Below are 100,962 nucleotides of genomic sequence, written 5' to 3' on the forward strand. Positions count from 1 at the left end.
AAAAAATGATTGAGTTTCAAGTTTCAAAAACTAAAAGTTGAAACATGTAAAGAAGATAAAAGTAAAAACCTTCCATTACTTGTAATGGATTCTGCATCGAATGCTTTAAACATTCCTCCTTAATTCAAGACCAGATAAATGCCCGGCCACTTATCTTATACAGAGGGTTGTAACATATTCAGACTATGTAAGAGCAAAGACAGATGAATGAGTTACAAGATCCCTGTTTAGCCAAGTCTTTTTAAAGCTCTTATTTTAAACCCACTAAAAGCCGAAATGCAGCCGCCTTGAGTAGGTACGATTTCAGTCTTTGAACAAATCGCTTCCAACTAAAAGCTTTTAAGCAGCTGCCGTAATAATGTGAACGTCTTGGATCTCTCCCTCTCTCTTGCACTTATCAGCTGTTATTGGATCTGATCAGCTGATCAAAGTCACAACAGCTGAGTAATTTAAACAACCCACTTCGAATCCTTTTGATGTTGTTGCTTCAAGGAGAAGGGTACGACTAGTCTAAATGACATGATTTAGTTTTAGTGACATCTCCGTTGTAACACACCGATCATTTTAGAAAATTAAGAGAATGTGGTGAGTTGGTTTTGTGGTAGAGCGCTGGGCTTCGATCCCTGAGGTCCCGAGTTCGGATCCCGTTATTCACTTACGACCAAGCCTTGATATTACGAAATTGCCCTTTAAGTCTAGACTGTTATGTGTAAAATGGTTCGGGATATAGCCTACCGTTATGTACATAGAGGGCATTAAAACACTGAACATGATATAGGGTGTATTCCCGAAGTACAAATATTGTCTTTGGATACCGCAAGTAGTATGTGCGACTGCCTAATATATAAACGAATGAATTATCAAAACTATCGCATGAGTCACGCAAGAAGTTATCGTGGACAAACTTTCTCTGATCACAGAGCGCGTTGTCAATGATTACACCTCACTCAAAACATTTGAAACTCGTCAAACGCTGCCTTTTATTTTCATGTCGGATATATTATTATGTTTTGGGTTGAAACCGATGGTTCTACTGTACTTTTCAAACATCGATAAGTCCCCTGACTCCAAGCAATAAGCCAGGTTTACAAAAATAAGGAGTTTTAAATATTTTACCCTACAAAACTTATTAGGTAATTAACATTTTGAGAAATTAAAAATTCTTCAGTATGAAATTGAAATAATTAATATACAAAGGTTGATTTTTTTGTGTCTGTACCTTATTTAATTCACGTATTATATTCTCTCTTAACATGTCATCCTTATGGATCAGATGAAGACACCCTAAAGCTTGAGATAGTTAATGTGCTATTTTTATTTCAAGTTAATATTAACAACCTTCGTGATAGATCTATGGATTAGTACAGTACTTAGTTATTACTCACACTCACATACCAATTGTTTCAGCCTTTAAAATTACACGTTTTTACTAAGCACTATACGATACACAATTTAAAATTCGTCTTTTAAGTACTGCATCAATTTCTTATCCTAAGTCGATGATTTCAAGTTTTTATATATAAAAAAACTTGCATCCAGAGAAACGCTATATTTAATACAGGAGTTGTCTTAATTGCTGGCCCCAAAGGAATGACACTCCTACACCTAAGTTCTCGTTTGTAACACCTTCAAAGAGCATACGATATGGCTCAACGGTGTTCTGTAATCTTTCATACCACAGGGTACAGCGTACAGCCATACAGCGGTTGTGGTATGACAATCAAATTAATATAAATCTCAATGTAATAAATTAAAGGTAGTTAAACCTAGACATAGTTCAAAGAGTAGACTTTTACGTCTCATTTTAATATATAAATCTTTTTTTTGTGTGCATGTAATTAAAATGACTTAAGGTAAATGTATTTCAAAAAATAGTTGCACTTAAAGTGACTTATTCACTAGTTTAAAGGCATTTATTGATGAATCAACGGTAAACCGAATTTTAACTGTTTTAACAAATACAGGAGTGGGTATGATGTTTGATTTCATATTTGTTAAACATCTACCTGTCGAACGAGTAATAGCGAATAAAAATACAACAATAACAAACAAAATACAGTATACAATATAAATAATTACACGCTAGTTAAAAATATAATTGCAAGAAATGAGTGGAAACAAAAAAGTAGAAAAACAGTTAGATAATGGTATATTTCATCACTAGGGCCTAAAGTGACTCTTTTCGACCCGAGCTTAAGTTTTACGATCGAGGCGAAGCCGAGGTCGGAAAATGAACCAGGGTTGAAAAGACACTTTTTGCCCATGTGATGAACTATTGTTCGTCATATTGCAACATTATTTGAACAAACTATGTTACAAAATTGAAATGGTTTCATTTAAAGACAACCTCTCAAAAACTACTTCTAACTTGTTTTCCATCTAATTTGGTAATGGAAACAAACAGCTGTTTAGTAAGTGATTCAATCATTATTTCGTCTATTAAGATTGTGTTAGTGTACACTACCGATACATCGAACTCTTTACAATAAGGCAACAGTTCACTAGATTAAACAATCGATACAAGCAATTGTTTACAATCGAAAATTACAACTGAGCTGACAACAGCTGATTTTTATTCCCTAGGAGTTAAAAACACTTTATACCCCTTAGAGAGTAAAAATGCTACTTTAGACTCGCAACGCTTGGATTAAAAACGACTGTTTTTGCTGCAGTGTGACGAACAATTATACAAGTCGAAAAAAACAAAGGATAAAAATACAACAACCATTAAAAACGATAAACGTGATACTCTCGGTTTATTATTACTTGGTGGCAATTTGATTAAAACGTCAGACAACAATATGAGGCGGCACCTTTGAAGTGTCCCGCCCGCGTGTTTATGACCCGGTAAAAGCCTCAATACGTCGTGGTGGTCCACCGTACACTCAGTGATCGTGGCTTACAATCTCTGTGAAACATTGTATTGTTTCCGTTCATTGAATATGGCAAATTGAAATACTGGTTTCCTCGAAGATTATTTTTAATGTCTACCTTAGTGGCGTTTGTGTGTGAAAAAATCACAAACATTTTACAGAAGTGTTTTATAAGGAGTCAAATGTTTTTGGATGTGTCTGGTATCGAACCCTATCACTCTTGCAACGAAGACCACTAGCCACAAGTCTAGAGTCGATATTTCAATGTGAGACGCAACTTAAGGAGTTTAACACAAATACTCGTATTATTGAATGATGAGTGTGAGATAGCATCACTTTAAAACCCATTTTTTGGCTTCACGAGGATCCAAAACCGATATTTCCACTCAACACACAAACTCAAAATTTTGACGAAAAAAATACGTCCCAAACTGTACAGTACTACAGTACGTATTGTAGGCGAGGAAGTTAAATTCGCGCACAGTTCCCCTTGTAGATTATGCTTTAAAACATACTATCCACCTTTACAATCTCTGTTGAGATTCCGACACAAAGTGATAATTCACTTACCAGTTCTCGACTAATTGAAATTAGAGATGAAGCCAAGACGAAAATCAGCCTAAGTAAATTACTTGATGAAAACTAATCCGCGACTTTAGACACGCTCTCACGTAAACTCATAGGTTCATTACGAGACGTATCAAAGGTGGTGGTTTTCTGCTAAAAGCTCTGCGTCGGATTAATTAAGATACTACAACTTCTACTTGTGTCGATATTAGCTTGGAACTACGGGCTGAGTGAGAAGTTGGAACTGGGGAATTATGACTGGAAACCAATAGGCAGAACTCTTATGTTGTTGGTAGGCCAACCTACGTCTTTACGTCTTTTAAATGTTATCTGTATACTTAATAAAAAATAGTTGTCCCTGTAACATTTCATTTTCACCCATCTACTTCATTTATACGATTGTGGTGTCATTTTAAAACTCATAATCTAGTGGAGTAATGAATGGTAATTAAAATGCAATTACCTTCAGGCCTTTGCCCCCCCCTCCTAGCCTTTTATTGTTTCTGGAGAGTGCCTTCAAAGGTCTAGTTTTTATAATTATTTCTTCATAAAAGTTTTAAATGTTCACGAGGATACCCATGAAGGGTTCAAAACCTAGGTCCAAAGTAAAAATAATAATGGAATACCCTTTGTCTTTTAAATTATCTACATATACACCATAAAGACTGGAGAGCTGTTAATTTATCTCAATCAGGTTACAATTATCAAAATAGTAACTTATTTAAACATTTACATAAACTGCTTCGTCTGACTCGTATTTACAATCTGACTCTAGTTAAACAAACGTTAAACTGAAGAATCAGCTGTTAGATTAAAATTCAGATTTGACCCGTTATGAAGAAAGTTGTTCAGCAAGTGTCGATCTTTGAAAGTGCAAACAATTGAAACGTAAAGGGGCGAAGCCCTTGAGGAAACCACTTTTTTGTTGCAATTCACAGGTGTTCTGGATCATAAGCTTTAAAACCACCTCAATCGTGAAAACCGGTTAGGTAGGACAACTGAAAAGGGTATGGAAAAAATAAACCCCTTATTGCTTGGATTAAATTAATTACAGTAGTTGAACAGCTCGTCTTCAGTGGGTTGTTTATCAACAACAGTCATATTTCAAACAGGATGCAAAATAGTAAATTAAACTGAATGTTCATCTTTGAAAGGGTAAAGTATTGCATATTCGTTATAACTAGGAAATGTATTAGACCCCTATTAAAATGCTCAATTTTCGAAAGGGTCCCCTTTTTATTCAAGGGTTTGAAAATGAATACGGTTAAAAAAATAAAGTTTACTTTATATTATTGAACAGTATAGGTAGAAAATAAAACTTGCAACCATGTAATATCATAGCTATCTTGTGGACATTGTACTCGTCTAGTAATCATTAGGTTTTCGGTTCAACAATGAGGAGCGTCAGAAGGTTTTTAACCGTTGAGAATAGTAAACACTTGTGCGTTAGTGTGTAAGTGTCATATACATTTATAAACTTCTTCGCAGTGGAACGACTAAGCGGGTAAATATAACGTGCGACACGCTACTTTCCCATACTTTATTCAAATACTTCGTCAGTATATTTAACTTGCTGTTTGGTGCGAGAGCGTCAGTAAAACTACTTCTGAAAGTTAAATTCAGGTTGACTTTCTTGCCATGAGCTATAATTATAGAAAAGTTATTTTAAAGTTCCCTCCCATATCTTTTCAATGTGAAGTCTTCAGTAATATTAAATGATTCTACAAGTGGCTATACCCGTGCTTTGCAACGGGAAGAAAATTTTTGAGAGTGAATATATATTTAGTGTGAGTCTTTCCAGATTCCCAATTGGGTACAGCATAAACTAGATGAGGCTAGAAGCAACAATAAGCTATAAGTGTTATGTGTGTGATTGAAAGTAGGTCTAACTATAAAACTTAGTTTGTTGTTGAAGATTAAGACATAATAGTAATCGAAAGTGTAAATTATTTAGTTTAAACTTTTATATGATACTAGCTGAACGCGGCAGACGTTGTCTTGCCTTTGACTATTTATAATTTAAGTACCGTTACGTTTAATTTTCAAGATGATCTCGTTCGCATGGCTCAATCACGTCCTGGTTGAAGTTCGTTCGCTACGCTCACTCACCTTTAGGTTGGAGCTCGTTCGCTGCGCTCACTTGCCTTCAGGTTGAGTTATAGTCAAAGGTTATACCTACAACAGATCTGTATACTGTTGACTTAAGTGAAAGTAAATTACTAACACCTAAGTTTTTACTGTTACAATAATTATCTTTTATTTTACTGAAGTACACACACACAACATTTTTACTCAAACATAACTTATTCAACAATTCTCATTACTATAAAAACAATCCTAACTGTTTACACATGGTCAGCTGTTACCAACATAAATTAAATTAAATACAGAACAAGTAACAGCAAACATATTATATAAAAATAAAATTACATTCAACACCTTCCCTTAATTTTAATTTTATGTAAGAAACAAAAAATAAATATCTCGATTATCGTCTTCTGTTCAAGATTTTGGATAGTTGATCAAAGCTTTGCTAAATTGATGAAACTTAACATTGTTCAAGGGTTTTGTAAACATATCCGCAACATTCCCAGATGTAGAAACAAAAGAAATGTTTATTTTACCTTGCCTTACATTTCCAGTCAAAAAATGGTAGCGAACATCAACGTGTTTGCTTCGCTTATTAAAAATTCCATTTTTACAAAGCTTAATAGCACTTTGATTGTCCATGTTTAGGTTTGTTTCAACATTAGTTCCACTCAACTCTTGCAAGAAAGTTTTTAAATATAACACTTCTTTGACACATTCCGCCGCTGCAATGTATTCTGCTTCGGTGCTGGACAAAGCTACAATCGGTTGTCTTCTTGTACACCAGCTTATTGGGTCTTCTCCATACATTATGACAAATCCAGTAGTACTTCTTCTTGTATGCTTGCAATTTGCATAGTCTGCGTCACAATATACATTTAGGCAATTTTCTCCTGATGCTGAAAATAATATTCCTGCGTCTTGAGTACCTTTAATATATCTTAAGGTTCGTTTGACATTTACAACATCTTCATTGCTTGGATTCTCAACACATCTACTTTCTAATCCCACAGCAAGTGTAAGATCAGGTCTGGTTTTATTGGATAAGTACAGCAAACTTCCTACTACTTCTCTGTAAGGATAATCTTTTGTCAGGCAGCTTACTTTTTCATCAGGTTTGCTCGTTTTCACTGGACAAATGGGAGTGTCTACAGGTTTACAATCTATCATTCCATATTTTTCGAGAATACTGTTTGAATAGTTCTTTTGTGTTAACAATATCCCTTCCCTTGAATATAAAATTTCCATTCCAAGAAAGTTTGATGGGTTTTCGTCTGTTTTTATTTTAAAATCTCTAGACAGCTCGTTCAAAAGTTTCTTCATCTCTCTTTCATCTGAACCAGCAAGAATTCCATCATAACCAAATATAGCAAGATGAATACTGCCATTTGTAAAAACACAATGGTCAGACTGAGTTTGTTTTAAGCCATATTTTAGTAAGCAGTTTGTAAACAACTGGTTCCATTTAAATGGAGCTTGTTTAAGTCCATATAAAGTCTTTCTTAATTTCAAAACTTTATCTTTATGATCAAATCCTTCAGGTACACACATATAAATTTCTTCATCTAAATTTCCATAGAGAAATGCAGTTTTAACATCAAATTGCATTAGTTTGAGATTTTGTTTGGCAGCTAATGAAAATAACAAACGTAAAGTTGAATTACTTACAACTGGGCTGTAGGTTTCTTCATAGTCTATACCTTCTTCTTGGGCAAAACCTCTTACAACTAGTCTCACTTTGTATTTTCCGTTATCCTTTCTTGTTAGTACCCACTTGTTACTTAGGATCTTCTTGTTTAGTGCTTGCTTCTTGTCAACCACTTCCCACGTTTCATTCTCAATTAGGGAGTTTTTCTCATCCTCAATTGCTTGTAGCCAATTCTTTTTATCTGGTCCTTTGATTGCTTCTTCATATGATGTCAACATCACAAAATCTTTATATCTTTCAGGTAGTTTAGTTTTTCTTCTTAGTTTGATGCTTTGTGTAGTATCAGTATTACTTAAACTTGGCTGTTCTTCATTGATTTCATTTTTGTCTGAAACCAACTCAAACTCTACTTCATTATTACTTATCTCACTTAGATTATCTGCACTCTCAATATCTTCATTTTCATTTTCGTCTTCTTTCTGGTCATTTTCATTTTTGTCTTCTTTCTTATCATTTTCATTTTTGTCTCCTTTCTGGTCATTCTCTGTTGTATTTTCAGAGAAAGTAACCTCACCACCATTACTAGTTATTGCAGAAACAGACAACAAGTTTTCACTGAGTTCAGGAACATATAGCACATTATTCAGGATACATTCTTTGGATTTTACAGTTCCACTCGTTGAAGCTAACATGGTTTGATTTTTCTTTGCAACATATATTTCAGAAGAAATATTTTGTTTATTACTTAACAAATCTTCACAATTTGTCATATGTGAAGATGTGCCTGAATCAACAACCCATTCAGATACAAAGTTTACAGTCCCACTATTAGCCCGAACATTTTCATCATACGACAAAAATGACACAGTTTTACTAGCGACATTTAGGTTCTGGCTTTTTCTAAAGTAACAATCTTTTTCATTATGATTTGACTTTTTACATATATTACAAAATAAATTTGGCTTTACATTTCTTTTTTCAAACTTGTTAACAAAATTTTTTACATTTCCACAGGTGTTTGCTAGATGACCAACAGCATTGCATTTAAAACACCACCTTTCATTATCAGAGTTAGCCCAATTGTGAGTAGGTTTCTTGCAGTATTTTGCTTTATGGCCTGGAATTTTACAGTTGTGACAAACAACTTGGAATGCAAGATTTTTCTCTAGGCTTACCTCCTTTAACTCACTTCTTGACTCTTCTGCTAACAGTCTCGCTGTTAGATTTGCCAATGTCTTTTCTTCATTGGGCATTGATTCCCAGGCAGTTACAAAATACTTAAATCTATCTGGCAGACTGACAAGAATTTTTGATATTATCATTTTTTCATCAATATCTTGTTTTAAAGTTTTTAGTCTGTGTGCTATGTTTTCAATTCTACTTATGTGAGAACTTATATCAGAATTAGGCTCATACCTGAGGTTAAAGAATTCTTGTAATAACGAGTACTTCTGCTGCTCTGAGTTTCTTTCATAAATATAACACAGCTTCAAAAACATTTCTCTTGAGTTTTCACAGTTAATGATATGTAACATCGGTCCCTTCTCAATAGAACTAACTATACACTTCTGAGCCTTGGCATCTCTTTTAATCCAATCAGCCTTCTTCTTTCCATCGCTCATATCTTCAAGTTTCTCAGAACCATCAACAATACTCATCAAATCACTGGATTGAAATATTATTTTAATCTGAAATTTCCACAATGGAAAAGTTTCAACTCCTTTGAGTTTTTCTACGAAATCATCTTCTTTTACTGATGCCATTGTTAGTCTTACTTTTACTTTTTCACTCACCTTCACTACACCCATAACTCTTGGGGTTTTACTAGAAGATTACTTCTTGGTTTTACAGTTATGGTTGAATTAATTAATTTTTCTGGGCCCCATAACCTGTTGACTTAAGTGAAAGTAAATTACTAACACCTAAGTTTTTACTGTTACAATAATTATCTTTTATTTTACTGAAGTACACACACACAACATTTTTACTCAAACATAACTTATTCAACAATTCTCATTACTATAAAAACAATCCTAACTGTTTACACATGGTCAGCTGTTACCAACATAAATTAAATTAAATACAGAACAAGTAACAGCAAACATATTATATAAAAATAAAATTACATTCAACATATACTGTATAACGCTATCCAGTATTTTTGCTAGTTCAACAATCTCCTAAAAACCAATGTACTAATTTATTTACTTTGTTTTCAACAATCATATTTTAAACATTATATTTGGTAAGTTAATTTTTTTATTCTATTCATAACTAAAACGATGGGAGTGCAACAATAAAAATACTCTCTTAAAAAGTGACATTCCGAATGTCCCTCTCACTTGCGGCGACGACATCAAAGGAACTCAAAGTGGGCTGTTTAAATTACTCAGCTGTTGTGACTTTGATCAGCTGATCAGATCCAATAACAGCTGATAAGTGCAAGAGAGAGGGAAAGATCCAAGACGTTCGCATTATTACGGCAGCTGCTTAAAAGCTTTTAGTTGGAAGCGATCTGTTCAAAGACTGAAATCGTACCTACTCAAGGCGGCTGCATTTCGGCTTTTAGCAGGTTTAAAATAAGAGCTTTAAAAAGACTTGGCTAAACAGGGATCTTGTAACTCATTCATCTGTCTTTGCTCTTACATAGTCTGAATATGTTACAACCTTCTGTAGAAGATAAGTGGCCGGGCATTTATCTGGTCTTGAATTAAAGAGGGATGTTTAAAGCATTAGATACAGAATCCATTACAAGTAATGGAAGGTTTTTACTTTCATCTTATGTTTACATATTTTTTAAGTACTTAGCTTTTCAGCAGATGAAGTGTAACGTTTTCCTCACACATAGGAACATAGAGTGAAAATTCAATAACATCTGCACTGTATAATATTAAATATTGTAATAATTATTTTTTCTGATGTTTCAGTTATTAGCAGCCGTTAGAGAATAAATGGAATAATAATTCATCTCACATGTTCTTTTTTACGATCGTAAAAAAATTATTATTTTTAATAACATTAGTCAAATTATCAGTACATTTTTGTTGACATAACGTTTCGAGTCTCAATATTTTACCATACATTTTTGTAAGGCGTAAACGCAATTTACAAATCTTATTTTAGTTTTCGAATTTAATAGTAGGTTGTTGTTAAAGAAATATTCTACATTTTAGTCAATCGTCTCAAGAACTGTAATGAATTTTAGATTCCATAAAACTAATTTGCTATTGTGCCACTCCAGATAAAAAGCATGAACAAAAAGTATGTCTTCAAGCGTGTGCCATTAGAAACTATCCCTTCATAATGACACAATTAACGTGAATAAAGTATCTTTCATTTAAAGCACATTTTCTCAATTATAAACACAACTCATTACTACGGACAATCAAGAGTCCAAAAAGACTAATAAAATATAAATTAACACCAGGATAAAAGAGAGAATCTTGAATCTCAGTTTTAAACGAGCGTTTTTTAATGTGTAATAAGTCAGAATCCTCCATTCTTTTTCATCTTGAGAAACACAATTCGAGTGTTTTGGAGCTGTCTAAGGAGACTTTGGACTATGTTTTACGAAAAAATGTCGAGTAGATTAAATCTGATCATATACGAGCATAATTAATTTCACTTGATCATTAACCACAGTATACATCCCATCCCATGTGCTGTATATATACTGTTTGTTTTTTAAAACATATTAGAGTTAGTCTAGAATAAGCTTCTCACAGAACTACTAGAGTAGGAATTGCATTTGCTCCTTTGCTTGTTGTTGGGATAGTTGATTTGACAATAAAGATGCTATAGCAAATAGTCGTATTCTTAGTTAAGCTTGGTTAATATCCAAGAGTATTAGAACAGAAACGGCATAGCCAAATGACGTCACTTGCCGGAAGTAAGATGTTCGTATAATTATTAAAATGGAACTGTCAAAATAAACCAAATCATATAAATCCCAAAGTAAGCATGAACTTTTGAGAAAACTACAAGTCACACTCCCATAAACCATATCCTTAAAATGTGCGTCATGACGAGAAACCTTGTGTAAAACTATCCATTATTTCATAAATTGCCCTTTAAGGTCGTAATTGCTTTCTAAAGGGAACTTTCCATATACGTAATGTTAAAAATACCTCAGCTGTACTTATTTTGTATGTTATTCTTTCAATTTAACCTTATTAACAGGTGATTTTATTTGTTTGTATTACTGTATTCTGTTTTGTTTAATTTAGCTTAACTTAACCAATCAATAGTTTTATTATTATTTTTAAGTCAAACGGGGTGAAGCCCGTGGGTAACAGCTAGTTAGTAGAAGATTCGGTCCAGTGGTGATTTTTGTTTACGTTTATGATTCACACAGTTTCTGTACTATAATATTCGTGTTAAATCTTGGCGTTAATCCTCCCAGCGTAGTCTACAAATCTGTTTACTCTTTCTGTGATTCAACTGCCGTACGTCTAATTGTATTCTGAAACTTCAACATGGGATCGAAATATCTACATCAACCATTATTCGGATTCAATAAGAACCACAATGGTAAAAAAGTCTAAAAACTCCTCAAACAATGCATTTACACCCAATATTTTATTCGAAAACTTCCTCCCTTAATCTAATCAACTGATTTGAATATCTGCCTCGCTACCCTGGGTAGGGAACAGGAAGTGACAGGTGACAGCTGGGGGGGGGGGTGGCACCCCCCATTTACATTCCCCCCTCCCCACCAAAGAGAGGGTAGCGTGGCGCGCCTGCCGTTGTAGAGTAGACTACCCCGTGACAGTCGTGTGTCGCGCACAGTATCGGCTTGACAGTCGGCGCTGACACATCACGTGGGGAATATTCTATAGAGGTACGTGTTTGATTACGTTTAGCGATCAAACTTAAAACACTATTATTCTACTATCTAGTAATATACTTTTTGATGGCAACCCACATGACAAGTATTGTAAGAGAATTTTCAACGACAAAACCAGCTCAAATTTGTGTATTCCTGATTTCACTACTTCATTGCCGATCAACTATAAACTATAGTAAGCGTTGTTCCATAGATATCTATGAGATTTAGTCTTATTAATAATTTGTTGCTAATAAGACTAAAAGTAGATAAGTAAACAGGGATGCCAACATTTGAGCTTGTTTTTACGTTAAAAAGCGTTTCACTTTATATGGGATGTGAGTATGTCTGACATCACATCACGTAGAAAATACTGGATAGAGTTAGCTGGAAATTCTAACTAATTGAACCATGTTGAAAGTGATGGCATGGGGCTAAAATATAATTTTTAATTATTGAGCCTATTTTAATTTATTAAGGTATTCTGCCCATCTACAGGCAACTATATTTCTAGCAGTAGGCGTATATTTTCCTTGCGATGCACACGAGCTGAGAAAAAAGGTTTAAAAAAAACATGCTTGCCTATTAATATATAGATGTTCTTTAATAATTGATCAGCAAAATGTTATAGTATACTTGTAAACCTTGTTATACTTGTATAACAAGGTTTTTTGTTGTTTGTATACTTGTCATTATGTTGGCTTGTAAACTTGAGAGCAGCTATCACGATTATTTTGCTTCCATTTTGCGGTTTCTGTAAACAGCTTGGCAACCATTAGAGCCAATACTCAGACTTTACTTATTTAAAAGTGTAATCTGTTTTCAAAAATTAAATAACAGAAATGTATTGTAGTCAAATATAAGAACCAGGATTAAAGTCCGTTAAAACCGTTTAAGGACTTTTTAACACACTGTGTGTACAACACCACTGTTAGGATGCCAGTTAATGATTCAATATATCAAGCCCAAAGAAAGGCTAATTCAACTATAGACGCTACTGTTGGTTCCAGAACCTGGAGGCGGGCGTGTGGATTCGTCGGCTTCAGATGGCCAATATTCTCTCCATCTTCACTCGACACTTCACTCTACGTAGATACTCCAAGCTGGACAGTGTAAGTACTTAGAAAACATAATATTCTAAATCGTAATGTTATTGACTTTGGATACTGAATAAATGTCCGAATTATATTATATACAAATGAAAACCCTCAAAGGGACTACAGTATGTTCAATCTATGATAGCGTGTTCTTAAATTAATACATAAAAAATACAAAAGTCTACATTTTTTATTTGTGAATTTAATTTGACTTTAGTTAAAGGACTCATGTTCTATTCAATAGTTGCAATGAAATAAATACCCTTTGCTTGCATACATTTTGGATGATTGAGCTCAATGTCAATGTATTGAAAATGCAACTGACAGAGTTAATCGTCAATATTGTCAGGATGAGTGACAAGTTAACATACGGGTAGACTCTTGTCCTATGAGGCAACACCAATAGATACATAGATACGGGCCAAGCCAATTGTAAATGTAGAATCAGCAGTAGTAAACGACTAATTCCTGCTCAAAATCAAATGTTAATGTTATATTAGAAATCTTGTCGTATCCGTTTCTGGTGATGTTTACGATAAAGAATACCTATACCCTGACTGAGCTGATATATCGAAAGTTTTGAAGACTGAGATTTGAATTTTTACTAGTTGAAAGAGAAATAATAAAAAATGTATTTTTCACATATTTAACACACGACGGTTTAGATTACGACGAATTAAACTGTATGTTAAACACAGTTTTTTTTACAAGTAAAATGTTCACCATAGATTGTTACAAAAATACTAATTATAACATATACTAAGCCTGTGTCTACAGAGTGTATGCAATGAACTTTTTTTTATTTGTAACAGTAGATTCGTCCACAAAGTAGTAATTTCTACCCAAACTGTGTTCACCTCTACCATTCAAGGCAACGCCTGCACAGCTTGGGATACCACCCGCAACACTAGCGTCTAAATTGCCTATCCTACGCCGTTACATTTCTCATATCCCCAAAACAAAAAACTGGTTTACAACCTCTTCGCATATTGAGTCATAAGCTCATTCATGTTAAAACGTTTAACTAGAAAATAACACGTTGTTTATAGGTTTTTTACCAACACACACATATCATGTCATCATTACACAATAGAATGAAGGATTTTGGAAATAAATGTTTGCCTATTTTATATAACCAAAGCACACGCTGAAAATGTTTATCCAAAACGAGGAGAGGAAACATTATCAAAGGTATCGGACATGTAGCACACACCAGCGTTATATAATAAGAAGGTAATCATCTTACGAATATTATAAATGTGAAAGTTTGTGTGTTTGTTTGTTTGTTTGTTTGTTTGAAGTTCAATCACGCATTAACGACTGGACGGATTGGGCTGAAATTTTGCATGATGATAGCTCACATTCCCGATTAACATATAGGCAGATTTTTTCCTGAAAAATCCTTTCGGGCTCCGCCCCAGTGGCTCTACAGTTTCCCATGATAACCTTATGAGTATTCATATTAAAAGGGAATTAAAGAATTTTGTCAGCTGTTTCAACTAAAAAAGTTGGTTCTATGATATGAAAAGCATTAAAAAGTTATAAGATTTACCAACAGGGTGCAGTACTATTATTTGTGTTGCATTTATCATAACTACAGCAAGCAGCAACAAAAACTGTGATACGCAATGAGAACTGTCAAAGTAGGATTGTTTACAGTTATATTTATGTTTTTAATATCATGAATAATTTGTGATATTTTGCAAACTTTTAATAATTTATTTTTCTCTATTTTTTAGGTGAAGTGGTAGAACTATGGTAGATGTGTAATACTATGGTATACCGTAAATTTAAATAAACAAATTTTATCAAACTGTGTCCTCCCCCATTGAAAATGCAAATGCAAAGCTCGAGTATAACTGCAATAAGCGTTTTATACTTATATGCCGACCCCGTACAAAGGACGGGTACTCTGCTAGTACTCCATATCTAAAAGTGTTCGAAGCCTTTACTTAGCACATAGACATTTAACTTTTAAATCCTCCTTGTCTAATATTTTGACCGTTGAATTAACATTTTGAAGAATCGGATTTTGATAAGTTTTTCATGAAATTTAGGACAACGTTCTTACGGCACCTAGAAAATAGTATAGCGGTGATATTACCTAAGAAAACCACATGGGCCTGGATTGAAAAAAAAACAAATAATGTTATTTTCTAGAAATTCAGGTTATTTCTGTACTCATCACATTGTGAAAACTCAATTAAAATAATCTGACCTGTAGTGGTTTGATGCCAATGAAAATTTAAAATCTAATATTTACTTGACTCCTTCATAAATTTTTCAATCATAAACCCTACGCTAGTAGTAAATCACGCAGTAAATGATGGCAAACTCAAAACCACCCAACCGAGATTAAACTCATAAATAATTCAAGTCCGGGCGGCATTGATTCCCGGCAAATAATGCCGAGGTTATCAAATGATGTATTCAACTCGAAAATTGATTTATTATAAAATCCAGTGAACAGAGAAAATCCATTTTCCGAACCTCGCAGGCGTGATGAATAAATTGATCAGGTGATAAATTGTTGTACGACAATATTTGACGTAGAACTGACAATAGAATTTCTACATTGATTTTACTGTAAGTAAAAACTGTAATGACCTATTAAAAACTAAACAATAATTAATATATTATGAATAGCGAAGAAAATAATACGTGCCAAATGTTTCGTCAAAACGTCGTAGTTAAAATGTATTCAGTGATAAAGTACAGTAGTAGCTAATGCAAACGTTCCTACAGTAATCTGTTTAACACGATTGCTGTAAGAATATATTTTGTGCTATGTAGTGGTTTCAACTGAGACATCTACGGTTTAACTTTTTCTTTAAACGCTAAAACAATGGTAAGAAATGTTATATAACATATAACGATTTTCATAAAGGATTAATACGTTTATATTAATACCAAACGTAGGCCTATTTACGTAAAGTTTTAATTTTTGTTAGATTTTACGTATAATAAATAATATTAGGTATATTAAGTAATATGTCAAAAATTGCAGATAGTGTGAAATAAGTGTCAACGTATTAAATACAAAACTACAAAACACCTTTTACCAAGAAACATTTGCTTTAATTTGGTAAGTTGAATATTTTTTGAGCGGAGCGAGCGAAGCGAGCGAAGCTCTTATACTACACTCCTGCTTTTTTATTACAAATACTCCTCCTGAACGGCTGAAGCGATCTGCATGAAATTTAACACAGTCATAGTAACCAACCATGGGAAGGTATAAATCTGAAACGGTACAAATCGGACCATAGGACTTTTCCCTACATGAATGCAAACTTTTGGAAATTTAACATGGGCCTTATGGGTTAATTGGTCGCCATGTCATTATTTGCGAGTAAACACTAAAAAGTAAACAAGAGCCTCAACATTAGTCAACAAATCTACCACATGATAAATACAGTACAAAAGAAAAAATTGGATAATACTAAAGAGCACATTATAGTATATTGTATGTAATACGAAATGATTAACAATCAGTTCTATATTGAGTGATTAAACTCCATGCCGTTTATATTTAATTGTAAAATGGTTCTGTTCTTTTTAACAACAATGAATAGTTAACTAATTAGGCCTAAGTTTATGTTGCTTGGAGAAGGAGAAGATAAAACGAGGTCATTAAAAAAACACTACAACATAATTATACCAACAAAAATCACACCGCCCTTGATTTGCAAGAAACTTTGTATAAAATGTTCTTGTAGCTAAAAATACAAAATCGTTTTACGAAATGAAATCACAACCACGTGGTTTACAGGTAAGGTTTAAGACTAAATGGTGTAACTTAGACAATAAAATAGTTGTATTGATAAATTTTATTGCACAATAGGGAAATTTTGAAAGTGGTTGACGACAATTTCTTACTTTTAACTGCTAAAATAAAACTAGACCTAAGTTATAGGCCTATACTAAGTGAAGCTAACCCCAATCCCTCACAACAATAATACTGGTAAACAGTTATTGAGGTAATTGAATTGGTGAGTTTTATGAATGTTCAATGCAAATAAGTCTTCTGTACAAATAAATGATTCTTTTTTTAATAATGAAGAAAGAAGACATTGAAAAAAAATAAAGAAAAGCAAATTCTACATACAATGGGTAATAATAATATAATAATAATCGTTATTGCCTTTTAATAATACAGGTATTGCTTAGGCCTACCATGATTCATTTGCAGTATCGAAATTATTGAGCGGAGTGAAGCGAAGCTCTTATACTACACTCACTGCCTTTGTTTTACAAATACAGGTCAGGCTCCACCTGACAGGCTTAAGCGATCTGCAGGAAATTTGGCACAGTCATGTAACCAACCATATGGGAAGGTATAAATCTGAAATGGTAATATTCGGACCACAGGACTTAAACCAATAATAAGGGTTGCCGGAATTAGGCTGATGCACCATATTGCGTTTGGAATCTGTAAATAACTTACAGCATTTTATGTGAGCAAGACGTGCAATTAATGTAGACTTTGAATATCTATCTGATTGGAACATGTTCAATTCCTATTTGCAGTCTACAAATAGGAATTCCACTAATGTGAACCAAATATAACACAATTCGTTGACTTGAACCCGACGTATCATTGACTTTGAATACTGCACATAGACATCCCATATAAGTGAAGCAGAAGTAGGCCTAAGCCTACCATTGACTTCGGATACTGCAATTAGGCATTTTATATGTGAACAAAATAAATGGACCATTGATTTATTGAGGATACTGCAAGTAGACTATTCATTTACATGTACCATTGGGTTTGGATACTACAAGTAAACAATCCGTCTACGTGAACCATACGTACTATTGACTTTAGAATCTGTAAATAGGCATTCCAGTTATGCGAACCAAATATATCATTGGCATTGGATACTGCAAGTAGACATTTAATTTATGAGAACCAGATGAAACATAGAATACGGTTCCTGCAAGTAGACGATTCATTCACTTAATCCTGACTTATGATTGACTTTGGATACCTCTGCAAATAGGCATTCTATTTAAAATGCAAAAAAATCATTAATATTGAATATGCTGGCTCCGCTCAATATTGCAAGCAGACAACTGCATTGTACACCTAGTTAAATATATGCTTTACGAACGGTGACCAGTTTAATTGGCACTCATAAATAAATTGTATAGCAGCCTATGGACTAATTATACAGCATAATTATAATTTTTATGATTTTTCTGCTAGTAATTTTAATTGCTTCCCTCCCTAGCATCGACGATGAAACCACCATTTACCTCGAAAGGGCGTTTCGATGAATTGTTGATGGTGGAACCGGAAGTTCTTCAACTCGGGTCACGTGACTGTTCTGTTCCGTTTCCTCCGGAAATTGGCCATCAAATAATTAATTGTTGATCGAGCTCAGGCGTGTTAAACGCGAGCTTCTGAACCTCTTGGATAAGTCATTATTGCGCTAGGCAACGTAAGTAGTTTTTCCGTCTCAAATGTGCAAGGAACATCACAACTATTTAAATCATTTTATACCTAATTTCAATACATTATTGCTTACAATCGAAGTTTACCTGACTTATAGTCCCTGATTTACTATAGACCCGCAATTTATGTATTGGAACAGCTGTTTTTGCGGTAGTATGGCATAATAGTAGATTTCATCACTAAAAAAATTAATCTTTTAAACCCGAGCTCAAGTTTTACAGAAAATGAGCGAGAGATTAAAAGACACTTTTTAAAAAACTATGTTTTTCGCCATAATGTCTCATTAGTAAGCAAACTAAGCTAAGAAACGAAAATGCGTTTCTTCCAACTTTGATTCAATTTTGCTAATGCACATGAGCAGCTGTATAGTAAGCGATTGTATCATTTCGTCTATTACGATTGTGTTAGTGTACATTATACCATCGATATGTCAAAATATTGAATAGATTGCAAAAAATAAGCTATTACCGATCAAAACAATTCAACAATTGATACATGCGATTACTTACAATCGAAGTTTACATCTGAATTTACAGCTGATCTCTACACCCACAAATGCATGTATTAAAACAGCTGTTTTTTGCTGCAGTTTGCCAAAACATTGTTTATAGTAGGCGCATGCATGAGTTAGAGACGAGAGTTTAGCGAGTTTTATCTTGCGCAAGCGAGCGCAAATGTTGATTGCATTAAACATATGAATTATTCAACGCCTCCACACCATCCCTTCGCGTTCGCCATTCATTGATTTGTTTCATAATCAATTTCCTGCGTGCGGTGATTTTCCTCTGACTGAATCATCAATTGTTTTCCACGTATATTCCATCACTAATGTGGGGTGAATTATCATTTATCGCGTTTTTACTTTGTTTCGAAATCATTGTTTTCGAAAATAGTTTTCATTTTTTGAATTTAGTGCGCGACAGGATTCATTTTTGTAACAAGTTTAATGAGAAGTATTGTTTTATATTGTTTCATAGGAGGTATTGTTGTTGATATTGTTTAATTTTCGTCTACGAATATTAAAAATGAATAGATTATCTACATCAGTGCCGATATGGAAATCGTTCGATAAAGTTAGTAACTTAGCATTCCTATGTTTTTATCAGGATGTGAATTGTTTGGGTTGGACTCGACAAAAAATACCATATTTGGGTAAATAAATATACCGTGATAATACCAAGAAGGAGAAAAAAATACCTTTATTTTGTTGTAATTATTATAATTTTAATAAGGCTACTATAAAATAAGTACGACTGTAATAACAAAATGTCTCCAGTTGGTCTGAAGATGGCAATATGTATTGCCAAAATATAATACCATCATTGTAATATATACTGTATATTGTTTTTAGAGTGTTGTTTGAGTGTTAAACAGAATTTCTGTTTTTATTAAGTAATTACAAAGTATTGTCAAATAAAATTATATTTAGTAAACACATTTTTTAATACCTACTATCTAATAGATATATTTTTGTACTTTCATCAACAATTTTGCATGGCAAAATACTTTAATTAATTTTGTTCTTATTAAATAACCTACCTACCTAATTGACAACTAAGTATGGATTTCAAGATAAATCATGATTTTCGCCCTGAAATTATTGTATTTAGTTGTGTCTCCATCGTTAACGGTATTTAATATTTTTGCGACCACAAAGTAATAATAATTGCTCTATAATGGGTCCAACACACTGTTGACAAACAAAGTTAAGTCCAGAATTGACAGTTTGCAAACTTGGCTTCACTGTTACTGTTAGGCGATAATGGACTCCATTTGGTACACAATCTAATAATTTGTGTTCCCCTTAACTTTAAATTAAACGTCACGTTAAATTAGTGTATTTGCAATATTTCCAGCAACATTTTGATAACCCGAGGTTAAATTTTTTACAAATATTAAACATTTTTTTACCTTAGTGTTATTAATGTTCGTATCGTACTTACTTGTCTTAGTTTATAAAAAAAGCTAAGTATTTATAAACAATATCTTAGGCGCATTTAGGAAATATAGTTGATTATGGGACATATTACATAATATTTTTCATTGACTAAGAATCTAAAAAGAAAAAAATTAACTTTGGATTATTTTTTGTTTGTTTTTTAAATTATCAGATTACAAATTATAATTACACTTATTACTCCTGATTGTGCAGCGTCACGAAATCTGGTTTCATGACGATACATACATTGGTATAGTGGAACCTCGATAACAGACTCTCACGGGGATTAAAGAGACTTGTTATCAAGGCTGGCTTCTTATCGGGGTTGCGGTTGCAATACAATCGGATTAGGGGTAAAATAAATTCTAGGGAATTGTAAAATTAACATCTTATCGAGGGTAAGCTATTATTCTTGTTAACGAGGTTCCACCTAACATTGTTTAGGTAATAGCAAAACCTGTGAATAAACTGTTACTTTAAACCATGTACTTGATTTAGACTGAAAATTTTAATGTTTCCAAACCATCAACCAAAGGTATCCCCAAACTTAGCAATGTTGTACTTTGGTGGCATGAGCATGAAGGGAGAAGGGCGAAAATACGTTTAAAGATCGCGTGACAAAGTGACAAAAGGGAGATGTGTCACGATATGTGACATTTGAGTCACGTATACTACTTATTCATGTGCTATTACACGTCACGTAAAGGGCGTAATAGTTTGTTTTAGGTATTGGGTATTCAGCACATAACAGATGAATGCATACGTTATAATTCAACGCATTGTCATGTAGGTTCTAATGTTATGTTTATGTTGTTTATCATGTGTATTTGCTCATGTTTGAAGTCAGTGGTATGATAGATTTAACATCCTGTTTGATTTCAAGGTGAAGTTAATATCATTTTGAAATTTGAATATAACTTAAAATACACCCACTACACCAAACCTGCAGATTAAGTGAATTTCCATTTACCTGATTTGGCTTTTAATTACATCATTGACTATACAAAGAGTAGACTTCTCATCCAATCAAAAATTTGACGCCAAAAAAATTGGTGCAATTTGTTGAGATGGTCTACCAACTATAATGACAATATTCTGTGTCAAGTGATAAATCAATTAGCTGTTGACATGTATTTTAATTAATATTCAACCCAATACTAGTGTAGCTTCTGGTGAGATGGTCCTGAACTTCATCTATTTTCTTGGCTTCAAATTTTGTACATTGGACGGGAAGTCTAACATCTATGCAAACAATATGTTTACGGATGAATGTTTGCAAGGCTGCATGTAATAGGTTCAAAACTATGTTAAGTAGCAAACTTTGAGGACTTTACTCTAGGTGACCAATCTTTGTGTACAAGAAAAGTTCAACTTGAGCATTATGGGGAAGCTAGATTTCATTGAAAGTTCGCAGAAAGTTTTGAAACATAATTATAAGTTTTACTCGAGTTCTCAACTTTCACAATAGGTTTTGTCTGTGCCAATGATTGGAATGGACGTGTGCTACGTGCTGGCGTTAGGGGATGTTTGGGGGTCAGTATTGGGGGGGGGGGGGTTATGGGGACTTGTTAGGCTTTGGTCAGCTACTAGTGACCAATGTTGGGATAATTGGACGACTTGGCCGCCTTATTTTCAACTTTACCCTTATTTTGTAAAGTTTTCAAGTTGCGTTTGTTAGCGTATTATGTGTAGGTCTACCACTCGTTTCTGCCCGAACCAATAAAATATTAAGATCATATTTTAACTAGAACAAGGTTACTTAAACAAAACAAAAATAAAAATGATTATTTCGAAACATACTAAATTAAAATCGAGTTGTTCTTCCTTGTTGTTCCTTATCTTCCTTAGTTATCTCAATAAATAACTAAGTGTTAGTTGTTTAATGAAATTACCACTCAGTACAACAAATAATTACTAATATTCAATTACACTGAACGATTACCATTTGTTTAGGAAATACTACATTGGAACACCAAAGAAATACATATACAATACAATTTTTTTAAAGCATATTGTAAGTATAAACATCAAAACTACTAACCATTCCGTCCTTGGTACATCTATCTCACCACACATAGCTAATTTGGCCCTGTTGGGTGGTGGAAATAAGGATTTAATTGACAACATTAATGTGTTTAACATTAACATGGAACACGGAAATGATATGATTCTAACCAATCAAAGTTATCTATTACTAAAATAGACGATGTCAGGATCATGATTGGCTTTGACGTTTGTGTGCATTGACACCATGGATCTCTATTATTGATTGACACCAGTACCATCCAGTACATTGCCTTTGTTAAACAGCTGTTACATAATATTTAAATACCCATACAAAGCTATCTCGACTGTCTGTACCACGAGGTTGTTGGTAATCATTGTCTGTTTGTCTGTTCAGTTTGTCCCGTTGCTGTCGCCGACGGCTCCAAGCATGCGTCTGACAGACAATTCCTTCGTCTATTCCCGCCGTTTTTTTTTTAATGACAATCACCAGCGTCGTCTGCAGTTGCGATTACGAAAGCCTTTTCAAAGAGATAATAGAGTATCTTAGTGTTATGGGTGTGTAGTAAGCTTAAAAGATTTGAACATGTTTTTGGAGGCTCTAGTCAAAATAGATTTTTTGCTTGAAAAGTTTGATCTTTAAGGAAGTTTTAACATACTTGATACTTTTTTATCTTTGATAGACAATGTCTTATAGATTGGATTACATATTAATCCACATTTGACATCATACAACTAATATTATGTATTGTGGTGGATTTATAATACACACATTATAGTACCATTTATTTGCTTCATGGCGGGTGGATCGAGTCATGTCATTGACAAGGAAAAAGTAGCTCTTCGAGCTACTTAGTAAGTTACAACACTTTAAGCAGTATTTTAAAAGCATTTAAAAACTATCGTTTATCCCTTTAACCTCGAAATACTTACATGCAGTAGAATTTTTTGGTAAAGGATTGTTTTGTCTTTGGCACTGTCATATGTTGTTTAATTTTATACTATGATACATTGCGTTTAATCGGGACTGGGAGATGTTATTAATTGTTTTGTGGCTCTAAAACTTCATTCGGCGTACCAAACATATAATTCGGGGTTATGGTATATTTTGACATAAAATGTCACCACCTATAAACCAAACATCATCTACACACCGTAACCATTTAAAGTATGATTTTATTGCATTTCCTCGTAGTTCCAATCTTTGATCTTCCCCTGATAGCAATAAAACATTGCTCCGAGCCACAAAATCTTTACGAGAGACAAATCTTGGCACGGGGATGCAGAGGAGGTTGGAGGGGATGAATAAATGGCACGGTGAATCCCCGACCCTAAAGTTGATTATTCGAATTCAATTGTTTTCTCATACGAAATTCACTGTTCACCCAAAAACGCCAATTTAGAGAAAAACTAAACTTTTGTTCTGCTAATACCACATTGATACAATGTGTGATCGATATATTCAGGGAAACATAATTTGTTAAAGAAGATTGATCGAAAATGTTTTCCCTAAAAAGGCTTTATATTTATTAAAAAACAATAGCCTCAGTTTGGATAGGCCTAATTTTGAAAAGCATTGCGTTGTAAAATGTGAAATGTCTTTGAAAGGTTTTGAATATTTTAGAATGATTAATTTCTTTATTTATAGTTAAATTTTGGAACCAAGGAGTTAAATAAGCTTTGCTTTCAAAATTAAACTATTATTTCATATTTCTTTGTGGAAAATCGTCATTAAAAATCAAAAGTAAAAAATATATTAAAAACGTCTCGAGATAATATAGACTAATGCCCACATACCAAATTTAATCAAAATCGGACCACCGGTGTAGTTTGTAGCTTTGTACGCCAACCATACACACACCCAAAACTCAAACTTAAAAATGTTGATGAAAAATACTTTCTTTACTATGTAAAAAGAGAGAGCAAGTTAAAAACCATTTGACTGTGGTCTTTACCATTTTAACGTAAAAATTACGCCACGCTGATGTAGATGTTAAAAATAAACTAAATTTAAACACTTAACTTTTTAACACAAACACAAGTCAATACTCGAATACTGTGAAATATGTTCTGTAGCCGAAACACGAGTATTCTTTACAGTGTTGTCGCCATTTATAGATTTACAAATTTATGAGAGCGGCAAGGCGGTGGCAGTGAGGGTAGCCAAAGTGGTACACGGCACTTCCATTACCTAATGTTGATTGTTTGCTGATACTGTTACACCCCTCTTCGGGGAAAGGGCTGAAATAGAATATTGTCACCGATAGAAATACATTATGAAGTAACCTGAGAAGCCACAAATTGTGTTGTGAAATTGTCCCTAAGTGTGATTAGGAATAAACGTATGGCTGACAAATACTTTCGCCCATTAGCTTCTTATAAACCTTTATCATGTGCAATGGAGGGTTGTACAATTTTGTTTGGAATCATGACGGTCATAATATACTAAATAATCGGTCAAACTGTTTATCAGAGTCAAAAGAGCTAAAACATACAACTAACTGAATTTTAAACAGTTTTTTTTTACGAGAAGATCACCTTAAATAGTTAAATATTAAAAAAATGAAAAATTCTAGATACGGATTAGTACCCACACACCAAATTTCATCAAAATCAGACCACAGGTGTATTATGTAGCCCTTTACACATACACACACTCGTACATGTACAAACAGACCTCGAAAACCACTTTTATAGGTTCAGGCGACACTAAATAGACAATTCACTACCCAAGACTCAAACCTGAAAATGTTCTCTGAACAATACGTTCTCCATATATTGGTAGAGAAAATAAAAATGGGAAAAATATAATTGAAATTAATTAGTTTGTGGAATATTTGCATTTTAGAAGATTTGTCCCATCTTTCATCCTAGGGCATGCTCTAAGCCTGGAACCGTTGTACGTATTAATCAGGCAAGGTGTTTTATCACTTCGAAAGTTTTTGGTGATTGGTGGGATTCGAATCTGGACCCCGTAGAAAGAGGTTTTGAGTTCTAACCACTAGAACCAACCTGTCCAGATTTCTACGAGGCATATTAAAGCTGTCGATAAACTCCTCTAAAAAATCACAACGTGTTTCACTTGCTCCATGGAGCCTACACGCTCCAATGCTCCAAGGAGCAATGGAGCCGAATGTCTGGGAGCTCCATATCCGTCTTCGATGAGGCCGGGAAAGTCTTTGTCGAAATGATTACTTGCTTTGTACCGAGAAATGGAGTTGTCGGTTCATTGGGGAGGTTTGAATGGCTTCGTTTTGTCATTCTAGATTGATGTTATAAAAATTGTAACCTCAGATATATTGTGGCCTCGATTTTGTAAGCACCTTCGTGTTTCATTATGCATTTTGATTCTAATATAACCCAGTTTGAAGGTAGCTGCAAATGATAAAACCTTTAATTGTTCAATGCTATAAATTAATTGTACTGGAACTCCGTTGCGATTTCTCGGTACTGTAATCAAAGCACCAGAAATACTGCTCATTTTTTCGTTTAGAAATGCTTGACTGACAAACAGAAGCTCCGTGCGTGTTAGTTACCCATAAACTGCTGTTATCGATTAAACAACATCCAGCAGTCTACCTGGTGACAGCCTTCTGCCCTCTAAAGTCTAAATGATCAAACTTGTAACAATTGCAATGTTTAAACTGTAACAAATCACCACTTAATGATATCATTATCATTGCCTGAACACCGTAATGATTTGTAGTCAATGACAATGTCAATGTGCACCTTCAAAAACATTTGAGTGCTGTTGTTTTCAATAGTTTGTTGATTTAAAATACGCTACAGCAAACCTGCCAACTACGAGAGCTTCCATTTGCCTGATTGGTGGAAAGATTTTGGTAAACATTTGTTTGTTTTAGTCCGTTTTACCTCTAAACAGTACAACTCCCAATGCTGTAAAGATTACGGTTCAAAAGTTATTGCAACTTTTGTAACAGAAAAATTGAATTTAAATAAAGTTTTGACCATGACCAATTTTAATTAAAATTTAGTATGTTATAGTCCTTTTTACTCTAAACAAAATCACACAACCAAAGTTGGGTAGACTTCCGTATCTGTTGGCACAAACAACCGAATGAAAATATCGATCGATATATCGATTATTCAATATATCGTTTGGTTAGTTAGGTAAGGTTAACTAATCTAACTAACCAACCGATATATCGAATGAAACAATCGAACAATCGATATTTTTATTCGGTTGTTTGTGCTAACAGATACGGAAGTCTACCCCCAAAGTTGATATACTATAGTTGATACTATACGGTTCAAAGGTTATCAACCTTAGTTACTAAAGCGTAACTTAAGTTATTTTTCTCATAAAGTATCAAAATTACTCCTATGGGTAAGTGGTATAAGTTATAAAAGTTGTTGAAAAGCTAATGGTAAGAAAGGGTCGCCGGAATTTTATCCCCCTGGAATTTTACCCCCTGGGCAAAGCTGACGTCACTATGACGTAGTAACCTGAGTGGCCAAAAGTTTGTTCGCGGCCGGAATTTTACCCCCGCGGATTTGGAAGTCTAATGAAAATAGTCAGAGCGTGATTAATTAGATTAGCGATAAAAACCGGAATTTTACCCCCTGTCCATATAACTAGCGTTTAGGCAACTGAAGATGTACGGGCCGGATTTTTACCCCCGGAATTTTACCCCCCGGAATTTTACCCCCGGAATTTTACCCCCCGGAATTTTACCCCCTGGCTGATATTAGAAATTGAATGATTGATTTTATTATTTCTGTTTTAAATTAATTGTAAACATTTCATTATTTAGTAGCCTATCTTGATTTATTTATTTTGTAATCTCAACTAAGTAAACAGTATTCACTGTTTTATTTTGATCATATTAACCAACATTTGGCTTCAAAGATCGAATCCTGACACTCGAGTCTCAAAATTAATATTAAAACCCTGTTCGATTAGTTAATGTTACATATAAATTAAGATAGTCTACTTAATAATAAAATGTTTACCATTAAATTAAAACTGAATGACGATAATTAATCATTCTCACTAATTTATATCTGGCCAGGGGGTAAAATTCCGGGGGGTAAAATTCCGGGGGGTAAAATTCCGGGGGTAAAATTCCGGGGGGTAAAATTCCGGGGGTAAAAATCCGGGGGGTAAAAATCCGGGTCGTACATTCTAGGTTTTTATAATTTGATGTGTTCTGATTTATCTCACAACCGTGAAAATATAGGTTTAATTCCGCGTTTAATCCATCGAGCTGATGTCGCGAAACTCAAAAGTTCGCGGCCGGAATTTTACCCCCTGGTTTGTGACGTCACGTTTGCCCAGGGGGTAAAATTCCAGGGGGATAAAAATCCGCTACCCCGTAAGAAAGTATGTGTAATTGCTGATGCCGTTGAATTCGTTTGGGATCGAATCGCCAAAGTTTAGAATGACAGGCGAGCACTACAGCTTGGCTGCATACGAAGAAGATCATTGCTGTCCATTGCATAGTTTCTAAAAATAAACATATACTTTCCATAAAAATTACAAAAGTCTCTGTATATTGTCATGACTCGTTTCCCCTGGTCTTGGGCTGCGATTTACCAATTACCACAGATATTTCTGGCTAAGCTGTAAGACTCATCCATATAGTAACTGTTCAAGATTTCCTTCAAGATTCAAAAATCAATTGCAACTGCAATCGTGCTATGAAAAGTTAAAATACAAAATATTTCAAGTTCACAAATATACAAAGTTGAAAACCAAATAGAAAATAATCTCAGATATTCAAATATGGCGATCCCGCAGTATGTCTAGCATCCAGAAGTAATCCGCACTTGCGTCTCGACTCGAGGCTCTGTCTAAGCCTGCGTGAATTATTAAATTCCAGCAAATCCGCGGGAAACATTCCCGCCAAAACTACACGGCTGTCGTCTGTTAAATGTCACGTGACATCGATCTTACCCATAAGCCCGAGTGCACATCTGACGAGTGGAGAACTGTCATGTATTGTGGAGATAGAAGTTTGCCCCGAGGGCAAAGGTGGATCGTTGGTTAATGTTTGTAAATGTGTAATTTATTATGTATATTGACTTTTTAAATCTAGATACGAAAGTAGACATACTATATATGACTTAGCCTAGTCCAATGTGTATTTAAAAAGGGCTTTGAGTTTAATTGAATGTGAAGTACCCACTCAGTATACAATTAGATTTTACCCGGTCTTTCAGTTACTGTAATACTCAATTCGACATAAATAATGACATGATTTATGGTTTTGTTTCAGTTTGGCTTGATTAAAAAGTTTGTTTATCAGACGGAAATCAGTAGTTATAACACTCCCTACACTCAGTCCGGGCTTTTCAACTACGCCCGTACTGCCTCCACAACTTACACCAAAAAATATGTCTAATTCATAGTCAACTCACATTATATTTCTTTGAAAAATATATTGCCATCATCCAAACATTTCAACTGTTTCGATCATGTTTTATATGTTTCGACTTATAAATAAGAAATACAGGAACATCGTCATTATTCACACTAAACCTCTGAGCTACCTAAATCGGTGGATACACACCAAAATATTTTTTCTACATTCTCATCCTCTAACAAGTTCTATAATATTTAATTTAATTAAAAAAGATTAATATAGGTAACCAGACGGTTATCTAGAAAACATTTCTCATAATTTCTTACATTTGAAATACTTCAGCCAGTTTTCTAGTAAATCTAGTGGAAAATATTTTAGGAGAAGTAAAAGAAAGATTAATATGTGCCAGTGGAGTGAAGTGAGGGTAAGAAATGGCGGGACAATAACTCAAATTGGCGCGTTATCTGACAACTGTCACGTCCCTTAACAGCTGTCTCTGAGGAAATGGTGAAAGTATGCTTCGTAAAGCACGAGAAAGACGGGTGGTTTAGATTCTGTTGTTGACGTAATTGCAGAAGCGTAAAGGACTTTATGTAAAGGACTTCGTGGTATAAGCGCTAAACTACATGTGCAATTAACGCTACTAAGTTCGCACAGGTCAAAATTTATGCCTACTAGTGTTAATTCGTATTTTATTTCGCTAAAAATCCATGTTATCAATATAAAGCAACGCCAAAAACCATGTATACATTGTACGATTACCACAGCACTAATAATAAGTAACTATTATATAGCTCATCTTTAACTTAAATTATCATTTAGTCGGCCGGCAACAACTATATTGGCCTAAAATACCTACATTCGTATGGTAGAAATTTTATAAGAAAGTATTTAAGTATATATAATGAAATCAGTAAAACATAATATATTTATTATAAATGTACATGACAAACGAATGTTCTCTAAACGTATTGGTACTTTCCTGTTAAAGGAAACATTCATTATTATCGATGATTTTTTTTTCTCAATATATCGATATCAACAAATCGAAACATATCAGCTGACAACTACGATAAATTGTTCAGTACCAACAAACAATAATGAAATTATTATTAAACTGTTCTAAAATATAACCTAACATAACTAACCAAACTTGCTGTGTAACATTCCATGTTTAACTTGCCTTTTCTGTTATCAAAAGTAATTTTTAAATAGTACAGGAAGTTTGGTTGGTTATGTTAGGTTAGCTTAGAACAGTTTCATTTCTTAATCCATATAATAGACTATTTTAGCCTAAACAAGATCAGTTGTTAATATGTAATGGATCGGTAAACAAAAATATCGATATATCGAAAAAATCATCGGTAATAATGAATGTTCCCTTTAACAGGAAAGTACCATATATTCAATATTCTTTTAGGGAGAGGAGGGGAAATACTTTTACACAGGGGGCCAGCCTGTAGTGTGACTCCTAAATTATCAGACTACTATTAGTCTACAATATTATATGGCTGATTTGTAACATAATTTAATTTTAAACGTCATAATACTAGACAAAAATAAAATTTTTTACAGTTATTTTTACAACAAAATGTACGATCACATTTACATTTCCCGCCAAAACCCAGGGTCCTGGAATGGCGGGAGTTAATCCAATAAGTTATGCACCGTCGTCCGACACCCTCCAAAATTGATTTCCCACTAATCGGTTCGCTGCCACTCGATTTGAGAGCCGTCCCCACCCAAACCACCCTTCAGATGTACGGGAGATTTGATTAAGGGAGTTTCTGATTAAAACGTTGAAACAGTAAAATACTGACACAAACCATTATACTCGCAATATTTGTATGTAGTATTATAACATTTAGGTAGAGTAGTGCATCTGTCACTGCCACTCTTTCCTTCTTATATAGGAAACTACTGATCATAGTTGGGTTATTGTGCTCGAATTGAACTCAGAAATTAACTGGTTCGCGCCTGAGGAAAGACGTTAGCTTTTCGATGGCTCGAAGATAGACCTAACTGTGCTTGATCGTTGGTTTTGAATACATGATTCTGGCTGAAGAAACAACTTAATAAGCAATTCTAGCTATGTTGTCTAACAAAACCACACAGATCCTCTTGCTCCACATTGGAACAGGAGCATGCCCTAGCCACATAGATCATCTAGCTCCATTTTACTCCAGTCCTACATTTATATTTGTGTTAAAATACATTGTGATACGTCCTCATGTTATTTGGTAGCATAAGCATATTTCTGCCGTTTTTTCTCGAACGAAAGTGTTTTACGGATGTCAAAAAGAATACTTTCAGTTCAGAAATTTTAATAGATCTATTCATTAAGCGAATACAAAATAATTTAAGAACTTTTTTTCTTCTATCGTGATAAATATTTTAATAAAATAAGTAATGCTTACATATATTTTCCAAAACATATTTAAAATTCCAACCGATAAAACGCTTCTCCAACGAAGCTAAAGAGAATTGAAATGTTGGTGTTGGACATACTGTATTACGTCTGGATGATTCCAGAATTGGTTCACTTCGACGTCAGCTGACTCTTCCCACGGGATTTTATCCCCTCCCTTTCACACGCTACTCCCGACAATCCCTAGGGATAACCTAACAGTGGATAAAGGAATCCACAACTCATTGTACGAGTAACGAATCACTGCACAAACCCGAACCATATTAGGGGTTGGAAGAAAGTTTATCGTGGGTTAGTTGTTTGTCTTTGATATTATAATCAGTGTTATAGTACGTGCATTAACTCTATGCTTATAATATCAAAGAAAAAAGTCATGTACACATTGATTATACCAGTACTAGGTGAAACCCGTCGAAATCGACGGTTATTTTCAAGGATTACGCTAATTCATCTAACTGCGATAAATTTAGTGAAATTGTACATATTTTGAGCATTTAGCATTGTTTAAAGATTAATAAGTGTAAAAATAATAATGATAGTTACCAAATAAGGTTGATCATTCAATGAATAAAATATCTCCCATACTGTACGTCATCGGAGTTATTAGTATATTATCTGGTATCTCATCGTTTGGATTAAACTTTAAATAGTATTAAAATCATATTGGTGGATCTTTTGTAGTTAAACAGTTCCGTGATTTCATCAGTGTAATGCAGATTAATCTATGATTTTATTTGAAAAAAATATCTTTTTGTTGGGAAGATACGTTCAAACTTCAAAGGGAGATATCCATTACAGTGTAAGTTTGATTTTTCCTTCGTCACGTCGCGTCAGTTCATATCGTACTTCTGTGCTAATGAATAACCCTCTATCACAGTTTTGAGAAATTTGTTGTGGGGTTACTGAAGCTGGAATTCCTTGACATGGGGGATGTCAGTTAGTTGTCTCAGCCATATGAATTACATAAAGTTGTCAATATAATCTCTCTACGGAATGTGAGGTGTAGTGGAATATACTTTAAGTGAAGTTGGTTTTTATTCTTAAACTGTTAGGGGCCTCCTCATTTATACGCGGCTTCATTGACAACAAATAATGCAAATGACATAGCAATGGGACATTTCCAAAAAGCAAAAATACTGTAAATTTGTGTTACGTAAATATTGACGTTTACATGCATTGTTAATCAACGTATCTTATAAAGGATGATGTGATCTAGTTTAAAAGGAATATGACCTTTCTGTCATGACAGTAGCTGCTTAAATATTATTTACTCATTGGGCCATATTTACAGCCAAAATGTTGTGTTATTTTCAATAACATATGGGTAAGTTACATAGTTTTTTTTCTGCTGATCAGTGCACTTTAAGAATCTATATTTTGGAGATAAATTAAATGGTTTTTGTTGCAGAGTAGCGCTAGTAAACATGCACAACCCTTTTCGTTAGTCTAATAACATTAAAAGGCTCTCTAAGAATTCAAGTTCTTTTTTGTATAGGTACATATCTATATTATGTTTTCGCTAAGCTGAATGAATACATCGAAGTAACCTCTCTGAAAAGTCTGCAGTATATTGCAGTTTTCCAGCAGTATAATGACTTTATTTATCATGCAAATATTTCTACATAAATATTGTAAAATGTTATGTATGACATTAATCTCATGAACCTATGATGATCTGTCTAGAACAATATGATAAAAATAAAGACAAAAATTTTGAAAAGGGCAGTCACCAACCCGTTAAATAGATATAAGGTCAACGAGAAATAATTTTAAGAGTTAGTGTGATAAAAGGATTTTCCACTGATTTCGTCATGGTATATATTGCAAAACATAACATGATACAGAAAAAAAATAATTTTAAAATCAGAAGATAACATTGCAAATGCTTCTTTTGGACAATTCAGTAACTCCCAATTAATGTGTCTTGTTTAAAATAGAATTTACAAATTAACAGCTGTTTCATTAAAAAGTATTATCCACATGGCCAAAATGTAAACAAATCTGTAGAGGGATCTTTAAAGGCTTCTGGGGCAGAGCCCTAAGGGAATTTACTTCGTTTTTCTTTTGATAACCCATCTACAGACCAAGACCTTTCTTTTGACACCCCTACCAAGTTTCTACGCCCAGCCGTTCTCTCAAATTAGTGGAGACAAAGTTTCCAATTAAATTTTTAGATTACCCCATGTTAATCTTATGGGAGAAAATCTAACTTTGATGGAAGATCCTGCCCAAACTAATAAAGATATCAAAAAACGAAAAACACTTTGCAAAACTACAGATCAGGGCAATTATTTTGACATTTTAATCATCAAAATCGGTCCAAAAATGAGGGAGGAGTTCTGTTCACAAAAATCAGCTTAGCGTATTATATATATAGATTATCACCAATTGAGATTGGACGCACGAGGTGTGTAGTTTCCCAAATATGAGTGAAGAGTGTATAATGGAGCGAGATGCCTTGTGTAGCTGTTACTGCTTAAGATCAGCTGTTTCATTAGCCGTGACCATTTATGCTCATTGATCTAGGATAGCTGGGTCCAGTTTTAAACATCAACAAGTCTTTTCTCAAGATCGAACCGGTGACCTTTTGATTACTTAGGTAACGATACGGTTCAGTCAACAAATAGAAAAGTAATGAATATAACTAACTCGTCATCCCTCTACGCGCCCCGCAAATTAACATAGGGCTTCTTAAAGCCATCCCGGATTAACACGGGGATTTCCATACTAATGTTTTTAGTTGATAAAAGATGACAAACCTGTAAGGGTGTACCTCAGTCTATGTTAAAAACATTACATACATTTTTCCGTGCTGAATTTTCTTTTCAGTTTGGCTGGGTTAACAAAGTAAGCGTATTTGATAACGGCCACACTCTGCCAATGGCTATACTTTGGCCTCTACTACGTTCATTTTTACCTGGGTACAGCTTTAAAATGTCGAATGAAATACGTATTTCTATCAGTATTCAAAAACCAAAACTATCCGCAACGATACAATATTGTATGAAAAATATGATAGCACATCAATGGAATCATTTACACAGATTGTGTTAGAAATCAAATCAACGCCGCTATTATGTACTTGACGTGGTACCAATGTCATTGTAACAGCAATGATAATTAATGTCAAACAAACAGCCACATTCAAATCAGCTGTTTTTGACACATACACAAAACACATTGTTGTACGAGCAGCTGATCCCCAGCTATTGTTGTTGTTGAGTACCACAACAATAACAATACTGGCTCGGTTTGCTGAAAGCCTCTTCAACTTTCCGTTAGAATGTTTTCAGATTGTGTTTACGTGGTTCTTAGAGTTCATGTTTTATAGTGGCTAGGAGTAAGTATTTGGGTTGTTTTTTTTGTGTAATTATTTAAGCGGTAGTTTAAATCGTTATGTATAATACCGTGGAGTAGATAATCTGTTACCAAACTAAAGCCTGATTTTGAATTAACAAAACTGTTAGCTCCATTGAGCCGCGGACACACTGTTGAAATACATATTTTTACATGACTTTTTTAAGTTTGTCAACAATAAGAACATACGACTGCTATAGCATCTTAAATAGTCCTATCATCTACCAGATATCGTAAACTTAAAGTCAACAAACAGCTCTATACCTTCCCAATTTGTGCATGACTTATGATGGACTCGAGCTTCTACCATTGTGTCTGAACCATTTACCTTCTTTTGTTTACTTATAAGCTGTTGTGTTTCAGGGAATTCGACTACGTCTAGAAGAGCTTTCTGAAGATGAGACGACTTGCACTTTCGGTGAGTAATTTCTCCTGACTCAAACAAATTAAAAAACCTTTAATTTGTAAGTAACCTCCCTAATTTAATGATCATAGGTAATCGAAGCATTAGGTGACATCATTGACTATTGGATACAGAAGGTAACATGTAATAGACTGATTTGTGGCTTTCAGTCATAGAAGGCTGCATGTATACATTAACGACGTGCACTATAACCTTTGTTCATAACATATCTTTTTTTGTATTTTGTGAGGAAACTTTAATTGTTACCGCTTCAGACTGCTGGCAAAGAAATTCTTTAGGATGACTATTGGTCATATAGACCTACTGACTATTGAAACTGCATGTTCAATCTTACCATCTTTTGGTACCTTAAAATATGACGATTTTAGGAGTTACTTTGAAGAACTTTAACGCTTGAGAGCGTTGGTGTCTAAAATACGTTTATTTAATTTTAGGATACGTTTTATTATCCTGATTAATATTGCAGGGAATAAAGTGTTGTTGATCATGTAAGCGTAAGAAACGTTAAACGTTTACTAGGATTCACTATTAAAACGAATATGATAATTATTTTTTCATGTTGTTAAAAAATAGCATACCTCCATCAACTGATAGTCCCTGCACACCACACCATGTTGTGTTCGGCATCCTTTGATCTCGACTCCGAACCGAAACGATTTTCCATGTTGTCACTCGATGGACATTAACGAAGCGGTGACTTAGGCCCTAAATAAGCATTTGGACGCCGTCTTTGGAGAAACAAGTGTCCAAACGTCCAATAAACTCGTCCCAGTGACAATAGATTACTGGCCGGGGAGTCGCCTTACACCAATAATTGACAATGCGTATCATCGTGGGAGGCGTCAAAATCAGCTGTTATGGAAAGTCCTCTTTGATGTCCTTCTTCACGTTCCGCTTTACACATTACTTAGGCTAGATAATAGATAAATAGCTTAAAAGTCATTGGTGATCGGCAGGATTCGAACCCGGTACCTCCAGCCCGAAAACCCGCACTAACGCTAGACCATCCTACTCCAACAATATTTGACAACAGTACCACAGAAAACAATTATCAATAATCAATTATTTAAAATGGGGATGCCACTATGTGCGTATTTTAACCCCCCAAATATGAGTGAAGGATGAGTGGCGCGATCTTGTAGTCTTGTTCGTGACTAAGGCCGACATAATCCTTAGACACAGCTGTTAATTAATAGCCCATACAGCTAATGGCAACTAAGGGACCTACTGTTTATAGTGGAATCCGAACCACATTCTTGCATGGTATTAACGAATTGGACTAATTATCAGGATAGTGCTGCGGATAGTCATAGTACTCACAAGTGCGGACGTTAATCCACACCAGGGAGTATCGCATCCACAGTGCATATCTATAAATATCCACAATTCGTGACCTCCTAGTGGTTGGATTACAGGACGACGCCACCGTCCGAGTCCTCAATTGCATTTTAAATTGTATAAAATTGTAAAACATACTACTGCCCCCTTATACTTATTGGTTTAACAGTACGTATCTCTGTGAAGGAGGGGTGAAACAGCTGTTATGGAAAGTACGAGTTGCCATGCATAACGTGATTAGAAATGCCATTGCTACCATAAATGGTAGGTTTATATCAAGATGCATGGAGTAATACATCTTGGGTTTATATTACGCCCCAAGGAGAAGGATGAGGATTTGCAGGTTCGAGCTCGTTTCAAGTTTGAATTGATTATGGTCAGGTATTTCTGATGATTGCTAAGCTACGACAATTAAAATACATTAGGTATCTCTAAACTATGGTTATGTTTGACTGCAAAATATATTTAACGTATAAGCGGATGATATAAAACGTGTATTTTTGGTCCTAACGCTAATTCACTACTATCGTGTAATTTGAAATAAATAACAATACGCATTTGGGTTATTTGTCTATGTTCCAACCTACCCTAAAGTAACCGAATCTAAATACCGTCCTAAATACAATATCTAGATAATTATGACATTTCAACCCAAAAAACATTGGTACAATAGTGAATTAACGAAAAAGGTCCAAAATAATCCTAATACATACATTTATAACGCATGGTTTTCAAGTGTAACTTAATCTTTCTCAACTAATCCCCAGTCTATAATCATAAGCTTTGAGAGCAAGATCCTTCTCTACGTTGCACTCGGATGTCGAGACATGATTGTATTTTTCTCGGAAATGCCGCCACGGTATAAAATGCATGCCTAACTCCCCAGGGACCCGTTTTACGGCTAGTTTTTGTTTCTTTAGGCCTTTCTACGACACCACCGAAATTACAATTCCAGGTTCCCATAAACCTCGTGTAATTAAAGTCCTCCTGGGACGGATGAAATTTCAGATCCGTCCTTCTAGGACGTTAACTGTCCTAGACGAAATATAGTGCCGAATAAAACCTAAGCACGATTCATTTTCCAATGCTGTTTTGTAAAGAGATCCGTTGGTTTGGGAAGTAATGGTTGAGTAGAAAGTTTAAAAATATTTTAAACATTTTAAATAAAATGAGGTTTTTGACAGGGTGTAGACAAGCTCTTATAGTACATTTTGTATGTTCTTTTGTAAAGAACCCCGATATGATATGGTTTTGGGTGCAATTTCGTTTACTAGAAAAGTTCGATCCTTTAAAACTATTTTAAATAGTAGATTTTACAAAAAAATCATTGCAAAAGTGCATTTTTTGCCACAAACATGACAAATTGTATTATTGTACAAATCTGCGATCATGTTTAAACAAAAATAATAAATTAAATTGATTTTATATAATCATCACTGATCAGTGTAGGAAAAGCGAAGATCGTCACTTAACTCCTACTAAAACAACCTCCTATAATAACAAATCTAAAGGAGCTAAAATTGAAAACAGCTTAAATACTAAGTGGACAATTAATTAGTGGTTTGTTAGCAAAGAGTAATACCATATATCCATAGCCCTTAGACTACAGGAGATAAAAAAAAATCTGAATATTAAGAAAGTGTTTCTTACATCATTAATGCTACAACATATAAAAATAATCACAAAATTGTGTAAGCCGTCACCTCCCTTTCCCAAGGCCCGGACGCGAAGGGCGGAACCCGGCGCCTGCCAGCCCTTGTCGCCTCAATTTGACCCAAAACACGTCTTTGTTCTCCCCTCACTCACCTGAGATTGATTAGCTCCACCGGAAGTTCCCCCCTGCGGCCGGAAACAAAGCTTTATTGTTCATCTTGATTGCGCATCATTTCTCTATCTCCTTTCATCCTGCTCATTGTTGGAGCCCCCACGGATTTGGGCCATTTCGGTTCTGCGGATGTTCAAGTGAGAAAGTTCCAGTTGAAGGTCTTGTCAAAATATTGATGAGGAAATGATCTTTAGATGGTTAATTTTCGTATCCTGTCCTTTTGGCAGGACAGGTTCACGGTGCAGAGATTACGGTTAAGATTTTGGCTATTGGTTGTACGGATGTTGGTTTTGAGTGAGGAAGTTTCCGTTGAAAGCCTTGTCAAAACACTGATCAGGAAATGGTCTTTAGATGGTTAATTTTCGTATCCTGCCCATTTGGCACGAGGTTGTACAAGTTCGCAATGCAAGTGAGAAAGTATTTAGATAAGGATATCCTTATTAAATAACCTTTCAAGGATGTTCCTGTCAAAATGAACTTGGTTAAGAGACAAGCCCTTTGAAGAGGAATCCCCTTGGTACTGGTAGTCCAACTATCGAATCCTGTCCTTTGCATTCGTTCGTACAGATTCACAACGCGCGTGAGACAAAAATGTTGATGTACTTGATGACGTCCTCGTCACATCTGTCAAGGATGGTCCTGTCAAAACAAACTTTACGGTAAAGCGAGAAACAACTAAAATAGGGTATAGCTCTAGTAGTCTACTCTCCTGCACCTGATTCTCATAGGTTCTTTACATTCCCAATACAGGAGAAAGGCTTGGACTCTTTCAAGGATGTTCTTATCCAATAGTCTTGATAGTGGTGAGAAACTGTTGTACACTGTCTTTTTATTATGATACAATTCCTTCATTTCAAGAATGCTGTTTAAGAAAACCTGTGGGTACGCGTAGGAATATAAATATATAATGACGATAGGCAGTGTTTATAAGAGGGACCTTAAATCGTCGTTATATCGATTGAGATATTTAATATTAAACTGTTATAAGAATGACTAAGTAAACCAAAAATATGGCTTTTATTCATTCAAAATTACAACCATGTTTTAGTTAAGAACAAATTATTTCATATGTCGAATAGTTCCATTTTGAGTTAAAAACCTTTCCACTGAAATTAAACGTGCACTCTACCACTTTGAAATCTCTTTATATACTTTTTTCTCGTGGCGACACATTTCCAGGAATTGTCCAACAGCTCCTCTTTTGAGTATTCAAACCTTCTTTTCCATTGTGCTCTGCCCTGTGGGGTTTATTGCTAATAAAACAATCGCCTATTGTCAATACCGTGAGGTTATAAACGCACGCACGAGCAGCCATATACCTCCCGCCGCGCAGGTAAATCAACTCTCTAATTAATATCTTCCATCTGTCTTGGTGGCGGCGGTGTTTGATGTATGTAATATATTAGAGCACCGAGGACCTTGCGAGTCTAGATCTCCCCAAGGGTTTGGATTATGATAATATCTCCTCAGACATCTGCCGGGGTCATTGGTGAACTTTCAGAGAGTTTTGAGTGTGCGCGGGTCTATGTTATACCTGGGGAGTTATTTTGTAGTCAAATGGTAAGTGTATTTTACCGTTATCCAGAAATTTCCTATAAATTCAGCAGATAAATCATACTATGGAAAGGGTATGGAAAGGGAAATATTTAAAACATTGCTTACAACTGTGGATACGTGTACTTCTCTATTACAATCCCATCGTATCATTGCATCCTGTGCAGTACTTCATAATATGTTTTCAAAGATTTTGACAATAACATATTTTTGACAGGTTTAATCCATTGATTGTACTCCATGACAAAAGCTAGGGACTGAGCCAAGGTTTAAAACACTGTTCATGATAGATTATTGTTGAACGACTATTCTGAAACATTCGAACTAACCCATAGCGGCTGGGGTTAAAATAATGATGTCACTTATTTTCAGCTTAAACACGCTGAGGATACCTCATAGGTGTGATATTCCCGTCATAAGCTGGCGTCATCCACCTTGCAAACAGAAAATCACAAATGTTTTGATTTGAATGTCATTTTTTCATATTTTTTCTCAATAGCGAAATGGCGTTTGCAATCTAGGTGACGTCAGCATAAGAGAAGAAATCACACCGAGGTTTTATCCTTCCACCATGATAGGCACCAGTAATTATTGCTCATAGGTACATGCTGTATGTTCTCGTGTACTTAGGAAGGATGTTAATGTTAACTAGTGGCATCTAGGGACATAAGCCCCTAAAAAGACAAAAAACTCAGAATCAAACATTTTTCACGCAGCAGCTCTGACAGTTATTGTAAGTTAATCATTTGCAGATAAATTTATTGAAAGCATAGTAAACACACTTCACGGACTCTATCAATAGAATTAAAAGTAGAATAAAATTGATAATACATTTGTTATCACATGTTTATTGTAGTTTTTCATTTTCCCAATGCATTTTAAATGTAAGATACTTTTCATTATTTTTTATTTTCCGGTATGTTTGGACATATTTCCTGACCCCCTGGGACAAAGACCTTCAATTTGAGCCTCTTCCCGTCATCCTGCAAACTGTCAAACTTGCACAATAATGAATAATATAGATTCCAAAAGAAATGTTTAAATAACATATGTTTTGTCTTGGAATTGTAGTCACCTGTAAACAAGTTGTTGTCAAACAAAGTCCATGAAAACATTTATATACTAGCTTACTAACCAGATTCTTGCGAGGCAAATTAATTTAGGTTACATTGTTGTCATGCTTGTTATTGTGTAGTTTGACAAATCTTGCTTAAGATAAAAGTATTGTTCTCTAGTCATGAAAAGAGCTACTAAATTTCAAATACTCATCGCATACTACATAGTAAGTATAATTATTGGCATTGTAGTGGTCATTTTGTCTACACCGATCTGCCTCGATCCAGAGTGCGTCGAAAAGGCCGCGTTCATCCAAGGCAAAATGGGTGACAACGTAGACCCGTGCAAGGACTTTTACCAGTTCCTCTGCGGTGGCGCTCCACTGGTCATTCCGCCGGAACTGGTCAATTTTACTCACAACTTGGGGAACGTGTCCAACACGCCGTTTGATACTGAATCTGTTTACAATTTCATGGTGAGGAAGGTGTCCAACTACGCCGGCTCGGCGAGAACTGGAGCATTCTCGGCAGAGACACAGCTCTACCACGAGTCTGTACTGGCCAGGTTCTTCACGATGTGCGAAAAGGCCGAGGAGTCCGTCGATACAGCCACATCCGAAGACGTCAAAATCAAAATGCAACTCTCAATTGACGGAACTGGAATGACTCTGAAAGACATTTTCCATGAATCCACGTTTAATAAGTCACTATCTGTCGGAATATACGAATACCGTTTAAAAATGTTGGGATTTCCTGGTCGGCACTTTTTCGATTCGGCTGTTAAACGAGACTACATGGATCCTGAACATTTGGCCTTTTACATCGGTAGACCTGTGTCGTTTCAAAGCATATCCCGTAATGAGCTGAAAAAGAGAGCAAAAAAAGAGTGGTTTGAATGTGTCGAGGCAATTGTTAAGGTTTACGCTCCGACTTCAAAAGAAGGCGAAATTTCTAACGATTTGTTGTATAAGTTTATAGACTTGTGGTTCGAAATTAGAGACTCGCTGGACACTGTTGAGAACAAGAATTTGGTGAGGGACCGACCGGTGAAGCTGCGCGAGATTCAAGAGTGGTTCCCGGATTTGGACTTTGCAGGGTTCCTCAAAACTATGCAAGCCAGCCCGAAAAGCATGCGTTATGTTTACATTCAGGCTAATTCGCAGAACTACTTTGAAGTTTTGAGAAAGATTTTGAGTAAATATACGAGACAAGTCAAAGTTATATATCAGGTGATCAATAACATTTTTGACATAATGCCTTTCCTCTCGTTTGATTCCCACATAGGTTCTCTGTTTGAAGGCATAACCTCGTTAAAATCTCAGGGCGAGATCTGTAAGAACTTGCTGGGAAATAGGTTCGGAGGAATGATCTTATCTCTGATCATAGAGAGGTTTGACATCCAACGAAATCCACCGGAAGCGATATCTTCAGTTTTCCCGATTTTCGCTGACGTCATGAGACGAGCGATAGCGAAAGCTTCTTGGATGGACTCGCCGACAAAGCAGAGTGGTTATGCCAAGTTGAAAGCTATAAAGACGCAGATATCGTTGTCTAAAAAGCAATTTGGAAGTGTGAACACGCCTGGAAAAAGATCGAGGTATTACAACGGGCTTTGTTACCAGAGAAGTATTTTGACAACTCTTATGTGCATGAATAGTTTTTTCACTGTGAAAAACTATGGCTTGTTCACAAGGGAATTGACTGGATTCGATCAAGCGGACGAAATATCGATGGGAGGCATAACGTACGAGCAGGATACTAACACATTCCACGTGCCTATTTTCATTCTACGTTTCCCAGCTTTCGATAACGCTTGGCCGTTCCACATCAACTTCGGTGGAATGGGAATAGAGATCGCTGCAGAGATCACCAAGGGCTTCGACTTGAAGGGTTCGCAAAGAGATAAGTTCGGCCTCGCTTACCCGTGGTGGACAAACCTCACGTGGGAAAACTACAAGAAAAAGGAAGTGGAATGTTCAAAGCTAATGCTACCGTTAAACAAGACCAAAGCTGCTTACGTCAAAAATATGAATCACACAAACTTGACAGACGAAGACATAGAGAGAGGTGAGCTTAGAAAAGCGTACTGGATAAACTTCGTGGGCGTTAAGATGGCCTACAAAGCTTATAAGGATTTCATCCAGACTCAGACAGCGACGGAATACAAACTTCCTGGACTGGAGGGCTTCACCACCGCGCAAAACTTCTTCCTCTCCCACGGGTACATGCGATGCTTGACCCCCATGGCGACTGAAGAGATGAAACAAGCCACTAAAATCTACTTCAAAGTTATGTCTAGTATGAAAGAGTTCAAAGAGGCGTTTAGGTGTTCTTCGAAACCATCAAATCGGATGGAGGCAGTTGTCAGCAAAGCGTCTAGTAAATGTGCACTGTTTTAACATTGGTAATATCTTGTTCATTCATACCGGAGTCTTCAGTTCGTTACAGATTTCAATGAGATTTGTGTGTGGATAGTTTATTGGCGTGTTCATTGTCTGTCTTAAAGCGTTGGACGGAAAAATAATCTAAATAGTAAATCCATACACACAATTTCAATGCTTATCATTTGGTTTTGTTTTTAATAGAAATCTCATATTTTTAAGTGACGACTTGTATGAGATTTATCTTGTATCTCAATGACTACCTGTATGTAGCATTCTATATTCAATAAAACTGGTTTCTTTGAATGATCGACTCCTCGTATGATTTGCTATTTGCAAATTAGTAGTCCAATAATTAGAATATTCGATTCAGTTTGATAGTAGTTTTTCTTTCGTAGTTTTGTTGTTCTCATTTTTTCATTTTCTACACCTATTCATAAACGAAGCCAATAACGATTGTAAAATCGACACAAAAGTATAATGACTGAAATCATTATAAGTATAATACTGTAATGTCTGAAAATAAAGCCACAACTAAAGCTTGTTACTTTAAAAAAAAACTAGTGAATTCTTGGGTATAGTTAGTTGCAAATAACTGTTCTCCTGATTTAATGCCAGGTAATAGTAATAAGTAATTTCTAATGATTATAATATAACCAGTAAAATATTTATTTCGGACAACTATTACGTCACATGTTCCTATCACAGTTAAGATTTTTTGTGTGAAAAAGAACATCTTTATGGTGGATTTGGGAAAGAAATATCACTCGTTGAACGTAGTAGTTTTTTTTAACTTTGTTTCCCTTGCAATTTCAGCAAGATATTGTTGCCCCCCCCCTATCATCCGTCACCAATATGTTTTGCCCCCCGTGGAGGGGGGAGTGTGACTGTGATTTTCACGACCATTGGTGACAGTAAAAGTGTCCCAGGACGGTTATATGTGAGACCACACACCTTGCCACCGAACATCTGCTTTTCTGCTATGAGGGGCGAAGGATGAGTGAGTCAAATATGACCCTGAAAGATAACGGAAACAATTTTAAAAGTTTGACTTCATATTTCCATTGCATTAGGGGGAAACTAAACTTGAACTTAAATCTCTAATTGTTTGTGTTAATTTCTGTGGCATTTTTAAAGAAGGTATCACAATCGACTTTACTTTGGTGACCAAACGAATGTAGGCAATTCAAGCCAAGTATGAATGGAGATGAGTGTAGGTTGAGTGGCGCGATCTTGAAGTCTTGTGGCCAACACATTCCTCAGACAAAGGACATTTATTACATATGCTGGGCCTCGAACCTGTCACTCGCTCACCAAAGGTCCGAGTAGACACACACAACACAAAGCACACACAGAAGAAGACTCACACACAGTGTTGTGTGTTCTCTCTGTGTGTTGTGTGTCGTTAGCTGGACTAGTAACATTTTGTAGCTATCTTTACCCGCTCTTTGAAACGCATTATGAGATATGAGACAAATGTAGTCCTTAGCTACTTTATAAGAACAGTGATATTATATGTACATAGTGTACGTATCTGCAAAGGACGTAGCGTGCTGTTCGTCTGGTAGGACAATCACTAGAAGCTATATAAACGTACTTTTACAGGATAAATATTTAAGATACTAGCTGAGTACCCGTCCTTCGTACAGGGTTGGTATACAATGCTTTTTGTAGTTAAATACTCATGCTTTGCATTTGCAATGAGAGAGGACACGTTTTGAGAAAATTTGGTTTACTATAATTTACAGTATACTATAGTATGTAGAACATCTACAATAGCCATAATGTTCTACCATTTTACCTAAACAATAGAAAGAAGTAAAGTTCTCACACTCAGGTTTTTGTTGCTGCTTGGTTCATAAATGTATAGAATGTTTTATCTATGGTATAGACTAATGGTGCTGCACCCTGTTGGTAAACCGTATAACCTTTTAATGCTATTGAATATCATAGAAACAAATTGTGTAGTTGAAACAGCTGGCAAATTTATTTAATTCCTTTTAAATGTGAATACTCATAAGGTTAACATGAGAAACTCTAGAGCCGCTGGGGCAGAGCCCGAAAGGATTTTTGAGGTAAGAATATGTCTATATGTTAATCGGGAATGTGAGCTATCATCATACCAAATTTCAACTCCACCCGACCAGTAGTTAATGCGTGATTGAACTTCAAACAAACAAACAAACAAGCAAATAAACAAACAAACACACAAACTTTCACATTTATAATATTAGTATGATAATTTCTTTATTTGGCCGATTGAACGTGTACGTACATTGATAGTTTGTTTGAAAAATAATAAGGTTTTACTTTCCAAAATGCCAACTCAGTCATGTGAAAGACCATCTAACATCATTGATATAGATGGTGCCTATGTGCGTATTTGTCTTCATAATTAGAATCATTGACTATAAATACCTACCTGTAGGTATAGTCAATGATAGAATTAAATAAATGTTTTAAAAGGATGAAAGTAGAATACAGGGACTCCCGGAACTCTCTACCAATATTTTAGGGCATTGTTCTCGAGTAAAAACCATTTAAATTGTCCGGAAGACCTTAGTTACTCACACAGCCACCATTTTTTTTTTCACTTATCAATTGTTGTTTCTAAACAGTTGTTAAAGATACGAAATTGAAACTTTGCACAAAAATGTATAACAACTAGATGAAGCTACAAAGAAATTTTTCGAATTTTTCAAATTCATAAAACAAATTGGTGGTCATTTAACTTGTTTCTAAAATTAACGGGAATTGAGTTATTTTTGAACCAAAATGTAAAATAGCTGCCAATTTGTTTTATGAATTTGAAATTTTTCATTTTTTTATTTTTTTTTTACTTTGTCTAGTCATAAATGTTTTGTGTAATGTTTTCAATTACTCATATTAAAACACTGTTGAGAAAAAAATAATAATTGAAAAAAAACAGAATGGCGGCTGTGTGAGTACCTAGAGTGTAGGGGTCTCGGCCACCGGTCGTAAATTCAGGGGCCATATAAAGTAACCACCTAACTTAACATATCAAGTGAAAGGTTTGGAATAATCTAACCTAACCTAGCCTAACCAATCAATATGTGGATTAGGCCCAGAGGTGGCCGGTTCTCCGTTTCCCGAGTACTAAGGACTTCCGAACAATTTAAATATGATATTAGATATGTTTCTTACTCAGGAACAATAGCCTAAAATATTAGTAGATAGTTCCGGATTAAGATGCCTTATATTTTATTTTAATGTGGTGTGGACGCCTTCAATATACGAAACTACTTGTGGTGTCCTGACTGTCGAGCGTTTGTCATGGTTTTTACGAAGGAAAACACGTACAACTACTTGTAGAAGCACAGACAATATAATACTTTATTTATTGGTTTATTCCATTGTCTGTGGTAGAAGTTTATACAGTATAATAATGTAGCAACCCAACCGTGCAAATGCCGTTGATTAAATTAATGTAATGTATATATGTTTAATTTATGCATAGTTTATTATGAGTACACATTTCACGTTGTGCCAGCAGCGCGATTGTGCATACATTCTGAATACTTATACCATCAATAGATACCAAACATAATGTGTATTATTTACAATCTATGATCTTTAAAACCAGAGCTGATATCGCATGTTTTAAAACAAATATATAAAATCTTAAGAAGAACAGATTTTGTTGAGGTTTTTAACATTTGTTCATTGTTTATGGAAATATTTTAGTTTTCCACGAGAAGTTTTAAACATCTGTTTACAGTACTTGATTTGTCAACATTATGTTTCATGCATTTTGTTGCAAACTTATCTTTTAGAACTATCAACGAAACCATTAAAAGAATTAGAACTCCTTACTACTTGTACCATAAATTTAATTATATGTTATTTGTATTGTTTAATAAATGCACAATTTCTTACACGTGCATTTCTTACGTGTTATCATCGTATCTCTCAATAAATTCTTTTGAAATAAGTCGTGTTTATTAATCTGCTGTCTTTTTCTTAGAGAATAACTTTAGTTTGGAAAGATAATACAGAACATTTAAAAGTTTGTTCTTAACTTTAAGTATTCCTGGACAAACTAATTTCCGCACAAAAATCCTTTCTAATTGCACTTTATTTCTATTAACTTATAATCAGGAAAGTAGAAAAAGCAATTCCAAGCGGATTCGGCCCTTAATCGAAAATGACGACGGACAAAACATTGGAAATAGAAAATATTAAACTATCCAAGTCGAAATAACTTTTCCATTCGAAGTCGTGGAGAACATTTCCAGCACTTAGGGGAAATAAAAGAAACCAGATGCAATACAATGGTTCCCCCTAAGGGTCCCCGAGCGTAATTTCGAGCCTATTGTTGAGCGCTTCTTCAATCGAGTTTCCGAAATATATTGCCATCACCTTAACGGAAACCTCGGTTTGGTGTTTGAAAGCAAACATATGGTTTGGGGTTGATAATGCGAAAATGTTTTTAGCTAAGATGATTTGTGAATGACTTCGATTTTTTTAATGTCTTTAGTGTTTGCTATCTTACACAAACTATGACGATTACCGATAAAGACCAACTCACCCCATTACTTCATTTCACAGTTCTATGATGACCAAGACACAGATGAGATGGGTGAGTTGCCCAGTGGTAAATGTTTTGGGTTTCGGTGCGAAAGAAACAAGTTCGATTCTCAATATATCTACAAAAATTGTCCTGCTTTCGCTTTCTCTTAAAACCGCTTATTATTCCTTCAATGCAATTGCCACTGGCATTGATACTAAGAAGACGAGATAATATAGGCGTATATAAAAACAGATCAGGGTTTATAATGGATTTAAATCAATAAATTGAACACTTGATTCTATCGGATTATTACTCGCATTCTCCAAAGCCAAATTCCCAAACCGACTAGGTGATTGTGGTTTATCGATCGATTCAAAGCCCACATAGGTTCACCCACCAAAACACACAAGCCCACCAGACCACCCGCGGAATTGTAACTATATCGCTATGTAATAATTATATGTGGTATTAGAGCACATATGGTACAATACAATCCACCCTTGAATTGTAGAAAATATTCATCCGACACCAGCACACACAATCGCAAACCAAATCGCAAACAACTTGAAACACGTTGAAGCAGGATTCAGATTTGAAAGATATTGGTTCCTTTAAAACAACTGATCTGAAAGGTTTGTTTTGATCCTTAAGTTAATTAAATGAAAACTAGTGTACCTGTTACTCAAATTCGAGCAATTATTGCCAACTGCGAAGTATTAAATGTGTTATTTTTAATTGAATAGCAGTCATCATTTCCGATGACTTTAAAAGAGTAAACTGAAATATTATGGAAATATTCACTATTCTCACAAGTACACCAAACAATATTTAGCGTACAGACATCAGTAACTGCAACTCACTCGACTACCTGTTACTTAGCACTGTTCATGTAGCTGTCTCACAGCTTAGTTGTGAATAGTATTTTGATTAATTTTGTTTTAAGTTTTAGATTATTTCAATTGTGTAATAGAGCTAGTCCCGCTCACAGGTCTTCTACACCCTATGCGGTACTGTTGTTTCGTATTTTGTATGTATATATTGTAAACAAACAATTTTGGAAATAAAACAGATTTTTATTTGATATAATTTCCTATTGCTATTCCAACCATCATGGCAACCTATCAATAATACATTTTATAATTTCTTTACTCAATGCCCACGACGGATCCCGCCTAAACACACAGGTTGCTGTACAGAGCACGACCACCCGCGCGACCCTCGGAGCGGGTTTAATAGACAATAATTGCATCAATTTATTAATAGCCGTTCCCCACCGGTGGAGGAGGGGAGGGGGCTATATTTTCATTACAGCTGTCCGTAATAGCAAGGCGGTGAGATCAAAGAGAGTCGCCGACAAAGCCCCCCACTACAAAACACCGCATGTCTTCATTTTACGCCAAGTTTCTTTTCCGCAGCTGATTCCGCCAGATTCAATTCCGACGTTCCGTGTTTAATCGTCCCGGTTCCCATGCGTAATTCCGGTTTTGAAATGTTCGGACCAAAAGGAAAATGTCCAGGTCCGATTTGTGAAGGTTTTTCTGTCGGTTATGGTTTTGGGATCGAAATATGTTTGGAACGATAATATTGCAAAAGAAATTGTTCTTGTGAATGTCCAAAGACTACAATCATCATTTTTGCATGTACACATTTAATTTGAACTACACTGACACAAAACATCGTTAGCCATCGACTTGTATCACTACTGAACAATAGAACTTTATCTCCTTTGTAAATATAAACTATGTCTATTATAAAATACGCTAAGTATAAAAGTGTATAATAGATTAAGTTCTTTATTTGTAATTTATTCATTTTATGTTAGTCAGGTTAAATGAAAGAAAGTGACATGTGGCCCTAACTTTACCTGGATAAATAAAAGATTTTTCATTTTATTTCACTACTCTTACACTAAACATCGTTCAACAATTTCCAACTTGTCTCCTTACACTGACACAAAACGTCGTCCATCCAACTCCAACCTGTTTCCTTAAATAGACACTCTTTTAACAAACTCTAACTAGTCTCCTTACACTAAGACTGACACAACTACTATCTCCTTACACATACACTAACCTACGTCAAACTCTAACTTGTCTCCCTACACTAAGACTGACACAACTACTGTCTCCTTACACATACACTAACCTACGTTTAATAAACTCTAACTAGTCTCCTTACACTTGACACAACTACTATCTCCTTACACATACACTAACCTACGTCAAACTCTAACTTGTCTCCTTATACAAAGACTGACACAAAACATCGTTTATCCAACTCCAACCTGTCTCCTTACACAGACACGTAATATCGTTCTACAAACGCCAACATATCTCATTACATTCATTGTCACAAAACATCGTTCATCCAACTCCAACCTGTCTCCTTACACAGACACGTAATATCGTTCTACAAACGCCAACTTATCTCATTACATTCATTGTCACAAAACATCGTTCAGCAAACTCCACTCCCACTTGTCTCCAGTGATCACATTTTGAATGGATTTTAATTCTTCTTCTTTCTTTCTTGGATAGGGAGAGGATACAACACGCCGGTGATGCAACCGTGTTGGTAAACTAATTATAGTCATAGTTACATATTTACCTGGAAGCCCGGAAAGATTAGCCATGTGCTGGAAAAGATTTCCATTGATTTCTTGCATGCAGAAAGTGTGTCTGAGGCAAAAAATATCCTTAACCAAATATAGTTGTGTGGGGAACAGAAAAGAAAAAAATCAGCCAATGTTCACTGTGGATGATGATGCGTTGGTACAACTCCGTACACATGCACCATTGACAAAATTTTCCAATCATTTAATGCCTAACCTGGGTAGAGAATTTGATTGTATTTGTGCCAAGAATACTTCCAAAATGCATTAACATAAAATTTTGGACGAAGGAAGTCATTTTAAATATATATTTCGATCTACTCTTCGTTAATTTTTGTCAAGAATAAGACTGTGGGCCAGTTTTGCAAATGTCAAGCTAAAATAGTTTTCAATCAGCAGAAAAGAGCAGTGAGAACTATTGGCAAACTCCATCAGAGAAATATACGGCAATATAATATGAAATACTTCTTTCAGTTCAGGGCAGAAAGTATTGGTCATAACTGTACTCTGCCTCTATATATTGGAAGAGGCCATGAATTTGCTAGTGTATTTAGAAGTGCCGTACATTTAAAACTCTGTAAAGTGCTAATCAATAGAAAAATAGGAAAAAACTTGGGTTTAGTGTACAGTTGAAAAATGCCCTAGAAATAAATGTTTTTATGTGTAAAATCATTGTACAGTCCAAGTAATTGATGAACCGCTTTGCAATCACAAACGTGTGATACGCATGTCTCGTAACTACGTGTTCCGCGCAACCTCACTGCGCAGCCGCGGTGACCGCGCAGGCGGCCTCTTTGATCTCCAATGACGACTTGTCATTTTTGCCGGGAATCAAAGATTGAGCGCACGGCTACTGGCCGGCGGAGCGCGTCGGCGCTTCAAAGCGTTGCCGCCGGCGCGCTACGCCACCAATTACTACCCGCCCCGCGCCTAACTATACGCTGTGGTGCGGCGTTGCCACATCTACCTGCGCAGTGTTGCCACATCGTGCCATCCCTGCCTCTGCCACGCAGCGGTGCCAGCGTGTACGTGTCACGGAAGAGCTTCGTAGGTCGTGTTGTTTTGGAGGAGCGTCTTAGGAATTCACCTACAGGAAAATATTTTTCTCTGGTGATTCGGTATTTTTTTTAGTTTTTGTTGTATTGTTGCTCTTATATTGAATCGAAAAACTATATGCCTATTGTAACAAAAGTGAAGTAGTGTATTGAAGTGTTTCAATCAAGATTTCTTTATACTAAATTCGTAGATATTTGATTAAAACTCGGTGATTTTATTAGTACTGAAACCATACTTATACAAAAATCTAAGCAAACCTCTAGCAGACTTTGTTTTATAACCCCCATAAATATTCCGTCTCTTCTCTTATAATTAATTTTAATGCTCTTTTAAGTTGGGAAATCCGTTGGCGATGGAAGGATTTAGACCAAGGCCGGTGCTCATGCGAGTACTTCCCCTGCAGCGAGTATTTCTATGTGCCTTATATTATGTATAGAATAGAAAATAAGTATGAATGAATACTCCCTTCAGGACTTGAGCGCATCTGTGAGCAAAACACAGTAATGTATGGAACCAAGCATTCTTGAATTGTCAAGTCAAAACAGGTAATTCAGTTCGGTATACTCTCAGATATTTGAGGGACAACTTGGACTAAAACCCAAAACTATATTGAGATGTTAAACAAGGATATTGCAATCCTCAGCCGAATTTCACACATTTTTCGCGTCTTTTCACCCCTTTTGCCAAATTTAACTAAAATTGGGTTTTAATGTTTATGTCCTCAGCCATTCTCGATCGATTATTAAGATTAGTAGTACCGAATAAAGTTATACATGTACTGTTAAACATTTAAAATTCCGATGCCACAAAACATCCACAAAGCAGGGTTTACGGAACTCCTACAGTCCATCACGTTTCCAATTTTTCTAAGAACACAGCGCCGCACCGGCCTCCTAGGAGAGTGGAGAGAGAGAGAGAGAGGGGGGGAGAGAGAGAGATTGTGTTATGATGGGGGAGGGGGGCGACCGGTCGGCTGGCAACCTGTTTTTGTGGCGGCAACATCTAAGGTCGGGCCGGGAAATCGGAAATTAGCGTAGCGGGCGACAGCTGCAGCCCGCGCCTGAGTTACCGTCGTCTTCTGCGCGCCACACCTGTACAGGAACGTGGGGAAATGTTGGTACTAGTGCAGGGTAGTGGGGAAATGTTGGTACTAGTGCAGGGTAGTGGGGAAATGTTGGTACTAGTACCGGGTTGTGGGGAAATAGTAGTAATAGTGCAGGATTGTGGAGAAATGGCAGTACCACAATGGGGACGTGGGGAAATGTCAATACCACCATGTGGACGTGGGGAAATGTCAGCACTGCTGTGGGGACGTGGGGAAATGCCAGCACTACTGTGGAGACGTGGGGAAATGCAAGCACTATTGTGGGGAAGTGGGGAAATATCGGAACTACTGTGGGGACGTTGGGAAATATCAGTAACACCATGGGGACGTGGGGAAATGCCAGCACTATTGTGGGGACGTGGTGAAATATCAGCACTACTGTGGGGACGTGGGGAAATGCCAGCACTACTGTGGGGACGTGGGGAAATGTCAGCACTACTGTGGGGACGTTGGGAAATGCCAGCACTACTGTGGGGACGTGGGTAAATGCCAGCACTACTGTGGGGACGTGGGTAAATGCCAGCACTACTGTGGGGACGTGGGGAAATGTCAGCACTACTGTGGGGACGTTGGGAAATGCCAGCACTACTGTGGGGACGTGGGTAAATGCCAGCACTACTGTGGGGACGTGGGTAAATGCCAGCACTACTGTGGGGACGTGGGTAAATGCCAGCACTACTGTGGGGACGTGGAGAAATGTCGGAACTACTGTGGGGACGTTGGGAAATATCAGTAACACCATGGGGACGTGGGGAAATGTCGGTACCACTGTGGGGACGTGGGGAAATGTCAGCACCACTATGGGTACATTGTGAAATGAAAACCCTCGGCGTTAACTAACTCTGCTTAATTTAAACGGGCAACTTGATTACCGTATCCATTTCTCGAAAACAACGTCCTTCAAGTGACATCCTTGTCCTCTTGACATTCTTTCGCTCGAAAACTCCATCGAATATTCGTTCCACCATTTATTCAGAAATAACTAAAATTTGCTGAGGAATTATTTCTTAACTTGGGTTCAAGAAAATCTCCGGTGCGACTTAAAATGGCTTGTAGGGAGACCCACACAGAAAGAAAATATCTAAAGAAAAGATTGCAACAACGCCAACAACGAATGTTTCCTGGCAACTTCGAGTTACTGCGACTCGCACTTTTCCCACATGTACCAAGGGGTTTTCGGCTTCCACCGATTATTGTAAGGGTTCAAGCTGCTATTAAAAATAATTTTAGCCAGTTCCTGATCGTTTTCCGATCTGGAATAGCGCCATCCGACGATGTAATGAGGACCGAACAATTTCTGGGTCTTCGCAAAAGAAATGTCATTCTTAAAAAAGGTCACTACAGAAAATCGACGTCGTTAATAACCCCTACCATTTTTACTGAAATTACTAAACAGTTTGATTATTGAAGTTACCTACAAAAACAGCTGTTTCATTCATTGTTGCATTATCATGTGGCAGGAGAAGAAAATTAGGCCTTTCTCATTGCATCAACCTGTATAACGTTCTATGGTCGAAAGATAAGCTTAAACGGTCGTTGGTACATTAAAATGCCTCTTCCTGGTTCCTACATCTCTTCTAATAAATGCAAACTACACAAAACATTGGTGCTCAGTGACACAAGAACGGAACCGGTTCCAAGGCAGCACAGGGGTAACTTTATTTACTGCGTTAATAATTTCTAAACTGTGTGCGTAACAGATTTTTAATGACTGAAGGAAAACATTAACGTACGTAGTGTTTAACTGCGAAGTCTTCGCGGCAATCTAGCGATTGTGGCGGCGTCTTTGATGTTCACCAACACGGACACACACAGACTTGTATACACTCACACACACACACACAGGTAATCCTATCGGCCACACGGCCGTCGACCACCGCCTACTGCAATACTGTGCTGCAATTTCATGTTTGACTTTACACGTGCCCACCACTGTAATATCTAAGCACGGGTTTACATGAATATCCTACGATGACAATTATGGCTATAGAGACGTTTAATAATGTCCAACATTATCGACTAGTCGCTTTGTTCAAAAACAAAATGTTTCAAATAATTATGACGTCTTAAACAATTAGTGTTATACAATGTGTAAGTGTCATGGTTTCAAATATTTTCAGACAGTCCCATAATGTCTAAAATAGTATTTTAGAAGGTTCTATAAAGTCCAAAGATAAATAAGAGTGATATAATTGTACAAGTTTCCAAACACCAACTAGTACCATAATGTGTAAAAACAATATTTTAAAAGTGGCCTAATGTCTATAACTATAACAGTGTATACTATCCTTTAAGTGTGGTAATATCAAAGAATGTGCAAAGTGGGTACCTATGTAAGCCACAAGCGAAATGTCTCATCTTCCAATCCACCGAACTTGACTACATTGTTTTTGTTGACAACGTATAATATAAATAGTAGTAAAATATACATAGCAACCACAGGTTTATTTAGCGATATTGTGTGCAGTTTGCATTTTAGCATCACTGTCTCCAAGAGTTAGATTTCAACTTTAACAATTTGGTAGCAGTTATGGAAAAAATCCTACAGTAAATGATCAAATGAATAATTGTACAATTTGCGGCCTGCTGACACTCAGAATACAGTCCTGGAATGATTAAGGGATGTATGTGACATGTTTCATGGTAAACTTCCCCGTTCACGAAGAAAGTACCCGTTTTTGTGGAAGGCGGTCTTTTGAAGATATAAGGGCTGAAAGATTCGTCCTTTTAGAAAATTATGGTAAAAATACTGAAGAGATTGAGCAGCATTTTTTTAACAACATCTAATGTTGTCGGATGTTCTAGAACAATTTTAATGTTGTGGGATGTTTTCAAACAACCACCAATGTTCTGGAACATACTCTAACGTTGTAGAATGTTCTAGAACGACCCCTAATGTTCTGGAATGTTCTAGAACAATTTGAATGTTGTGGGGTGTTCTAGAACAAACTCTAATCGGAATGTTCTAGAAAAAGCTATAATGTTGTCGGTTGTTCTAGAACCCTAATGTTGTGGAATGTTACTGAACAACATCTAAATTGTACGATACAGAACAACAACTAATATTGTGGGATTTTCTGTAATCTGGAACACGTAGGACTTTTGGAAGCATTTTCTGTGGCCCATTGTTTGAGCGTATTTCAAGACGTTACATTTTATCTACTTTGACTGTTTCTGTTCTTTTCAATGTACAGTTTTTCACATGTTCTACGTACGCGACCACCTACAATCCCGAAAGGGTAAGAGCATTCCCGTACAGTGCCGAAGTGACAAATAGCCCGGCGGTCAGCGACAAGCGGGCAGGACGGCGCGCCACGCCGCCAAAGGAGAGATTGAGCATAATAAAAGAAAAGATAAAAAAGGATTTTTTGTAAGAGGGAGGGGGCCTCTATAGTCGCCGCCAGAGATAATAGCCGAGAGTGAGAGAGCGCGGAGTGGGGAGGGGAGAGCGTTCGGTCGACTCGACTCAGTCAGCGGTTGAGTAGAGGTTCGAGCGGAGCTAGCGCGAAGCATGTGGAAGTGAGCGAGTGTTGTGCATATGTGGTACTCATGTGTCAAGCGTCGATGAACGACTACCGCATGGCTACACACCTTGTCCGGTGGTGGAAAACCAAGATATTAAGTGGATATAAACAATTTACTGGTGAGTGTCCAACTATTGTCAATTATTGTAAGGCGGGATTGGTGACGGAAAATTTGTGTGCGAAAGCTGAAAACCCATTTGGTGTCGTAGGATTTGTACTCTCAGTTTCCCCATGGAACTGTTGTCTTCAAGTATTGCTCGTTTTGTCTGTTGTAAGGTCATTCCACGACCACCATTTATGGTGAAGGATCTTGAAAGTGACTTGGAAAGTTGAACGCCTTTGGTTTATGATCGTAGGTAGTTTACATTCATGATTTCCTTGTGGATTAATTCAAGTGAGCTTCTTTTGACTTCAGTAACACATCTTACTACTGCAATTTCTTCTACACGCTTTTAAATTACTAAAGAGAAAGATGAGCATATAGTATAGAAATGCAACAGAATCGCATTTTGATAGGATTATGTTGTGATACTATTTGGCAAACCCTAACTACAATCTAGTATGGAATCCAACGCTGAAATCGCAAAAACAAATACTAATACTGTATTGGAGTTTTTCCGAGGTTTAGGCGTAACCCAATAAAATATTGTGCATCCCAAACTATATCCCCAACTTTCACTTGAAATTCCTCGAGTGCATCGAAAGGTGGCAGGAAGCGTTTTATCACGTAGGGTAGTCTCCCTTCTGTCCCTCCTAGGCAGTTCCGAGAACCACAGATCTCACCTAGGGCCGTGTACAGTCCGAGCTGAAAACATCAGCTGTTGGCAGCATCCCTGCACGATAAATGTCGAAACTTACTGTCTCTGTTTCATAATTATGGCGGCCTCGGCCAAAATAAACGGTACCGCAACACAACCCGCCAGCTGTTATGCGTATAGGTTGTAGGGTGGAGATCGGGATGACGGGATTGCGTTTGCCAGTGTGTTTGTCTGTTTTGGCTAGATTGATTTATGGGTTGAGGTAACTTTGTCATGAATTATTGTGGAGGGTGTTATCTCTATGTTATTGTGAATTCAAGTCATAATTGCGGCATTGTTTGTGGCACATACAACATTTTACTGCAATATCTTTTGTTGTACGATCAATGTTTAAGTTTAAACGGGTGAACAAACAAGCTTTACGTACATCGGTTCATCACTTAATTCCGTCAAAGAACGAGCCACTGTTGACTTTTGTAGATCGATCAAATAAGATTTTTAGTGATGGCAAATAAAATGATTTGTTTCTTGGATTTCAAGTTTCCCACAGAAAAGAGAATCTAATAAAACTTAAATAAATGAATAGGCCCCTACTGCACATAAACGTAACCACTACTTTTCATACCAATACTTTTCTTAACAGTACTACGCTAAGAGAAATGCTTCTTGAAACGATCAACAGGTTGAACAACTTTTAATATGCATCGAGTGCGCCGTAGAGCGAATTTCCCTAGCTAAAGGCTCTTTCTTTAACTTATATTACTGAAGCTATTTCCCATAAGGAAATACCTAGACCCGGGACCGATTTACTTACATAGATACATTAGATATGAACGATCTGAACTAAGTTCATTCGGTTCAAGGATTAAATCTCAAAATATGTGTCAATTTGGATTGTCCAAAAATCACGTACGCCAACATCTCTTGCATACCAGAAAAGTATTCAATTGGTTCAAGGGCCGCATGTTCAAAAGGATATCCAGTGCAAACCACACAGCGTGACGTGTATGCTAACACGTTTCACAGGAGATTAAGCGAGTCATTCCAAAAACCGTCTGGTGTTCAAACTTCCAAATTCCCAATTCCCTAGAAGCCCGCTGCCCGCGCCAGCTGCCGCGTAGCTTCCCTGAAGGACTATTGTGCCCGGATTGCATTTACCTGGAACCTAACATCTCGGGCTTTATTCTCCTGTAGCAGCCGACGCTTTGTAGCGCCGACCCGCCATGTCAGGTGTTCACTGCGTTTTTATCAGTTTAAACTGATTTCACGGAACATTCCAGTGTGGAATGCTGGGATGTGGGATATGCTTTGGTACAATATTAACCACTTGTGCAAACTTCGTGGTTGAGAATCGCTCGCTTTTGTAATTCTGTAAATTCTTTCCTTCGGGGTTGTTGAAGAATTTTGGAATTTCTGTGTGTTTGTGATTTATTAGATTTTGGTTTCGTTGGGTTATTATTGCTATTGTAGTTAATGTTACCAGCACTGGAGATAGAAATAGTAAGCTTAGACGTACGTTTTGGAATCATATTTTAAATATAGGTCTATGCTTTTGAGGGCTTATAGGGAAACAACTGCACGTCCCTTAATAATAAGAAAAAGGTAAAAATATTATAAAATCTACCCTACGAAATAATAATAGTTAACTAAAATAAGCGTAATAACAATTTATCCATTCTTTATAGCTCTTTGAAGTATATTGTTTGGGCGCAATCTTATAAGTACTTCGGTAACATAACCTCAAAACTGAAATATATGTTTCAAATAACACAATCTACATTACCTCAATAAAATTAACCCGCTGAAATATACGTGATTCTTTAAAATATAAATCTAAACCAAGACTCCTTGTTTACAACAATCCATCATTCATAATTAGATTATGTGTATACGTATGGCGTCATATTGTAACAATGGTTCCAGACAAGTGTAGTTAAAGCGACCAGCTGTTTAGTAAACAATCAACAGCTGACTGGCGTCTGTGTACCACGTGACAATGACGTTATCGGTGACCTGCGCACGCGCACACACCAGTACTCGCGACTCGGTGCATCAATGTGTGAATGTTTGTGCTAAATTTGGTGTGATTCAGCTTATTGAACATTCTTGTTATGTCTGACACTAGAGAGGTAAATCGCAGTGCTAAATATCTTATGACGTATCTTAAGAAAATATTTAAATCCTCAGTCAACGTGATTTTGTATATTGATTTATTAACCCAGACTGTACCATATAATTCTAATAAACGGCAATTAGCCACATATTTTCTCCCATTAGCAGGTCCCTTATGGTGGGAGTAACTATGCTATTAATTCTATGGGTAAAACAGTACTTTTTACAGTAAAGGGGGTTGCAACATTTTATTTAGTGTTAAAAGGGCCATAACACACTTTATTATGTGTGGATGATTTATCTTAACCGCTCTATTGGGTTCAGGGGGACCCAAAACAGATATTTCCACCTAAACCCATACTCGAAAACATGATAACAATACCGATACTTGCTCCACAAACTATGTTTAGGAGGAGAAGGTTTTCGGTTGAAAATGTCAAACAGGAATTTTTCATTGGTCTTTAAAAATGGTCTTGACAAAACAGCTGATCTGTTAAAGTCACACAAGACATGTCATTCTATTCTACACCATCGATATATATTGTGTTTATATATCGATGTTCTACACTCATACTTCACTCGTATTCTGGTTAAATTGCTCGTATGCTACTCAGACTTATGTCCATTCCTCAACGTAATGTAATGAGTACAGTACATTCATCCCGAAACGGTATGAGGTCCTTTTTAGTGTACTAATGTATTTCTGGACCAAAACGACACGTTTGGTGTTTGGTGTACTGACAAGACGCATTCCTACCTGGTGGCGGAAGGAAAACTAGGTTACATAGCAGAGAGCACACCCAATATGCTACATGTACATAATACATCGTCTGTAAACAGAATATAAACTCCGATCTGTCCTAGCACGTTCAGTCCAATGCGCAGACTTGCCAATACAACATGTTGTAGCCTCCATTATAATTAATACATCTACCAAGAACACTAGAAGACCTCCATTATTCACCATACAAACCAAAGAACGTTAACGTGAAAAATCGAAAACCCCCAAAGATCGTATTAGGTAACGGGTGCCCGGCAGGTCGGAGCGATTTAAATATTGCCCACCAGAATAATAAATGGGAGCGGCAGCCTTTCATGGCTGTGGTACTACCCAAGCTGCGCATCTCGGTTCCCTTTCATGCGCCGCCGCTACTACTCGTCCTGCGCATGTTGGGTGACTGATGGACGACCTTGCGCGTCGGTCGTCCTCTGCGCATGCGTTGTTTTCATGGCGCGATTGTTGTCGCCCGGCGCGTTTCCAGCGGGATTTTCTCACTGAATCGTCTGAATCCGCCATCTTTTGTGGTATATAGATGCTTAGATGGGTGAATATAGTGTTCTCCTTGTAATCTAAGGTCGTTGGTTCGATCCTGAGAAAAGTTGAGCAGTTTGATGGTTCGAAACTGGGCCCAGCTCTCTTGGTTTGTTGTTTCTAGGATTTCCCCAATCAATGCGCCCTTACAGAGTCAAGCTTGGTCAAGCTTCCACAGCAAGTGCGTAGTCGAGTGGACGTCGTGTTCGTCTAATCAAATTTCGTTGGTTCGGTCCTGAGATGGTTCAAACCTGGACTCAGTCGTCCTTATGTTTTCTTTAATAAACAGTCTTGGTCAAAACTTACCGGTACGCTAAGTAGCCTATAACCTTTGGAGGAGTAGGCTACCCCAAATTCTGAGTTTATATATTCCTCCCAAATGTACATATACGTTTAAAATATTCCTCATTCAATTTAGCAAGGGCTAACGAAATCTTTGTATTATTGTTGGTTACATTGATATTCAAATTTCTCAACACAGTACTTTGTTACTTTTTATTTACATTTACACTAAACGCCCTATTGTGTTTCTCTTAACAACAATCCTTATTTCTCATTGGGCAGAAATTTATTTGTATTGACTGGGTCTTCGTCTAGATGCCCAATAAAACCACTTAAATGTGGCTCGAACTCACAATCGAAGCCAAGACAAGCTTGGACTAGGTCTGTACACTTAACCTAATCCGTCGACAGAGTTTACACTGGATACCAGCCCACGTCTTGTTTATAGTTTATAGTCGAGCGATTCCCGCCTGGCTTGTACACAAATATTGTGTTTGTACTGCTTCCCTCTCTTCTAGGAATATCTGCGGTCCAAATATAGCAGACTGTGAGGGACGAGTCAACATTCAGACGATGTTTCTGTAGTACAAAACGGTGGAGCCTTCAATAAGGCTATACAAGAGAAACTCGATCGGCGAATAACAATTCTTGCCAACTCTAGCTCATTACAGAGGTCGTGCAATATTGCCAGGGGATGATTAAATGGCTGAGTACAACTTTTCGCCTTTGTAAACCCCAATGCCATACAGAGTTAAGGATAAAACCCCAATGTCATACAGAGTTAAGGATAAACCCCCAATGCCATACAGAGTTAAGGATAAACCCCCAATGTCATACAGAGTTAAGGATAGAGTTAACCATAGCAATATGAAAGTGTCCCTGAAAGCCAGGGATCTACATGTTGAGGAACACTCCCGTATTGGTTGTTTACTGTAGGATATTTCATTATTAGACATATTGTTTTCGATCGTGGTTTAGGTATGAAATGTTGTATTCTACTGAAAATCTATATAAATAAAATTAGAGTTTTGTCTGTACATTGCTTAGAATAATGAACTTTTTGGTTATTTTTACATTTCATAGGTCAGAGAAACCGAATCAAACCTTATCTCAATTTCTGTCTGTCTGTCTGTCTGTCTGTCTCTGTCTGTCTATCTGTCATTCTCTTGGTAACGCTAAAATACGCACTTTATTACAACTACTCCTCAATAACTATAGCACTGTCCCGCCTGAAACTTATTTTCCAAATACTATACATATATGAGATGGTTTTAGACGTATTTCATCGAATATGAGACAGTTAGATATTTAACAGTAAACCCTTGAAAATCAAGTTTTTGTCGATTTTTGACGTGGAATTTCTGGAAGCCCATGTTAACCTTATGAGAAATGAAATTATTGAATCTTAACAGCTGTTTCAATTAAACAAGTTGGTTCTGTTCTGTGATGTTCAATAGCATTAAAGTTACAAGGATTACCAACAGGTTGCAGCACTAGCACTATTATTTCTTTTACATTTATGACAACAGCTAATTTGCAACCTGGAGGCGAGTGAGCGTAGCGAACGAGCTAACCTGAAGGCAAGTGAGCGTAGCGAACGAGCTAACCTGAAGGAAAGTGAGCGCAGCGAACGAGCTCCAACATACAGGTGAGTGAGCGTAGCGAACGAACTTCAACCAGGACGTGATTGAGCCATGCAAACGAGATCAGATAGTAAAAATAAAAGTAAGCCTACCGTTATAGGATCGACCGGCAGACACAGAGGTAATTTAACCTTTTATTGATTGTCATACCGATCCGGAACAACAAAAAACAACATAAAATGAAGCTATGTATAATAGTTTGGCCAGCATATCTTAAAATATGCAAACCAACTGCTGTTCGTTATATAAGAAGGTTTCAACTGAATATTATAAGATCCCCGTGCGTAGAACGGGTACACAGCTAGTATGAAGCTAAACCGGTTACTGTTACACCTTTACATTTAGGACAAACATTTTCTATTAACGATTAAGAATAGTCTTGTAGAATACCGACGGTTCGTATTATCAAATAATACGTCTAATTACGGCTATTTCACTTCATGACTGCATCTGTCCTATTAGTCAGCTTTTTGAGTCAAGTCGTGCTAATTAAGTTAATTATTTAGCAACAATTACTAGCAAAAATAATCTGGAAAGTGGTCTACCCAAAGAATGGAAACCATTGGTGTAGTTCTACAAGATGCATTGATTTTGAAAGCTTACCGCACAAAAATAAACTACAAGGGAAAATGTTGTGTCAAAAGAAAGCGCGCATCATTCTTGGTTATCAGGGACTACATGACCAAAGACCTCCAAAGCCAGTTCGCCGGGAGATCAAAGACCGCTAAAAGGTCTCCTATCCGGAGAGAAAGGCTGTGGAATGTTGGAGATGAAGTAACGGAGTCGCCATGGAGCCTCCGCACATTCCTGTTCCATCCTCCGTGCAACTGTGATATACGCGTGAACTGGTTACTTTCTGGTAACAGAGTACAGCTTCATTGTTACTTTTTAGTAACTACAAGATTTTCACAGTAGATTAGGTAACCGAGATGTTTTATGCGTCTTCGGGTGACTTATATCCTATTTTATTACTCGTCAAAATGTCCGGAACTGGAAGGAACAGATTATTGTATTTATTGTAACATTTGTCATAGACCTATCTGTTACTTTTCAAGAAATCGCCACGCAACTGAAATTACTGTAATTTGTTTCGTTGGGAACGAGAAGTGTTCTTGACTGCATGGATAGACGAAACGTTCTTGTCCGTGTAACGAAAGGTGACAACAATCTATTCGAATGCTAAAGTTATTTTTTGTGTTAAAACGTTTGCTACAATCTATTAAATTATAGACAGAATAACAATAGAATAGAACAGAAAATAAATACTGTAATATTTTTCCTAACCTCTGAGCTAGACATAATACTGAATTGAAGGTAGTACTGGATGAGGGAATCGTAAGAGGTTGGTTGCAATTTGTACTAGGGGATAAAGTGCATTGTTCTTAGTACATTTTGAACTAGGGGATGGGGATTGTGGGATCGCACATAAATAGAGCCAGGAGTCAATGAGCTGATTTCTCTAGTTGGTACCACCCTAACAAAATTACAGTGATTTGAATTTCTAGCAGAGTTGCCGCATGGTGGAAGTAAATACTTCCACCATGGAGTTACCGTGTCCGGTTGTACTTCTAGCTCAGTGATGCTATTATAGTTTAAAACATGAAATTGTCAATAATCATATAATAATAGGTATGGATCGGTTTGCAGCGGTCTTATAATTTCATGAGACTCATGACCGGCATCGCAGGCTGAAAGGAAGTTGTATTTGATACAGTACATTACGGATAAGAAGTTTATCCTCTGTGTTGTCACAGTTTATTACTCCATGGCTGCCAGGCGCGGCGACATGTCTGTCCTTTGGCGGCAAGACGAGTTTTTTGTCTCCAAGCTCAGAGAAGGCGCGCTCTAGCGTTACCGAAAAATGCTTTTAGATTGTTGCTGACTTTGAGCGGTTTGAACTATTCGAAGAATTCCGATGACTTCTGTCGACGTAGACATGACCACGGTATTCGAGAGTTCACAAAAGGATTTTCATATTCTCATCACAAAATCTGTATTTAAAATAATGAAAAAGCAGAACGCCATGTACCCTTAATTATACTTGTGAGATTGTGAGTAAATCGGTATGTTGGATTACGGTACTTATGTTATTGTGAATTGGATTATATTTTGTCATTAGTATATGTGGTGTATATTATGGGTTAGACTTAAAGCGATTCTGATTCAATTCGTTATTTAAAAACAAATAGTATGTCGTCTTTCAGAATAAAGCGTACAAAAAGTGACTGGGGTTTCAACTAAAATTAGTAGGTACCTACTAGAGTTTCAAGAGTTTAAATATATATTTCCACAAATGTAAATAACACTCATGATCCAAATTGTTCCATAACAAACGTTTTCTTACCGCTGTTATTAATCAATGATCAGTTTATCACTTGATAACCCCTTATCTGTCCTCTACACCATCTTATCTCTATAGTTGTAATTCTATTATATCTGTGTTCACATGATAGTTTGTTATTAGGTCTTATCGTTTCCTTAACACGTGTTTTTATGTCCATTGATGGTTTGTTCCCACAATTAAGTTTATCTAGATTGACTTAACTGTTGTACTAAAAATAACGAAGTATAATAGGGGCCGTATCCATTTGATTCATTGATTTGGCACATTCACCATGAACTGTGTGTGTTTTCTCATTCACTTTTGAATCATTGTGTAAAGCTCTGAAAAATCACAATTTTGGGTGAAGGTAGAGATGTAAATAGGCCCTACATCCAACGTAGATTATATTTCCACCTTCTTTTAGAGGCAAAAAAGGCATTTATTTAATCCATCATGAAAATATAATGTTAACAATTTTCTTTAAATAGAGCGTCTTGTTTTTACCTTGGGAAATTCGATACTTTACTTCGATAGAAGCTTTTGTTATGATCGACTGACTTTCCCATTTAGACGGAAATTCCCGGTGGAATTCCCGCTTTGCATGACCTCTGGAATGCCGAGTCAAGGTCATTCCCTCCTCGTCTTCCTATACTTCCTCGTAGTGCGACCAGTGTCTTCTCTTGCAGGAGTTGTATGCCGAATGCGATACATCTTGAGTGCCTCTACGATGGAATGTAGAAGTGAAATCATTTGCAAAATATAACAAAGAAATTATTATAGCTAAAGATGTTATAAACCTCGTCGAGGGTCTTCTAACCAACCAATACTTTAAAAGATTTGCGACCTATTTTTTAAATTTTTTATTGTAGAGAACAGTTATAAAACAACGTTTGAGATTAAGCGAAATATTTTGGGCAAAATTAAATATTTACTTTTGTAACGCCTGAAGCAATAATTCTAAAATAGTAGTTTCAATATCCTATTCTGGTCCAACCCAATCTTGTCTGACCTGTTCTTATCAGTTGCTTTTTGGTCATTAATAGGTTTTATTTAGTAAGTATTGATCCTGCTTGAAGGTCAATGATTCCTTTGCACTGCCCACTCAATGCTCGGCCATACTGTTCCCAAAAATCAAATAGTGTAAATTATCATTAGTTTTGTTGCACAGTAGAATCATCCCCAATTTCTGTAAGTTCGCTAAGTCAATTTATTTGCATTTATTTGACTTTTCAGTAGAGAAAACGAGTTCGAGATACGTGCAATCCTTTCATAGCTCTTGAAACTGTTCCATGTATCGTTTGCAAAGATAAATTAATGTTTGTCTGAAAAACAAAGATGTCTAATCTTCTGGCACCGAAACTTGGCAGTGGTCAGCGACCCCTTTGTTGAATTATTCCCCCGAACTGGGTAATATACAATAAATCAGACCAGCTATCTTATCACATAATGGATCAGGCTGTGATAAGATGATGGATAATCTGTGATAAGAATCTCTCATTTCAGATGTACTTAGACCAAGAACTCATAACTCATAACTCATAACTCATTTATTTAACCAAAAATAACAATTACATGCATTGGTCATGTCATTTAGCAAAACATACAGTATCTTGACTTAAATAAGAAATAATAACTGTTCTTTTTTTTACACTAAGGATACCTATGATCAAACAAGTTTGATAGTTTATTTTAGCCGTCAGCCAGGAACTTACGGACGCTGTAATAAGCTTTTTTTAAAAGAAAAGATTTTAGGGTTTTTTTAAATTTCAGATGGTTTGATACTGCTTTGAGGTGAGAGGGAAGATGGTTGAACATTTTTATTGCATTATATCGGAGATGGTTTTGAAAGAAGGAAGTGTGGTGTCTAGGAACTGGGAGGGTATTTGTGGATCTCAAGCTATAATGATGGTCTGTTGGAGTGTTAAACTTGCCAGTGTTTTGGTGCAGAAAGGATAATGTCTTGTAGATGTAGAGACATGGGAACGTTAATATTTCGGATGATAGAAAAACTGGTTTACAAGTCTGACGTCTATTCATTGAAAAGATGGCTCTGATTGCCCTCTTTTGAAGGCGGAATAAAAATAGAGTTCTTTTGTTCTCACACCCCCAGATAGGCAAGGCGTACACGAGATGAGGGAAGATGAGACCGTAATAAGCAGAAAGAAGGACATCGGGCTTAGATAGCTTTGCAAGGGTGCGGATGGCAAATATCCCTGAACTTACCCTATTGATGACGTATTGAATGTGGTCATGGAAATTAATCTTCTCATCTAAGATCAGCCCAAGAAACGGTGTCTTCTCTATTGGGTGTACTGGTACTTCATCCAAGTGAAAACTAAAATACTTAGAAGATCGATCAGAGATATGAAAATTGAGAAGTTGAGTCTTTTGAGAGTTTATCGAAAGCAGATTATTCTCAAACCACTGAACTAGCTTGTTGGCTTCAGAGAAGGTCAATTGCTCAAGAGTCTCTACATCAGGGCTGGACAAGGAAAGAGATGTATCGTCGGCATAAAGAATGGTCCTGGCCGATTCAACACCCAAGGGAAGGTCGTTAATGAACAGGAGAAAAAGTGTAGGGCCTAAGATGGAGCCCTGGGGCACACCTCTCGAGACAGGGAGCTCGGGTGAATTGAATTTCCGCAGAAATCCATGCTCATCGACTGACGATACCCGTACACACTGCCTCCTGTCCCTCAGGTATGACCTGAACCATTCTAACGCCAAACCTCTTATTCCATAGTTATGTAATTTTTCTATTAGAAGGTCATGATTAACAGAGTCAAAAGCTCTACTCAAGTCAAAAAGCAGTCCCGTGGAACAGTTTCCTTTATCAAGAGAGCAGACTATGTCATCAATGAGGGCAAACATTGCACTCGTCGTAGATCTATCTTTCACAAATCCGTGTTGGTTTTCACATATTATATTATGTTGTTTAAAAAAATTTGTCAAACGAATTGAACAACCTTTTCAAAAATCTTCGAGATAGCAGTCAAAATGGATATAGGCCGATAGTTATTGAGGTCTTTTTCATCACCCTTTTTATGTACTGGTCTGACTATCGAAAGTTTTAAGGCATCTGGAAAACAACCCGAGACAAAAGAGAAATTAATCAGGTGGCTAATTGGTCCAGCTAGTAGATCTGACATACTCTTTAAGATTTGTACTGAAATTTCATCTGAACCAGCAGAGTTTTTGTTTTTCAGAGAGGCAATGACTTCTTTTACTTCTTCCTTTGATGTTGGATGGAGGAAGAGTGAGCCTTTAGGTCGTCCTACCAATGCATCGCTTGTTTTCAATCCATTCTCTGAGTTATTAACATTGACTTTGACAAAATTATCATTGAATCTGGAGGCAATGTGCAAGGGATCGTAAGTCGGCTCACCGTTATCATCTCTGATACACATTTCTTTAAAATCGTTTGATTTCTTTGGTCTTCTGCTATTGATGATTTGCCAGATTTCTTTCGCTTTGTTATCAGACGACTGAATTCTTTTAAATATCTCATTGGACCTCTCTTCTTTAATGACTGCACGGTATTTATATTTTAGTCGCTTATAATATTCCCGCATAAAGTGGGTGGACTCCAAGTCTTTTGTTTTCAAGTAGAGATCATTCAGTTCAGTCTTAAGCTGTAAAGCTTGTGGACTAAGAGTTATCTTCTGTACTTTCCTCTGTTTAGTCTTTTTTATGGTCTTAGGAAAAGATAAGTCAAGATAGTATTTTAACTTGTCAATGAACGTGTTGTATTTTAGATTCATTTCGTCAGAATTAAAGACATCAAGCCATTTCTCATAGGTCAGATAATATCTAAATACATTCAAATTAGCATCGTCAATCTTTCTAACTTCCTTAGACTTTATACGGTTATGGGTGGCAGGAATTGTTTCCACTATTATCGACGTAGCGTGGTGGTCTGATAATCCAGTAACTGTGACTGAACCTTTATTATTTCGTTCATTTGTGAAGATTGGATCTATAAGAGATTTAGAACCCTTAAACTCCCTTGTAAAAGATGTTATCACATTGTAAAGGTTAAAAGTTGACATCAGTGACACAAAACGTTGACTTATAAAATTGTTTTTGGAAAGGTCAATATTGAAATCTCCCAAAACAACAGTTGAGCTGTGTTTATGAACATATTGATTTAGACAAGCTGAAATCGTGTCAAAAAACTTGTCATACTCTTTGTTAGGTGGTCTATAACCTGCAATAATTAGCATTTTCCCATTGTTTTCTAAGTTCAGTGACACTGCGACCAACTCACATACTCCCTCCATCACCTCACAATCAAGTTGTTGACATTTTATTTCGGGTCTGCTCCAGATGCCAACTCCACCCCACTTCTTAGTAGATCTACAAAATGCAGCTCGACACTCATAGTTTTCCAAGCGAAGGTTCTGTAGGTGATTTTCTTTAAGTAAATGTTCAGAAAAACATATAAAGTCAGGTTTCTCTTCATCTAGAAAGATTTCAGTCTCGTTAAGTTTCTTAAAAAGACCTCTAACATTTTGGTGAGCCAACTTTAGAGATTTCTGCTGTGCCCTAACACCCTCCCGAGATAATGTGACCAAGGGACTCCGCGAGGTTTCAGGGCAGCTCCTAAAAAATTCTTATTGAGGAAGGTGCGGGTATGATAAGTCTCTCTGTTAGGTGTAGAGGGGATAATTTTTGGTAAAGGTGTTCTGGTGAACTTTGAAGTTCGAGCAGTAGGCTTAGGAACTATGATTGTGTCTGTTATGGATGGGTGGGAAACATTTATAGCTGGTGCAGGAGGCTCAAGAACATTTGTGGTTGCCTGGAATGAGGGAAGAAAGGATCCACATATGGTGTGGTAAAGAAGGTTAGAGAGATGGAATTTTCCCCCACGGTTAAGGTGCAATCCATGTCGGGTGTGGTTTTTTCGATATAAGGTTTCTACACAAAGGAAGGACACATTTTTGTGCTGGGCAGCAAGATGTTTAAGGCTAAGGTTGACTCTGGAAACTTCTGGATTAAGGGAAGGGGAGTCATGCCTAAGAGGGAGTCCAACTAAGATCACTCTCACGCCATGTAACGAACTCAGAAAAACATCTAGCTCAGCTGTGAAGTTTATACAGCGTCCGTTTACAATATTGTTTGTACCACCCATCAATATTAAAATGTCGTCATTACTCAATTTAGTAACTACAGTTTTTGCTCTAATTAAAATATCGTCGTACTTAGCATTGGGTTTTACTGAGTCAGATACAACTAAGCTACCCTTCGCTCTGGTTTCTAGCAAACTAGAAATATATCTACCATGACTGTCACTGACTAACTGTACACACCTTTTCTTACTAACACTTATGCTAGAATTAGATTGAGTGACTTCATTGGATGGATTAATGGATTCGGACACAAGGCAGCAACTTCCATGGTTGATAGGAACAACAACTTTATCCTTTACTTTTTGAGAGGATTCTTTAGGTTTGGATGTTAACTCAACAGGTTTGCCAGGATTAGATGGAGAATCGTCAGGTGGGGACAAAGACTCAAGTGCTGAAAATCTATTCCCTAGAGATATGTCAATGTCTAGAGATTTAGGTAGAATACTACCTTTGGTTTTAGTTTTCATATTCGTTTTCTTTTTGACAACTTCCCAGTCCTTACTATCAACTTTTCTAAGACTAACTTTAAGGCTAGGAGGTTTCTCTTTCTCACAGATCACAGGCTGACTGGCGGCTATTACAGTTAAAGAAGTTAGATTTGAGGTAACCTGAGTATCATACAAAGATGCATTGTCCCCAGAACTTTCAGCACAAAAAAACTGGTTGTACCAGCTCAAGAAATTAGAGTAGTAATTTGAACAATAACCAAACAGTATGACCTTGGCATTCAAGATAACATTTAAGCCACACTCAAAGTTGTTGTTTTGTCTTTGACACAGTACTGAATGGAAATTATTTCTACTTATGCCTAATTTGTCAGACAAGAGTAAAGCATGGTTCAAATTGGCGTCATCTAGAGAGTCTAAATGATAAGCTAGTTTATTTGCAACATTTACAAACAACAAACTCCAGTGAGAGCCCCTACCAATAGATGTAGCATCGTTCTCAGTCCATTCTATCTTATTGTTATTATTTATGCAAAAAAACGCATACTTAGAGGACATAAGCCCTAAGGTACATAGCTGTTGCTCGACAATCTCAGCAGAGCCATGCTTTAAAAGCTCACTGATGGATGGACCCACAAGAAGTGCCTTAGAGGCTTTTGCTGCTTTGCACTCATTTAGAGAAACAAAGTATGATTGGATAATAGAGTCATCCAACCATTTGTCTAATTGTATTGTTTTAAGACGGTGTTGTAACATTTCAAGTTGAGACACTAAAGAGCGTCTTTCTTCCATAGAATCATTGAGTTTAGCAGATAAAAGTTTGAGAGATGTGTCTTTGTCTGCAATTATTGAGGATAAATTAGTAGCTGATAAATTAGTAGAAAGACTGCGATGGAGATTGTACTATCGGCAGCGCAGTATTTCAAGTAGATTTACGATGCCGGTCTAATTTTAAGTGATCATTCAAGTATTGACCCGGCTTTCTCGTATTGTTGAACGCTAAAGGGGGTACATTGGAAATTTGTTGCTGTACAAAACAAGGGATTCTTTTACTTAAAAACTACACATTGATATTTTTTCTTAGTCTTGACCATTTACTCCATGAACGAATTTGTAGACCAATATTTCAGTGATTGTTGTACTGCTCAACGATATTTGGGACGTTGTAATAACTATTTCACCAAAAATAGGTGTGAACATACAATATATTTGGTCAGTAGGTCTAATAGTTCTGTTACTTATATTTAAGGATTTAAGTGAATTAAAAGGCAGTCTAAACTCAACTTCTCTGCTTGTATCGCATCGGACTAAATCAGCTGTTTGTGTTGTTTGTTAGACTGTTTCGTGATTTTTTCAGTTTGCAAATTTTAACTACGAAAGTACGTTCTAGTACAGCCTGAAGAACTAGTTACTGTAAGCAATTTTAAGGATTACCATAAAGTAGATTTTTACACCATTTTAATATTTTATTAGTAATCCGGAAGCTAAAACACTATAAAGTTTTAGGTAGTATTTTCAAATTAAAAAACATTAAATAAAATCATGAATATCTCTCCATGCATCATAATCTATTTTGTAAGCTTAGTTTTGCTTGCTATTTGCTATTTAGTACCAAACATTTAACAAATTAGAATTACTCACCTTAAATTAAATGGGACATTTACAAATAGTTGTCCGCTATTCCGTTAGGTCACGGGGTACAGTGGCTGCCCATATAAAAGTGAAAGCCTACAACGGGACCTCGGCTCTCGCACTTTCCTACAGGCAACCGAGGACAAAACCGAGGTCTTCGCAGAATAAAGCGGCGGCTTTTACTACTCACCCTGTCTGAACAATAGGGTAGGTTTGTATTTTGTAGTCCCAAAGGTTGTCTCCGCGTCTTGGAAATCGAATAGACGAAAGCCGTTTGAAATGTAGTGGATTATTTAGGCAAGTGCTGTATTGGTTGTAAGTAGTTGTCTTGGGTTTCAACCAATACTTTAGAGTGAATACACTTAAAAAAACATACAACCTCTGTTTTCTTTATTGTCTAAAGTATTGTTTGATTATTTAGAGAGGTAAATTAGGTCTTGGCTTTTCCAAAAGGTTGTTTCCGTGGCTTTAAAGTCTAATAATCGAAAGCGTGAAATATTAGGCCCTAGCGGATTGTTTTGAGAAGTACTGTAACTTTTAGTCTTAGATACAAGCTTTCACCATACTATATATATTGCAATTTACATAGGCCTAATCATATGTATTGATTTTTTAGTGGAGCAAGTTATGGAACCAGTACCGTGTCAGCGTATGGTCAGCTAACTAAAATTGTCTCTTTTGAAAAGTAAACTTAATGTTCAATTATCAATTAGTTATGTTTGCGCTGAATAAACGACTCGTCCTCTATACTTTTTACTTCAATTATATCTCTGGTATTTCTGTTACTGATATTTCTTTGCCCAACCAGTGTCAACTACGTCGGAGGTCTAGGGTCTAGAGGTCTAGTGTTAGTGGTCTGACTACATCGAGCTACAGGTCCTTATATAGACCTCGTGGTCTGGGTCTGGCGTGCTAGGTCTCTGGTCTGGCACTGTTTAGACCATTAGCTGACTCATTAACTGTTCGACCTCTTGACCTTTCTGTCCTGAAGTAGTTGGAGTCAGATGGAAAACCTAAACTTCGAAATTCGTGCAAGAGAAGTGAGTTGATTACATTGTATAAGCATACAGCTCATGGGGGAGTTAATATGAGATTGTGATCGAAGATAACCGATACAAAAAAGGCATTCTACAACATTCGAGAGAGTTCTGGAACATTCCACAATGGTACAGGATCTTCCTGAATATTCCAGAACATTCTAGTGAGTTCTGGAACATTCCACAATGATACAGGATCTTCCTGATTATTCCATAACATTCTATGGAGTTCTGGAACATTCCACAATGGTACGGGATCTTCCTGAATATTCCATAACATTCTAGTGAGTTCTGGAACATTCCACAAAGAATCTTCTGAAACGTGTTCTTAAACGTTTCACGGTGGTCTTGGACGTTCCTGAACATTCCACAACATTCTAGTGTATTCTTGTACGTGTCACAATTAGCCATAATTGTAATACCTTTGGTTATTGTATACAATCGGTAATGATAATAATTACCTACAATGGTGTTACACTCGTAAGGTTTATATTTTACTGATTATTAGTGGAGAAAACCCTTTATTGTCGTTTAAACAACAGGAACTGTGGAACTTCCAGGTTTCCACATTCCCCAAAGAAAAATGTTTCAATAATGCAATCGCATTTCCTTGTTTACTTAGCATTTATACCAATTTAATCAGTGTTTCAAAATGCTTAGTTAGAAAGGCGGTGTGTTAATTATCTTGTTTGTCTTATCGCGGATTTCTGTTAATACGTGACGCCGTTTTAACATCAACAGTAAAGCTTTTGAGTGAAGAGTCGTGTTTAACCTGCCTGTAGTAAATCATATAAATTGCAATCGGGCTTAGCTAGCGAGGTTGCTGGGATTATTCGTTTTCACTGGGACTATGCAAGTCTTGTGCGTGGAAGACTATCACGGGACAACTTTCTATTGAGGCGCCTTTGAAAATCCGGCACAGTCTTGCCTAATGATGGTGTGTCACTATTCCAATTGCACTTTGCGTGTGGGTTACAACTGGTTACAACGTTCGGCCAATGTTGATGTAGTGAGGAAGAAGTTGCAGAAATAATTGCTAGACTAGTGAAATCAACTTTCAAGCAATTTTTGTCTCACACCAAATCCACATCTACTAACATGAAGAGGAGGAAACTGGATGCAAGTTTCTGCACGCTGAACATTTTAACCTCTGCTATCAATTGCTATACCAGAGGGAGTAAAAGTTCTCGATGACATGAAGCCTAAAGTTTCAGTGGAGACTTGCTGATTACAATGAATTTGTACCACGATCTCTGTCGGTGCGTACATCAATTTGTCACCAAAAACAAAAGTTCTTAAGTTAGTTATTATCTGTGACTAGGCCTACGGTAAATTTTATATAATGGTGTTGTATACACGAGGGCGAATGAAGAAGGAAAAATAGGTAAAAATAATGTGGTCTATTTTTGTTATTCTCAAACGTAATAGAAAATAGAACATCTTTTACGGTGTCGGCTGTTTGGATCATGTTCCCCAAATGAGGTATTGTCTATGTCGATGCGTTTTAAGATTTTTTACTTTGGCTGTGTTGTGATCTACTTAACCGAATATAACTTAATTTCACTCAACTCTCGTTTTCACGTAGATGTATTTTATCACTTCCTCCTCAGCCACCCTTGTTTAATCTTAGTCAAACTCAGTGTTAGCAATAACAGTAACAATTGTAAAACCTAATCTGTAGTTGAATATAACACCTGTTATTTACAGTACCTCGTTACCGCCATTTTCCACAAATACCCGCCAAATTCCTACCCGGGAAAGTTGGCGTCGGCGAGCCTTGAAGACGTTATGAGGGATTATTTGCGCTTTCCCTCATAGTCCAAGGGTCGGGGGACGAGAAAGTCTGTAATGAGGAGTCTTGCCGACGTCATTAGTCTGGTCTAGTTTTTATCAGGGTTCGTTCCACAGCTGTCTCTCTCCCTCCCCCCTCTTTCTCTCTCTACCCCCTTCTCTCTCTCTGGTCACTATTGCTCCTGCATGTTTTGTTCGTTTGATCCCGACGAGTTTACCGCCAAGGCCATTGCCCCTTCCCCTCCTCCTTCCCCCATCCTTGTCTTCTCACTTGTGCACTTAGGCTACTGTGCTCGATCTGTACGAAATCACGTAAAAATAGAACAGAAAACCAATTGATTTTCTATTATTATTTGGCTGCTCGACTAATCATAAGATTGCCAGGTTGGTCATGAAAAAAAGTCAGGTGCTTTTTGATGGTTCTGACTGGACACACCTTGGTCATTGGGTTTACAAGGTCCTAGCTAACGAAACAGCTGAACGTAGTAATACAAGGCATCTCAGATCTCACTTGAAATAGCTGATCGTAGTCAAAATCAAAGCTGCACAGATCATCTCACTTCATTCTACACTCATGAGTCGTGATGCCCATCCTGCACTCATATTTTTGTAAATACGCACCTAGGTGGCGATTCCATCTCAATTGGTAATTGTTATTGGCCTTTGTTTCCGTTGTCCGTTCTTAATAGCCTTTTCCGCTTCTAATAGCTTTTTCCCCATTTACCTAGCTACCCAATTCGCTTGGTGTATTATATTGTTGACTGATGTTCAAACCGAAAGTAAACCATTTTGCATTGTCTCACAATGTTATTTGTTTATTTTCATTGTTTATACACTTATGGCCATTGGTTTATTCACTTATTCTATTGGCTTGGACAAAATACCCTCTGGCATTGTTATAAATTCATATAAGATAGCATAATTATATATAGCCGAATAACAAACACAAGCAGATGATATCTTGGTACAGAATCGACCTCACTTAGAATCGAACTAGCGACCTTTTAGTTTAAAGACGAACATTTTTATTCAGCTGCCACTTGGAATATATTTTGGACATATCTTTTGTCATACGGTACACTACTTTCGACTTCCTCCAACCACTACTCTTTAATCTGTGCTTTATCCAACCAGAAACTGTAAACAGTAACTTTTGGCAGCGATCGAACACTGTTTATAGCAGTGTCCTAAAGCTCTGTAAAATCATATCCATACTGTACGAGTATATCTCACACATTTTCATACTATGATAGCATTGACTGAATCGGGACAGTAAGGATATTGTTTACAATAAGTTGACGTTTATTTAATTTGCCTCTAATAATTGCAAGTGTTAAAAGAAACCCATATTTTACAGCACTACATATTGTGGGATGCTCAACTGACGTTTTTTGTTCTTGGATGCAACATTAGCCTGAGGCGTATTATTTTATACAGTTAACTAGAGCAGAGTTAAAGGGTTTATTTTATGTTTCTCGTGTTGTACAATCCAAGTTATTACAAATTCAACTCAATGTTGCTATAAATCTGAGAAATTCAGTCCTAATCGGGGATGGAAGCTATGCTAAGTATTTACACTAATCCACCATTTTTATATTCCACAAAGAGGGTTTGAGATGAAAATCCCATCACCTGCCATGTATTTTGACGGTGACATGAGAACCCAGCTTGTTTCTATGCTACCGCCATCTCATCATACCATGGTTAGTTTGATACCCGTGCAGGAAGAAGGAAGGAATGCCAAGACGGAACGAATGTATAATGACGCGACCCAGGAATGTGAAGGCTTCAAAATTGCCCCCTCGAACCCCCCCTCCCCCCTTACACGAATCTCCCATAAAGTATGTGCAAACCGGGGTTTTCGAGTGCCTATTATCTTCATTTATAGGGTAAAATGTTCTGGTGTTTGCTAAAATAAAATTTAATCGTCATTTTATTTGGTATGACAAAAACCATGTAAATCGATTTAAAGTAACATTTATTTCGAAATTTCAATGAAAAGTTAATGGGAAACTTCTAGACAGAATGGCTTACTTTATCCTAGGAGAAGACTTTGTAAATGTCCACAAGTAAGGAAAAATGGATTGATCGCTCCTTTGAAATAAACAAGAAACGTCTCAAGTGTTTAAATCCTCGTTGTTTATTGATCCAGTGTTTTCAAAGGTATTGAAATCCAGTTTCAACATATATTATAACCGAATTAAGTACCCAATCAATTATTTAAATTTGCGTAAATGTCTAAACAAAAAAGCTGTTTAAATTGAACCACCCCTCATTTTTTGACCTCCACTTTAAATACTTGATTGTCAGTTGTTGTTGTTGTTTTTTATGAAAATACGTGGCTTATTGGCCCAGCTCACCTTCAACATCGTTTCATTACATAATTTCAAATGTCCAATGACAGTAATTTAAACATTTTGAAAGGTGTGCTTTAAATTTTAAATTACAACGGTTACTTTCTGGAAAGAACCAGCGAACTAAAGAACCCACTAATTATACGTAACTCGCAGGCAAGTAAAAGATTCAGAAGCACAAGTGAGGTCGGAGTAGTAATCGATGCCACCATCTGGCAACAATTAAACAATTAATTGCAGAGCCGCGGCGGCGCCGATGTTTTCCCGCGCCCGCGCCAGCTGACGTCACTTCCGGGTCCGGCCGCGTCGTCTGCCGCCAGACCGACAGCGACTCTGGCCCTCGCCCGCGTATTGTTAAGCTAACAATACTATCATAAGTTATCTTCCTCAATATTTATGGAGACAGAAGTTTGTTTTGTGATTTTGAGGGGAACTAAATAATATCCGAACCCAAATAATAGTCGTATGTTCTCCTAGGTTTATTTTGCAATACAGTATATGTACTGTATATCTTTATTCTGTTAAAGTATGAATTTGATGCTATTTGTCCAGTATCATTCTAATTGGTAAAATATTCCAAATGTATTTGGTTGAGCCAACTAGCAATGGTTATTACAATTTCTTATGGATTTAATTTCAACGTCCAAATAGTTTTTTGCAAAACTGTCCGAAGAAAATGTAAATACGGTGGTAATCAATTGTATATAGAATATCGGCTGTTATTGTACTGATGGACTGTTGTAGTAGATCGACTCTGATAAGAATGATTATTTCACTGGTCCACTAACTCCCTCAGCTTAGTTTACTCGTTTGAAGGCATGTCACTAACTAAGTATTACGCCCAATAAATAACTCTAATATTATTCTACTAGCAATCTTTCTTACTCTATACACCATAGCTCAAAAGGAAAGAATATTTAAATCTGAAATTGACTCCTTGGACTGTATCATAATACAGTTAAATATAATAGTTATTAACTTTCGTATATACTCAGTGGTTCCTGATCTTTCAACTCTATGCGGATGCGCTATAGCTCGCCAAGAAGTGACTTTGAGATTTGAAACTGTCAACTTTACAGCAATTTAGCTGTGAACTATGTGCACTTTCATACATACACACTCATTGGTACCGCGCTTGCTTACTCTATGCGTCACCTCTGCTGGCGGCACGGCGCGCCGCTCAAAAGGACCGGTTCTCCGCACAATCCCGTGTTATCTACTTCTTCATTCAACTTTTTTTACTCTCCTCGGAATCCAGCCAATTATTTCTTTTTGTAGGTCCACATAAACAAAACAATTATTGTTTCTTGTCGGCGTTTACCAGTATGGATGTGGGCCATTTAGCAGCCCTGCTCGTCCATTACATTATACCTGTTCACCTTCGTGTTTTTGCTCGGTGTTGTGTACTAATGCCATTAGCTGTGCTACCAGCTGTGCAAATTATTGTTGTCATAATGATGAAAAGTGGTATAATAGACTTTTATAGCTCCGGTGTAGCTTGCATAATCTCCTGCTTTAAGGTTTATGTGAAATGCGATAATTGTCATTGTGCTGCCGCTACGCTGTGTTGCTATTTGGTGGTTTAGGGTCACGGGACTTAAATTATTGTCATTGGCAATAGCAAAAGTTGAGACACGCCGTGGCAGGGAAGGGTTGGGACAGAAAACACTTCAGGAAACTTACTACACTGTCCGTCATCTGACAATTCAACTTATTAATAATCCGACTTTGTTCAAAGGTATTTTATTGACACCTCTTGCGTTTGGCGAAGTCATTGAGAAGTAAGATTATCAGTAGGGATTGTTTACTCTTACTCAATGTTACTACTATAGTTGATTTAGGGATATTTTCGCGTACAGTTGTGTTGTTACAACAGTGTAGCCATCATCTAAAAATTGTTTTGCTGCAGCAGTGTTGCCAACCTCTGACAGCTGTCTTACCAGCCACTCCACTGACAGTTGTTTGGTTGCAGCAGTGTTGCCAACCTCTGACTGTTGTTTTGTACATAGTAGCTCAGAGTGTTACCACTACCAGTCTCTGACAGTTGTTTGGTTGCAGCAGTGTTGCCAACCTCTGACTGTTGTTTTGTACATAGTAGCTCAGAGTGTTACCACTACCAGTCTCTGACAGTTGTTTTGTTGCAGCAGTGTTGCCAACCTCTGACTGTTGTTTTGTACATGTAGTAGCTCTGAGGAGAGTGTTACCACTACCAGTCTCTGACAGTTGTTTGGTTGCAGCAGTGTTGCCAACCTCTGACTGTTGTTTTGTACATAGTAGCTCAGAGTGTTACCACTACCAGTCTCTGACAGTTGTTTTGTTGCAGCAGTGTTGCCAACCTCTGACTGTTGTTTTGTACATGTAGTAGCTCTGAGGAGAGTGTTACCACTACCAGTCTCTGACAGTTGTTTTGTTGCTGCAGTGTTGCCAACCTCTGACTGTTGTTTTGTACATAGTAGCTCAGAGTGTTACCACTACCAGTCTCTGACAGTTGTTTTGTTGCAGCAGTGTTGCCAACCTCTGACTGTTGTTTTGTACATGTAGTAGCTCTGAGGAGAGTGTTACCACTACCAGTCTCTGACAGTTGTTTGGTTGCAGCAGTGTTGCCAACCTCTGACTGTTGTTTTGTACATAGTAACTCAGAGGAGAGTGTTACCACTACCAGTCTCTGACAGTTGTTTGGTTGCAGCAGTGTTGCCAACCTCTGACTGTTGTTTTGTACATAGTAGCTCAGAGTGTTACCACTACCAGTCTCTGACAGTTGTTTGGTTGCAGCAGTGTTGCCAACCTCTGACTGTTGTTTTGTACATAGTAGCTCAGAGTGTTACCACTACCAGTCTCTGACAGTTGTTTTGCTGCAGTGTTGCCAACCTCTGACTGTTGTTTTGTACATAGTAACTCAGAGGAGAGTGTTACCACTACCAGTCTCTGACAGTTGTTTGGTTGCAGCAGTGTTGCCAACCTCTGACTGTTGTTTTGTACATAGTAGCTCAGAGTGTTACCACTACCAGTCTCTGACAGTTGTTTTGTTGCAGCAGTGTTGCCAACCTCTGACTGTTGTTTTGTACATGTAGTAGCTCTGAGGAGAGTGTTACCACTACCAGTCTCTGACAGTTGTTTGGTTGCAGCAGTGTTGCCAACCTCTGACTGTTGTTTTGTACATAGTAGCTCAGAGTGTTACCACTACCAGTCTCTGACAGTTGTTTGGTTGCAGCAGTGTTGCCAACCTCTGACTGTTGTTTTGTACATAGTAGCTCAGAGTGTTACCACTACCAGTCTCTGACAGTTGTTTTGCTGCAGTGTTGCCAACCTCTGACTGTTGTTTTGTACATGTAGTAGCTCTGAGGAGAGTGTTACCACTACCAGTCTCTGACAGTTGTTTGGTTGCAGCAGTGTTGCCAACCTCTGACTGTTGTTTTGTACATAGTAGCTCAGAGTGTTACCACTACCAGTCTCTGACAGTTGTTTTGCTGCAGTGTTGCCAACCTCTGACTGTTGTTTTGTACATAGTAACTCAGAGGAGAGTGTTACCACTACCAGTATCTGACAGTTGTTTTGCTGCAGTGTTGCCAACCTCTGACTGTTGTTTTGTACATAGTAGCTCAGAGTGTTACCACTACCAGTCTCTGACAGTTGTTTTGTTGCAGCAGTGTTGCCAACCTCTGACTGTTGTTTTGTACATAGTAGCTCAGAGTGTTACCACTACCAGTATCTGACAGTTGTTTTGCTGCAGTGTTGCCAACCTCTGACTGTTGTTTTGTACATAGTAACTCAGAGGAGAGTGTTACCACTACCAGTCTCTGACAGTTGTTTGGTTGCAGCAGTGTTGCCAACCTCTGACTGTTGTTTTGTACATAGTAGCTCAGAGTGTTACCACTACCAGTATCTGACAGTTGTTTTGCTGCAGTGTTGCCAACCTCTGACTGTTGTTTTGTACATAGTAACTCAGAGGAGAGTGTTACCACTACCAGTCTCTGACAGTTGTTTGGTTGCAGCAGTGTTGCCAACCTCTGACTGTTGTTTTGTACATAGTAGCTCAGAGTGTTACCACTACCAGTCTCTGACAGTTGTTTTGTTGCAGCAGTGTTGCCAACCTCTGACTGTTGTTTTGTACATAGTAACTCAGAGGAGAGTGTTACCACTACCAGTATCTGACAGTTGTTTTGCTGCAGTGTTGCCAACCTCTGACTGTTGTTTTGTACATAGTAGCTCAGAGTGTTACCACTACCAGTCTCTGACAGTTGTTTGGTTGCAGCAGTGTTGCCAACCTCTGACTGTTGTTTTGTACATAGTAGCTCAGAGTGTTACCACTACCAGTATCTGACAGTTGTTTTGCTGCAGTGTTGCCAACCTCTGACTGTTGTTTTGTACATAGTAACTCAGAGGAGAGTGTTACCACTACCAGTCTCTGACAGTTGTTTGGTTGCAGCAGTGTTGCCAACCTCTGACTGTTGTTTTGTACATAGTAGCTCAGAGTGTTACCACTACCAGTATCTGACAGTTGTTTTGCTGCAGTGTTGCCAACCTCTGACTGTTGTTTTGTACATAGTAGCTCAGAGTGTTACCACTACCAGTCTCTGACAGTTGTTTGGTTGCAGCAGTGTTGCCAACCTCTGACTGTTGTTTTGTACATAGTAGCTCAGAGTGTTACCACTACCAGTATCTGACAGTTGTTTTGCTGCAGTGTTGCCAACCTCTGACTGTTGTTTTGTACATAGTAGCTCAGAGTGTTACCACTACCAGTCTCTGACAGTTGTTTGGTTGCAGCAGTGTTGCCAACCTCTGACTGTTGTTTTGTACATAGTAGCTCAGAGTGTTACCACTACCAGTATCTGACAGTTGTTTTGCTGCAGTGTTGCCAACCTCTGACTGTTGTTTTGTACATAGTAGCTCAGAGTGTTACCACTACCAGTATCTGACAGTTGTTTTGCTGCAGTGTTGCCAACCTCTGACTGTTGTTTTGTACATAGTAGCTCAGAGTGTTACCACTACCAGTATCTGACAGTTGTTTTGCTGCAGTGTTGCCAACCTCTGACTGTTGTTTTGTACATAGTAACTCAGAGGAGAGTGTTACCACTACCAGTATCTGACAGTTGTTTTGCTGCAGTGTTGCCAACCTCTGACTGTTGTTTTGTACATAGTAACTCAGAGGAGAGTGTTACCACTACCAGTATCTGACAGTTGTTTTGCTGCAGTGTTGCCAACCTCTGACTGTTGTTTTGTACATAGTAGCTCAGAGTGTTACCACTACCAGTCTCTGACAGTTGTTTTGCTGCAGTGTTGCCAACCTCTGACTGTTGTTTTGTACATAGTAACTCAGAGGAGAGTGTTACCACTACCAGTATCTGACAGTTGTTTTGCTGCAGTGTTGCCAACCTCTGACTGTTGTTTTGTACATAGTAGCTCAGAGTGTTACCACTACCAGTCTCTGACAGTTGTTTTGCTGCAGTGTTGCCAACCTCTGACTGTTGTTTTGTACATAGTAACTCAGAGGAGAGTGTTACCACTACCAGTATCTGACAGTTGTTTTGCTGCAGTGTTGCCAACCTCTGACTGTTGTTTTGTACATAGTAGCTCAGAGTGTTACCACTACCAGTCTCTGACAGTTGTTTGGTTGCAGCAGTGTTGCCAACCTCTGACTGTTGTTTTGTACATAGTAGCTCAGAGTGTTACCACTACCAGTCTCTGACAGTTGTTTTGTTGCAGCAGTGTTGCCAACCTCTGACTGTTGTTTTGTACATGTAGTAGCTCTGAGGAGAGTGTTACCACTACCAGTCTCTGACAGTTGTTTGGTTGCAGCAGTGTTGCCAACCTCTGACTGTTGTTTTGTACATAGTAGCTCAGAGTGTTACCACTACCAGTCTCTGACAGTTGTTTTGTTGCAGCAGTGTTGCCAACCTCTGACTGTTGTTTTGTACATAGTAACTCAGAGGAGAGTGTTACCACTACCAGTATCTGACAGTTGTTTTGCTGCAGTGTTGCCAACCTCTGACTGTTGTTTTGTACATGTAGTAGCTCAGAGTGTTACCACTACCAGTCTCTGACAGTTGTTTGGTTGCAGCAGTGTTGCCAACCTCTGACTGTTGTTTTGTACATAGTAGCTCAGAGTGTTACCACTACCAGTCTCTGACAGTTGTTTTGTTGCAGCAGTGTTGCCAACCTCTGACTGTTGTTTTGTACATAGTAGCTCAGAGTGTTACCACTACCAGTCTCTGACAGTTGTTTTGTTGCAGCAGTGTTGCCAACCTCTGACTGTTGTTTTGTACATGTAGTAGCTCTGAGGAGAGTGTTACCACTACCAGTATCTGACAGTTGTTTTGTTGCTGCAGTGTTGCCAACCTCTGACTGTTGTTTTGTACATGTAGTAGCTCTGAGGAGAGTGTTACCACTACCAGTCTCTGACAGTTGTTTTGTTGCTGCAGTGTTGCCAACCTCTGACTGTTGTTTTGTTGCAGCAGTGTTGCCAACCTCTGACTGTTGTTTTGTACATGTAGTAGCTCTGAGGAGAGTGTTACCACTACCAGTATCTGACAGTTGTTTTGTTGCTGCAGTGTTGCCAACCTCTGACTGTTGTTTTGTACATAGTAGCTCAGAGTGTTACCACTACCAGTCTCTGACAGTTGTTTTGTTGCAGCAGTGTTGCCAACCTCTGACTGTTGTTTTGTACATGTAGTAGCTCTGAGGAGAGTGTTACCACTACCAGTCTCTGACAGTTGTTTTGTTGCTGCAGTGTTGCCAACCTCTGACTGTTGTTTTGTACATGTAGTAGCTCTGAGGAGAGTGTTACCACTACCAGTCTCTGACAGTTGTTTGGTTGCAGCAGTGTTGCCAACCTCTGACTGTTGTTTTGTACATAGTAGCTCAGAGTGTTACCACTACCAGTCTCTGACAGTTGTTTTGTTGCAGCAGTGTTGCCAACCTCTGACTGTTGTTTTGTACATAGTAGCTCAGAGTGTTACCACTACCAGTCTCTGACAGTTGTTTTGTTGCAGCAGTGTTGCCAACCTCTGACTGTTGTTTTGTACATGTAGTAGCTCAGAGTGTTACCACTACCAGTCTCTGACAGTTGTTTTGTTGCAGCAGTGTTGCCAACCTCTGACTGTTGTTTTGTACATAGTAGCTCAGAGTGTTACCACTACCAGTCTCTGACAGTTGTTTTGTTGCAGCAGTGTTGCCAACCTCTGACTGTTGTTTTGTACATGTAGTAGCTCAGAGGAGAGTGTTACCACTACCAGTCTCTGACAGTTGTTTGGTTGCAGCAGTGTTGCCAACCTCTGACTGTTGTTTTGTACATGTAGTAGCTCAGAGGAGAGTGTTACCACTACCAGTCTCTGACAGTTGTTTTGTTGCAGCAGTGTTGCCAACCTCTGACTGTTGTTTTGTACATAGTAACTCAGAGTGTTACCACTACCAGTCTCTGACAGTTGTTTTGTTGCAGCAGTGTTGCCAACCTCTGACTGTTGTTTTGTACATAGTAGCTCAGAGTGTTACCACTACCAGTCTCTGACAGTTGTTTTGTTGCAGCAGTGTTGCCAACCTCTGACTGTTGTTTTGTACATGTAGTAGCTCAGAGGAGAGTGTTACCACTACCAGTCTCTGACAGTTGTTTTGCTGCAGCAGTGTTGCCAACCTCTGACTGTTGTTTTGTACATAGTAACTCAGAGTGTTACCACTACCAGTCTCTGACAGTTGTTTTGTTGCAGCAGTGTTGCCAACCTCTGACTGTTGTTTTGTACATAGTAGCTCAGAGTGTTACCACTACCAGTCTCTGACAGTTGTTTTGTTGCAGCAGTGTTGCCAACCTCTGACTGTTGTTTTGTACATGTAGTAGCTCTGAGGAGAGTGTTACCACTACCAGTCTCTGACAGTTGTTTGGTTGCAGCAGTGTTGCCAACCTCTGACTGTTGTTTTGTACATAGTAGCTCAGAGTGTTACCACTACCAGTCTCTGACAGTTGTTTTGTTGCAGCAGTGTTGCCAACCTCTGACTGTTGTTTTGTACATAGTAGCTCAGAGTGTTACCACTACCAGTCTCTGACAGTTGTTTTGTTGCAGCAGTGTTGCCAACCTCTGACTGTTGTTTTGTACATAGTAGCTCAGAGGAGAGTGTTACCACTACCAGTCTCTGACAGTTGTTTTGTTGCAGCAGTGTTGCCAACCTCTGACTGTTGTTTTGTACATGTAGTAGCTCTGAGGAGAGTGTTACCACTACCAGTCTCTGACAGTTGTTTGGTTGCAGCAGTGTTGCCAACCTCTGACTGTTGTTTTGTACATAGTAGCTCAGAGGAGAGTGTTACCACTACCAGTCTCTGACAGTTGTTTTGTTGCAGCAGTGTTGCCAACCTCTGACTGTTGTTTTGTACATAGTAGCTCAGAGGAGAGTGTTACCACTACCAGTCTCTGACAGTTGTTTTGTTGCAGCAGTGTTGCCAACCTCTGACTGTTGTTTTGTACATAGTAGCTCAGAGTGTTACCACTACCAGTCTCTGACAGTTGTTTGGTTGCAGCAGTGTTGCCAACCTCTGACTGTTGTTTTGTACATAGTAGCTCAGAGTGTTACCACTACCAGTCTCTGACAGTTGTTTTGTTGCAGCAGTGTTGCCAACCTCTGACTGTTGTTTTGTACATAGTAGCTCAGAGGAGAGTGTTACCACTACCAGTCTCTGACAGTTGTTTTGTTGCAGCAGTGTTGCCAACCTCTGACTGTTGTTTTGTACATAGTAGCTCAGAGGAGAGTGTTACCACTACCAGTCTCTGACAGTTGTTTTGTTGCAGCAGTGTTGCCAACCTCTGACTGTTGTTTTGTACATAGTAGCTCAGAGGAGAGTGTTACCACTACCAGTCTCTGACAGTTGTTTGGTTGCAGCAGTGTTGCCAACCTCTGACTGTTGTTTTGTACATGTAGTAGCTCAGAGGAGAGTGTTACCACTACCAGTCTCTGACAGTTGTTTGGTTGCAGCAGTGTTGCCAACCTCTGACTGTTGTTTTGTACATAGTAGCTCAGAGGAGAGTGTTACCACTACCAGTCTCTGACAGTTGTTTTGTTGCAGCAGTGTTGCCAACCTCTGACTGTTGTTTTGTACATGTAGTAGCTCTGAGGAGAGTGTTACCACTACCAGTCTCTGACAGTTGTTTGGTTGCAGCAGTGTTGCCAACCTCTGACTGTTGTTTTGTACATAGTAGCTCAGAGTGTTACCACTACCAGTCTCTGACAGTTGTTTTGTTGCAGCAGTGTTGCCAACCTCTGACTGTTGTTTTGTACATAGTAGCTCAGAGGAGAGTGTTACCACTACCAGTCTCTGACAGTTGTTTTGTTGCAGCAGTGTTGCCAACCTCTGACTGTTGTTTTGTACATAGTAGCTCAGAGTGTTACCACTACCAGTCTCTGACAGTTGTTTTGTTGCAGCAGTGTTGCCAACCTCTGACTGTTGTTTTGTACATGTAGTAGCTCTGAGGAGAGTGTTACCACTACCAGTCTCTGACAGTTGTTTTGCTGCAGTGTTGCCAACCTCTGACTGTTGTTTTGTACATAGTAGCTCAGAGTGTTACCACTACCAGTCTCTGACAGTTGTTTTGTTGCAGCAGTGTTGCCAACCTCTGACTGTTGTTTTGTACATGTAGTAGCTCTGAGGAGAGTGTTACCACTACCAGTATCTGACAGTTGTTTTGCTGCAGTGTTGCCAACCTCTGACTGTTGTTTTGTACATAGTAGCTCAGAGTGTTACCACTACCAGTCTCTGACAGTTGTTTTGTTGCAGCAGTGTTGCCAACCTCTGACTGTTGTTTTGTACATGTAGTAGCTCTGAGGAGAGTGTTACCACTACCAGTCTCTGACAGTTGTTTTGTTGCAGCAGTGTTGCCAACCTCTGACTGTTGTTTTGTACATAGTAACTCAGAGGAGAGTGTTACCACTACCAGTCTCTGACAGTTGTTTGGTTGCAGCAGTGTTGCCAACCTCTGACTGTTGTTTTGTACATAGTAGCTCAGAGTGTTACCACTACCAGTCTCTGACAGTTGTTTGGTTGCAGCAGTGTTGCCAACCTCTGACTGTTGTTTTGTACATAGTAGCTCAGAGTGTTACCACTACCAGTCTCTGACAGTTGTTTTGCTGCAGTGTTGCCAACCTCTGACTGTTGTTTTGTACATAGTAGCTCAGAGGAGAGTGTTACCACTACCAGTCTCTGACAGTTGTTTGGTTGCAGCAGTGTTGCCAACCTCTGACTGTTGTTTTGTACATAGTAGCTCAGAGTGTTACCACTACCAGTCTCTGACAGTTGTTTTGTTGCAGCAGTGTTGCCAACCTCTGACTGTTGTTTTGTACATAGTAGCTCAGAGTGTTACCACTACCAGTCTCTGACAGCTGTTTTGTTGCAGCAGTGTTGCCAACCGAGTGTGGCGATGGTCGTCCCTCGGACACGGAGGAGTTGTTGAGGCCGGACTGTGACCCTCCTCCTACAACTCCACCCCTACACCATGTGAAGCCGCCCCAACCCCAGGCGACACCGCAGGAACCACCCAAGAGGGAACTCAATTTTGAGGTTAGTTTTATTATTTTCTTTAACTTGGGACTACACTTCACCTACTCTGTTCACAACATTTAGGCGGTTTTAGGGGGCGAAATTTATCCCCTCCACTTAAAACAATATCTCAACAGCTGAGGTTTCCCAAAAACGTCAATCAGCAACCAGCTGCAACATACTTAAGCAAAAAAAGTAGTACGACCTATCCTTCAATTCCCCCCTTCATTATATTATTTCCTTCAGTATAGGCTTGCCGCTGAAAAAGTGAAATGCACTGCAATCGTTACCTCGGTTATACTGCAAGTTATTTGTACATTACATTTTAACATGTTTACGTGCAAATGACTGATTGTGATAACAATCGAGAAGTTAGTAATTTTAATGTCATATCCCCTTAAACCATGCGTATTGCGTATTAGTCCTCCTCTACTGTTCGAACGTGGATAGCCCAACTCCGCGTGGTGGTCAGATTTTGGATGATGAATAGTTTTATGACCCCCGAACTCCGCGTCCAACTCCGAGCGGGGGTCACTTTTAGTTGACACGTAGTCAAATTCCCAAAAGTAATGTTTCACTTTTATTTGTTCATAGCTACTTTATTCACGTGACAGGCTAGTTTATGTTAGGTTAATGATTATTCATTAACTCGTACAACTTTGGAACGTACATCGTGCGGAGTTGGACATGTCCCGCGAGGGACTCAAAGTGATCACCGTGCGGATGAGTTTGTGTAAGCCCGTTTGAACTATAACTAAATTTGTATTTTAAAATTAAGTTGTAACATTTTACTCGTTGGTTTAGCCTTTTTGTTATTACGCAAGACTTCTAAGCCCAATGTTAAGTTAGCTTCCCCCCCCCTTCGTCCACTTACTCTTAATAGCCCAAGTACATTTGCCAAATGAATGGCAGGAGACGTAGGAATTGGCTAACTCAGGAACTCGCTAACTCGGTCGTGTGTCGGAACTGGCTAACTCAGGAACCGGCTAACCGTCTCAGTCAGGAATTGGCTAACTCCGGAACCCGCTAACTCGATTTTGTCTCGCGGCGGAATTCGCTAACTCTGGAAGTCGCTAACCCGGCAGCGCCCACTGCACGGAGCGTTGCCAACCTTGTACGACGAAATAATCGTACACTGCCGTATTTCAAAATGTCAGTATCAATGAAGATACAGTAAATGTTATTGTTTTTTGCTATACGTTCTACTTTTAACAGCTAACTAGCCAAAAATAATTAAAATGCAATTAAAAAAATCATGATAAAGGTTATTTTTTAACTGTACAACGGCCAATAAAATGTTTATGATTTCGATCTTAAATATAAATGCCATAAGTATTATAAGAAAATAATATGAAAAACATTGAACGTTCAGTTTAATTGGTACTAAACAGTTTAACCTCTACGAAATTAAGCTAAAATACACGCAAGTTCTCAAACACGGAAATAAAGTTTATCGTAATGTAATAAACGAAAACCATTAATACAGTCATCAACCATCGTAACTTTCATAACTAATTCATAGATTTAAAATTGAAGGTTTGTCGTTGAATCGTCCAATTTACGTGTAATAATATAACATAGACTACGTTTCATATCAATTTATAGAATAGCTGTAGGTCTAAATCTAGGCCTAATAGTTGAAACCAAAGTGTAGTGCATTGTAGGCCTATTAGTAAAAATTTGCATACCAAAGTGTGTTGAACTTTTTAGTAATAATGTTACAACTTTTAAAATAGTTTTTAGATTGTACACCTAAGCCCCACTAGTAAATAATAGGAGAAGATATAATATTCTTATATTAAAACGTGACAGGGTTATTTTAATTCACGATTCTTAATCAATGACTTGTCGGATTTTCCCTTTTTTAGTGTTGGGTTTCATATTGCTTTTACAATCGAAATAAACTACCAAGCCATGCTCGGTTCCCCGTTCCCCGGTACTGAGCCACTCAATAGACAATAGCTTTGTTGTTGGATAAGATCAGGTAATTTTAGCTATGGCCACCATTCATTAAAATGGTAACAAACAAGAACGCCTGATGGATTCATTTAGAACCATAAAAACTCCAGACTTTAGACGTAAAATTAATATTAATTAAGAGGACAACAAGGATCTACACTAATAGCCTATGACAACATTAATTTACAAATTGTATTTATGAATAGACTAATTTTTAATGCAATCCATGAATACATTACCACTTTATAATGTATTGATTAATATTTATTTAGATTCAATAGCTCTATTTAAAAAGATATTAGCACTACAATGTAGTTCCGTAATGACGTTTAACGTGTAAATTTGATCGGGAAGGTAATCCTCAAAATTATAGGCATAAAGTCTATGGCAATTACTGTAGATTTTTTTTAATGTCTATTTGTTGGTTGCCTCGAATAGGATATACTATTACAATACTGCTTCAATTTTTGTTAATAGATTATATGTTTCCTAACAACATAATGTAAGAACATTTAAATTCCTATTCTTGACTAAAGTAAAGACGCAAATATTGTAATACATTGTTAACGTTTTTGATTTGCGTTAATTAATTAATGTAGGCCTTTAAAGAGTCAAATATTAACCTATCAAGGACAAGCATTCAAGGTTACAAGCCTAGTATACAAAATACGAACTTAATCATTTTATTTTAAGAAGATCACAAAATGGTTATTCCTATAAAAGAAACAAATGGTGGACTACGAGAATAAATATTTCATAACATGTAAAATATCATAATTAAATGTACAGTACTATCTTTTTGCATCCCAATAAACTACTATTAAAGTAAGAAAACCATATATAAAACATACTCCCTTATATTAGTACAATTCTCATCCTTATGGATCAGCTGAAGTCAGTTTTATCGTTAGTTCTGTCCGGTGCAATGTCTTTAGAGGTCGTGTTTTGTTTACAATTGTTTCTTGTTTTCAGTCATTAAAAACCTCGTCTAACCAAATAAATCATTCTAATCATAACTAATAACACGTCCCCTAGTTATATAACCAAACAGTAAAGAACAAACCATGAAGTTAGCTATAAAATAATATAAACACAATTTCGTCGACACTAGCGATCAGTGTCACCGGACATGAACTAGACATGAAAAACGAGCTTCAAAGTTTACAATGGGATGTAAAGTTTACTTGTTTTGGTTAGTCTATGGTAAGACTATAATGCATTTTCTACCCTAATAATCATAAGAATAATATTAAACATACTTCTAAATATATTTATTTTATCAACTACATTGCTCTTACTCCTAATTATTCGTAGAATACGACATTATGGTACCGATACGATCATAGGTAATACCCTTTCGGCAACACTGGCCAAAAATCTTCGTGCTTGGTTCCTATTGGACAGCACGCGAGGCTTCTGATTGGGAGTTAGCGAGTTCCACCGAGGGACCGAGTTAGCGACTTCCGTACGAGGACGGAATTCGCTAACCTGGCTCTAGAGTGGGTTAGCGGGTTCCGGAGTTAGCCAATTCCAAAACCGAACAAGTTAGCGAATTCCTCTCATCGACCAAATTTGAAGATAGGGCGTTTAACATGGGGTTAGCGAGTTCCAGAGTTAGCCAATTCCGCGGACCCAATGGCAGCTTATCTCTTAAGAAGTTGTATAAAAGCCATTTAACACGAGACGAGACAAACGCGTAAACAAAGAGCAAAGAGAGAGTTAGACAGAGAGAGGGGGGGGCATCAGCTGATAGCACGCTTGTGACCCCAATTATTAACACCAGACTTCAAAGAGCCGCCGCCGACTGCCATCAACTCACCAATTGTACGTCCTCGCTTATAAACATCGCCCTTTGATATAGTTTCCAACTGCCGCTCGACGGTGCTGCTGTCTGTAGGTGCAGCGAGGAACCTCTTGAAGCGACGGGCAACGACAGAACACTCTTGCTCTTTGTCCCAACAAGGGTGCCAACGTAAGAAGATTAATACCTTTCGAAATAAGTGGACTGTATAAAATGTGTTGTTTGAAACGGAGCAGGGCGGGGTTGAAAACATCAAAGGAAGAGATGAAAGAAAAGTGAGAAGTTAATGAGGGCTTCTAGGCCAAGCCAAGATGAAAATAAAAATTACCCTGGAGGTGTTAGATGATTGCAGGGTTTTATGTTCGTATTTAGTCTTCGTAAGATATGTGTTTTACTCTGTACTTTTAATGCTTAAAGTTCTTCAGACTTACCACTATCTAAAATTAGTCTATCTAGCATTTATTTAAGTTTTAAAACAATTGTCGCTTCCGGAATGCATCTGGGTTTGTTCTAGTGGGGCCTTGGTTTGATTCCCTAATTCTAGAGGTGATCACGAGCTATTTGAACTGGAATCTTGGATCGTTGGACGTGTAAAAAAAAGTTGGTTTGGGTAAAATTACTATGGTAATCAGCAGCCACTTCTACAATTTGAATGATTTCAATATCCAATCAGGGAATTTTCAGTTCTCGTGCGAGATACTTGTACGCTTTTCTTTCTACTTTAAGGTTCCCGCCAACATATTTTGTTCAAGATGCGAATTTAAAAACTTTAATAACATTTGACACCAACTGGATGGTTCTTGTACAAGATCCTTTCAAACATACCAAATTGCTTTTTGAGATGCCATCAAACGCATTTCGGTTCAAAGTACGTTCCAAATCTAAAACTATGAACAATTAACACCCATCGTTCTGGTGCAAAATACTTGCACAATTTCCTACGCTCTTTGAGATGAGCCTTTTGGAGCCCACAAACACACAGGTCAAGGCTCGAATCCGAAATCGTTGATCGAATTTGACACCGGCCGGTGCCGGTGGCGGTGCTGGTGGCAACAAATTGTACGGTTGTCTCGATCGTGAAATGGCATCGCGGGGCTGCGGGACGTCGGCGACATCAAGGAGAGAAAGAAGGCGGCCTTCAGGCTGGCGCCGTCCCTGGTTGCGCAACGGGCCTCAATGGGGCCGACATACATCCAGGATCCGGTAAGGGCCAAGGAGTATTCTGAGATAAGCGTTATGAGCGTCTTAACTGGCATTTTCGCAGTCATCCTTGGTTCTGATTTCGTCCATGCCAATCCAAAATTACTGAAGAAGTTGTTTTACTGGTTTTGCCTATGCCAGAAAGGTCGGCTTAGAACACAGTTCTTGGTGCTTTACTCATCTTCGGTCCATCCAAACTGATCCAAACCCGAACAATTGAGCTTCTTCACTCAATTGTGTTTTGTGTTGTTATTCTATTAGTGAGCCTTTGAATTCCCCGATCTTACAGACAGTTGATAAAAGATGTATTGTAGTGAAGTTGATTTTAAAACTAATTGCTGAGTAAAGATGTTTTGTAGAATGGTTGGGAGGTGAACCACAGACTCTTAACCTGGTTGTTGGTAAAATAACTTAGAATTAACCAAACGATCGTTATCAATCCATGACAGAACATGCATTGTGTTGTATGATATTGTTATAATAAACACGCTCATTCAGTACCTATTGAAGTAATGTTACACAAAACTGCCCTTTATTTTAATCCAACTTCAACTATTTTTATCAAAAATACTATAATGGTTTCTGTTGGAAAAATTTAAAAGATCGTGCATGTACTCTACCATCTGTACCTTATTTTAATTCAAACCAAAACGCCCACATCGAGTTGTGAATTTAAAGTGAGTCGAACTTCTTAAACAGAAGGAGAATTAAGGTTTCATGACGTAAGTAAGGCAAGAAGACAAGAGGTTGGAGAATGAATGAGGAGGTTGCTCCGTTATGCAGCAGGGCCCTCGGCTAGAATGGCGGCAATAATTCATATCCTACACAGCACAGCTAGGCCCGTTGTTCCTCATGTAGCCTTAACATCCGCACCGCCCGCCCGCCCGCTGGGGCTATATTATAATTAGTGCGATTGTCATTAGTTTCGTACTGCACTGTTGCTAGGAATTTCGAATTTATTCGGGGTTGCCTCGTGTTGCTACTTTGTTAGCGTGGGCATAGGTTTGTCATTTAGTCAACGTCAACGCTTGTCATGCTATCTACTCTTATTGCGTTATAATAATCGTGTACTGTATGAATAAAGACATATTACTATCTTTGTTTGAGCAGTACGGCAGTACCTAGGGCAGTACTCGTTCGAGCACAGAATCATTCTAAAATCATTATCATTTAGTTGAAATGTTCCCTTCCGTCCGACAAGTGCTAAGATTCTAATCCTCTTCTTTGATCCCGTGTAACCTAAAATGTTTAAACTAGAAGACGTTTACCACTTGGGCCTGCACTGTAAAGTCGATGTTCAAAAGTCTAAAGTGTCGTCAACGAAGTGCAATCACAATCAATTATGTTTTTGTCAAAGCGAGAAGTGACGTGGCCGCCGCGGCTGCTATATAAAGCCCACATCAAAGCAAATTCCTCACCCGCCTGCCCAGCCGCTGTGTACATGGCTATTTATGCCTCCCCTCGGTATATTTAAACACGACATTCTTTGAAGGAAATCATCAATTTGCACACCGATTAATCCCACCTGTTGCTTCTGTCTGCCATTTGATGTTTGTGTTAGCAAGAAAGTGACAATATTTACAAACTTCAAACGCTCTTTAGATCTCGTTCTCTCCTAGAGTTTATAGAATTTGTGGAGAACGCTGTTTTTGATCCTAGTTAGATTCAGTAATGTTTAAATGCTCGGTTGACAACGTGTTTCCAACCATATCAAGAAACAGATTTTTCTTTCGAAGAGAACTTACCGTAGTTGAATAAGGCTGCAAAAAGCGCACTTTAGTCTTAAATTATATTTTATCCCTTAGTTTTTGTTACTGAGACAATCTAATGTTACAAAATTCTATACCGTAATTTACACAATAAGCCATCATTTAAATTTGGTTTGGTTAAAAAGTTTGTGAATTAAACAAAAATTGAAAGCAGCACACTATGTCGTTAGCTCAAATCAACTACGTCCATTTCATTCTAAAACTGCCTACCACGGAAGAGTAAAAGAATAATAGTACTACTACTTATACTTTGTGCAACAACAAGTATAAAAACAGTAAACTTGCTGTTACCATTGAATATACACATTCTTATATACATAATCAATGCTACTACTTTCCTTAATCAACAATATTTTAAACCTGCGACTGTCTGTACAGGGGTTCGAGTGTGACGTTTCTCTGGAAGGAGCAGGAGACCCGTCTGACAGGCAGGAGTTCTCATTCACGCTCTACGACTTCGATGGACATGGCAAGATTACCAAAGACGTAAGTGCGTCGTCTGCGTGCTGCACTAGAGTATACTCTTCTTCTCTCGGCCTGTCTGTAGAATCACAAGTAGGCGCGACGGCGGGAAGCCTGTTTTTAAGCAGTGTTGCCGTTTTTGTGTAATCACGCCTTATTCCACGGTTTTTTTTCGCTGATTAGAAAATCTGGTGTGTTCTTTGAGGATTTGCCCCTTAGCTTGGTAGTTTAAGAAAGACTCGTTTATTTCTGTAAACCAGTAATGATATTCTTTTAAATTTTGTAGCTCATTTAACTAATTTCAGTGCGTTTTTTCCCTTTGGGATTTTGGCTGATTTCAGACATTTAGCCTAGTGGATTATTTGAGAATTCTTTTATAAATTTTTGTGAATTAAACCCCCATTTTTTATGTGTATATTTTCAAAATATATTTATAATTGTATAGTTTTCATTGCTTGCCCATTTAGATTAAGCCTTTAATTCATGAGCGTAATACGCAATATCTTTATTAGGATATTTCTACGAAATTTATACAAAACAAATGTTCATGAAATCTATAATAATTTTGACTAACCCTTTTGTCCATCATGCTACTTTTTTCACAATATAATTAATGAAACAACAATAATCTTGAAAGATGATGGCTTACTAGCCAGTCAGTCAATGCTATTACTATACCCTATATGACTACTGTACAATTAATTGGACATCACAAATCTCGATTTAAATATCAATACCCTATAGCAATTTTCATCATAATATCATAGACCAGATTCTGTATTGACAACGGTGATAGAGTGTTTCCGCACAGGAAACTTTGCTTGTAGTTGCTGATTATATTGTTAATAGGTGTTTAAAATCAATTATTTTACCACAAATATAAAATAAAATAGTTCCATCATTTGGCTTTAATGAACCCTCTAAACATGGCTATAAAAGGGCTCCTCTCTTCTAGAGGTCTAAACTACATAAATTTCTAGTCTATTGATAAGGTTTCAGAAGTGGGCAAGTAATCTGAGGGAAGAGAACAATAGTCTGTTGTCATTTACTCTTTGTATTGGTGATTAGATTTTGGCAAGTGTACCCCTTCATTTCTTCCCGGTCTAATTACCAAGATCAAAAAGGACCACCAACAAAGCTAGCAGCTGATGAATGTGGTGTGAAAGCTTCCAAAGTGATCCTTTTAAATCAGCACTGTTCTACAATGAAACATAATTTCCAAACAACATTTTGGGATTCTAAATGTTTTAGCCTACTTTTTGGTCTTTTGATCATGATTTACTAAGTGGTATTCAAACTTATACTATTTACAGTCCCCTTTACACTGTAGAAATGTCTGTCACTAGTGTACTTCTATGCAGCCCCCCTCCCCTGCTTGTAATTTGGTTAGCGGTATTACACATTAGAGCTCGTAGAGACAAGCGCTAATTTCATCTGCATATTTAGAGAGGGGGGCGGTATTGTATGCAGAGTGAAAAGTTTAAATAACTTGGCATTCTGATTGTGTCACCATCGTGGTGAGTTTGATAGGCCATTGTGTTGTGCTCTTCGTCTTCCTCCACGATTAAATACAATCTCTCTTCTCTCCCTCTATGTATATCTACTCTCTCTTTGTCTTATTTTGTACTGTGCCTAAAAAGCCTAAAGCTTTCAAACTGTGACTAAAATCAGCTGTTTCTTTAGCCTACATAATTAGACCGATGACCCACTTCTGAACCATAAAAAATATCGTACAGGCAACCTTTTGATTGGCAGACTAGCACCATAACAAATTGCCAATGCTTCAGTGATCTTGCCAAAAGCATAAGAAAGTATAGAAAGAAAACATTCAAACACATTTAAATTTGTTTTAGGACATTGCTGGCCTAGTGACGACCATCTATGACACGCTGGGCTCGTCCATCCGAGTGCCTCACTACGGCAGTAAGACTATCAAGGTGAAGTTGACAGTAGCGCAGGACCCTTCACCTGCAGCCGCGCCGGGGTCGGCTCCACCACCCGCGCAGCCTCGGAGGTACAAGCGAGACCTGAACGTGACGATACGAGAGCGGCGACGTCGCCATGCGCGGAGACACAGCGTCAGCAGCTCGGCCGCCAGCGAGGACAGGGAGGCTGACGTGTCGGAGGACGAGGACGAACCTTCCCCCCCTCCTGCCAGCAGTCGGCTACAACCACCTCATACCAACAGGTAACAAGTGGAATTAGGCTATATTTCTGAACAGCTTATAACAAAGGGCCGGGTCCGAGCACTGGTTTGCACATTTTATTCTATGTATATTTGGTCCTTGTGAATAAAAAAAACGTAAGCGTTGACCAATTTGTGTGATATGTGGTGAGAATTTAATATAAATTATTAGATAAATCACAATAATTGTTAGTTAACCCTTGGTTTATCATAGGCTGTCCAGCTCAGCTATAACACAAAATTTCACCATTTAATTTTGGCTTCTGAAGTAGACCTCCCATATTCAATTACCCATAAAGTGCCATCTCTAGAGAGATTTAACTTCCACACAGTTGAGAAACAAGGAGTCGATACTTAAACTCAAGTCAGGTTACCCTGAAGATGGCACTCTACATCAATGTTGAAACCTTGGTGAAGAGAAATATTATTTCATCCATTTAGATAGGGTTGTCACTTGAAGACCACAAATTTATTCATACTATCATAGTTGTATGAGACTATTATTTAATGTTTAGAGATTAACTCATGTTTTGACGATTGTTTCAGTTGTCGCCAGAACACAGTGCCATCAGGTCTCCACAGTCGCAGCAAGAAGCGTTCAAGTTCCCTTCAACGCCAGGAACTGCTGCAGATCATACAAGCGAACATGGAAAAGAACAATCTATGTTTCAAAACCTCAAGGTAGACTTAACAAACATTGTTTGTCTCATAAGAAAGCTGTGATTTCTTAAATCAGTTGTCTTTCCCTTGCATCATCATTCAAACTTTCTATTCAGTGTTAAACATTTGTTTTGCTATAATAACAAATAGTTATACCTATAAATTATTAACAATGTTGACTTTTAAAAAGAATTTTAGCTGAGTGAATATAGTGCTCGGCTTCTAATCAAAACACCGCTGGTTTGGTCTAGAGTAAATTCAGAAGGATTTTGTTGGTTTGAAATTGGACCCAGCTGTTGTTAAATTAGGCTTTTAAGTTATAATGAATCGTCTGCTGGTCTGCTCTACTAAACCAGCAACCAGCTGATCTTAGTCTGTATCCAAGAGGTTACCTTAACATCCTATACTCATCCTTCACCTTCGTCTTAAAATACACACCCTGGTTTGATGGTGTGAACAATCTAATCATGCATATAGCATATAGAATGAAGAAATTTGTTACTTTTTGCTATAGTTTAGTTAGGAAAAAATATAAAATAAGAGTCGTTGTATTTTAATGAAGTTTTAGATCCTAATCTAATTCCTCTAAAAAAACTCACCAGACAATCTTTTATAGGAAACACTTTAGTCCGGCCCATGATCCGAGCAGACACAAAGCGTCGCCCCCGCATTGGGACAAGTGCGGTGGCCGGGGCAGGGGGAGGGGTGAGGCGCCTCACAGTCCGCAACGTTCCGCCCCTACAACGTCCCCCCACCACCTCAAGCACCGACACCGAGAACAGGAGCAGGCGCGCGCAATGGCGCAGGTAGTGCGGTGGTTGGAACAGGAGTTCTCGTCTCCGAAGGACAACTACAAACACAAGTCTGCACACCGGACGGAACACCACCACGTGCACGAACACGTCCACCACCACTACCACCACTACCAGGACACGCCCGTGCTGGTATGATCCTGCGCGGACTACCACTCCATGTAACCATTTGTCTATTTAACCCATTAGTAATTTTTTGTGTCAGCTATTTTATATAAAATATTTTAAGGAATGAGTTAAGTAGTGTAGTTTAACTACTTAACTTCTTTGAGAGTGCAGACTTTAGGGAACGTCCTGCTTGTCAAATTTTTTGACAGAGTTTACTTGGAAAATAAAGTTAGGGAGTAAGAAAAAAGTTGTTTATTGTTGTATGTGTAAATACAACGTATAATTGAAAAAAGCTTGTTAGAGTTGTATAATAAATAAATAAATAAATAATAAATAAAAATGTCTTTATTCAGCGTTTCTCTGAATAAAGATCAACTCCTTAAGCACTTTGAAAATTTGCTAAAAAATATATCGTTGCAATCACTCTTGTCATCACTGGAATGTAAAATGTTACCTTTCAACTCTAGATAAGTCTATCAATCTTTGCACTTAAAGATTAACAATGTTTAATTTTTTTCAAAACTGCGTCTCTCTGGATCTCTATTTATTAGCACGGTATCAATTTATGAATTAAAAAGATGGCCGGGCTAAATATTTGTTTTGCTTCATTCATTAGAATGAAGGAATGTGGCATCCTTTATTTCCTGATGGAAAAAAATATGTTAATTTACATTGTATACCACTTACCAAGTCAAAAGATAATCATTTTAGCAAGACTTACTGGTGTAAAAGCAAGGACTTTAATAACTCTAAAGTCCAGTAAACTATCACATTCACTGTCCCTTTGTTTCCAAATTAATTCATTACTAATGGGTTATGAATATAAAACTTAAGGTGGTTGGAGTGTGTGTTTGAAGATCAAACAAAAACATCTTCAAAAGACTTAAAATATGTTATAGTATTTTAAAATAGAAATAGTTTATATCTACCTCATTTTTAGTTACTGGCTGCAATGTAAATATGTGAATAGTCAAAAGTGTCTATATAACTGTGATGAGAACAAATGTTAAGATGTTATTCCTAGTAGAAAGATAGCTTTAATAAGTTGTATATGTATTTTAATATTAATGTTTACTGTGTACTTAATCCCTGTAACTCAAAACTTGTCAGTGATTTGGAATAGCATCCCATTATTTAATTTTTAATTGATTGAACATATTTATTTCTTGGTCATGAAGTATCTAGTTATTTTAACCCAATTTTTAGTAATAAATTTATTTGACTATGCATTAGTAGGTACTTAAAATGTTTAAGAAGTGTACATTTTAATGTATATTATGTCCTGTAAAATTATGAATCAAGATTTAAAGTTGCGGAAAATGTTTAAGTCAACTAATTTATCTAGGAAGAATTAATTTTATTGTGACCTTAGCATTTTTCATTTTGATTAATTTTACCCACAGTATTTTGAAGAAAAACTGTTGAACCTAGTACAGTAATATATTTCTCAATTAGAGTTTAATTTATTGTCCCAAATATGATTTGTACATAGCGATTGTATTTTTTATCTGTATAAATTGTATTATTGTTGTTTTACAGTAATATGTTATTTATATTTCTAAAATAATATAATATGTAATTTTATTTATAACTGGATGAATGTTACTTGTTATAAACGACTCTACGCTTGTATATCATAATAATATTATTAATAATTCAGCTAAACAAATTGTATACTCTGGCATTTCAATTGTAAAACTATTTGACTTTATTACAAATTACTGTTTTAATATTCTACTTTGTTATAATTTCTACCTAATGATAAATTAATTTTATAAATAAATTTGCAATTTTTAATGAAAAGTGTCTATTTTTTACTTTCCTCCTGCTTGGACAAATTATTACATGCATTAAGAAAATTTAGATTTTTGAAAAATATAAGCAAGCTTTTTAAATTTCAATTGTATTCATTCTTTGTACAATTTTTATTCCTTTTATAGAATCTCTTGAGGTACAATATTTAAGCATTGAAAAATTTTACACAGATTTACACGATCTTTACTCCTCGTAAAGGAAAATCATTAATACAGTATTCACATTATTGTAGAAATACTGTATTCTGTTAATAAATTACAAATTTTTATTGTAGAGTGTACTACTTTATAATGGTAGCGAACTAGGACAAAAATGAAAAGTATCTGTTCTTGTAATAGTGGACTAGTCAAAAAGCTTGAAAACAATAATCTTTACCTTAAACACAGAGAAGCAAGTTACAGAAGCAGGAGATACTGTACACTCAATGGTAAATTTAAGTTGTGTATAGTACAACATTTAGGCGGTTTTAGGTGATGACATCCATCCCATATCTACTTGATCCTACCTTTAAAACAATTGCTCAACAGCTGAGGTGTGTCAAAACGTCAATCAGTTGCAAATATACATTAATACAAAAAAGTGGTGGGGGAACTTTCCCTCACACCGCTTACATGTTGTGAACGGACTATATAGTCGCTTGGTGTATAGAACAAGTCCAACACCTCCCCGTCAGAGGAAGACCCAGTCTGATAAGAATTTCCTCACAGCGCTTTTTCTTGCTCGTCACAAGTATATTTCCGGCACAACATGTTGACATACTAGAGCTGAAACCGCAAGGTAGTTTCTTAAGCAAGTTTCCTTTGTAAAAGTATAGTTTTAATTTTGAAATTGACTAAATGATTTGC

At 37.2% G+C, this 100,962-nt stretch overlaps 1 protein-coding gene across 3 annotated transcripts; it reads left to right on the forward strand.

The window, feature by feature from the left end:
* The first annotated feature begins 13,027 nt into the window (after positions 1-13,027).
* LOC128996833 (protein naked cuticle homolog) lies at positions 13,028-100,003 on the forward strand. Of its 3 annotated transcripts, XM_054422328.1 has the most exons (7): positions 13,028-13,113; positions 34,974-35,028; positions 87,204-87,367; positions 94,454-94,561; positions 96,391-96,725; positions 97,269-97,403; positions 97,999-100,003. In XM_054422328.1, the coding sequence occupies exons 1-7, from the start codon at positions 13,048-13,050 to the stop codon at positions 98,330-98,332; spliced, it is 1,197 nt and encodes a 398-aa protein (XP_054278303.1). In that variant the 5' UTR covers positions 13,028-13,047; the 3' UTR covers positions 98,333-100,003. The 3 variants fall into 3 exon arrangements, with proteins under 3 accessions (XP_054278303.1, XP_054278304.1, XP_054278305.1); XM_054422329.1 differs by lacking the exons at positions 13,028-13,113; positions 34,974-35,028 and adding an exon at positions 55,973-56,133; XM_054422330.1 differs by lacking the exons at positions 13,028-13,113; positions 34,974-35,028 and adding an exon at positions 55,973-56,133 and having other exon boundaries at positions 87,207-87,367.
* The last annotated feature ends 959 nt before the right edge of the window (positions 100,004-100,962 follow it).

This window comes from Macrosteles quadrilineatus, unplaced genomic scaffold, assembly GCF_028750875.1.
Source record: "Macrosteles quadrilineatus isolate MER2022 unplaced genomic scaffold, UCM_ALF_1.0 Scaffold_6__1_contigs__length_79288215, whole genome shotgun sequence".
NCBI classification, from domain to species: Eukaryota; Metazoa; Arthropoda; class Insecta; order Hemiptera; family Cicadellidae; genus Macrosteles; species Macrosteles quadrilineatus.

Excerpts from the sequence above, each read along its gene's own strand:
- LOC128996833 (XM_054422328.1), top strand. The coding sequence starts at position 13,048 with ATGGCCAATATTCTCTCCATCTTCACTCGACACTTCACTCTACGTAGA. Across the intron at positions 94,562-96,390 it reads ATGGCAAGATTACCAAAGAC|GACATTGCTGGCCTAGTGAC; the intron begins GTAAGTGCGTCG and ends AATTTGTTTTAG. Across the intron at positions 97,404-97,998 it reads CTATGTTTCAAAACCTCAAG|GAAACACTTTAGTCCGGCCC; the intron begins GTAGACTTAACA and ends AATCTTTTATAG.